Source organism: Aethalodelphis obliquidens, unplaced genomic scaffold, assembly GCF_003676395.1.
Source record: "Aethalodelphis obliquidens isolate GAN/ISIS:26980383/991018 unplaced genomic scaffold, ASM367639v1 scaffold5, whole genome shotgun sequence".
NCBI lineage: Eukaryota > Metazoa > Chordata > Mammalia > Artiodactyla > Delphinidae > Aethalodelphis > Aethalodelphis obliquidens.
Genome location: NW_020837949.1, coordinates 13,460,701 through 13,578,624, shown reverse-complemented (window position 1 = coordinate 13,578,624; position 117,924 = coordinate 13,460,701). Strand labels below are relative to the sequence as shown.

The 117,924-nt window shown below is 45.0% G+C and overlaps 1 long non-coding RNA gene and 1 pseudogene across 1 annotated transcript; one reads left to right on the top strand and one right to left on the bottom strand.

Moving 5' to 3' along the window:
- The first annotated feature begins 49,355 nt into the window (after positions 1-49,355).
- Positions 49,356-73,669, top strand: LOC113618542 (60S ribosomal protein L9 pseudogene; annotated as a pseudogene).
- Positions 73,670-79,512: 5,843 nt separating this feature from the next.
- LOC113618030 (uncharacterized) lies at positions 79,513-111,338 on the bottom strand. The gene is made up of 4 exons (XR_003431857.1): positions 110,191-111,338; positions 86,058-86,175; positions 82,301-82,364; positions 79,513-80,584 (listed from the first exon to the last, which is right to left on the bottom strand). It is a non-coding gene; the product is annotated as an uncharacterized LOC113618030 (long non-coding RNA).
- Positions 111,339-117,924: the final 6,586 nt, after the last annotated feature.

The following is a 117,924-nucleotide window of genomic DNA, read 5'->3' as shown; positions in this document are numbered from 1 at the left end:
GCGGCGGCGGTGCCTCAGTGCGCGCGCGCGAGGCCACAGCCGGGCGCTGGGTGGCGGGGAGTGGGCCGCGGACGGCGGGCGGCGGGCGGCGGGCGGCGGCGCGCGCACGACGCGCGCACGACGCGCGAGGTCCCGGCCCGGCTCCTTCCGGCGCTCCGCGCGGGGCCGTGCGTCTCGCGCACGTCGTCCTGCCGCTGGCGCGCGCGCCGCGTTCCTCTCGCGTCAGCCCGGCGGAGGGACAGGCTGAAGGGCACGCGGGGCGGGGGAGGCGGAGGGAGGCAGAGGCTCCCTGAGGACACGCGCGGTGGCGCGGCGAGCGCGGCCCCGGGAGGAGGACAGCGGGCGCGTGCGAACAGCCGGCTCCGGCGTTTCTGAGTGAACGCAGAGGCCGGGGAAGTTCCTGCGCAGTGAAAAGCGGCGCACGCTGCGTCTGTGCTTTGGCTCTCCGAACCGAGGAAATTAGAGCCCCGCCAGGGCCACCTCCCGACCGGGGGAGAATCTTAAATCAATTAGCAGCCGCCCCGCGACCTCCGTGGGTCCGAGCCTAGGATTAACAGCACAGCGAGCAGGTTATGCCCTGCTGTGGGGCAGGAGTGTGCTGGGGAGTCATTCAAACTTCCAAAACGTCCCACCCGAATTCCCACCGACCGGCCAGGAAATTAGTGTTGATGGAACCACTGGTGGGTGAAGGAGGTTGTTCCCAAGAGGAATTCATTTAATGGCTGTGAGCCGAGAGGGACCAGCCTTGAAATGTGGGTGGAGGAAGGACCGGAGAGGAACCCGGCATGTTTATAAACCACGCGACTTAGATGCGAATATTTTCAAGTTCCCAGTTTGGAAGATAAGGATAAAATTCTAAATGACAGTGACACCTCGGAAAGGGACTACTACAAAAACCAGATAATACGGTACTTGGCACATAATTAGGCCACTAATAAAATATATTTGAATGAAAGATGAGATTGATAAGAATAAAAAGAGCTAACACATCGAATAAAAATAGATTGCCTTGTTATAACTACGCGAATTGGAAGGGATGTTAAGAATTATGGAATCACAGAACATTGTAAATCAACTATACTTCAATAAAATTATATATATATATACATGCATATATATAGGAATTATGGAATCAGATATTTGTAGCTAAATTTCGCAAGCATTTCTGTCGTTGGTAAAATCCCTATAGCTCTCGTCTCATTCAGCCCCAGGCAGAGAACCACTGATCTAGTCTAGCCTTTTTTTTTCTTTTTTTTAATTTACTTATTTATTTTTGGCCGCGTTGGGTCTTCGTTGCTGTGCGAGGGCTTTCTCTAGTTGCGGCGAGCAGGGGCTACTCTTTCGTTGCAGTGCGCGGGCTTCTCACTGCTGTGGCTTTTCTTTGTTGCGGAGCATGGGCTCTAGGCGTGCGGGCTTCGGTAGTTGTGGCACATGGGCTCAGTAGTTGTGGCGCACAGGCTTAGTTGCTCCGCGGCATGTGGGATCTTCCCGGACCAGGGCTCGAACCCGTGTCTCCTGCATTGGCAGCCGGATTCTTAACCACTGCGCCACCAGGGAAGCCCCTAGTCTAGCCTTTTTATAATTGAGGAAAGTAATTAACTTGCCTAAAAGCTCAGATCTGGGCTTGAGCTAAAGTTTTTAAGTGTCTTGGTTCTACAACCAGTCCTTTTTCTACCACACCATTGCTTGTCACATATTTTGCAGGAAAAGAAACACCTAGAAGTCAGAGTTGACCACAGAGGGAATGAGTTCGAAACATATTTCTACCGGTGAAAAAAGAAAAGTTACTGTAACTCTGGCATATGTTTAGAGGCATCCTGGATTCAGGTAGTGAAAAGAGCCTTACATTCAGACCCTGCTTTGTAGAAGCTGTGTGACCTTGGGCAAGTCACTCCATTTCTCTTGAATTAGATCCTTGAAGATCTCCTCAAAGAAAAATTATAGATAATAATATATTCCTTAACTACCTCACAGAGGCTTTATCATAAGCAGAAGAGATCATGTATTTTTAAAAGTACACTGTAGAGGATGTGTGTTGTCATGGAAGTGCAGGCAGTGAAAGCTATCATGTTGGAGTTGGGGTGAGAAGGGTATCCACACAGGGACGTGCCCTGGTAGGCGGTGTTCTCAATGCTGGAAGGGCCGCCTGACCCTGGGATATCACCATGGGTGGAGTGAGGAAGGTGGTCAAGCAGAGGAGGAGGCAGCAGTGGTGATGGGAGATTGGCTATGAACAAAAGGATTGATCCAGTAAGTAAGTATATTAAGGAAAATGGGAGCCAATTTCTCACTGTTGAGGAAGAGATTACAAACATAGAAAGAAAACTAGAATGAATCTTTCGGTAGTGAACTGGTAATGGAGGTATCAATCTATTTCTATTTATAGAAATAAATATAGGTGTATAAGTACATGCACACTCTGTCCACTGAGAGGGTCTGGGGCACAACAAAATGATGAGTATATCTAGCCCAGATCTTGCCTTCTAAACACCATTCTCTTCATTTTTCTTCTTGGGAAAACGGCTGATTCCAGGACTGAAAAAGAGAAGTACAGGATGAGACTAGAGCCCCTAGTTGTGCCAGAAAAAAAGGGCATGTGCAAAGAATAATGGGGCATGTCAAAAGGACACAGGCCAACTGTGTCCCAAATCTGGGACAAAAGAAAAAATAATAATGTATTTAAACACATTGAATAACATAGGAAACCATACAGATGTAAATAACACAAACTGAAAGTTTGAAAAGGATTGGAATATTTGCAAAGTATCTCCCCATCAAATTCTTACTAATTACAAAGACAATTAAAGTAACTTTACAGTGGAGAAGTCTGGCAAGCACCATCTTAATCAAGCGATCAAGGGCCATCAGTAATGGGACAAATCAGAATCATGCACCACCTAATAGGATCCAGTGAGCATACTAGCATCACTTCTGTGTATTTTTGCCTGGTCCACTTAGTTGAGTCTCCAGTTTGGAAACACAGCTAGTTTCAAAGGCACATCAAAAAATCAGCAAGAATAAGAACACTATAAGGCATACAAATCTGTAAGGAAAGGTTAGAAAATTGTAAACACAAAGATTTGACCTGGAGAAGAAAAGAATGAAGGCTAGAACTCTGAATAATGCCAAAATTTTAGTGACAATCTCCATGCCTAGTAATTAAGAGCATGTGTTTGAATTCCACAATCTACTGTCTCTGTGACAACTTATTAACTGTTGGGTTTTAGTTTTCTCATTTTAAGGGGTGATAAGAATATCTACCTCACACAGTTAGGTGCATTAAATGAGATAACAAAATGCAGGTCACAATTCTTAGTACATAGTAACCCATATAGCTACTAGCTATAATTATGAGTAATTATTTTACTTGTTTATTAATAATAATAAGACCGAAGAGCACCCAGAAAGTTACGAGGGAAGGCTAGGAGAGTATTATTACAAAAAAGGGGGAAGAGAATTTCAGAAAGAAAATATCCTGAGGGAGGGATACATTAGGAGATTGGGACTGACATATACACACTACTATATATAAAATAGATAACTAATAAGAACCTACTGTATAGCACAGGGAACTCTACTCAATACTCTGTTATGGCCTATATGGGAAAAGAATCTAAAAAGAGAGTGGGGGGGCTTCCCTGGCAGTGCAGTGGTTGAGAGTCCGCCTGCCGATGCAGGGGACACGGGTTCGTGCCCCAGACCGGGAAGATCCCACATGCCGCGGAGCGGCTGGGCCCGTGAGCCATGGCCGCTGAGCCTGCACGTCCCGCAACAGGAGAGGCCACAACAGTGAGAGGCCCGCGTACCACAAAATAAATAAATAAATAATAAAATAAAAAGATAGTGGGTATATGTATTTGTATAACTGATTCACTTTGCTGTACACCTGAAACTAACACAACAATGTAAATCAACTATACTCCAATAAAAAATTAAAAAAAGAAAATCTTGAGGAGAGACACCCAGCTCCATGTCAGCATTGGTTGGCAACGACTGTGGAGATACCTCTCTGCCTTTCTCCTTTGCAGGTACCTACCATACATCTTCCTTAATTTTCATATCAAATTGAAGTCACTCTGTGGATTGTTTTTAACACTCCACTTGTCCATAAACCCTCATTTCTTTAAAAAGAAATGTTTGCTCCAGCCTAACAACTCTGCTTCCCACTACTACCAATACTGGTCTATCTCCATGACCATGTCTGCTATTCCCTTCCTCAGTATTCCCTCTCCTTCCTTTTTCTTCAAAACACTGTTCATGACTTCCCCAATGCAGGGAACACGGGTTCGAGCCCTGGTCCGGGAAGATCCCACATGCCGCGGAGCAACTAAGCCCGTGTGCCACGACTACTGAGCCGGGGCACTAGAGCCTGCGAGCCACAACTACTGAGCCCATGCTCCACAACTACTGAAGCCTGCATGCCTAGAGCCTGTGCTCTGCAACAAGAGAAGCCACCGCAATGAGAAGCCCGCGCACCTCAATGAAGAGCAGCCCCCCCTTGCCGCAACTAGAGAAAGCCCGCGCACAGCAACGAAGACCCAACGCAGCCAAAAATAAATAAATAAAAATTTAAAAAAATAAAGAAAGGAACATGGTAGAATCAGAGCACTGGGAAGGTGGGTTTTGAACAGTGTTTTCTTTTTTGTTTTTTTTTTAATTAATTAATTTTAATTTTTTGCTGCGTTGGGTCTTTGTGGCTGCACGTGGGCTTTCTCTAGTTGTGGTGAGCGGGGGCTACTCCTCATTGCAGTGCGCAGGCTTCTCATTGCCGTGGCTTCTTGTTGCAGAGCACGGGCTGTAGATGCGTGGGCTTCAGTAGCTGTGGCACACGGTCTCAGTAGTTGTGGCTCACGGGGCTCTAGAGCGCAGGCTCAGTAGTTGTGGTGCATGGGTTTAGTTGCTCCGCGGCAAGTGGGATCTTCCCGGACTAGGGCTTGAACCAGTGCCCCCTGCACTGGCAGGCAGATTCTTTTTTTCTTCTTCTTTTTTTAACATCTTTACTGGAGTATAATTGCTTTACAGTGGTGTGTTAGTTTCTGCTTTATAACAGTGAATCAGCTATACATATACATATATCCCCATATCTCCTCCCTCTTGTGTCTCCCTCCCTCCCACGCTCCCTTTCCCACCCCTCTAGGTTGTCACAAAGCACCAAGCTATGTCTCTGTGCTATGCGGCTGCTTCCCACTAGCTATTTATTTTACATTTGGTAGTATATATAAGTCCATGCCACTCTCTCACTTCGTCCCAGCTTCCCCTTCCCCTTCCCCATGTCCTCAAGTCCATTCTCTATGTCTGCATCTTTATTCCTGTCCTGGCAGGCAGATTCTTAACCACTGTGCCACCAGGGAAGCCCATAACATGTTCCTTTCTATAAGTAAAATTTAATTTGCTATTACTTGTGTGCTCCTCAGGTCTTCAGTCAGTGCCTATACTTTTCTTTTCCTAGAGGATATTTACTTTTCTTCTTACAGATTCAGAAACAGAAGGCGCTTGTTTCCGAAACGCTATCCATACTTGAAGAAAAAACAGAATCATTAGAAAAAAATGTTAACAAAAGAAAGGAAATGGTAGAGTATTTAGCTGTAGATCTGGTCATTTCTTTGGTGAAGAAAGTTATAGACTTTTGGCCTATGCAATGCAATTTGAGGATCCTGAAAGAAATTACCCACCTCAAGTGGTTTTCTTTATCGGTCTGCCAGGGTGCGTAAAATTCCCACTTTTACAGTCATCCCTTCAAGGTTGGGTAGAGGGTCCTGAGCAAATACAGATATACCAAGTGTGAGAGGTATCCCACTGATGGTGATTTCTGTGGAACACTAACACCCACACTAAGAAATATTCTGGGGGTGTGATGAATTGGGAGATTGGGATTGACATGTATACACTGATGTGTATAAAATGGGTGACTAATAAGAACCTGCTATATAAACAAATAAATAAAATTTTAAAATTAAAAAAAAAAAGAAATATTCTGGGGACTGAAGGTTTCCATAGTCAAGTAAGTTTGGACAAGGCTACATACTGTGACTTCTGCAGTTAAAAGAAAAAAAAAAGAAAAGAAAATCTGGAGCCTGTGTAATTTTGACTCTGCATCTCCCAAAATCATTTGACCTCTTAATGTGTTGAAGTTTTCTTTTCTCATAATAACTATTAATGTCCCACAGGATGAACGTATTCTGGGAACGCTACCTTGAACCACTGACATGTCCTAAATGATAGTGGTTTGCTCTTGTGTAGCACTTTATGCTACTTGATCCTCACAATAGCCTGTTCATCAGATTAACTAGAGTAAGCAGGGAACAGCCTGCTTCAAGTTGTAGGAGAAGATAGAAAATTTGATTTTACAGAGCTGAAGGGAAGAGGAAATGTCTGGTTAGAAAACAGCACCTGGACTTCTCTGGTGGCGCAGTGGTTAAGAATCCGCCTGCCAATGCAGGGGATGTGGGTTCGAGCCCTGGTCCGGGAAGATCCCACATGCCGCGGAGCAACCAAGCCCGTGCGCCACAGCTACTGAGCCTGCGCTCTAGAGCCCAAGAGGCACAACTACTGAGCCCTCCTACCGCAACTACTGAAGCCCGCGCACCTAGAGCCCGTGCTCCGCAACAAGAGAAGCCACCGCAATGAGAAGCCCGCGCACCACAACGAAGAGTAGCCCCTGCTCTCCGCAAGTAGAGAAAAAAACCCGTGCGCAGTAACGAAGACCCAACACAGCCAAAAATAAATAAATAAAATAAATAAATTTAAAAAGAAGAAAAAGAAAACATCACCCAAGGAGACTAGATCTTGAAGAGGAAGTGCATGGTTGGTGCTGGGAGGAAGGACCGCAGGGTCCCAGGAGAGAAGGCAGGACCCCAGCACACAAAGCTCGGTAGCTGTGTTGACAGCCTGATTTTCTTTGCTTCTGCCCCAGGAGCTGGGGAAAATTCTAAACTGATGGCCCAGTTTAAGAAGTTATTAAAGGAAACTGTCAACATGTTGAACGTATTCAATCAACATGCAAATTTAAGAATAAAACAGTGATGAGAAAGTGGTATAAATGAAGGCAAAGCAGATGTGACATTAGTAAGGAAAACGAATCAAAAATGTAGCCTGACATTACATATCTTCTGAAGGGATACAGTATAAAGTACACAGCTTCACGTATGAAGTATTCTTTTTTTTTTTTTTTTTTTTTTTTTTTGTGCGGTACGCGGGCCTCTCACTGTTGTGGCCTCTCCCGTTGCGGAGCACAGGCTCCGGACGCACAGGCTCAGCGGCCATGGCTCACGGGCCCAGCCACTCCGCGGCATGTGGGATCCTCCCGGACTGGGGCACGAACCCGTGTCCCCTGCATCGGCAGGCGGACTCCTAACCACTGCGCCACCAGGGAAGCCCTATAAAGTATTCTTGCTAAAAATGTTTAACCTGAATGTAATTAAGCCATTAGACTTAACTTCCGGTTTACGGGAAATTCAGGAGATAGCGCAGCAAGTTGCAAGATACCACAGGGAATTAAGACCCATCCAATATGTGAAACCCTCCACAAGACAACTGGCTTAGTCTCTTTAATAAGGTGTAATTAAGAAAATGGGAAGGGAAGGGCTTCCCTGGTGCCTCAGTGGTTAAGAATCCGCCTGCCAATGCAGGGGACATGGGTTCGAGCCCTGGTCTGGGAAGATCCCACATGCCGCGGAGCAACTAAGCCCGTGCTGCACAGCTACTGAGCCTGCGCTCTAGAACCCACGTACCACAACTACTGAGCCTGCGCTCCACAACTACTGAAGCCCGCGCGCCTAGAACCCGTATTAAAAAAAAAAAAAGGAAAAAGGGATGGGGAACAGGAGAGAGGAGGAACACTGTTTTAGATAAAAGTCTTAAGAAAATAACCAAATATAAATAGATAGGTAGATAGATGATGGATGATAGATAGATAAAAGACATATTACTCAGCCATAAGAAAGAATGAAATAATGCCATTGCAGCAACATGGATGGACCTAGAGATTATTATACTAAGTGAAGTAAGCCAGACAGAGAAAGACAAATATCATATGATATCGCTTTATATGTGGAATCTAAAAACAAAAAGATACAGATGAACTTACTTACAAAACAGAAATAGACAACAGGCATAGAAAACAAACTTATGGTTATCAAAGGAGAAGGGATAAATTAGGAGGTTGGGATTAATAGATACACACTACTGTATATAAAATAGATAACCAACAAGGACTTACTGTATAGATCAGGGAACTATCCTCAGTATTTTGTAATAACCTATAAGGGAAAAGAATCTGAGAAAAAATATATATATACATATATCTGAATCACTTTGCTGTACACCTGCTGTTCACAACATTGTAAACCAACTATACTTCAATAAAAAGAAAAGAAAATAACTAAATATAATTTATGAACTTTGATCCTGATTCAAAAAAATCTAGAAAATACAGTTTGGGGGATAATTGGGGACATCTTAATATAACGTGGGTATTAGATGACATTAAGTATACATTAATTTTCTTTGCTGTGTTACAGTATTGTGGTTTTGTAAAAGAATGTCCTTATTTTTAGGAGACACATGCTAAGGCTTGAAAGGTAAAGCATTATGATGTCAGCATTTGCTTCGAAAGGCTCAGCAAAAAGAAAAAAAAAAGAGGAAAAGAAAGATGGAGATGAATGAAGCAAATACAATAATATTAACAGTTGCTGAATCTAGGTAATGACGTGTATATGAGTGTTCATGGTACTAGCCTTTCAGCTTTTCTGTATTTTTGTAATTTTCCATAAGTTTAAAAGTCTAACCTTTCCTGAGTCTGTTCTGAAGTTAAATAAATGATATTTTTGTAGTGGATAATACCTTCTAGAGTTACACCTGTCTTTCATAAATCAAAGTGCTATGCGATTATTATTTTGTTTAAGCTTCACAACCCAAAGGGTTATGAAATAAGAGGTAGAATTTGACCCTTCTGAAGAGGAATAGGGAGGGGCACTTTTTACAGAGAAAGTTTCCTAAATGCTCCTAATGCTGTGTCCCCACCACTCCACCCCTTGTCTAATGAGATGATGTTACTCACGGGCGTGTGCCCCACGTGTTGATAACCACTCTGTTAGACTAGTCTCCATACAAAAACCTCCACCCGTGGGACTCCCCCGGTGGTGCAGTGGATAAGACTCTGCGCTCCCACTGCAGGGGGCCCGGGTTCGATCCCTGATTGGAGAACTAGATCCCACATGCATGCCACAACCGAGTTTGCATGCTGCAACTAAGGAGCCCACATGCCACAACTAAGGAGCCCGTGAGCCACAAATAAAGAGCCCGCCTTCTGCAACTAAGACCCGGTACAACCAAATAAATAAATAAATATTTTTTTAAAAAAAGAAAAGCTCCACCTGTGCCCCACTCTAACCATGAGGAAAAACATCAGGCAAATTCCAATAAAGAAGCATTTTACAAAATACCTGAGAAGTACTCCCCAAAACTGTCAAGGTCATGAAAAACAAGAAAAGCCTGAGAAACTGTCTCAGCCAAGAGGAGCCTAAGGAAACATGACAATTAAATGTAATGTAGTGTGCTAGATGGGATCCTGGAAAAGAAAAAGGACATTAGGTTAAAACTAAAAAAATATGAATAAACCATGAGCTTTAGTTAATTATGATGCATCAATATCAGTTTGTTAATTGTAGCAAATGTATTGGACAAGTGGAGGATGTTAATAATAGGGGAAACTTGGTACCTGCATATGGGAATTCTATATTATCTTCTCAATTTTTCTGTAAATTTAAAACTGTTCTTTCAGGGGCCTAGAGCTTAGAGCTATCCCATAATCACAAATGCTTTGGATTTGTTATTATTTTGGTCTATCAAAAAGTTCTTGTGGGGCTTCCCTAGTGGCGCAGTGGTTGAGAGTCCGCCTGCCGATGCAGGGGACACGGGTTCGTGCCCCGGTCCGGGAAGATCCTACATGCTGCGGAGCAGCTGGGCGTGAGCCATGGCCACTGAGCCTGCACGTCCGGAGCCTGTGCTCCACAACGGGAGAGGCCACAACAGTGAGAAGCCCGCGTACCGCAAAAAAAAAAAAAAAAAGCTCTTGTGTACATTACCTACAAAATCTCCATGTTTCAATTACCAACACATTTACTAAAAAATAGTTACAGAGGACACTAGATCATGGTTTCCCATTCTGAGTTCTTTGGTACTTCGATGCAGTTGGAGATGATGCACCTGGTGGGGTGAGCAACATGTTATTAACAATGATTCAGTCTGGAAATTTATGCATGTCTGGGTCTGTGTGTATTGTGTACTTGTTATTAGCCCGAGAGGTTGGCAAAATTTTTAAGTATGTATTCATCCATTCATTTATTATTGAGTGTCTACTCCATACATCTGGTAGTTGCTAAGAACACAAGAATAAAAGACACATCCCCTGTCCTCAGTGGGCTCTTACCATAAAAGAGATAAACAAGTAAATATAAAATTCTAACATAATATGCTAAGAGTTTTGATGGAGAAAAACACAAAGAGCTGTGGCAGCACATAGGAAGGACATCTAACCTGGACCGGGGTTGATCAGGGAATGTTTAGTCCAAAAGGACAGACAAATATTGAAATAAATTCTATGTCCTTCACCATCCTTATTTATGAAATAGTAAAAATTTTACTTTCCAAGCAGTATAAAGAAGTTTCACTCCCACCTCAAATAGAAGTGGTAGGGGTGTGTGTGTGTGTGTGTGTGTGTGGGGGGGTGTGTGTGTGTGTGTGTGTGTGTGTGTGTGTGGGTGTATATATATATATATATATATATATATATATATATATACATGTTTTTGGTTTTTCAGGTTATAAGAAGCAAACCAAATAATCAAGGTAGTACTTACTAGTAATGAGGCTGGGGTGTGTATCTTTAAAGGGGACTGAATGAGAGGCAGTGGCAAAAATTTCTTGTATAACAACACCACCAAACACTTATTAAGCATTCAAGGTGGTGTGTTTAGCAATACTATAAGTATAAAGAAAAATTTAATAAATAGAAATATTTGATAAATAGAGAATTATGGACACGTTCTTCTTTTCTTTTTTGGCCATGTCACACGGCTTGCAGGATCTTAGTTCCCCAACCAGGGATTGAACCCGCACCCTCCGCAGTGAAAGCACCAAATCCTAACCACTGGACCACCAGGGAATTCCCCAGTGGACAACTTCTTAATAAATTTTGTTTGCATCCTTATTTCAGGGGTGATTCCTCCTTGTTTCTGATTGATGCAGTTAGCAGTCACTCCTAATGATCAATAAGCAAATATTTTTAAAATGCAAAGAATCTCTTTCAAATTGAACCCAAATGACAAGTCATTCTTTTTTTTTTTTTTTTTTTTTGTGGTACGCGGGCCTCTCGCTGTTGTGGCCTCTCCCGTCGCGGAGCACAGGCTCAGAGGCAATGGCTCACGGGCCTAGCCGCTCCGCGGCATGTGGGATCCTCCCAGACCGGGGCACGAACCCGTGTCCCCTGCATTGGCAGGTGGACTCCCAACCACTGTGCCACCAGCGAAGCCCGACAAGTAATTCTTTTGTGACCTGAAAATTGCAGCATGAATATATATGTAATAAGTTTGGATATTGTTCATTGTCTTTGAATTCTTCATATATGACTTATAAATCTTTTGCCTATGGATAACTAATTTACAACCTATTAAGTCTGTAGATTTAATTAAATTGTGAGTCCTGCCTCTTAATTTTATTGCCTCACATATTTATTCTTTTATAGGTTGTAATTAAGAAATTAACATTAAAACCAAAATGGGTTTTAAGTTTAAGTTTTGTTTTTTAATTGCACAAAAGCTACAAAATACTACTAAATAACTTTCTTCATAGTATTAGAGATAGAGTTTAGAATTCCCAGCTATCTTTTCCTTAAGTACTTAAAAATAGGAATTAATGTATAGTCAGCCTGAATATTCAGGGCCAGTCATGGGAAAGAAGCTTATATTCTCTTATGTTTGAGGAAAAAATAGCTTTAAAGATGATTTTTAACAAAAATACTAAAAAGAATTACCTTAGAAAAGAATTACCTGCAGAAACAAAAGTAAGTTTGGTTAATAAGATTTTACTGAGGTCTGTTTCATATAAGGCAGTATACTGGATGCCATGAAGAAAATGAAAGAAATGTATAAATGGTTCCTGTTTTAAGTAACTTATAATTTACAAGAGTAAAAAAATAGTGAGCAAAGAGTTAATCATGTGGTACACAGGCAGCCCTGAAAATCCAAGATTTTCAAAGGACGTGGTGAAAAGAACATTCAGTCAAGAACAAACACAGAATTTCAGCACAGATTTGTATAAAAGCTGTGAGGAAGCCCAAAGCCTAGGATGAGCTGGGCCTTGCCAAAAGAAATTCAGGACAACTAAAAGGACTCTTTAATCTATATTTAGAGTGAGAAAAAGAACAAGGAAGGTGTAGGCATGATGGTAGGGGCGGATGGCGTAATATTGACAGATGATAAAGCAAAATTCTCAACATCTTAACATCAACATTAATTTTCATCTCTTATCAGAAGATGTCTTTGGAGCTAGAAAATAGTCTCTGCCAAAAAAAAAAAAAAAAAGTATGTGAAACTATGTATGGATTTGACCCACTTGTCTGTAGCAGCATGGGAAGATTAGAAAGGTTCTCTATTTGAAACTAGATTTAGCTTATTGAGTGGGCCAGAGGGAAGTATCAAAGTACAGGAGAGGCGGAGGCAGGTGGTTCTAGAGACACAGATCCAGGTGCAGATGCACGACGGATCAGTTTATCCACCGGAAATGGGAAAACCAGATGACAATGCAAAGAAAGCTGTTGGTGGTAGGACCAGAAAGACAAGGTAGCAGAGAATGGAATCTAGAGCTAGTATTTATATACATATAAAACAACCTTAATGAGAGTAGTATTTTGATCCTTGGACTTTTCTAATGTGGAAAATAGGACAATTGCTAAGGCTACGCTGCTAGCAAGAGGAACAGGTGAGATTTGACCCCAGGTCCATATGACTTCACAGTCTCTTTCCTCTGTATGCTGAAGATAGCCCCATAACATGGAATCCGAAGGATAATAAACTTAAAAATCAAAGGCACCCATTGGCATCAAGGAAGTCTGTGAACAGCTATGAGGGCTCCTGTCTTGGGACTGGAGTTTAGGAGTTGGGTGACCTTCTCTGGGCAAAGAGACTGGCAGGAAGAAAGTTAGGTAGTAGGCCTATGTGATCTTGGATATATCAAAAGAATGACCTGTCACAGGGACTACGACAGAGGCCAGGAATTAGAAATACAATTCAAGGAAGGATGACTTGTTGCTGAGCTGCTTAAGTACTTCCTGCTAAGATGCACATGCAACTGGTAGAATGGTAAAGGGAAATCCCAGGATTGTAACTGAGCAGAAGGCCAGGAGAGCAATCTGTCAGATGAGAAAGGAGGACAGAAGGACAGGAAGACAAGAGGAAGGTTTCCAGGGACTAAAAAATAATGAAACTGACAGGTTGCTTGAAATGATCTTTTTAACATTAGAACAAAAAACTGATGACAGACATAGTTGCTCATTGGGGCCAATTAAAATTAATGAGTAAGCACTTAGAAAATAAGCAAATTAAAATAGAAGTTTATTTATTTATTTTTAATTTATTTTTTTGGCTGCTCTACACAGCTTGTAGGATACTAGTTCCCCGACCAGCAACTGCACCCGGGACCTCAGCAGTGAAAGCACGGAATCCCAACCACTGGACCGCAGGGGAATTACCAAGTTGATTTTAACTTTAGGACAAACTAAAGTTGTAAGAGAAAGGAAACAATCAGAGTACACTATGGGGTTCTATAGTGAATCCTATTTAAACTCTGATTATTGATTTTTTTTTTTTTTTTTGCAGTACGCGGGCCTCTCACTGTTGTGGCCTCTCCCGTTGTGAAGCAACAGGCTCCAGACGTCCAGGCTCAGTGGCCATGGCTCACGGGCCCAGCCGCTCCGCGGCACGTGGGATCTTCCCAGACCGGGGCACGAACCCGTGTCCCCTGCATCGGCAGGTGGACTCTCAACCACTGTGCCACCAGGGAAGCCCCTGATTATTGATTTTTTTAAATTGTAATATAACTGTATTTAGAAGATGGAAAGAACAGAAGAGGGGGAGGATGGATTGAAAGAGTTAAATCCTCAATAACAATAACAGGAAGTCAATAGGTAATGTCCAAAATTGATAAATAGTCATATAAGTATTTTATTTAGAAATATGGAGTTAAATAACAGAAAAGTGGTTAAAAGAGTTCAAAGTAGTTGCCAGTAGAGGATGGGCCTGGATGGCATGGAGGTGGGGAGCAAAGGTAGAGCAATGACAGCAGAGGACTGCTTTTTTCACTGTAAGTCATTTCGTACTATTTGATTTATCACTTACATCCTTGTATTATTATGAAAAAATTGCTAACTTTTTAAAAGCAGGTGGGATTTGATTGACTGAAAAAGGGAAAGGGGAACCACACCCAAACTAATTGTGGATCTTCCCAAGAAAGCTTCAGAGAAGCTTCAAGCTCTAGTCAATATAGTTAAAGACAAGGAGTGAGCCATGGGACAGTCATCAGATAACTCATTAAAGAACTTTTGAACCACCTGGAACAGGTGTACCCTCCCCTTTCCTCCTCAGAAACAGGGTTGCTGGCGGCAGCAGCTTTGCCCTAGGCCAATAGTTGTCAGACTGCTGGGCTTGTTTTCAGGCTTGTGAAAACCCAGGTTGCTGAGCCTCACCCCCAGAGTTTCAGTAGGTCTAGGGTGGGGCAGAGAATTTGCATTTCTAACAAGTTCCCAGGTGATGTTTAGGCTGCTGCTGGTCTGGTACCACACTGAGAACCCCTGATCTAGGCAGAAGCTAGAACTTCTCTCTAACGAAAGTGGGCAGCATGCCTAAGGAGGGCTCCTAATAAGGGTACTGAGAGCTGAGAGAGAAATGCAGCAGAGCTTAGGTAACTCCAGGCCTCCACAACAGACGCCAGGAAAAAGAAGGAAGAGAAGAAGGAGTAAAAGATAAGGACAGAAATACACTGAGCTGCTATTTTCCCAGAATAAAGCCCTTCTTCCTTTGATAATTGAGAAGTTCCCCAACCTGCGGGCCTGATACTCACAGACCTGATCTGAATGCCTGTAAACACCCCCTGGCCCACCTACCTAAAACTCACACAGTAAGGGCTCCCGTTCAAGGAAGAGCCATGTGGATAAATTACAGAAAAAGCCCAAATCAGCTCATACTAATAATGAGAAATGTGTTTTATAAATGTGAAGGGACAAAAAGGCATGTGAGGAAAATCAACGGCGTAGAAGAGAAGGACTAATGTGGAAAACAAACACACAAAGAAACAACAACTCACCCTAGAGGAAGCATAATTCAGGAACACAAGAGAAATACACCTTTTTCTTAATTCTAATGAGTAGCCTCAGAGAGAGTTGAGAGCAAATTTCAAGAAAAAACAGTAAGCTGCTATGAAACAGGAGCCTTCACAGCCCCTTCAGAATTCCTCACGGAGTTGGAGGAACCTAAAAATTATGACTATTAGAGTAAAAGAAAAAAAGTGAAGGAATGAAATAATAAATGAACAAAGCTAAAGGCCAAATTAGTGATCTGGAAGATAAACCTAAGGACATCTCCCAGAACATAATGCAAAAAAGACAAGCAAATAGGAGATATGTGAGGGAAATTGAGACACAGAAGATGAAGAAAGTCCAATATTTATCAAATGGAAGTTCTGCAAGGAAAGAAAACAAAGAGGGGGGAAAAATCAAAGAAACAATGAGGAGAAAATCCCCTAAGCTTAGGAATGAAATGAATTATTTCAGATTAAAAGGGCCCACTGAATGCCAAAGCAAAGCAGTTATAATGAGAGCCACAGGGAGGTGTCCTTGGTGAAAATCCAGAATAAAATTCAGATTAAAATTTATGTATGTATGTATTTATATTCAAAGTTTCTAGAAAGAGAAAGCATGTTACCTGCCAAGGAATAAGAATCAGTCTGACTTCAGACTTATCAACATGGCTAGATGCCTGAATGTCTTCTAAGTGGGTCCAGCTTCATAACTTGTAGGGCTCAGAGAAAATGAAAATGTGACATTCCATAAAAAATTATGAAGAATTTCAAGATGGTGTCAGCAGAGACTTAAACCAAACAAGGGCCCTTTTAAGCACAGAGCCTCATTAATCTGTGCTTCCTTTATTTCAGGCCATTCTCGGCTTCCGATGCTTGTTGTATTTCATGCCACTCTCTTTCTTGGGGTGGACAGGTCTCATGCCAGTGAAGGCAGCCCTGCTTCCAGGTTCTGAGAAGCAAAGACTTTGAACCTAAAATCCTATACTCAGCCAAACTGTCAATTAAGTAGAAGTACAAACAGATGTTTTTGGACTTGTAAGAATTTAGAAACTTTGACACCTACCCTATGTGAAAAAAGTATCTGAGTAGTTTTCAAAAACAAACAAACAAAAAACAAAAACAAAAACCCCAGAGCTTCCAGAAAAACAAATCAAGGACTCCAAGGACTCCACTCCTCTACAGTGGCTTGAAATACCAGAAACAGTGTTAGCTGAGAATGACCTAGAAGTAAAGGAAGTTTAAAAAATAGGGGATACATTAGGCATTGATGCATAAATAATTTTTCTTTAAGCTTCAAAGATTTAATGACATTGGATTACATTCCTTCCCTGCCAATCATTGTTGGTTCAGTGATGAATAATATTTAAATAATTATAATATTGTAATGGCTTTTTAAATGATTTTTATTTTTAGAATCAATCTATAGTCAAAACACAGAAAACGTTGCCTATGGTCACAGAATGTAAATATTTTAAATCTTGATAATGTAAACAAAGAAGTCTAATAAAGAAATGAGAGGCAGATGAGAAAAGAAAGGAAATGAAAGTGTGCAAATTTCTTCATCTATCAGCAGAGAGTCAATAGGATCTGCCTGAATTTGATAAACCCAGAAATAAAGGTTTTAGTATTTTATGTGAAGTTGTAAGATATCCCACAGAAGAACTAAAGAACTGAAACAACATATCTAATAAAAATGGGTTACAGAAAGTAGGCAGCATTATAGATGTGTTAAATTCTTCATTTGCACAGCAAGGAATTAGTAGATACTTTCTACATTGATAAATCAGGAAAGAAAGTCATAAAGAAATTATCTGGGGTTCTATAATAACCACCATAAAACGTAAAACAGAAAATCTTTACAATGGGGGCTTCTAAGGAGTGAGTCTGAGGGATCCATTTGGGGAAGGGAATGTGATGTTTATTTTCCATCTTATACTTTTATTTTATACTTTTCTGGATCGTTCTAATTTTGCTATGTGCATGCATTGTTTCTATAATTACAAGTCAGTTAAGCAAAAAAAGAAGGCAACGAGAGAGAGAGGGATCAGTAGCAGCCATTACGGCTTGAACTTATCTTTCTTTCCTGGTTACTAGACTGGTAGATCACGGGAACTCACTACACCATGTCCCACTCCCTCTTCTAGGAGCCAGGGGTGCAGCAGTGAACTTTAAAATTAAAACAAAACAAGTAACTGTCCTCATGGAACTTGCATCCTAGTGTAGGAAGCTGACATCCTAGGTGATAAGGTCTAAATAAACTTCAATTAAGGAAAGGCCAAGGGGATAACTGGGTGGTAGTTTTAGATTGAGGGAAGGCCTCATGAGAAAGTGACTAAATGACTAAGACGTGAAAATGCTACCTGGGGAAAGCATTCCAGACAGAAGAGCTAGTACAAAGGTCCTGGGGCAGGAATACACCCTGTAAGTTCCAGGAACAGCAAGGAGACCAGAGTGGCTGGAGTGGAGAAAGCAAAAGGGAGTGTAGTGGGGGCAAGAATATGAGAGAGGAAAGGGGATAGGAGCTAATACACCGTCAAAATTTCCTTCTAACTATATGGTGCATTTATAATTCTATAAACTGCATTATCAAGCATATTCTTGACAGGCAAGAACTATCACTTCAACTAGGCATTGATGAGAACCAAATCACCTGTGTACAAATTTATATGCCTGATGAGTGAAAGAATTTTCCAGACTAGCTTCTGGCTCCATACATTTAAAAACCTAGTTTCTCCTCCTTTATTCACATGTTTCATATCAAATTACTAATTCTAACCCTGCATCTTCCTGACATGAAACATGGTGAATCAACACAGTGGGCAGTGGGAGTGTACCTGGTTCACAGTCGTGTGATGAAGCTGGTTCATTGTGGCTCACAGGAGTACATTGGTAGGGTTTCAGGAATTTTGTGAGTCAGTTGTTAAACAGAGACATTATTAAAAATTAAATAATATAAACTTCCAATTAAATAAATAACAAAACCAAAGATAATAAATACTCAAAACTCATCATATTCCAATTATCTCACTACGTTTTACCATTACTATGCTCTTAAGGTTGTTTACATCTATTGAATCTGTATGATGCAAATACTACCTAATGGTGTATACTCTTCCCAACTCCACTTACAGTGATGTCAATTGACAGCTTGAAATGGGCCACGGTGGGAGTATTTACACCATAGAAATCGGCAAACTTTACAAATCCAGTTGCTAAACATTTACTAGTACACCACCACCTGGTAGCCATTCCTACCCCAGGACAGCTAGCCAGATCTGACTACAACCTATGTGCCTATGTTCCACAAAAACAAAAAACGAAACCCCAACTCAAATTTCCCTTAGCTGTGGCCACTCTCCCATCACTCAACAGGAGGAGAAGTGTGATGGAGAAGAAGTCGGAGTGGAAAGAGGCCGTGGTTTCAACCAACTGCAGTTAAAATATCTTTTGCAAATTTTTAAAAAACAAGATTATGTGAACACTTTGCTAGGGCACCTCCTCAGGCATTGGAGGAAGCTCCAAAAAGTTAAGGGCCCTGAAATGTAAACTCCATTAGCTTCATGGTAAATCTGCCTCTGCTCCAGAACTTTCTAGATGTTTCTACTGTCAACAATGGCTCCTGCCCAGGGCCAAATTTAGGGCTGGAGGCAAGTGGGGTGTGGGGACATCGAGAGCCCTGGCACCAGACACTTTCTCCATGCTCTTTTCTAGGACTGCCCAGTGGCTCTCGTGCACATACTCTGGAAGTACTTTGCATTTCCCCTGCACTCTTTCTATCTGAAGGAAACTGCCCTTGTGGCATGTATTTCTTATGCTTAGTTGCCACATCTGTATTAATTTGCTATGACTGCTGCAACAAAATGCCATAGACTGGGAACTGTAAACAGTGGAAATCATTTTCTCATGGTTCTGGAGGCTAGAAGTCCAAGATCAAGGTGTTGGCAGGACTATTTTCTTCTGAGGCCTCTTTCCTTGGCTTGAAGACAAACATCCTCTTGCCTCTTCACATGGCTGTCCCTCTGTGCTCTCATGCTCCTGGTGCCTCTCTCTGTGTCCAAAATTTCCTCTTCTTATAAGGACACCAGTAAGACTGGATTAGGACAGACTCCAAACACCTCATTTGAACTTAATCGTCTCTTTAAAGATTTTATCTTTAAATACAGTCACATTCTGAGGTACTGGGGGTTAGGACTTCAACAGCTGAATTGGAGGGGGAACACAATTCATCCCATAATACTATCCTCCCTGGAGACACTAAGCCTCAGAGTCTTATCCTAGCATTAATAATAAAAAGACTGCTAAAGGACCTGACTTATCAAGAAGGAAAATACAGCAGTAAGCATTTCAAAATCTATCACACTGTTACAGAATTATTCAATAGAGACCCATAGAGAATAGGGTCAGAACTAGGGCCAGTGTCTGGAAGCTACAGGGAAGCAGGTTTTAGTTTTGTGTGAAAGTGCTGTGCAGAAGTGGTTCTGCCTGGTACCCAAAGAGCTCTCCATCACCTGATGCACTCAAATAGAACTCAGTTGTCAGAGAGAGGTGCCCGAGCAGAAGCTGGAAAACTAGTCAGAGGGTATTCACACATCAGATAAGGTTTTGAATTAGATGACCTTCAAAACCCTACTAACCCCATATTCCCCAATTTTTTTCACAACCAAGATGGCAAACACAGCACTAGATTTAGCAAATCTCTTATTTAAAAAATGTAGAATAGGTTATAATTCAAAACGTACTTCATAACTTAGAATTATGGCTAAGTAATTTTAAGTCATTTTCCTTTAACATTTTATCTGGGAAAGATCTGAAATGATTGAAAAGCAAAACAGAAACAAAATTTCCCAAGCTCCAAGATTTGAAATTCAAGAAAAAGATTCCAGATCTCAGCATGAAACGATCCAAAATAGGCAATATAATTTTCACATCTCTTGGAAAAATACTGAGTCATATTGTCCACCCACATCTTACAAAAATAACAGAAGTCCAATGATTCAAGCAAGATACACTCTGCCATTGTCTGAAGGAAACATTTGAGTCATTCAGGAAAATGAGAAGCAAAGTACTGTCAGTGACAAAAGTTTAAATTCCATGTCCCAAGGAAAATTTTGGAGTGAGGAATTCTTTCCAGCTTCAAACATGCCTTTTCCTCGTACCCTGGGATACCCGAGGGCCAGAAATCGCCCTCTGCCACGAGAACAACACAGAGCACTTGTTGAACAGGCAGAGCACGGCCAGGAGTCCAGTGAGCAGTGACTAAGACTCGATCAACGGTCCCCAGGGAGAAGGTTAAACATCCTGGATGAAGGGTGCAAAAGGCTTGCTAGAGACCCTCACGACCCACAGGGCAGCTGGAGGCCACACCTCATCCACCCTCTGAACTCCCTTCCTCTCCCAGACTTCCTCTGTCTTTTTCTGGACTCAGAAGCCGCAGCCTAGCCCTCCACCATGTCTGTATAACCCCTGCCCTCCCTCTTGCCAAGCCTGTTCGGTGCCTTATCCCCCTTCCTTGCTTGTACATCCTTGCTCTCCTGTTCTCCATTAACCCTTTTCTCTCCCTTCCTGCAAGCCCAGGTTTCCTTGAGCACTGCCTAGCAGAGGGTCTGATGGCAGTAACTGTCCAAGAAGTGTCTGACCTGGAGAAAATGACAACAAAGCCAGAGGAATTCTAAACAAGCTGTCACTCCTCTAGGAAGTGATCTAGCCATCTCCTTCTTCCATGAGAACTTGGGTGCCTCTCTTTCCTCATTATCCATCATTATCCAATCCCTGGTATTCTGTTTGCATCATAAGGACTTCACTGAAATGCCTCCCTCACCCCCAGTCAAATGAATAAAAAAGAGTCTTTACCAGGCCCTATGAATTCTTTAAAAATGTTTCTCTCACTGACCCTCTCTCTCCCATCCCCTCCTTCCTTCCTACCACACACCTGGATTCTGGCAGTCCCAGCCCCAGAATTTCTCCAAAGCTTTAGCTTCTCACTCCTCCAGTTCAGCTTGAGGCATCTTCCTAAAGTACCTCACTGATCCACACTGGCCTGCTCATGAAACTTCAGTGGATCCCCATCATCCCCTAAATGAATGAATGAATGAATATATATATGTCATATATATTCATATATGTATAAATATATGAATATATATATGTCGATATATATATATATATATATCTTGACAAAGCCAAAAATCTGTAAGGTAGGCCGGCAGGCTGGAGACCCAGGAAAGAGTTGATGTTGCAGCTCAAGCCTGAAGGCAGTCTGCTGGCAGAATTCCCTCTTCCTTGGGAGAGACTGGTCTTTTTCTTAAGGTCATCAACTGATTATGTCAGGCCCACCACCCGCATTATGGAGAGCAATCTGCTTTCTCAAAGTCTACCCATTTAAACATTAATCCCATCCAGAAAATACTGCCTTAATACTGTCAGCTTGTGCTGCTATCTCAAATATCATAGACTGGGGCTTCCCTGGTGGCGCAGTGGTTGAGAGTCCACCTGCCGATGAAGGGGACGTGGGTTCGTGCCCCAGTCCGGGAAGATCCCACATGCCGCGAGTGGCTGGGCCCGTGCGCCATGGCCGCTGAGCCTGCGCGTCCGGAGCCTGTGCTCTGCAACAGAAGAGGCCACAACAGTGAGAGGCCCGTATACCACAAAAAAATAAAAAATAAAAAATCATAGACTGGGTAGCTTAAACAACAGACATTTACATCTCACAGTTCTGGAGGCTGGGAAGCCCAAGATCAAGGTTCTTGCCAATTCAGTTTCTGGTGAAAGCCTACTTTCTGGTTTGCAGATGGATGCCTTATTGCTGTAGTCTCATATGGCAGAGAGAGAGAAATCACCTCTCTCACATCTCTTCTGATAAGGGCACTAATCCCATCAGGAGGGCTCCACCTTCATGATGTAATCACCTCCCAAAGGCCCCACCTCCATATACCATCACATTGGGGATTAGGGCTTCAACACATGAATTTGGAGGGACACAAACATTCAGCCCATTGCAAATGCCTTCACAGAAACATCTAGAAATATCTGGGTGCTGTGGCCTAGCCACGTTGACACATGAAATTAACCACCATTAACCATCTCCAAACTCTGAGGTTGGCTTCCTCAACTCAAGACACCACTGAGCTCCACTTGGGTCTTCCTCCCTTTACTGCAAATGGAAACTCTCCAGGTAGTGATCTGGGGGAAATTCATGATGCTCCTCATTTGTTTCTATTCTTTCAGGTATTATTGTCTTGCACTGCCTGTTGTACCATGGCTGAAAAATATTGCTTCATATATTTTGCCTGGTTTTTAAATTGTTTTAGATGAGAAGGTAAATCTGACCTATGTTGCTCCATTATGGCTAGAAGCAGAAGTCTATCTCTGCATCATGCTATGAAGAGGGCTTTGTTCATCTACATGATCAATAATAGTGTAAAATAGCATTTTTGTTTTCTGATTTTAAAATGAGTCTGTTTACCACAGAAAACTTTGTCACTACAGAAAAATACAAAGAAAAAAAACAGTTCACACATAATCTCTTACATTTTGCTGTATAATCCTCCTCTCTTTATGAATACGTTTATGACTATTATTATTATCATTAGCTCGGTAAACACTTTTTAAAAAAATTAAATGTATTTATTTATTTTTGGCTGCGTTGGGTCTTTGTTGCTGCACACTGGCTTTCTCTAGTTGTGGCGAGTGGGGGCTACTCTTCCTTGCAGTGCTCGGGCTTCTCGTTGCGGTGGCTTCTCTTGTTGTGGAACACGGGCTCTAGGTACGCAGGCTTCAGTAGTTGTGGCACGAGGGCTCAGTAGTTGTGGCGCACAGACTCTAGAGAGCAGGCTCAGGAGTTGTGGTGCACAGGCTTAGTTGCTCCGAGGCACGTGGGATCTGCCTGGACCAGGGATCGAACCCATGTCCCCTGCATTGGCAGGCAGATTCTTAATCACTGTGCCACCAGGAAGTCACTCGGTAAACACTTTTGAATGAAACCAGTGAAAGGGCCAGGGACCATGCACAAATTCTCAGAGAATCCCTTTACTCCTCGCAGGGGAAGCAAATCACTGCAAGTAGGTAGATAGAGCTGCTGAACGAGGAGGTCCCTTCTTGGGGAGATTGAAGAGTTTGGACAAAAGGAATTAGAACATAGAGGCCAAACCTGATCAGCTTTTGAGGTGTGAGTTGCCCTAAGTTGGCAGGCCCCAAAGCCCCTCTTTCCAGAACAAAGATACTTTCCCTCCAGGAGAGGAAAGTAGAGAGGGTGTCTTGTGGCATGCCAGGGAGTCTAGTCTGAAACGTTGGATGCCGGATAAAAGGAGGGCAGAATAGATCTGAAAGGGCACAGGTGCTCAGCCCTGCTGAGGCGACGCCCTCTACACCCTGCTGGAGAAAGGGTCACCCCGAGTTTTCTGACTTCACAGATAAAATGCCCTCATCCCCTCCTCCTCCTGCCCTGCTCACACCACGTGGACCACGAATATTGGTTGGAATCGTGAAATATATGATTAAGAAGGTCTCTGAGAAGCCAAGTCTTTTTCTGGAAAGCTCTGTCTCTCCGAGATGGCTTCACCTTAGCGTCTCGTTAGTGCTGCCCACACTGGATCTGAGGTGTCCTGCACTCACTCCACAGGGACAGGGGGTCTAATTAATTGGTTCACAGACGCTGAAGTTTTTATCACCCTTCGCTTTTCAATTGTCTGACCCTCAACCATTGTTTAGGGGACCAGGCCGGCGACCTTTGACTCCTGCCATTGACCTCTGACCTCTCAATTGCTTTAGGGGGCTCTCTGTCTGGGAGCAATGGGGGAGGCTGGGGAGGGGAGAGGGAAGTTCAAGTGTCTACCAAGCCTAAGTAGAAGAAACTCTGGATGAGAATCCAACAGAAAGCACTGAAATAGATAGCAACAGAGTACAGGGAGAGCGTCAGAAAACCAGATCCTTTTCTGTGCATTAAACACCAGTGACCCTGAGGCTGGAGACAGCCAAGCAGCCTCAGCTCAGATAAGCTCATCGCACCCAGAAAGCCATCTTCCATGGTAACCATGGTTCAGTTCTCATTGACAGGGCTTAAGCAAGAGCCCCCATTTCCCCTCTTTCTCATCTCGGTCCCGGAAGGCAGGCAGGACGTTATGGGAGATGAGAGCACAGGCTCAGAGCGTTACACACCAGAGTCTGCACCTCCAGCCCCCAACCAACACCAGTGAGACCTTGGGGGAGACTCCCACGTACATGGTGGGGCTGAGTTTAAGAGCACCTGCCTCACGAGGCTGTTGTGAAGAGTCAGTGAGGTAGGAGTATAAATTGTTTAGAATGTCCCTGGGACACAGCAAATCCCAGTAAATCTGAACTGTTATTCTTTTATTTTCCAGAATTTCTCTTTGCATGTTCCTTTAATTATTTGGTTTTATTTAAAGAAATTATGAGGGTAAAGGTGTAGATTGTTACAAAAAGTTGAAGACATGATGAAACAAACGTTTCTGGTAAAAAAGAAAAAAAAGGGAACAGGGACACTTGGGGAAAGAGAAATATATTTAATGGGAAAGACACACAAATGCCCTCTTAAAGACTGAAAAAACATTGATATTTGGGAACATTAAAATGTACAACTTGTTCACAGAATGCTTTATATAATAACTATAAGAGCATGGCTTACCTAAGCATGAACTGTAAACTTATCAGTTGACTTTATTGTTATATGTTTTGAATTCTTTTTGTGAATGAAACTCCAAAATGTCAAAGGAAACTGACTTGTCAGTTTTTGACTATTTATGAGAATCAGACAAAATCTAGGAACTAGGGGTTGGGATAGGGGTCATCCTCACAGTAAAACAAAGCAAGTCATTATGTTCTCTGCACACCGTGTCCTCCACTGTGTCAAAAAAGATACAGAAAGCTCTGGTTTCCAGAAAAGGAGCTGAGAATAAAACGAACCCAGACTCACAGAGAACATCTTTTTATCCTCCCCAGTGCTCTAATCAGTCTTGTTTTGCGTGCTGCCACTAATGTCAATTTCTGCTTTTTCTTTGTTTCCTTTTTATCACCGTCAAGGATTTTGGAAGAATGTCGTTTCATCCAAACTAAAATGAATTGACTTATCTTTTCCATGCTAGATTATTTCTGGAACAAATACATGTAATTTGTTTGTTCACTCAATAAATATTAAGGCCCCCCCACAGTGTGCCAGGTACTGTGGTCATGGGTGTAAATACAGACATGGCCCCTGCCCCTGAGGAGCTCACAGGCTGGGGAGGAGAGAGACTTGTCCAGAAGTAAGTGCAGTGCAGGGTTACAGGAGCAGTGTCAGGTGCTCGGAGGGGGCCCTGGGGGACAGTGCCCATCCAAAGGGAGAGGAGGCTAAGTCTGCCCATGGGTGGGAGGGTTAGGAAAGCTTTGGGGGGGATGCATTTGAAGACTCCTTTTCAGGTACACTTTCCAAATGGACTTCCTCCTTCATATTCTGCAGTACTCGGGGGGTCTCTGGAGTCATCGGGGGCCACTACTTGCAAAGGCCTCATGGAAGCACGGTGGGAATATTTTTAGTCTCAAAATTAGCTGACATCATCAGTGTTACTCGTGAAGAGATGACTGACAGAGAGCTCAGCCTAGCCTATGTTTCCTCACTCAGTCAGTTTCTGTTCAATGCCTACTGTGTGCCCGGAGGTTAGTTTTCCTGATGGCCTTCACGGAGCTCCCCCAGTTCAACCCAGAAGTCATTCTTATCAAGGACAATGATCCTTATATCTAGAGGTCCTTTGGGCACCTCACATTTAACTTTAAAGAGCTTCTTTGCTTTTTATAAATGTTCATAGCATCTTATCAGGGGACCCCTTCCAAGATTCCCTGCAGAGTGTCAGTGTTGTTTTTCTTCCAGACATTCTTTTCTTTTTATCTTTTCCTGGAGATGGTATCTACCCGAGCTGCTTTTATGGGGATAACAAAAGGTCACGGCTGAGAGATGAGTATCCTCTCAGCAGTAATATCTTAAGTCTTAGTATAAGGAAGGGTGTGAAAGGAACAGGAGTCTGGGTGGAAGCAGGGTGAGCAGATGGACTGTGGCAAAGTCTTGGGGGGGAGCAAGCCACAAACCTTGGGCTCCCAGGGTCTCAGGAGCAAGGGGCCAGCGCAGAGAGGGTGGGGAAAGGCTGCCAGACCCTGTCACTGCCCCACCTGCTTCCCCCTCTGTGTGAACACCAGGTCCTAAAGATAGAGCCCTCCTCTAACTTCTAGAAGAATTTATCCTCTGGACTACCTTCCCCAGATTTAGGGACAAATAGATGTAGGCGACCTTGAACAAGGAGGGCAATTCCTGGAAAGGGACTCAACTCGAGAGCGAGCAGCCACCTGCTCCCAGCAGCACCCGCAGAACCCACTACTGAGGGGTGTGGTTACATAATAAGTGACTAATCGTTACCCCCTACTTCTCACTTTGTGTCTACACTGGATGATAAACATGTTGTAGGAAAGACTTGCCCTTCCAACTTTAAGTGTCCCTTAATCACCACGCCATGCCTCTTGAAGGCCTCCCCAGACAGGATCACCACATGGGCCTGCAATGACCGTACTCAATCCTTCATGCTACAGGGATGCCAGCCACAATAAACGGGCATGCAGAGGACTGCATCCTGATTTGGGATTCCTTGTCTTCCGATCAGGAAGCTGCGGGTCAAGAGTGCCTCTCAGAAACTCAACCTCCTGTTGACTCAGAGTGCGACACTGGGCTCCAGCCTCAGCATCACCTGGGAACTCGATAGAAAAGCAAATTCTCAGCACAGCCCAGACTTATGCGTCCGAAGCTCCAGGGGTGGGGCTGGTGACGAGGGTCCTAACAAGCCCTATTGTGACTCAGGTCCACTCTTCGGGAACATGGCTATAGTTATGTAGCCTACAAGGGCCCACACATGGCTGGGGAAGACAAGGACAAGCACAGGAAGGACAGAGTATCACGGGCAGGGTGTCCATCCAAGGACTCACCCTGGCCCAGGAAACAGGGGAAGGAGCCAGGCAGGCCTGATGCCACCTGAGATGAGGTGTGACAAAGGGGGATGAGCATCTCTGTGGGTGCCCCGCCTCCTGCTGTGTTCTAAAGGTCTCCAGGCTGGGCTGTCGTTTCCTTATTGCAGTTGAAGGGAGGTGCCCTGGGTGCTACTTCCTTGGCTGAGAAAAAACAAACTTCTGCCCAAGCCACTCCCCTCTGTGGGAAGCAGAAGTGACACAGAGCCATAGACCGGAGGAAGGGGGCTGACTGGGGTCCTCTGGAGACACCAAGACTTTCTGGTTTACTTTGATAGCGTAACCCCCACCATCCTAGGAAAACAGAAGTGGCTCCCTCAGGAAGCTGGTTCCATTTCTGTAACTGCTCACGAAGCAAGAATTTCCTGAAACCTGTACGTGTTCCGGACTCGGAAGACAGAGCTCTGTCTGATAGGTTCATGGAGCCCAGTTAAGAGAGAGCGGACTCACTCACCTGAACAAGCAGCAGATGGACCGGCCTGTATCAGGGGGAGGAAGACACAGGAAGACTGAGGAGCCAGGCTGGAAGGAAGGAAAGGCCCTGAGGCCAGGAGGGGAGGAAAGGAGAGGAGAGAGTTGGGGGCATGAAAGTGCAGGACCAGAAGCCGGGAGCCTGGGAGGCCAGGGAGGAAACAAGCCCTGCTAGAGCAGAGAATCCTGCAAGACGAGCTGGGCAAGGGGTCAAGCCAGCCTGGGAGCCCCCTCCATAGGGTTGCCAGATAAAATACAGGATGTTCGGTTCCATTAGAATTTCAGATAAACAAAGAATAATTTTTAGTATAAGTATGTCCCAAATATTGCAAGACATTTTTGTTCTAAAATATTATCTGTCATTTATATATTTTATAATTCCTCATTTGCTCCTCAGTAGTATCTTATGAGGCAGTTCTAGCATCACCATCATTCCCATTTTACAGACGAGAAAACTGAGTCACGGAGTTGCCCTCCGCCACACAACTAGCGAGTCTGTTTCCACAGTCTGTGCTCTTAACTTCTAGGCTACCTTGCAGAGTTTGGAGTCCCTCTGACCTTGATTCAAAGTCTGGCTCTGCCACCTACTAGGTGATGACCTAGTAACAGTGACCTCTGGCAAGTCACTGAACCTTGCTGAGCCTCAGTTTCCTCAGATAGTTGCTGCCTCACAGGATTTTGTGCGAATTAAGTGAGGTAATTGAACAAAAGGGAAGTGCTCAATAAATGGTATTTTAATGAGGAGGAAGAGGAAGAGGAGGATGGCGGTGATGCTGAGCCTTGAAACCCAGAAAGGGGAGTCACTTATGATGCTACAGAAGATGAGGAACCACGGGCAGGCTCTGGGGTGGTAGCAGAACCTGCCATTTCTTCGGCCATCTCACGCCGCCTCTTCCCTAATACCTGGTCTGCTCAGTTCCCTAACTTGTCTCCCTGTCCCAACCTATAGGCACTGAGCTGCCCCATCCCTCGTGTGTCAGAAGCTTCCTGTCCGGAGCTCCCAGGAGCCTCGGAGCCCAGAGTCCCTCGTTGCTGGTGGCAGGGCTTCGCTGCCTGCACTTCTAGCTCACGTTCCTGACTGGAAGCAGTGCAGGCTTTTTCCCCTTATCTGTCAGTCCCTCAGTTCTCTGTCCAGATGTTCCTACATCCCAGTTCTTGCTGCCATCAGGGGAAAAAATCCAACAGATGGAGCATTTTGCGCCCATCACCAACCACATATGACAAACGGTTTCCCCTCTCTGTTATGGAACTCAGCCTAATTCAGACTGCCAGTGCGCATGCTCTGAACTCCTTTAATCTACATATCTTCTGAGTAAGATCCAGAGAGAAAATATCTGGTGATTGGGTTCAGTTTTAATCATTTCCTGCCTTCTCAGGACAAGTCAGGTCTCGAGTTTCGCTCTGGGCCCCTCAGCTTCCCACTGAAGCAGCCCCCCCTCCTCCAGGTCTCCTTAGCAACGGGGCATCCCTGACCGACCAACCTCACATTCTCACACCTGGGCTGGGTGTCTGAGGTGCCGGGGACCCAGCCCTCAACAAAGAGTGCCTTCTGCTAGGACTGTGACTGTTTACATGTTTATGCCTCATGATTTTTTTTTTTTTTTTTTTACCATCAGTGCTTCATGTAGCTATCAATCCTAGTAAATAAACTTTAAAAATGGCAGTTCTGTCATTGGAACACTCTGCTTCCCAGGACTAAAAGAGCCACCATCAGCCCTGCCCTTCTATAGCCCTGACTGGCTCTCATTCTGATCTGTGGGACTCTTTTGTTCCAGGTTGTGTTTTAAGCAGTGTGGATTACAGCAGAGAAAAAGAGAGAAAAGATTCCTTCCTTCATGGGGCAAATAATATTTTGGACCCAGATTCCAACCATGTGGTCACTCCCAGTCTCTAACTCACTTTCTTGTCTTGACCTTCTGGACCAGTGGCCCCTGTCTCCAGACTGCCCACCAGGCTCTGGTTCTGCCCGCGCCTACCTGCCAACTGTGACGGGCATCTCCAGATCTCGCCTGTTCCCGTGCCCCTCACCCATGTGGCCCTTGTAAGTCTCTAGCTTTTCTCAGACCCTCCCAGCCCTAGTGCTGACTCCTACCCTGAAGACCCTCAGCCGCCCACCCTGCAACACTGACAGCACCGGAATCTGGCCATCTGGCCCTCAGAAACTGTCCCCGGCTCCACGCCAAGCTACACTACAGACCGGCCCTCGGTTCCCTAGGAAACCACAGGCTGAACTGGCTGCTAAGTCAACGGAGGGTTTTGACCGTGTGGTTGGCCACCTGGGCAGAAGCCTTGCTGGTTGCTTGCTTACCTGGCACTTGCCCTTCCTGAACTCTGGAGCCCAGCCCTATCTGAGTCACCTGGGCCTTGGAAACCTGTTCCTTTGGAGTCATCTACAGCTTGGAAACCCAGTCCTGCTGGATCACAGGCACCTTGGATATGTGATGAGTGCCCTGCCTTCATTAAATCTTTGGGCCTCTGAAATATTTTGTCTTGCTCCTGGTGTTCCTCCTGGATGTCCTAGGCCTGTGAGAGCTGGACTCCAAGAACCGGCCACCCTGTCCCTAGAAACCAGGTCTCTAGGTCGGCAGAGTCTTGGTTACTCTCCTAGATCAGCAAAACCCCGCAGCCGAGTCCTGCCTTCACTCGCCCCTCCACTCACTCATCCACTTATCCAGGCAACAGACGTTTACAGAGCATGTGCTCTGGAGCCACATAATGTGCTAGCTGCCCAACAAGGAATGGCAAGACATGCTTCCTGGACTAGAGGAGCTCACAGCCCAGTGGAAGGTGTCAAAGTAGATCTAATCCATTTCAACGACGTGACTGGTGTCACCGTGGGATGGAGCAAGTTCCAGATACCAGGGGAGCACCTGGGAAGGACATCTAACTCATGCCCAGGGGGTCAGGGACTGTCTTCCTCAGCAAGTGGCACAGGGTCTAAGCTGAAGCCTGAACGGCGGCAAGAGCTGGTGAACAGGTTCAAGTGGGGATGGCAGATCTCACGTGTGAAAACCCACAGGGAGAGCAACTCAAAATGGGAAATTGAAAACATCAACATGACTGGGGCAGCTGGAGAGGGAGGCAGGACCTGCCCCTAAAGGAACTGGTTGGTACTGTGAAGGTGATGGGGAGCCGCTGAGGGAGTTTAAGTGGTACCCACCCCACCTGCTCTACCCTTAAGGACCAACAGTTACACTCTGGGAAGCTCGCTCTGCCATCTGATGGAGAACGAATGAGAGCGAAGGCAAGGTTGTGGGCAGGAAGAGGTGACTGGAAGGATTCCAAGCATGTGATGATAACAGCCTGCACCAAGGGAGCAGTAAAAAGTACTGGGGATGTAAGAGCAATGGGACTTAGTGGTTTTGACTGGACATGAAGTGTGAGGGGAAGGGAGGGGTCTGGAATGATGCCCAGGAGGTCAGGATGATGGACGATGGGAGCGTGCCAGAACCGCTCATCAAGGGATAGAGGAGGAATGAGAAACGAGGTCCTGAATAGGAAAAGCAGTGCTGACTTAAGGTGGCCACGGGACCTCGAGTGAGGGAGCTGTGTCTCCAGGAGCCATCTTGGCCAAAGACAGAGGTCTGAGAGGCGGCGTGCTGAGTAACTGAAGCCACGCGCACTGCTGAGTGAGAAGAGCCGAAGGCTGACGGGGGAATTTACGTAGTCTTGGAACTTCCCTGGCGGTCCAGTGGTTAAGACTCCGCACTTCCACTGCAGGAGGTGTGGGTTCAATCCCTGGTCGGGGAACTAAGATCTCACATGCTGCCTAGCCAAAAATAAATTTTAAAAATAAATAAAATGATGAAGAAAGAAAAAATATTATTTAAAAAAGAAATTTGCATAGTCTCAAAGTGTCTTCCATACATGACACTTCTATTAACTATGACAAAAAAGTAACTTTACAATGGAGAAACCTGCCAGCCACCACCTTCACCCAATGATCAAAACGAACATCGCCACTAACGTGGCAAATAGACAACATGGGCCTCCCAACATGATGCACTGAGAAGGAAACAACATCATTTCTGTCACATTCCAGCCCAATATGCATAATGAGGGATCAACAGACAAATCCTTATCGCAGGACATTCTACAAAATAACTGGCCTGTGCTCTTCAAAAATGTCAAGGTTCTGAAAGACAAAGAGAGGCTAAGGAACTGTTCTGGATTAAAGGAGAGTAAGTAACAAACACAACAACTAAAGAATTCAGTGTACGATCCTAGATTAGGTCCTGTAGCAGGAAACATAAAGGTTTTTTTTTTTTCTTTTCCTACACTTGCTTTGTGATAATTAGCAAAATTTAAAATAAAGTTTATAGTCAATCTAGACATTAGTACTATATCAGTGTTTTTGTAACTTTGATCTGACTCGTATCACTGTACTGTGTAAGAGAAAGCCCTTTTAAGGAAATATCAATAGATGTATTTAGAGCTAAAGGAGAATTATGTCTACAGCTTACTCTCTATGGTTCAGGAAAAAAATATAGATAGACAGATAGATAATAGATAGATAGAGAAAGAAAGATAATAGATGGTACGCAGATAGATAATGATAAAGCAAATGTGATAAAATGTTAACTGTTAACATTGGGGGAATCTGGGTACAGGTGCACTGGAATTCTTTGTGGCATTGTTTTCAACTTTTCTGTAAGTCTGAAATTATTTTGAGGTGTGTATTAAACGCTGGACATTTATTAAGTAGAGTTGAAACTGACTTGTGAGTTGTTCCTCCAAAACTTTCAACTCCTATCTCTACCCCTTCCCTTCCTTTGCAATGTAACTAAGCCTTCAAATAGCATTTTTTTAAATTGTGGTAAAAAAAATGTATAACATTAAACTTACCATCTTAACCATTTTTAAAGTGCACAGTTCAGCAGTGCTAAGTATTTTTACATTGTTACGCAACAGCTTTCTGTAAGTCTGAAAGTATTTTTAAATAAAAGTTAAAAACAAAAAAAAAAAGAAAAGAAAAAGGCATAAGAAGAGGAGCCCTGGGAGGAGACAGAAAGAATAGGCACAGAGGAAGGAAGAAAACAGGAGACAGTGATGTGATGACAGCCAGGGAGGAGAGTGTCAGGTTGCTGAGCAGGAGTCTGTGGGGAGACGAACAAGACAAACAAACCACAACCCCGTGAGTTTGCTCTGGAAAAGCGCTCCACTCTCCTTCCACAGGCGCTAACGGTGGGGAGGGAAGCCTAGAATATTCTTTGAAACCACTGACCCCATGAAAGAAAAGTTGGCTTCAGAATGTCTGCCAGTGTTTCATGTGGCTGAAGGTGGAGATCCCGGGGTACAAGGGTGTCTTGAGGGTAAGTATAGGGGGGCTCACCCCCCAGGCATCCACCCTCACTCTCGCCGGAAAGGGAACACTGAGTCAAAAGGGAACTGAAATTGCCCAGCGTAGAGTTACTTTCATGGGCCTTTGGTGACCTCAGAGACAGAACTTTGGGATGGGCCTTGTGACTAAAAGAAGCTCACGTACAGGAGGAGATTCCGGGTAGGGAGCAAGGAGGCTCCAGCAGGAGACAGCGGCCAGGAAGAGAGGGTGCTGGGAAGAGATTCCACAGTGCCAGTGGCCGGTGGGTCCCAGGTACGTGGGGCGGATGCTCCGTGTTCTCTGCTTTCTCTTCTATGCTGTAATTCCCCGGAAGCATCTATAGACTTGAATTAATGTCTCTTTCAACCAGTGGAACCGAGTGAGTGATGTCCTTGGATGTGAAGGCAATGTGTTCCTATCTAGGGATAATGCAAGTCAGAGAGAGCTTGGACAGCCCGTAGGAGCAGAAGCAGGGCTGAGATAGCCACAGGAAGGGGAGTGGGAAGAGTTAGAGAGAAAGTTGCAAGAGTTTAAAAACATACAGGTACCATATGGCCCCTGAGGTGGGGCAATCCTCAGAAACACTAGGGGTCACACTTATATGTGTTACTTATACCTACATGCTGAACTTTCTTTGTTAAAGTAAAGAGTGACCGGGACTTCCCTGGCGGTCCAGTGGTTAGGACTCTGTGCTCTCACTGCTGTGGCCCCGGGTTCAGTCCCTGGTTAGGGGACTAAGATCCCACAAGCTGCGTGATGCGGCAAAAAAAAAAAAAAAAAAAAAAAGTAAAGGGTGACCTCAGGGAGCCAAAAGAATTAGTGATACTCAGGCCACAGAAGAATTGAAACTTGTTATTGGGGCTGTCCATGACCTTGGCAGGAACAGATTCCGTGGAGAGATGTGGCACAAACCCGCTCACAGGGAACCAGGAGAGCATAGGTGGGGAGAAAGGAGAGGCCGCTGGTGTAGACAGCTTGTTCAAGGTTCTTGGCTATGAAAGGAGGAAAGACATGGGTAGCGGGAGTCGTCTGCCCAGAGGTGGAAAGGCTTCTGGTTTGTTTTAAGATGGGAACGACTTCAGAATATTTAATTGATGGTGAGGGGGAAAAACCAGTAAAGAGAAAGAGATGGAAGATTTAGGGGAGAAAGCAAACAAGAGCAGTGAGATTTGGTTGGTTCTAGGGCGCTGCATGTTGGAAAGAACCCCAAACCCTATGAGATAGGCACTTGGCCCAGACACTGGTCAGAGTGATGTTCCAAAGTCCCAATGTCATCATTTTTACTTTGAGCCTTGGGAACTGATTGGCAGAATCATTAAGACCAGGCCTTTCTACTCTACCATAACCCCCTAAGTGGTGGGGACCCTGTGATGAATGGGTGACACTGAAGTAGACTAACATTTCCTCACAGCCTACTAAGCGTTACATACTTGAATACATTTAATTCTCCCAGCAGCCCTAAGAGGAGGCGTGATTATCGCCATTTCACAGATGAGCAGATTGAGGCTCAGAGAGATTGAGAACCAGCAGCAAATGGCAGAGGAGGGAAACAAGCCTGGATCTTATTCTGAAGTCCATTTTCTCTTCACTCTAGCCCTTAGGAAATATACTCTAGGCCCCTGAGTCAAGAAAATTATGTCTGATTACCTACAGAATCATAAAAGCATGAGCAAGCTTTTTTCCTGAGGCCTCCCTGAATTTTCAGAATTATGGAAATGCATCCATCTCCCAAACTACAGAGATCTGAGCATACATTATCTGTCCAGTTCGCCCCTCTTGAAACCCAGAAACTTTGCACCATGGCTCCTAAGTTTCTCCCCGGGCCATGGAGCATTAGAGCTGCTGAGATCCACAGAAACATAACAAAGCAGATAAGAGAGGAGTTCATCTGGCTTGGGCTCCTCTCCTGCCTCAGCTCTGGTTGCTCCCGTTCACCTCTGAGGCACCTCCAAGAAACCCCAGGACTTCATGGAACAGTTTAACAACCACAGCTACTGGTCATAAGGTCTAACTTTTTTTTTTTTTATGAAGATACTGACGCTCAAAGAAGTAAAGTGATCTGCCTAGGGTCACACAAAGAGTTAAGTGAATTATAAATCCCAATAAGCTGTTTATATCACAGCTTCTATATCCAGCTTTCTCTGACTGAGACTTCTAGTTGCCTACCCAACAGCAATGTTCCTTCTCCCCCTTGGGATAACAGAACCCCAACTATTCTGAGTAGCACAAGAACTAATTTTCCCAATCTTCCTCCAACTTGGTTTGGCCATTAAGTTCTAGCCAATGAGTTGTAAGCAAAAGTATAGTATGGTTCTTCCAGGAAGTCTCTTTGTCCTGCTGCTTGGAAGTCAGATGTGATGGCTGGAGCTCCAGCAGTCAATTTGGGCCATGAGGATGAGGCACATTGTCTAGGGAGGGCAGACAGTGCTGGAAAGAGCCTGGGTCCCTGAAGACGGTGAAGCTGACATAATGCAACTAGACTATGTATATGAGAAGCCATTTAATATATTTTGGTTAAGTCCCTGTTGTTGTGCTGAATCTAAACTAATTGATACAAATCAGGAAGAGTTTCAATAGTTTTCCCTAAGCCCTAAGATCAATTCCCAACTGTATGGCCCAGATGCATATCTGGATCCTGAGAAGGTATAACCAGCAGCCTTCTACTCACTCTCAAAGCCTCTGTGTGCTCTGTTTCCTGAGGCAGGAGGCCAGCCTAGCTGCATTACTAGTCTTTGGAGGACCAGGTCCTCTGAGCCACCAATACAGGCTCATCAAGAATTTGTAAGTCTATGTCTGGGCTCTATTTCCAGAACTCCCAAAGCCCAACCACTTCCTGAGTCTTCAAGCTGCTGTTTTCCCTTAACCTCAGAAAACCCCTGAGGTTGTGTGATTATGAAACCCAAACGGGGGTCAACGAAAATCACAAGAAGTCAGGAAAAGAGACTAATTAACCTCGTCCATAGAAACTCAGTAAAAGTACACTTAGTAGCCGTGAGTGAGGCAAAATAAATCTGTAAATATAAAGAGGTTAGAGTCCAACAGTGATAGAAATAGCTAGAATGGGATTCTCCAGACTTCAGTAAAGTTTTCCATCGAAGCAACCAATTCAACCGTGTTAGAAGAGAACAGAATGTAGGAAATTTCCACGTACTTCCCAGTGACGAGAAGCATCTTAAGAAATGCAGCCCTGTCTGAGCTTAGCAGGTCCCTCAGTTGTGCAAGCACTACACCATCACTGGAGTTCTAGCCCCAGTGCTGGGAGTGAAGTGGGGAGTTTTTACCCGTTAGGGAGCTTGATCTCTGGGACAGTGTGGTTCTCGTGCACGTTCTTTGGGCTTCATCCTCTTTCTTCAACTCTTCCCCTCGGAGTTATTCTGTCCACAAGCCCTCACCTTCCCAATTTCTACTGGGGAGTTCCTGATACTGCATCAGTTCACAGCTCCAGCCGCTCACCCAGGCTCTGGTCTCATTTCAAGGCACCCTCACCCTCAGTATCTCACTGACAACCTGCCTGGATCAGAAATGGCTCTCCTTCCCAATTTCTTCTCTGAATATACAACCACCAGGCTTGATTTCACATTCAGAATTATTTTCAGCCTCCTGTCCTTTCCCCCCCAACATTCAGTCAGGCAGCAAGTCTTGTGGTTCCTCTGAAGACATCCTAAATGCCTTCACTTCTCCTCCCACACTCCCCGGCCCTGGGCTGGGGCGCCTTCCCCCGCACTGCCCCACACGGCACGTCTGCCATTTCACACCTTCAGCACCTTCCTTCCTCTAATCTGCCCCACATGCGGTGCACAGGCATCACTGCCACTGCTGATGTTTCATCCCTTGCGCCTCTGCAGTAAGACGGGCTCACGGGGGTCGAAGGTCTTCCTCTCCTCCTGGGGGCAGACAGAAGGGCCCACGAAGGCCACAGCAGCCTGGTGTCCCGGGAGCGAGTGGGGAGACAGGCTTGGGTTCTCCGGCACCGACTGGCTGCGTTGCTTTCTCCATAGAATTGGCCTAAGTGCCATGGCTCAACCTCCTTCCCACAGCAGAGCCTTTGCTTTTACAAAATGCCAGGGCCAATGGTCATTCCAAAGCATTCCATTTTCGTTTTTGACAGTTTTCATTGTTGCAAAGTTTTTTGTTATTTTGACCCCAAATTGCTCTTACTCTAATTTTGCCTGCTGGCTCTTGTCCTGCCCCTGGGCTGTCTCTGCTTTGCTCTGGAGTTACACAAATCAACCTGATCCCTCTTTCACACTGAGGCTTTTCATACTCGAAGACATTTCTCCCGTGCTTTTCTCCTGCCTAAATGCTTTCAGCTCCTCCAGCTACTTCCTAAACGACTTGGTTTCCAGGTCTTTCATCATCTCCCAAATTCATTCATTTATCCAATAAATAATTATCGTGCACCTACTTTGTGCCGGATCTTGCTGGGTGATGGGATATAATGTTGAAAAGGAAAGACTTGATCTATTTTCATGAAGCTTATTTCAATCTAGGGAATGCTTGAGTTTATTCTTGTTTCTCTTAAAATGTGATACCCGTACTGAAGGTAATAAACTTTGTCCCTAGGACCAGTAACATGTACAATGGGGCTGCTAGGTCCCCTGTTACCTTCCTGCAACTTGAATTTCATACTCAATGGAAGTAGACAAGCACTGGACCTGGGGTCCAATTCCCTCTCTGTCACTTAAGGATATAAGCCTCTTTGAAACTTTGATTTTCTATGCATAAAATAAGGGTAACAAATACCTTGGCTATCTCTCTGCATCATTCTGAGGAAAACATGCACATACACCCAGTTTTCAGCAGACTGGGATAGAGATTAGATTGCTTTTAGATCACGACTCCAAATCACAGTAATTCTGAGGCTCCAGGTGAATGCAGGCCCTCAGCCCCACCCCTGCAGAGTCTCCCCTGGGTCTTTCAGGGAGTCCTCAAAAGGGTCCCCCAATTAGTCCCTGTCATTAGCATGTCCTTCTTCTGCCCTGGCTTCTCTGGTTGAGGTCCATGACACCCAAACCACCAGTAGAGCCTGGGGGCCACCAGAGGATGAGAGTGATGGCTATTCTTCATCACGATTTTATTCCATTTAATATATTTATTCCACCAGTTTAATGGCACAGTGCCCATGGGGAGCCTACCAGGCTCCAGGTTGGGATGGAGAGGTGCTGCCATGCCCCAGAGCCTCACACCCTGATGACCCAGCCGTGCTGATTCTATTCGTAGGTGGAGAAAATGCACCTCCCACTCGTCCACTCTGCATCTCCTGCAAGCACCTTTCAGCAAATACCCCCTCCCCCTCAAAAAGCCCAATTAATGAAAACACCAATTTCCACAGGACTGAGTTTAGGAATCTCCAGTCGTTTGCACACCCTGGATTCAGAGCTGGCTCAGCTTGACGAATGATTAACAGGCTCAAACCGGAACTGTGAACCTCTGCACTCAGATGACACGAATGGTGGCTTGCCAGCTTCCCTTAGGACAACGAGGTGCACCTGCTCATCTGGGTGGCCTTCGTGAAACAAAAAGAGCCTCTGCCCCAAAGCTGAATTGAAACATCCACTCAGAAAACAGGAAGACTGCTAACCTCCCTCCCAGCACCTGGGCTGTCCTGTGGCCGAAGCCACCTGGCCACACTGGAGCAGGATGCCAATGGGAAAAAAGCAAAGGGCGGGGAGCCTGGAAAGTAATGCTGACAGCGATGGGGCAGAGATAGTACAGCATGTGGGGAACACAGAGGTTCAGAGAAAATCAGGCAAATGAAAAAACAAAGCTGTTGTCAACTCCAGAGGAAGACAAGGGTTGTAGGAGAAGTGGGTGTGGTCCTGCAGCACTGCCTGGCTCAGCAGCTAACAGCATTTGTCTCGTCCTAATAATGTGAACACTAATCATCTCATCAGTGTTGTGATATAGGGACACGGTGGGGGCAGGTGACTCCTCAGCTACCACGGTTAGAAGCCAACAGGTCGGGGGTTTCCCTGGTGGCACAGTGGTTCAGACCTGCCTGCCAATGCAGGGGACATGGGTTTGAGCCCTGGTCCGGGAAGATCCTGCATGCCACGGAGCAACTAAGCCCGTGCGCCACAACTACTGAGTCTGCACTCTAGAGCCCTCGAGCCACAACTACCGAGCCCCCGTGCCACAACTACTGAAGCCTGCACGCCTAGAGCCCGTGCTCCGCAATAAGAGAAGCCACAACAATGAGAAGCCTGTGCACCGCAACGAAGAGTAGCCCCCGCTCGCCACAACTAGAGAAAGCCTGCGCGCAGCAATGAAGACCCAATGCAGCCAAAAGTAAAAACCAACAAATAAATTAATTAAAAAAAAAAAGACGTCAACAGGTCATGTCCAAAACTGAAAAACCAAGGAATAGTAATAGAAGCATATTATTTAGAACAACAGAGGTAAACACCAGGATAAAGGCTATAGAGAGCGGCTGCCTCTGGAGAGAGCCGGGGGCAAAGGATGAGAGCAATGGCTATTTTCCATCGCAATTTTAATATAGCTATTCCATTTCACATTTTAAACTATGTCCATGTGTCATTCTGTTGGAGAGAGAGGAGACCATTTTATATAGAACAGATCCTCTTAGCTTCTATAAACAAGGTTTCAAAAATCTCAGAGCTCTGTTGCAGCTGAGCAGCCATCGGATATGCGGCTGCATGTATTACTTACCAGGCCGTGCAACAAAGTACTACAAACTGAGCAGCTTAACCAACAGACATTTATTGTCTCATGGCTCTGGAGGCCAGAAGGCTGAGGTCAAGGTGTTGGCAGGGTTAGCTCCTTCTGAGGCTGTGAGGGAGAATCTGCGCCAGGCCTCTCTCCTAGCTCTGATGATTTGCTGGCAATCTTCGGCCTGCCTTGGCTTGTAGACACGTCACCCATCTCTGCCTTCACATTCACAAGGCATGTGTTCACATGTTCACTCCCTCTGTGTGTATCTGTGTCCAAATCTCCCCTTTTCATAAGGTTTTGTGTTTTGTTTTTTTGGGTTTTCTGTGGCCACGCCACATGCCTTGTGGGATCTTAGTTCTCTGACCAGGGATTGAACCTGGGCCCTCAGCAGTGAGAGCGTGGAGTCCTAACCACTGGACCACCAGGGAATTCCCACCTGGTTCTTTTTTTTTTAACATCTTTATTGGAGTATAATTGCTTTACAATGGTGTGTTAGTTTCTGCTGTATAACAAAGTGAAGCAGCTGTACGTATACATATATCCCTATATCTCCTCCCTCTTGCGTCTCCCTCCCACCCTCCCTATCCCACCCCTCTAGGTCCCACCACATTCTAATTTAGTGAATTACACCTGCTATGAACCTATTTCCAAATAAGGTCATGCTCTGAGGTAGTGGAGGCTAGGACCTCAACATATACAGGTGGGGGGCACAATTCAACCCATGACACTGTGTTAGAACTGGGATGTGTCATTGCTATACTTTGACACAAATTGGCCACTGTCAATGGACATCTTAGTGTGGAAGGCTTCCTGTGATGCCTCCATACTTGCCACCTGCTGCTCCCAATTCAACTCAGCAAAGGCCCATCTCTCTTCATTGCTCCCTGAACACACACCTCGAAAAGGCACTCTTGGGACTTCCCTGGTGGTCCTGGGTAAGACTGTGTACTCCTAATGCAGAGGGCCTTGGTTCAATCCCTGCTCAGGGAATTAGATCCCACATGCCACAACTAAAAGACCCTGCGTGCTGCAATTAAGACCCGGCGCAGCCAAAATTAAATAGATATTTAAAAAAAATAAAATAAAGGGCACTCTTGCTTCCTGCCAACACAATACCAGTCACTGTGCTGTCCCACTGTGTCATTTGTCCCAGTTTCCCTCACCCATCCCTGCTCAGCCACCAGATCCTTAGCTGTTCTCCCCTTCCCTCTGATTCGCCAGCTCCTTTTCCCCTCACCTGGACTCAGACCAGGATGTCCCTGATTCCCCACAACAAGAACGTGTAAACTGAATCCTCAGCACAAAAGAACAAAACACTTCCATCCACACGTGTCTGAGTTACACAGCCATGAGCAGGAGTCCTTACTGGCCACTTACTAGTTGAGTGACCACTTACTAGTTGGGTAACACTGGGCGACTTAAGTTCCTGCAGCTGCATCCCTACCGGTAAAGTGGGAACATTAATAGTAACCTACTTCCTAGGGTAGATGATATAAAGCATGCAAAGCCCATCTGTTATTATTTTTACAATTCCCACGTGTTACTCCTTTATACCTTCTTCCATCCTATCGTGTTAAGAGCAAAGCCTGGCTGTGCTTGACCTCCCACCAGCCTTTGATTAAAGAGAGGCCCTCGTTGAAGCCCTGCTGTGCGCCTCAGTTAGCAGTGCTTCTGCAGCTCCTGCCACCTCCCCATCCTGTCCTGCTAACACCCCAGGGACAGCTCAGCCCGACTGCTGTCCTCCTGGGTCGCCCAGGGCACATTTGTCTGTAGGACAGCCCTCAACACACTTGCCTCGGGTAACTGAGGGGCCTTCAGGACACTCCCCAGCCCAAAAGCAGCACTTTTAAAACACTTCTTAAAAAGTAAATGATTCAGGGCTTCCCTGGTGGCACAGTGGTTAAGAATCCGCCTGCCAATGCAAGGGACACAGGTTCAAGCCCTGGTCCAGGAGATCCCACATGCCGTGGAGCAACTAAGCCCATGTGCCACAACTACTGAGCCTGCGCTCTAGAGCTTGCGAGACACAACTACTGAGCCTGTGCTCTAGAGCCCACGTGCCACAACTACTGAAGACGGTGCGCCTAGAGCCCATGCTCCGCAACAAGAGAAGCCACTGTAATGAGAAGCCCGTGCACAGCAACAAAGACCCAACGCAGCCAAAAATAAATAAATTTTTTTAAAAAGTAAATGATTCAATAAATGATGTTGACTCACTCTGTGCAATTTTAAGACAAAGTTAAGTTACATTACCCATGTCATTTGACTCCCTCAGGCCTCAAAGCACCCAGCTGAGTGCTGGAGAGCGTGTTTGTGAGAAACTTCTCCAGTTGGGAAGGAAGGACAGATCAAGTCTGGGAGCAAATCTCTGTGGGAAGACATGCTGTGTAGTTTGTCTTGGAGCATCCTGGTCAGGAATTCCACTCCCAGTACCATTTGGAGATGGCTCTCAGTAGAAAACAGCAAAACCCTAAACATTCCTAAAAGAATTCATCAACGTCTGCTGCCTGTGATTCCTGTAGAACTTGTCCCAGCAATAGAACTTTTAAGTTTCTTATTTGTAATAACAACAGTGATGAGAAGAATAGCTCACCTTTCATCCTGGGCTGACTGTGGTCCAGCCACTGTTGTGTTTTGCGTAGTTTGATTCATTTGATTCGCCCAATTAACTTTTAGTGAGGAGGTCCTCAGGAAGAGGGCTCCGTCCTGTAGCTGCCTGACCCTTAAGCCTTCAAGTTCTCTGTATAAAGTGAGGATAATACCCATCTAATAGCGTCGTGAGGATTAAATGAAGCCACGTAGGTAGAGAGCACTTTAGCCCAAGATTTTCCATTGTAATTTCATAGATACAGAGAACTGAATGCTACATTTGAAAAATATGTACTGTATTAATTTTTAAACAACAGGAAATGGAAATCTTTGAGATCCATTCTAGAGTATTTCAACGGGCCCTTCAATACGTCTGTCCCGGTGGAGGTGAACTTGGAGTGCTGTTTGATCTCTGGATCCCAGTAGCCAGTCTCTGCTAAGCCTGGCGTCACCCCACATCAAAGGAGACAATGCGAAGTCAGAGCAGCCGAAACGCGGCCCACACTTCAAAGGGAGTTCCTCTTCCGGAAGTTGTTAGAGCCTTTCAAGGAGGGTAAACAGCAATACATGTCAGGGGACTCCCAGCGAGCTACAGCTACATCCAACCGTCTTCCTCGCTGGGACGCGGCCCTTTCCGGGGCCCAACCGGTACAGCGGAGAATGAAGACGCCGCTCGGTGTAGAAGATGTTGGTCCCGTGCCTTCCTAACTTCCCTGCACATAAACGAGCAGCCAGGAAGCCCCATCACAGGGTGGGCCATGACGGGGGTGCCCCGTCTTCCTTCCTGCCCGTTGTCAAGTCCGCACCGACAGCTCTGATTCCTGGGCTTCCGTCCTTTGGCTTACATATTGGAGCGCTGTGTTTAAAAACCACCAACAGAAGTAAAATACTCCTCTTTGGGCCGGGGGTGGGTGGGAGGGTGGGGGCTGAGGCATGGGGATGCTGGTGAAGGAGAAGCCTAAAACGATCTGCCTTCTCCTGAACAGGTGCCCTGGGTCCAGCATTTGAAGCCCCCCTCCCGGCCCCCCTGCCGCGGGCCCTTGGCTAAGCCGGCGGTAGATGCGCGCGGGTCATCACACCCATCCCCACCTGTCTGTGGCCCCGTTTTTAGCGAGAGGCAGGCTGAGGCCTACTGGGGAGCTTCCCGGCGCTCCCTTTTACAGCTAGGGGGGCGGCCGAGTGGCGCTGGACCCTCCTGTGAGCCCCGGGGTACCCGGGTAGACTCGCTCGGCGCGAGTACTCCCCCGGCCCTCCGCAAGACCCCGAAGCATCCCCCTTAACCCCCGGGCACGTTCACATACTCTTCACACCCTGTTCACTCCCCCGCCAGCTGGCACCTTCCAGACGCCTGAGAAACCTTCCGTCCCGCACGCTCGCATCCCCCAGGCCCCCGCACAGCCCCTCAACCCCAGCGCGCTCACACCCTTCTCGCCCCCTGCGTACAGCCCCGACCTCCGCGCGCTCGCGTCCCCGGACCCCCGCACGGTCACACCTCCTACCCAGGCGCGCCTCCCGAGGGCGCACCCCCGGCCCCCTCGGACCCCCGGCCGAGCAGGCGCCGGGCGGGGGCCGGATGCGCAGACGTGCCGCACGTGCGCCGCGCTGTGATTGGCAGCGCCGGCCCCGCCCGCGCCCCCCACCCCCACCCCCCAAGCTGTCCGCCCGGCTTGCGGAGGGGAGTCCAGAGCCCGGGGCCTGCCGGGGCGGGCAGACCGGGCTGCGGGGTTCGCCGCCCAGGGAGGCCGGGGAACAATGTGGCCTGATGGGAAGTGTGTGTGGCGGGGAGGGGGGAGCCGCTAGAAAGCGCCCCTAACAGCACCCATGTTCTCTAGCTTGGTGGTGTTGGACTAGATGCTGTTCCTGCCGAGTGAAAACACTTTCTGTGAGTGATGAAAGAAACGTCCCCCTTTATTCGGTTATTGACTGGGGCCCAGTGCATTTAAACCCCAGAGATCTTCAGTCCACTGAGGAGGAGAAGAGTTAGGAAGGTGCCTGAGCATTTTGATGCAGCTGGTGCTGGCCTGAGAAAGTGACGGTGGAGGCACAGCTCGCATGGCCCTGAGGATGATGCTCCGCCTCTGAGTGGAGGACCAGAAAGATGTCCTTTAAGGGACCGGTAGTGGCTGGGTTTAGCTGGGGAACGTTTCCCAAAGGAGGCGACTTGAGCAGAGGCTGTAGATCCCGGGCCTAAGACTAGAATTGCGGCCCGGGACAGACTGAGCGCGCGGAGGAAGAGGGCGCTCCCGGGGACTGATGGGGACAGGGGGAGGCGAAGGCGCAAGCAGCCCTGAGTGGTTCTTGGCGGTGAACCGCAGAGGAGCCGTCTTTCCTCATCCCCGCAGCAGTCAGCCAATGAAAGATAGGCGCAGGGGGTCCCCAACCAATGGAAACCTGCCGCCTGCGGAGGAATTGCCACTGGAAACATTGATGGAGACCTGGCCCAGCGCTTTCTCTTGGGGGCTGCTTTCCCAGAAGCCCAGGACAGGTGTGTATCAAGGACCAAAATACCAGGAGCGAGTTCACTTATTCAGCCATTCGGATTAGAGCGCCTGCTGTTTGTAAGGCACACGCCGTGGCCGGTGGAGGGGGCAAAGGAAGAAAGGGAGGAGGGCAGAGGGACGGAAACACGCTTCCAGTCCTGAGCGTCTCGGAAGCTGGTGAAGGGTTTCTCCCGCTTTTCTATGTCCCGCGTTATTTTCCCTACTATAAACGTTAGCAACTTGTGATTGTGTAGTGCTTTAGTTTCCAAATTGCTTTCACAGGCGTGATCTTACTTGGTAATCCCTATAACCTAAAAGACAGGTATTATTACTCATATTTTACTAGCGAGAGAAGTGGCGCTCAGATCAATTGAATCATATACCCAAAGTGTCACAGCTGTTAGTGATAGCGTTGGGCCTAGAACTCAGGTGTCCTGACTGCAAATCCAGGGCTCTTTAAATTTATCAAAGGAAGGAAACCAGGCCTGCTTTATGATCCTGGTGCCCAGGGCACACCCAGCAATTAAAATGAAATCCAGAAGGACTGGGTTAATTTTTTTTTTTTTACTTTAGTCATTGCTCTTTAAAAAAAAAAAATTTATTTATTTATTTTTGGCGGCGTTGGGTCTTCATTGCTGCACGCTGGCTTTCTCTAGTTGCGGCAAGAGGGGGCTACTCTTCGTTGCAGTGCACAGGCTTCTCCCTGCGGTGGCTTCTCTTGTTATGGAGCATGGGCTCTAAGTGCGTGGGCTTCAGTAGTTGTGGCGCATGGGCTCAGTAGTTGTGGCTCACGGGCTCTAGAGCGCAGGCTCAGTAGTTGTGGTGCACGGGCTTAGTTGCTCCGCGGCATGTGGGATCTTCCCCAACCAGGGCTCGAACCCGTGCCCCCTGCATTGGCAGGCGGATTCTTAACCACTGTGCCACCAGGGAAGTCCCCATTGCTGTGCCACCAGGGAAGTCCCCATTGCTCTTTCAACTTGCCCCTTAAAACACAGGTTAGCTCTGCTGTTATACACCTACGTGCGTAGAAGAGATTCCAGTGACTCACTGCCAGGAAAGCCAGTACCATAGGTAAAAGCAAAATGAGGAGAATGAGGATGGGTTACCAGCTGTGGACTTCCTCCTCACCCACAGCCCTCAGGCCAATGGGAGACCTGAGGCCCTCTCTGTCTTCTCTCATATTGGTCTCCATCTGGAGATACTGCTTCCTGTCCCATGGGCTAGGCTTTGCCTGCCTAAAATAGGCTACACTCAAAGGAACCTCTGAGGCCTCCACCTCAGCCACCGCCATCACCCCACCCCTCCCCTGGCCACAATGACATTGGGGATTTGGGGGGCGGTGTTTGCGCTTTTTTGGCTCTAAGGCATGTGGGATCTTAGTTCCCCAACCAGGGGTCAAACCCAAGCCCCTTGCATTGGGAGTGCAGAGTCCTAACCACTGGACCACCAGGGAAGCCCCTGCTGAGATTTTTTTAAATGCACATCACTCAGCACATCTCTGGATTGTGATTCAAGAGGTCCTGGATGTGTGTTATTTGTTTTGTTTTCTTTTAAGTACTCTGAAGTGATTCAGATAACCAGCTAGATTGGGAACCCACAGATATAGAAAGACTTCCATCAGAAAATTTGAGATAACCCAAGTGTGAAATTGGCAGGTTATTGGTTAGATGAGGAACCTGTTATTCAGATGTTCATACTGCCTAAGCATGTGCAGAGTGACAACTCCATTCATGAGAGAACCCAAAGGGGAACTAAAACCCCTCAAAGAAGGAAAATTCTGTGTTGAGTAATCTAAGACCTTAGAGGAATGTAAGGCTAGGGAACTGAGAATGGGTGGTACCTTACTTTGACTAAAATAAAATTTTAAAGTCCGTACTCTAAATAGAGGTAAGGTCAGTGACTCACATCTTACATAACTTCCATTCTGATCAATGGGCACTGTTTACTTTATTTCTATTTATCATGCCTTACCCTCTAGACCAGCACTGTTCAATACAGTAGCCACCAGTCACATATGGCTATTGAGGGGCTAGAGGCCTCCCCAGCAGACAACCTGCTGAAAGCTTGACCGGTTGAGAGGAGACCGGTCAGCTAGACAGGCTCCCAATCCCGAGGGCCTCTATGCCAGGGGTTCTTAGACATGGTAGAGTTCAGGGGCTCTAATCACGCAGGGACTTTTGCAGAGTTGGGTGTGAGCACATTTTCTGCATGAGAGGTGTATCGTTTTCTGGTGCTGCTGTAACAGATTGGCACAAACTTAGAGGCTTAAAACGGCACTAATTTATTATCTTGCAGTTCTGTAAGTCTGAAGTCTGATATGGGCTCAAGAGACTAAAGTCCAGACGGCAGGGCTGTGATCCCTGCTGGGGGCCCTAGAAGACGATTGTTTCCTTGCCTTTTCTAGCTTCTGAGGGCTATTGAGTTCCTTAGCTCATGGTCCTCTGTATATTCAAAACCAACCGGGACTTCCCTGATGGCGCAGTGGTTAAGAATCCGCCTGCCAATGCAGGGGACACGGGTTCGGGCCCTGGTCCGGGAGGATCCCACATGACACAGAGCAAATAAGCCTGTGAGCCTCAACTCCTGAGCCTGCGAGCCACAACTACTGAGCCCACGTGCCACAACTACTGAAGGCCGCGCGCCTAGAGCCCAGGCTCCGCAACAAGAGAAGCCACCACAATGAGAAGCCCACGCACCACAACGAAGGGTAGCCCCCGCTCGCCACAACTAGAGAAAGCCTGTGCGCAGCAACAAAGACTCAACGCAACCAAAAATAAATTAAAACAAAAAACAAAACAAACAAAAAAACAAACTAACAATGGCTTCCTGTTGCATTTAGAGCAATATCTAAGCTCCTCTCCTTGGTCATAAAGACCCAGCCTACTTCTCTGCCTCATCGGATATCATTCTCCCCAGGGCTCACTGGCTGTCCTGCTTTTCACATGTGCCTGGCTTGTGCCCACTTCTAGGCATTGGCATTTGCCTTTTCCTCTGTTTGGAAGGTTTTCCCTCCAGATCTTTACAGTCATTCATGTCTCAGCTCAAACATAACCTCCTTTTTTCCTTGAGTATCAGTTAGAATGTTGTTGGTCAAAAGAAACAAGAAACCCTAATTGGCTTAAACATCGAAGGGGATGTAGTGGCTTGTGGAACTAAAAAGTCAGGGCCCTGGATCTGTGTCTCTGTGATTCTCTGATGTTCCCCTCTTCAGTGGGTCAGCTCTGTCCTCATGATGACCTCCTGTACGTTAGCAAAATGGCTGCAGCAAGCCCTGGCCTCACGTCCATATCCCACCTCATCCAGAAAGAGAGTTTCTTGTTCTCCAACACTCAAAGGAAAGTACTGCACTTCACCTAACCCATCACTTAACCCAGGAGACTCACACATGCTGATTCGCATATCCCTGAACCAGTCGCTGCTGAAAGGACCCAGATTAGACTTAGGCAGCTAAGGCCCCATCCCACCCAAATCTCTAGGCTGCCATGTATTTGGGAGATGCTGATGGGTGCTGGGGAGGCCACCAGCAGTGTCCCCCAGAGCACTTTACCACCACAGGGCTGGGCAAACTTTGTCTGTAAAGGGCCAAAGAGTAGATAATTAGGCTTTGTGTATCTCCTAAGGGTTTATTTTGTTTTATAATCCTTTAAAAATATAAAAATCATTCTTGGCTCATGGGCCTTACAAAAAGTAGGCCAAGGGGTGGATTTGCCCAAGGGTCGTAGTTTGCCAAGCCCCTGAACCAGCCCATTATGATGCTTGTGGTGTCTAACTTTACTTTGTTAATTTGTTTCCCCTGACTACAACATAACCTCTGTGAGAACACGAACTGTACCTGCCTTCTCAGCACCTAAAATAGTGATGGGCACATAGCAGATGCTCAGTAAGTGCTCACTGGATGGATGCCGAAGAAAAGTTCATGGCAGAGCACGTCAGGACCCAGTGCCTAGCTCTGACCTGGGTTCTTCTGCCCTCCCTGTCTGGGGGACACAGCTGCCCCCATACTGACCAATGGAGGAATGGGCAGGGCTGCCACTGGCTCACAAGGTGTCTTTACACAAATCAGGAAAAGATAACGCTTTCTGGCTGGTGCAGCCCAGCACCCAGGACCATGGTGAGTGAGTGACAGCTGGACTCCAGCCCCCACTTGCCCCCTTGGAGGGTGCCCTTGGGTAAGGTGCATCTTGCATGGTTGTGTAAAGCAGCTCTGGGGCGGAGTTCTAAGATCTCACCTTTTACTGTTCCCACCCTTGATGGCAAAATCCTCTGCTGGTGCTCTGCCTACTTTTACTCTCTTTTCTTTCACCAACTCCCAATGCCCTCTTTTTCCAGTTTTCTTCAATAAAATGACTACAATTTGCATGTATTGAACTGAAATTCTCATCTGGTACTTGGAAGTGTATCCAAGTGTATAGAATGTGGCATACGGGGAATTACGGCTGAGGAGGGATTTCTGCCCTGTGGATTTTCTACACCCCATGAAAGACAGTGGGAAACGAGAAAAAGGACCAACCAAAGTTGCCAAGGAAATAGGTAAGCTGCCATAAAAATACAGAGTAATACATTGAGGGTTCTTCTCTCTGGAAAGACAAAGGCTAAGAAGGAATAATATCTGTTTGATCATGGATGTTATGGTTAGTGGTCATGAACTCATTCACCCAATCCGGAACTACAACCAGGGGGCTCTGCTTAAAGCTTGAGAGAATGATGTTTAGGAATAATAGAAGAAAATCAGACTTCACTCGGTGGGTGGTAAGCTCATGGAACTTATTACGCCAAGCAGGAGTCAGACTGGAAATTAAAATGCCCAGTACGCTGTGGAACACTTTGTTGTTGACAGACCATAATGACTTAGGAAGGGGAATGAGGATGCCTTGAGATATTGGGATGTGCTCTTGGAGGTTGCAGACAGGGAGCACAACTGCCTGTTCACAGCCCTTCCCATCATGCCCTTGGCAGAGACAGAGCTCTGAGCGAGGCAAGACCCAGAGCTGAGACTGCCCCTGCACGCCCTGGGCAGTCTGGAAGATTGCCTTGCTGAGGGGAGGGGATCTCATAGATGAATTTCCCCACTTGGGTTTCCTTAGGCCAGCAACAATCTTTTGCTGAGAATCCAGGGGTCACTGAGACAATAAAATGATGTTTGTGGAAACTTTACATTAATGTCTATTCTGCCCAATGGGAACTCACCTGCTGTCATTACAATAGCTAACAAATATTATGCACTATGTGCTATTATAAGCACATAATCACTTAATCCTTCTAACAACCCTGTAGGATGGGTCGCATTATGTCATCATCCTATTTGACAGATGGAAAAACTGAGGCAGAGGGAAATAACTTTTCCAAGGTCTCATAGCTAATAAGTGATCCAGGATTGAAACTCAGGCTGGCTGACTCTGGAGTACACACATAACACTTCCCCATTAAACTGGGGTTCAGGCCACTCCTGCACTTCTGCTGGGGAGACACCTCTCAGCTCCAGTCAGGTGCCGCCAGGAAGGAATGCAGACCCATTTTATCCATTTATTCAAGAAAAGTTATGAAAGTCAACACTGGGGTCTAGATCAAACAAATCCAGCTAAATCCCCCGAACTCATCTGGCTCCTGACTTCTGCTCTGTCCACACTAGCTCTCCAGCAATATGCCTTCGGACAGGTTGCTGTGATCCGTGTCCATGGACACAAGTCACTAGGCGTGGGCTCTGAGCAGAGCAGGGGAGACTGGCAGGACATGCGTACAGAAGAACCTCAGGGGGGCAAAGGCTGCCGGGCTGGGGTGCTTCTGGGGTCTGTCCCCAAAGGAGCCGGCTTGCTGGTCCTGTCACTCAGCAGTGATTAGTAATCTCTCGGGTTCCTTGCAGTTCCAGGACTCAAACAATCTATGAATGTCATCACAGAAAGGAACATGTAAGGCTCTAAGGCAGAGAGTTGTTTGATGTGTGGGAAGATAGGCTCTGTGGAGTATAACCTGATCACCCATCCTAAGCCCATCAACCACACAGAACGTGCAGAACCCAAGGCTACGTGGTGTGGTGTGGGCTGAGAAATCTGGCAGGACAGAAGGCAGGGCACGGAGCCTGTGGCATCAAGTGGAGCCTTCCTACAGGGTCACCCCAAAGGCTGGGCAGCTCGTGCACTGCGCCTCGAGTGCACAGGGAAGATCGGGGGCCTTTTTCTAGTTTGCACAAAGGCACCGTTCACTAAGCTGAGCACTCATGGGGCTGTGTCCCCCAGAGGAGGGACCTTTTCTAATTCACATCGAGTTCCCATATATAGCAGGGGACCCTGAAGAAGTCTGGGGTGCTGCTGTACTCTTCCACACACCCCCACTATATTCTATTTCTTTCTTTCCATCTTTTCTACTATTGAGAGTGCAGGTAGAATTTGGGGGTCCAGGAATTCTACCCTGGTTCGCCCACCCCTCCCTTCATGCGGGGCTCCTGGGGACTGGGGCACACACATGGGATAAAGGCAAATAGCACAGAGCCTGACACACCATCGGGGGGCAGGGACACCAGGATCCAAAGCTCTGACTCCCCTGCCCCCGACACAAGCCCTGGGAGGAAGACGAGGGAGGGCCAGGAGGCCAGGCTGCCAGAGGACCTTGGTTGTTTCCTCATTCCGTCCCGAGCTGGAAAAGCCAGTGAGGAGAGCAAGGTCACCCAGCCCCCGGGAGCAGGGAGTGGGAGAAACGCGGCACATGACCCCTTATGGCACAGGAGCCCCACCCCCTCATGAGTCTGGCTGAGCCAGTGCCCTGGATCCTGACCAAACAGATTATGGCTTCCCCGGAGGGAAGCCAGCAGGGGCGGAGGCTCTCCCTGTGCAGGAACAAAGTCTCACGGAGTCCTCACAGTTTCCCTTTTCACAGATGAGGAAGCTGAAACGCTGGCTAAATAAGGATAAGGAATTTGGTCAAGAGCACGTAACTAGGAAGGTGCAGAGCTGGGCTTTGAACCTGAGGGGGACGCTGTGGCGTTTGCCCAGGTTCCCCTTCGGGACGGAGGACAGCTCCCAGCCAGTCGCTCCCCAGGAATGGCCCTGCCTCAACAGAGCTGCCTCATCCAATGTCCAACAGGGGCCCCTTCCTGGGGGCGGCCCAAGGCCAGCTCACCCGTGCGGGGCTGGAGGTTTGGGATGACGCTGGGGCAGAGCGTGGGGCTTTGGCTGCAGCTGTGCTGCACTTGGACATCTTCTGCCCTCGCTGGCTCACAGCTGCTGCTGCTGGGAACACTCGCCAGGAAACACTCTGCACGCGTCTCCCTCTTAGAGGTGGCTTTGGGGACATCCCACCTAAGACACCTGCACGCCCACATCTATGAAACGCTGCCTCCCCTCCTCAAGCTTGCCAGGATGAAAGAACCAGGAGTCCAAACAGGGGAGGCTGAGGCAACCCGGAGATGAACAACAGCGGGAGGCCACCCCCCCCCCCCACCCCACCCCACCCCCGCCAGGCTGGAGGGAGAGGAGAAAGGGGCAGTGATATCCGAGCCCAGGGATCACCCAGTGGAAGCTCTAAACACAGTTGGTCACACTGGGTCTGTCTGGGAGAAACGGAAGCTGCTACAGGAGACACCCCTGAAGGTGGGAGTGGGTGGGTAAGACCCTGGTTTCTCCCTTCTTTCCAGCTTGAATTTTACGATTATGGACAACTTACACACACAGGGAGTTAAAACCTAGGTTGAAATTTGCACATATTTGGGTAATATTAAAAATTTAACATTTTAAGTCTGTTCTGGATTGATGATCATTTTTTCTTTTCAAAGGGAAACATTACTGTAGAACGATATGCCAGGGGGAGGACCCCAGACCATCGCCAGCCCCGGCCCCAGTGCCAGCCAAGCCCTTCACACCCTTAAAGGTCCAGAGTTTCTATTGCTTTTATCCTTTCTGGATTGGGGGTGGGTAGCTTTAAACAGCCCTGAGAGCCGGAGGATTTTAGGGCCAGAATGGTTCCTAGAGGTTTCCTTGTTCACTCATTCTACCCCAAGCCCAGAGCCCTTTAGCGAAGCTTGGACAACCCATCCCATGGAGGGGGCCCCACAGCTTTGGGGGACTATCAGTCCTGGGGATTGGAGACACATTGGGGCTTTTTAATCTCAACCTAGATGAGTGCTTCTCTCTCTCTCTGTGTATGTGTGTGCGTGTGTGTGTGTGTGCGTGTGTGTGTGTAGTCTCCACCTTTGTAGTTCACAGGAGAATGGTTGTCTGGGCACATCTTTTAAATATACAGGAATCATTGGCATTGGTAATAGATTGTGAATATATTTGATTTGTATTCCAATGGAGGGGAAAGCTCCAGGAAGGGAAACAAGATCTAATGGAGAGCTGAGGATGGGGGAGCCTGGCCCAGCTCCTGGCTCCAAGGAGGCCAGGCCCAGCCCTGGAGACTAGCTCTTATCAGCCGGCTGGGGACCTGGGCAGAGGCACATCTGCTTCTGTTTATTCTTCCTCTTTATCTTAATGGGTCCCCCCACCTATCGCTCCCTGGAATATCCCTCACCACCACTTGGATACTCAGGTACCTCTCCCTGCCCTGGGCAAAGACCCAGGGAGGGAGGGGATGGGGGAGGACAGGCCGGACATTTGGTGTCTGGGTTAAGGCTCCTTACTAAACGCCACCCCAGGCTTAACTGGACGCTAAGGTGAAGGTGGCAAAGAAGGAAAAGAGTAAAAGGCCAAAGACCTTCCTCCTGGAAAGGAAACTGGCAGGTTTCTAGGAGCAACCTTAGCTCTAAGAGAAATGTAATTACATTTAAATTTCGGGTTACACCTAAGCTAATAACTATAACTGGAAATTCCTGTGGGAGCAGGAAGTTTTCTCTCATTAAGAGATAATAGAGAGTCACTCGCCCTTGAACCCAGAACAGTCAGTTTCAAGCCAGGAGGACTTTACTTAGGTAGGGCCTCTACCAGCCCACAGGGCACCTTTGTGCAAATTAGAAAAAGGGGCCCCTTCTTGCAGGTGTCACAGCCCTCGACTGGGCGAGTCACCTCTCCCAACTTCCTCAGCATCCTGGGCCAACGAGAACCAGGACACAGCTACATAGTCACAGCAGCTCTCCCTCCTGCCCCTATCTATCCCTTCCATTAACCTGTACAGCTTAAGTGCTGAACAGACCACCCCAGAAACAGAGAAAAATTCTGCGCTATGAGAAGCTTGGAAGGCTTTTACGCTAACTTGGTCCAAAGTCCCTGCTCCAATTCATTCCATGATAAGGCTTCTGGTTGAGTTGCTAATCACATTCCAGGCCTGGCCCAGGTTATCCTAAACTGTGATTACTGGCAATTTAGAATCAATGAGGAAGTTACCAAATTTCTCAAGGATTTCTTTCTTTAAATTTTACGTAATGCCTATCATCTTAAAGCATGGGGTTTTTGTTTTGTTTAGTTATAGACATAATGAAGTTCAGTTCTTTTAAAGCAGTTTCTCTTTTTGTCGCAAAACTGGCAATATGGCATGGTGGTTCCAAGCTCGATTTTGGAGTCAGAATGATATGAGTTCCGATTTTAACTCCTCCACTTGCTAGCAGAATGGTCCTGTGCAATTAACCTCTCCTCACCCTGGTTTCCTCATCTGTAAAAGGGGGATACATAAGTGTATTGACCACAAAGAATTAGTACATGAATTGAATGAGGTGATGCATGGAAAACACTTGCAGGGTGCCTGCACACAGTACCTAATAAACATTAGCTATTATTAAGCTTATTTTAAATGGTAAGGAAAGTGACACCTTACTTATGGGTAATTGAGAAGGATGGGCTTGTTTCCTGTCCCTTGAACAAATGGCCAATCCCAAGTCTCAGGCAGGAAAAGTAAGCCTAGGGCATCAAATCGTGCCAGAAGACAAGGAAGTATTCAAAGACATAGGAGCTAGCTGGAAAGGATTCTTACTGGCCAAATTTGAAACAATTTGAGCATCAAAATAAATAATGACTACAGTTGGTAACACAATGAATAAAACAAAATCCACACGTTCACAGTGATATTCAAAACAAAAGAGAGAGGGAGGGAAATACCAGCCAATAAAAATGGAAGGAATGATAGAATTGGAAAACAGTACTTTGCAGCCCCCAGTAAAATAAGTGATTTAGGCAAAGATTAACAATGGAACCATTGGATGAAAGGTTATCGGAGAGTAAGATAGTCTCATTGGGTTAAAATAACACCTACAAAAAAAAAATAACACCTACAGATGACTTACAAATTACAAAGTGGAAGATTTTTCTTTACAATGGAGAGATCTGGTAGTCACCATCTTAACCAAGCAATCAAACTGAGCATCACTAATAGTGCAACAATTATGCATCTTCTGATGTGATATAATCCAAAATACACAATATGCCAAAGTGATTAACATACTTCTAACCAAGCCTCATGACCTACATTCCAGTTTACAGAAAATACAGGGATAGAGGAAGAGTTAAATTATACCAAGAGAAATCAAAAAGACATTCACAGTGTGGAACATACTCTAAGACAACTGACCTGTGACAAAGGCTCTCTCATTGACCAGACTTTAGTCAGGTTCCTTTGAACCCTCTTTCCACTAGGCCTTGACCTTGGTCCCCACCCTGTCTTGGGCCTACCCAACCCAATCTTAGCAGAGTGCTGCTAAATCATCCCTCCACCCTCGCTATCTGATCACCCTTAATATCTGATCCAGTTCGTCCTCTTCTACCCACGATAATGTCTAAGGACTTAACCTATCTTTAACAAGATTCCCCCTGCCCTGCTCCACCACGTCTCCTATTAGTACATCTCCATCCACTGACTCCCTCACCTGCTCTTTGTCTGTAAATCCCCACCTGTCCTTGTTGAATTTGGAGTCGAGCTCCCTCTCTCTCCCCTGTTGCAATAATCTTGAATAAAGTCTTCTTTATAGTCTGAGAATCTTTTTTCTTTAACACCTGGATACTTCAAAGAATTAATGTCTTTTTTTTTTTTTTTTTTGCGGTACGCGGGCCTCTCACTGTTGTGGCCTCTCCCACTGTGGAGCACAGGCTCCGGACGCGCAGGCCCAGCAGCCATGGCTCACGGGCCCAGCCGCTCCGGCATGTGGGATCCTCTCGGACCGGGACACGAACCCGTGTCCCGTGCATCGGCAGGCAGACTCCCAACCACTGCGCCACCAGGGAAGCCCTAATGTCATTTTTTAAAAGGGTGGATTACTACAGAATAAAAGAAATTAGAGAAATTAAAATAATTTAATTACATTCTTTTAATTAGATAGAATTAAAAGAAGTTAGATAGCAATCAAATGAATATCAGATACTTTGGATGGATCTTGACCAAAAAATTAAAAAAAAATCTGCAAAAGTTATTTTGAGGACAATTGGATCCTTTTGATTATGGATTAGAAATTATAGAATTATTCTTAATTTTCTTAGGTGTGGTAATGGTATTGATTATGAGGAGAATGTCCTTACTCCTATGAAATACCTGCATTTTGGTAACTCCTGTACTTAGAGGTTGTATTCGTTTTCTAGAACTGCTATAACAAATTACCACAAACTGGGTGGTTTACAACAACAGACATGTATCCTCTCTCAGTTCTGGAGGCTAGAAGTCTCAAATCAAGGTATCAGCTGGACCATGCTCTGTCTGAAGGCCCTAGGGGAAGATCCGTCCTTGCTTCTTCTTACTACCTTCTGGTAGTTGCTAGCAATCCTTGGTGTTCCTTGGCTTATGACAGCATTAACTGCATCTCTGCCTTCACGGTCACTTGTCCTTCCCTGTGTGTCTCTCTGTGACTTCAATCTCTCTCTCCCCTTACAAGCACATCAGTTATTGGGTTTAGGGCCCACCCTAACCCAATATTCTCTCATCTTAACTTGATTACATCTGCAAAGACCCTATTTATTTATTTATTTATTTATTTTTTTTTTTTGGAGCAGAGGAAGGTTTATTGCAAGGCCATGCAAGGAGATGGGAGGCTCCTGCCCCCAAATCCTCTAACCCTCTGAAGGGTTTCAGCAAAGCATTTTTTTTTTTTTTAACATCTTTATTGGGGTATAATTACTTTACAATGGTGTGTTAGTTTCTGCTTTATAACAAAGTGAATCAGTTATACATATACATATGTTCCCATATCTCTCCCCTCTTGCGTCTCCCTCCCTCCCACCCTCCCTATCCCACCCCTCCAGGCTGTCACAAAGCACCAAGCCAATATCCCTGTGCCATGCGGCTGCTTCCCACTAGCTATCTACCTTACTACGTTTGTTAGTGTGTATATGTCCATGACTCTCTCTCGCCCCGTCACAGCTCACACTTCCCCCTCCCCATAACCTCAAGTCCGTTCTCTAGGAGGTCTGCGTCTTTATTCCTGCCTTACCCCTAGGTTCTTCATGACATTTTTTTTTCTTAAATTCCATATATATGTGTTAGCATACTGTATTTGTCTTTTTCTTTCTGACTTACTTCACTGTGTATGACAGACTCTAAGTCTATCCACCTCATTACAAATAGCTCAATTTCGTTTCTTTTTATGGCTGAGTAATATTCCATTGTATATATGTGCCACATCTTCTTTATCCATTCATCCGATGATGGACACTTAGGTTGTTTCCATCTCCGGGCTATTGTAAATAGAGCTGCGATGAACATTTTGGTACATGACTCTTTCTGAATTTCGGTTTTCTCAGGGTATATGCCCAGTAGTGGGATTGCTGGGTCATATGGTAGTTCTATTTGTAGTTTTTTAAGGAACCTCCATACTGTTCTCCATAGTGGCTGAACCAATTCACATTCCCACCAGCAGTGCAAGAGGGTTCCCTTTTCTCCACACCCTCTCCAGCATTTATTGTTTCTAGATTTTTTGATGATGGCCATTCTGACTGGTGTGAGATGATATCTCATTGTAGTTTTGATTTGCATTTCTCTAATGATTAATGATGTTGAGCATTCTTTCATGTGTTTGTTGGCAGTCTGTATATCTTCTTGCAAAGACCCTATTTATAATAAGGTCACATTCACTGGTACCAAGATGTTAGGACTTCAGCCTCTCTTTGGGGGGAATATAATTCAACCCACAACAAGAATAAAATGTCAGGATGTCTGAAATTTACTTTCAGATGTCTCAGCAAAAGATTTTATAGTTAGAGAAAGAGAGAAAGGGAAAAAAACCCCAAATGTCATGAAATGTTAATAATTGTAGAATCTAGGTGGAAGGGAGAGGGTGAGCATTATAGTCTTTCAACTTTTCTGTAAGTTTGAAATTTTCAAAATAAAAAGTTGAAGGAAAAACAGATTCCTAGCAATTCCCCCATCCACAATCCTGTTCCGTTTCATATATCTGAGGCAGACCCAGGAATATACTTTTAATAAAGGTTCCCTTTTTGGGGGGGGGGGGGCGGGGCACACCACATGGAATGTGAGATCTTAGTTCCCCAACCAGGAATTGAACCTGCGCCCCCTGCATTGGAAGCATGGAGTCTTAACCACTGGACAGCCAGGGGAGTCCCAGGGTTCCCATTTTTTAATAAGCACTTGAAGGTGATTCTAATGCACTGCTAGGGTTGAAATGTACTAGTTGATGTCATAAACTCACATGGATATTATTTATATCCCCTGCCACCTTTTACTCTAAGATGTTTCCTTTTGAGAACATAAATTTATGTAAAATTAAATCAACCAACACAGCATGCACATACATTCATACAAAGATGGTGAATATTTTAGTGAACACTGATTAATGTAACAATGTCTAACAATTTATTATTAGATATGTATTTCACAATAGAGAAATATATCCAAAGTAAATTTATTTCCCTTGAACATCAATAGGCTTCAGCTAGGATTTTTTTGATCCCTCTCTCTGCTCTTATCTCTCTTCTGGATATATGCCTTTTTAAAAAAAAAAGTGTCTTGGGCTTCCCTGGTGGCGCAGTGGTTGAGAGTCCGCCTGCTGATGCAGGGGACGCGGGCTCGTGCCCCAGTCCGGGAAGATCCCACATGCCGCGGAGCGGCTGGGCCCGTGAGCCATGGCCGCTGAGCCTGCGCGTCTGGAGCCTGTGCTCCGCAACGGGAGAGGCCACAGCAGTGAGAGGCCTGCGTACTGCAAAAAAAAAAAAAAAAAAAAGTGTCTTAACTCATATTTTAGTGGGGTTTTGGGAGGAGGCTGAAGCTTATACACATGTTCAATCTGCTATGTTTAATGGGGAGTCCTCAGAACCCCCAGTTTTCAACCCCAGTTTTATTGAAGTCAGCTTCCTCATGTAAACTAGCCCCAATTTCAAAATGGAAGTCAAGGAGAAATGTGACTCAGTTCACACAGTTTGAAGACCACTTTCCAAAAATGCTTTTGGCCTGTGTGGTTAAGTCTGAATGATCAGTCTGAGTATAATTGTCCGACCATCATGTGTGTACTGTGTATATGCAGCCCAAACCCATAGCCCCAGCCTTGTCCTTTCTGATGAAACACCAGTGCCCACAAACAGAAGGTTCCTCTTCTCTCACCATGGAATAAACAGGAAGGTCTCTTGGGACTGTGGTCTTAGGACTATAGCTCTGCCCCTAATTTCTGCAGACCCTTTACCAAGAACTGAGTCATTGCAACACCACGCTCAGCCAGCTGTCTCAGCACAAGAAAAGCTTTGCTGTGGTATGAGGTTTTGTGGGCTGCAAACTACATCTAGGTCAGCAAATTAAACTCCACAGGGTGGTTACCAAGTCCAGCTTCATCTAGCTAAAGGGCTGTCTGATTTCACCCTTTGGGCATTGGCCTTGTATACAAGGCCCATCTGCATGTGTTTAAGGTACAACACTTCAGGCCTAAACCCCTCGATGACACATGCCTAAACTCAGAATCTTATTTACTCCACCAGGGCTCTGGGGTATGTGAGAGTAACAATACTCCATCCCAGCAGATATATTGAGATTTGTGTGTGTGTGTGTTGGGACAAAGTGGGGAAGTGGCGCTGTATTTCTTTGTTTCTCAGTTTCACTCACTGTTTCTTTCCTGCCACTTGAGTTTCTTTCCTGCCATGTTGACCCAATCATGAGCCTTTTTTCTCAGTTCCCTTTCATGGAAGTTTTTCAGAATGATTTCACAACAGATGGCCAACTGGTCTACTACCTAGATAAAGCTTTACAAACAGAGTATCTAGATGGGGTAGGGTGTGTCACCTTGGTTCAGGAACTGGGTTGCAGATTTATAGTGGATAAAGTCTGCAGAGATTAAATCTTGTTAAAAATTCAAAACAAGCCAGCAAATACTTATGTGAAGGCCTGATGCTATCTGGGGCTCTGGAATACAGAAAAGAAAACCAGAGTGGCTGTCTTCCAGGAGCTCTTTAACTATGAAGGTAGGATTAACATTCTAGTGGATAGCTACATTTTTCACTACCTAGCACCCATGCATGCTTTTCCTGGTAATAACACCCCAAGTTCACTCTGAGAAGAACCCCTCCTCCATCCTTAGTCTGTATGCTTTCAATGCCTGGTTCTAGAGCTGAGGTATAGACTTAAGGCCAGGCCACAGTGACTGGTTTAGAGATGGGCATGAAGCCTAATAAAAGCCAATGATATACATGAGATGTTTGCTGATACTGTTTGGGGAAAGGTATGAGATACTTTTTGCTAGGATTACCACCTATAAGGATGATGTGAACCTGGAGCTGCCAAAAGCCACATGATGGAGCCTAAGAATGAGGCCAACACAGCAAAAGACAGATCAGAATGAAACAGAGAAACTGACTTCCTTGGTCAAGCCATTCTTGATGTTCCATATATTCCTAGACTTTTCTGCTAACTGTCCCAGTAGTTATTTTTATTTGTTTAAGCTAGTTAGATGGGGATTTCTTTAAGATGCAACCAAGATGCTCTGTGTTGCAACTAAAAGGTTGAATAGTGTCCCCCCCAAAATTCACATCCACCCAGAATTTCAGAATGTGACCTTATTTGAAAATATGGTCTTTGAAGATGTAATTAGCTAAGGATGTTAAGTCGAAATCATCTTGGATATAGGGTATGCCCCAAATCTAATGACTGGTATCCTTACAAGATGAGGCGAAGACTAAGAAAGACACAGAGACACAGAGAAGAAAGCCATGTGAGAGAGACAGGGGTTGGAGTCATGCTACTAAAGGCTTAGGAATGCCTGGTGCCACCAGAAGCTAGGAAGAGGCAGGGAAGTGTCCTCTGACAGAGCATTCAGAGGGAGCATGGTCCTTCTGACAGCTTGATTTTGAACTTCTAGCCTCTAACTGTAAAATTTCCATTGTTTTAAGCTAGGTTGTGTCCTTTGTTACAGCAGCCCTAGGAAACGAAAATACTGTAATATGTGAAATAATTCAATAATTTATTGGCACCTAATATGTGTCCAAAGAGGTTTTAGCATAAAATTCAGAGAAAAGGGATATGGAGAATGTAGAGGGATATTTGAGCTGGGACATCATGAAGCCTGAAGAACTGTCTGCCCCAACTACCTGCCCCACCATGGGTGCCTCTGGAAGTTCCTGGAGAAACTAGAATTTATGGTCTCTGAACTCCTCTTTCTGGCCTTCTGGCAGGCCATTCTCCTAACATATGGACTTCTTCAGCAAGAAAATGAGCTCTGTTGGATAGAATTGAAAATATTTCTCCTAGCTTGTTCTTTGTCTTTGTTTAGAGTGATTTTGGCCCAGTAGAATTTTTGTTTATTAGTCAAATTTTTAAATTTCTTTATGGCTAATTTTTTCCCCCCAATTCCCCTGTGTTTTCATCAAGTGTGCTGTACTGTGGAGTAAGTTATTTCTTCTCCAATTATTTTCTTCTTGTGGTAAAATACACATAACATACAATTTACTATCTTTCTTTTTTTTTTTTTTTTTCCGGCTGCATCGTGCAGCTTGTGGAATCTTAGTTCCCCAACCAGGGATCGAACCCAGGCCCCCAGCAGTGGAAGTATGGAGCCCTAACCACTGGACCACCAGGGAATTCCCTTAATCATTTTTAAATATATAGTTCATCGTATTAAGTACATTCGTATTTTTATGTAACCATCAACACCATCCATCTCCAGACCTCTCTTCATCTTACAAAACTTTAATTATACCCATTGAACAATAACTCCTCATTTCACCCTTCACCCAGCCCCTGGCAACCACCATTCTACTTTTTGTCTCTATGATTTTGACTAAGTAAAACGTAGCTTTCTTTTATCTTTACTGTGTTTCCCTTCACTGCACTTCCATCACCTTTATTGGGTGTTCCCAAAAAATAGCAACAGTCATAATAGTACCATTTGTTGTGTCCAGGCATTGTACCCAGGGCTTAAGTACAACGGCTCTAATCTTTCCAGTATCTCTACAAGGCAGGTAGTATTCTGCCCATTTTACAGATGAGGAAAGTGTGGTCCAAAGAAGTTACACAAATTGCCCCAGTTAAGGGTCTCACAGCTCTTAATTGGAAAAGGGAAAAGTTGTGCTCACGTTTGTCCAAGCCAAAGCCACAGCTCCTCTTACAATACCATTCAGAAGCCTTGTATCTATGCCCTCAGACTACAGACTGCTGATCTTGTCTCTCAAATGCTGATTATTCTATACAAATAGATGGAGAGATATACCATGCTCTTGGATTGGAAGAATCAACATTGTGAAAATGACTCTACTACCCAAAGCAATCTACAGATTCAGTGCAATCCCTATCAAACTACCACTGGCATTTTTCACAGAACTAGAACAAAAAATTTCACAATTTGTATGGAAACACAAAAGACCCCGAATAGCCAAAGCAATATTGAGAATGAAAAATGGAGCTGGAGGAATCAGGCTCCCTGACTTCAGACTATACTACAAAGCTACAGTAATCAAGACAGTATGGTACTGGCACAAAAACATAAATATAGATCAATGGAACAGGATAGAAAGCCCAGAGATAAACCCACGCACATATGGTCACCTTACCTTTGATAAAGGAGGCAAGAATATACAGTGGAGAAAAGACAGCCTCTTCAATAAGTGGTGCTGGGGAAACTGGACAGCTACATGTAAAAGTATGAAATTAGAACACTCCCTAACATCATACACAAAAATAAACTCAAAATGGATTAAAGACCTAAATGTAAGGCCAGACACTATAAAACTCTTAGAGGAAAACATAGGCAGAACACTCTATGACATAAATCACAGCAAGATCCTTTTTGACCCACCTCCTAGAGAAATGGAAATAAAAACAAAAATAAACAAATGGGACCTAATGAAACTTAAAAGCTTTTGCACAGCAAAGGAAACCATAAACAAGACGAAAAGACAACCCTCAGAATGGGAGAACATATTTGCAAATGAAGCAATTGACAAAGGATTAATCTCCAAAATTTACAAGCAGCTCATGCAGCTCAATAACAAAAAAACAAACAACCCAATCCAAAAATGGGCGGAAGACCTAAATAGACATTCCTCCAAAGAAGATATACAGATTGCCAACAAACACATGAAAGAATGCTCAACATCAGTAATCATTAGAGAAATGCAAATCAAAACTACAATGAGATATCACCTCACACCAGTCAGAATGGCCATCATCAAAAAATCTAGAAACAATAAATGCTGGAGAGGGTGTGGAGAAAACGGAACCCTCTTGCACTGCTGGTGGGAATGTAAATTGATACAGCCACTATGGAGAACAGTATGGTGGTTCCTTAAAAAACTACAAATAGAACTACCATATGACCCAGCAATCCCACTACTGGGCATATACCCTGAGAAAACCATAATTCAAAAAGAGTCATGTACCAAAATGTTCATTGCAGCTCTATTTACAATAGCCAGGACATGGAAGCAACCTAAGTGTCCATCAGCAGATGAATGGATAAAGAAGATGTGGCACATATATACAATGGAACACTACTCAGCCATAAAAAGAAACGAAATTGAGTTATTTGTAATGAGGTGGATGGACCTAGAGTCTGTCATACAGAGTGAAGTAAGTCAGAAAGAGAAAAACAAATGCTGTATGCTAACACATATATATGGAATCTAAGGAAAAAAAAAAAAGGTCATGAAGAACCTAGGGGTAAGACGGGAATGAAGACACAGACCTACTAGAGCATGGACTTGAGGATATGGGGAGGGGGAAGGGTAAGCTGTGACAAAGTGAGAGAGTGGCATGGACATATATACACTACCAAACGTAAAATAGATAGCTAGTGGGAAGTAGCCGCATAGCACAGGGAGATAAGCTAGGTGGTTTGTGGCCACCTAGAGGGGTGGGATAGGGAGGGTGGGAGGGAGGGAGACGCAAGAGGGAGGAGATATGGGAACATATGTGTATGTATAACTGATTCACTTTGTTGTAAAGCAGAAACTAACACGCCATTGTAAAGCAATTATACTCCAATAAAGATGTTATAAAAAAAAAGTTGATTATTCCTAGTTTGACCCTCATAGGAAAAACTTATTTTCAATTATTGCATATAACTTTTTCACCTTGTGTCCTAGTTACAAAACATAGCTCTATTAATATCACGGGAGAACAAAAGGAAATAGTTATTAAAAAGCAAATTCTATTCCCCTTGGTCAAATTCCAAAGTATAAGACAAGTATAGCCCCAGTGGCTCCCATGCTCTGGTCCCCCCTCCACTTTCTGCTCTCTCTCAGGTGGGTGACCTCCAGCTGCCATCTGGTTTTGTCCTAACTACAGGAAAGCACAAGAGAGTTTGAACTTCGCCCCGTTTGAACTCTTTTTCCTGTGTGAGAGCTGTGCTTCATTTAAGGGAGTGCAAACAATGGTGAATGATACTTGTATGTTTGCTAGGGCTGCCCTAATGATGTGGCTTACATACAGAAATGTTTCATACTTCTGGTGACTAGACATTTGAGGTGAAGGTGTGAGCAGGGTAGTTTCTTTTGAGGCCTCTTCCCTTAGATTGTAGATAGCTGTCTTCTCCTTGTGCCTTCATATCGTGTATTAGTCTGCGTGGGCTGCCATAACAAAATACCATAGACTGTGTGGCTTAAACGACAGATATTTGTTTTCTCACAGCTCTGGAGGCCAGAGTCCAAGATGAAGGTGCTGGCCTGGTCGGGCTCTGGTGAGAGTTCCCTTCTTGGCTCAGAGGCAGTCACCTTCTCACTGTCTCCTCACATGGTGGAGAGGGTTCTAGGGGTCTCTTTCTCTTCTTACAAAAGGGTACTAATCCTGTCGTGAGGACCTGTCTTAGCTCAGGCTGCTATAACAAAATACCATAAACTGGGTGGCTTATAAACAACAGTTTATTCCTCATAGTTCTAGAGGCTGGAAGTCTAAGCTCAGAGTGCCAGCATTGGTCATGTTCTGCTGAGGGCCTTCTTCCAGGTTGCAGATTACTGACTTCTTGCATCCTCATGTGGCAAAGAGCAGAGCACAGGAAGCAAGCTCCCTTGTGACTCTTGGAAGGGCACTAATCCCATTCACGAGAGCTCCACCCTTAAGACCTCATGTTATGCTTATTAGCACAGAAGCCAAACCAAAACCAGCAGTCCCCTGCCCTAAGCTTTCTCACCACCAGGATCTGCTTGTGGTAGCCAATGGCAACTCTTCTAGCTATTTTCTCTGATACTTATCTCCATGTTTAAGAATACTGTGCTTCTACTGCAATTTCTTTTGTTTTGTTTTCCTTTTTTGGCCGCGCCACATGGCTTGCAGGATCTTAGTTCCACGACCAGGGATTGAACCCCGGGCCAAGGCAGTGAATGCACCGAGTCCTAACCACTGGACTGCCAGGGAATTCTCTACTGTTGTTTCTTAATTTATCATGTTTAGACATTCTCCACCGACTCTGGTAGGTGAGTACCTAACTCTCTCATGTACAGCCATCACTTCCCCTCCCCCATCATCCCAACATAGCACAACTTTGGAAGAATAAATAGTTGGTATTTACATTATAATGGCTATACAAGTGTCTTTCACTGCTGAGCCAAGTGAATATTACTTATCTCTGTTCTCAGGCAGCCTTCAGTATTCCTAAAGTTAATGATGGCCTCATTTTTTTAATTCATTTTATGTTCTATGACTCATCATTAGTGTTCTCTAAAAGCTTTAACATCTCTGCCAAAGGCCTTTCCATGATATTTTCCATATGGTCAAGCACATCAGCTCCATTTCTTCTTCCCCAGAGCCTCTCAGGAGGCCTCCTTCCTCCTGCACCCAAGCTGACTGGGCTCTGGCTTAATGCTCTGCTGTTAATCCTAGGACTTTGCTCACACCTCAGTGATGGATACCCTAGTCCCTATGTTGAGGATCCCACCTCTCTCTCTCTCCCTCTCTCTCCTTCCTCACTTTAAAAAAATTTTTATTTCCTCCTTTTAATGAAGGAGGAAGTGTCTACTAGTGTCCTAATAAAATTCACTTGAGAGTGTACTCAGATAATTTTGTGATTGGGTGAAAAACTAGGCATTGCTTAGAGTACATCCTTTCTGAGTTTTCTGATTTTGATTCTATGGGGGCTCTGTGCATTTCATTGCCTTTGAGCTATTTCACAACTCTGTAAATTGTAGGTAATTGATAGCAATGCAAAATAATTCTTATCTAGAGATATGCAAATAAATAACCCACAATCCCTCTCCCCACCCCACACAAGGCTCCCTACAAAAGGCAGTTTCATATCCGTTTATAAATTCATTTCAAAATTCCTTTTTTCCATATAAATTTGTGCTTCCTTGACATCTTTAAACTGGTTGTAACATCTTACTGGTTCCCTCATTAATAATGAGGTAAGATATTTTACATACGTTCATTTTATATTTGTGAGAGTCATGATTTTACCTTTAAAAAAAATATTCCTTTAATAGAAGTGTATTTTTAAAGTCACTGAAGTCTGAAAATATCTTTATTCTTCTTTCACACTTGAGTGATAGATGGGTTGGGTATAAAATTATAGGTAAAATATCCAATGCCACAACTATACCCCAATTAAAAAAAAAAATCCAATGCCACTTTGACTCCTGTTTCTTTGCATATAACTAGTTTCCAACACTCCCCCTCCATCCTATTTGTTTGTTTGTTTGCTTCTTTATCCATGGGATTCAGAAATGTCATAATAATATGCCCTGGTGAGGGTCTTTTTCACTCATTCTGCCATGCACTTCAGTGGATCTTTACATCTAGAAACACTTGCCCTTCAGGTCTAGAAATAAACTTATATATGATATTCTCTTCCTGGAACTCCTTATATTTGGATGTTGAATGCCTAAATAGATCTTCTAGCTCTCTCATCTTCCTCACCATTCTCATTATTGTATTAATTTGTTTCCCTACCTATTAATGAGGTTGAGTAGCTTCCATATTTAATTGTCCACTTAGCTTCTCAATTATTCTTTTTCTATTAAATAGAATTTTGATGTAAAACAACTGAATATAAACCGATAGCTTGTCAGTATATCACTACATTTCAAAGGATGACAATTTTGAGGAAGATTGATTTATATCACCTAGGTAAAATTGGTGCCTTGTCTTTTTTTTTTTTTTTTTGGCTGCATTGGGTCTTCGTTGCTGCGCGCGGGCTTTCTCTGGTTGTGGCGAGCGGGGGCTACTCTTTGTTGCGGTGCGCGGGCTTCTCACTGTGGTGGCTTCTCTTGTTGTGGAGCACAGGCTTTAGGCTCGCGGGCTTCAGTAGTTGCAGCACGCAGGCTCAGTAATTGTGGCTCGTGGGCTCTAGAGCACAGGCCCAGTAGTTGTGGCACATGGGCTTAGTTGCTCTGCGGCATGTGGGATCGTCCAGGACCAGGGCTCAAACCCGTGTCCCCTGCATTGGCAGGCGGATTCTCAACCACTGCGCCACCAGTGAAGTCCCACCTTACTTGTGTTGCTAGCCACAGAATTTCCAACATTTTATACACAATCTGGCATATAATAGTTGCTAAATATATCTTTGTTGAATAAACCCTCAACTTATAGATTCCTCCTAAATCCTAATCTAGTTCTTCCTCCAGGGTTAAATAGTAAATAATCTTTTTTAACTTTTCATTCTGGAAAAATAAAAATAATATTTTTCAAGTATTTGCTATTTGTCCTGTTCTAAGCTCTTTAGGTGTGGTGATTAATTTAATCCTTACAACAATCCAATGAGATAGGTATTATTACTATCTGCATTTTGAAGGTAAAGAAATTTATCTGAAAGCTTCATTAGCTGAGCTGATATTTGGCTCCAAAGATTATACTTTTAACCATCATATTAGATGCCTCTTCGGTTGGCTCAGCTCACAATCCAATTCTGATCTATTTATAGTAGCTGTCAGGCACACATTGTTGAGAACAATTCTGGGGCAGCATTTAGGTTGCATGGAAAAAATCATCTGCCTTGATTGATTAATGATGTCTGCCACAGGCCCAGGAATGGCCAGTCAGGGTTGTTTTTTTTTTTTTACACACTGCTTACTCATTCCTTGGAGAAAGAGATTATCTTTGGGGTTACACATAGCTCTGGTGCTTTTGAAATTAGGGCATGTTGACATCCAAAGTGTTTAAAGGCTGCTTTGTTTCTTTGCTGTAGCAGGAGAATATTTTAACTGCCTATTTATAATTTATCTGAGAGAAGCACTGGTAATTAGGCATCTGATCACTCCTCTGATTCCCTTGCTTCTTCCTTTTCCTGTGATAACAGAAAGTCAGGAAAATAATCACATTGCCTCATGATACCAGTGGGCCATATAAAAAGCCCCGTGATGTTGTTTTTCCAATCACTGGTTTTCTTGACAGCCAGCATTTAAACCATTCCAAACACCCCTCCCGTCAATCGTTAGAAATGACCTTAGGATTGGTCTCTTTACTAACCTTCCTACTACGTCCCAAACAGTTTTACAACTTGGCTTCAGCTGCAGGGCAGTCCAGCTTTTAAAGGAATTATATCCCTTTCCCAGAATAGCCATTAAACAGAACTTAACACAGTTTTAAGGGAGGTATAAAGTGACTTTTTCCCATCTCTCCCCACTTTTCAAAGTGCACTTTTACACTCAGAACCAGCATCTATTTGTTTAGGACAGTTTATAAGGTGTTCACTATTCACTTTCTCATCCTTTAACAATTTTTTTTCAGCTAAATAATATACATTTATTGAGAATTCCTGGGATGGCTGTTATTTCCTCTTAACTACAGGGCAGGGAACCAAGCAGAGAAAAAAAATCACCAAGAAAGCCCACGGCCCTGATTCCTCTGGCTGAGCAAAGGGGAGAGGAAAGTTGCTCCAGGGGGCAGTGCTCACGAAGGCAACAGCATTTTGCAGGAGGCCTGCGGAGGAAGTCCCATGACACCGGGGGTGGGTGGAGGCTGCTTCTCCCCCAGTGGCTCCTCTATTTCAGTTTCTTGAAGGGGCTCTTCTGGCCCTTGATGACGCCTTTCTCTTGGAAGTTCCACAGGGCCATCAACAGAAAGCCAAGTGTGGCCCCGGGTTGTAATAAGCATCTTGGAGATGGTGGGGCTGCTCAGACCTTGCCCACTTTGCGGTGGACAGGTCTCCCACTGAGGGGGATGCTATGTGCCAAGCGTCCCCCATCAGGGTGAAGAAGGAAGACCTCGGGCTGCCTCCCAGACAGATGCTGCAGGTCAGCAGACCCCCACAGAGCCTCCGGAGGGACCCTTCCCACTTCAGCTATCCAGTCCGTGGCCCTCCCGTAAGGCGGACAGCCTGCTGCACCCGGGAAGGAGGGGCATCTCGTCTTCCTGTTGACATGGCACCTCCTGGGACGGTGCTCACATGTAAGACAAGAAGCTTCCACCACCCCTCTGCCATCTGCTGTATCCCATGATCTACGATGTTCAAGCTCAGCCCCAGAGAGCCCCCTCCAGCACGCATCCCACAGACCTGCCACGATCTTGGCATGCACAGCAAACCCACAGCCAAATGGGCCCGATCTGAACACATCTTCAAGGCCCAGACCCTCGCTGGATGCTCCTTTTCTGCTGTTATTTATTTGTAATGTTGTTAATGTGAAATCACATATGTATAGTCTAAAAACAATACTAAAGCCAATCCCCTAGTACTCATAACCCAGGTTAAGAAATATAACATTAGTAAAGCTTTGGGGCTTGTGTTAGTTTCCCATGGCTGCTGTAACAAATGATCGCAAACTGAGTGGCTTAAAACAAGGGAAGTTTATTCTCTCACAGTTCTGGGGGCTAGAAGTCTGCAGTCAAGGTGTCTGAAGGCTCCTGAGGAAAGTCTGTGCCTTTTCCTAGCTCCTGGTGGCTCCCAGCAATCCTTGGCGTTCCTTGGCTTGTAGTTGCATCACTCCATCTCTGCTTCCATGGTCACTGGCCTTCTTCCCTCTCCTTTCTCTTATAAAGACACCAGTCATTGGATTAGGACCCACTCTAATCCAGTCAGTATGACCCATCTTAACTTGATTAAGTCTGCAAAGATGCTCTTTCCAAATAAAGTCACATTCACAGGCAATGGGGGTGAGGACTTGAACATATTTTGGGGGGACACAATTCAATTTCCTACAGAGCCCTTGCTGTGTTCCTCCTCCATCATATTCCTTCCCCAAAGAGGTAACCACTTGGCTGATTTTTGCATTAATCTTTTTTTTTTTTAACCTTTAAAATAGTTCACCACCTAAATCTGTATACCTAACACAAAAATTGTTGAGTTTTGAAACGCTGAGTTTTAAGCACAAGTCTAGCTGAATAAGGTAAGGGCAGTACTGCCATTTCTGGATGAAGGCTCCCACGATGAGATGCTCCAAAAAGAGTCTTCAGCTCAGAAGGTGTTCAGAGCCCCGCTGGGGGACAGTGGGTAGTTTGGAAAACTCAGCACTCACCAGAATTAGGGCACTTGTGTGGACAAGAGACTGGGCCCCTGGCAGGAAGATGGTTGGGTAAGTGGGCTGCATCCTGAGTGCTGGTAAGCTCACACGGGATGGTGGGGAGCCCCTAGGATGGCTCCCATGATCCCTCCCTCGCCTTCACTCCCACTTCCAGAGGGACCGGGGCTGATGCTCCTGTACATTCTAGGGATTCCATGGCTTCTCGCTTTCCCACCTGCCCCGTGTGACTCCGCCTTTCAGCTCTGTCACTTCACCCTCCTCCTGGGTTTGTATATTATCGCTTAAATCCCTCTGCTGTAGTTTGAGTGGAGTTTCATTAGGGAAAAAATGCATGTGTTCAATGTACCGTCTCCACCTTGAGAGCTTTCTCTTGGTCTCACTTTTCTACTGAGCTGTGTTTTAGGATTTCTTCCTTCATTCACTCAATCTGATGTCTGCAAGGCTGGGCTGTCAGGAGGGACAGAGCTGACAGTAGTTGAGCTGACAGTAGTTGGGGAGACAGACAAGGAAATCGGTCGTTATGACGCAGCAGTAGTGCTTAAAATATGGTTCCTGGACCACCTATGCAAGCATCTCCCTGACGTTTCGTCAAAATGCTGAGACCTGAAGGTCGGACCCAGGGAGGATAAAGACTCCAGACGGGGGAGCAGCCGTCAGCTGTTTGAGGCTGGTTGGAGCCAAGGCTGGGGAAGCCCACCCAGAAAAAGTGTGAGGGGCCATGGACTGGCCAAGGACTGAGTGGGGAGAACAGCAGTACCTGTGGGCTGAGCACAGGGGGAGACCTTAAGGGGGAGACTGAGAAGAAGAGGTGGGAGGATGGCGTGTGTGTTGACGGCTGTCATAAAGGTTTCCAAAATCCAGGTTTTCAAAAGTAGCACAGAAACCAGTCCTGTGTGATCCCCTTACATGAGGTACCTAGGGTCGTCAAATTCAGAGAAACAGAAGGCAGAATGGTGCTTACCAGGGGCGGGGGGAGGCGGGGCGGCGGGAAGCAGAGTTTAACAAGTATAGACTTTTAGTTTTGCAAAAAGTTCTGAAGACTGGCTGCACAACAATGTGCATATATTCAACACTGCTGGACTGCATACTTAAAACTGGTTAAGATGATAAAGTTTATGTTATGTGTTTGGGTTTTTTTTTTTACCACAACAAAAAATAATTTAAAAAGAAAAGAAAAAAGTAACACAGAAACCAGGGCCTGTTTCTAACCTTCAACAGTTCCTTGATTGGACTTCCCTGGTGGCACAGTGGATAAGAATCCGCCTGCCAATGCAGGGGACACGGGTTCAATCCCTGGTCTGGGAAGATCCCACATGCCACGGAGCAATTAAGCCCGTGCGCCACAACTACTGAGCCTGCGCTCTAGAGCCCACGAGACACAACTACTGAAGCCCACGTGCCACAACTACTGAAGCCTGTGTGCCTGGGGCCCGTGCTCCGCAACAAGAGAAGCCAGAGAAGCCCGCGCACCGCAACAAAGAGTAGCCCCCGCTCGATGCAACTAGAGAAAGCCCGCGCGCAGCAACGAAGACTCAACACAGCCAAAAAAAAAAAAAAAGTTCCTTGATTCTTCACCCTTTTGTGATCAGGCTGACTCAGCAGACCAGCATTCCCCAAATGACGACAAAGCTCCAGTGTCTGCTCATCGCCACTGGGGCGTGAGGGACTTTGTCTCCCCTACTTATCCAAGAGCACCCCCGGACACCGCATGCCAGGAGACGCAATCTAAGTAAAGGCTTGAGCCGGAAGCCAGGTCTCAGCATCTCCTCCAACCGTGTTGCCCCCTTCCCGTCCAGCACCCCCAGCTAATCAACCAAAGCTCCGTCTTGTGTGGCAGTTCCTGAAGTTTGCCTGTCACCAAAAGCTTCTGCTTTGTCTCCAAGGGCTCCAGTGTCCACTTTGGGTCCTGTGGTTTAGCCTCTGGAAATTCAAATGGATTCTGGCTGAATTCTATCACAAGATGGACTCTACACCCTGCCTCCTTGGTGCTCTGAGCAGGCCAGGTTGGGGGCATGATGGGTTATCAGGCTAGTGGGAGGGGAACGTAACTTGAGAGGCCCAGTGCATGTGGGGCCTCGAGATGGGGTCCAGCTACAGGGCCTGGCTCTGGGGAGCAGCACGGAAAGGGCTAGAGCTTCATTCAAGAAGTCACAGACTCTAATATAGTAAAATAATTAGAGCCAACACTTAGCACCAACAATGTGCCGGGCATCCTTCCAAGACCTTAATATTGATATGTGAGCACGAACTCAATGAATTCTCCCAGTGAACTTATGAGGTCAGTACTACAGGCGACTTTACTGCCGTAGAAACAAGAGCACAGGGACGGGGTCTCTCTCTGCTGCATCTGCTGTGAGAATGAAAGCAATCAGGCAGTCGACGGTCCAGAAAATGTAGACATCACTCAGAAGGGATGCACAGGTGTCAGGAAGGGCCCCACAGGAGGCTGCAGAGGGATTTGAATCACATCAGGGTCAAACTCAGTCTCCTTGGAAGGAAAAAGAAGAGGCTCTGGGTGGACAAATGGTGGGGAAATAGGAAGGAACTGGCTGTGGTTTGCACTGTCGGTTGTCACGTACAGAATGTAATGGAGGGTGTTACCCCGGCTTCCGTTCCAAGATGAGATCTGTGTGCTTCCCCATCACCGTTGTCATTCAAGAGGACAGGTCTCTGGTTGAAATCTGGAATTTCTTGTATGAGAAATATATCAGCAGCGTTTGAAAGTATTTGAACCAGGAGCTGCTTGTTCAGTGTCTCAAGCCCAGAAAGAGGAGTTAATTCTTAAAGGAAAAGACATTGAACTTGTATCAAATTCAGGTTGTTACTTTGATCCTGCAAGCCACAACGGTTAGAAGGAAACCCGGACACTTCTGGATGGTATATGAACAAGTCTCTGAAAAAGGAACAGTTCAGCAGGCTGATGGAGATCTACGAGTTGTCTGGCTATGGAAAATAACTAGATGGCGGATCATTCTTACGACCCATTTCTAATACGTTTGGTGTTTGTTTTTTTTTTGCGGTACGCGGGCCTCTTACTGTTGTGGCCTCTCCCATTGTGGAGCACAGGCTCCGGACGCGCAGGCTCAGCGGTCATGGCTCACGGGCCCAGCCGCTCCGCGGCATGTGGGATCTTCCCGGACCGGGGCACGAACCCGCATCCCCTGCATCGGCAACTGGACTCTCAACCACTGCGCCACCAGGCAAGCCCCCTATTTCTAATATTTTAAAGATGTAGTAAAGGCCCTCTATTGAAGGATCAAAAGGACGGGGAGGTTGAACTACTGGCCCAAGGTAACCCTGTCAATGTGAGGCAGAGCCAGATCTAAACCCAATCAGGCAGACTCCCGAATTGGCACCCTTATCCACCCTGCCACCTCTCTCCCAGCTGCTTGTCTTCAGGTGGCAAATCAGACAGGCAGCCCCTCAGTGGGGAAGCCAGAAGAGTCCAGAGCCCGGCTGGGGTCAGTCATGGTTCCAGATAATCCGATGGTGTAGAGAAGGGTTCAGCCAGCCAGTGGGTTGGGTTGTGGGCAGAGAGTTCCAACCCCAGAAGGGGCTGGGCTAGAGCTAGGCAGGGAACAGGGCAGGTTGCAGTCCCAGAAAAGGGCACCTGGGCCCCTTTGGCTCTGAGCCATTTCCCTGTTTCTGGGCTGGGGCCCCAATGGGCTGACCTGAGAAGTGTAAAAACTGTGACAGCAGGGCTATGACACAGACATGTAGAATTTGCTCTGCGGCCCTGAACCTGTCTCATAGCAGCAAACATAGCAACACAGGCAACCTGGTTGGCACCTGGCTTCTGGGCCGAAGAGGGTGACTTAATGACAAGGTCTCATGGGTTGATGGAGATCAAGGAGAAAAGGGACAACCTGCTGGCAAGAGCACCAGTGGGTTCAGGATGGGAAAGGCAAGCAACACAGGGCAGGCATGGGTGGAGTCATCACCAAGGGCTGCAGCAAAGCCCCCAAAGTTTTAAAAGCCTTCAGGTTTCTGTGAACTACTGGGGCCTACAGATAAGACATTGCTTGAGTCTTTTAAGTGCTGGTCTCACAGCTCCTTTCCCATCGCACCTCAGCTGTTCCTCACCATGCCAAGCACCATGCCTAAGGCCGGGCCTCAGGGCCTTTGTACTTGCCACCCTCGCCTATAACACTCTTCCCCAGATATCGTCACTCCCCGCAGGCCTGTGCTCCAAGGAGGCTGATCAGGGAGGCCGTCCCTACAAAGAGCACCTCCCTTCCCTGCCCGCCCATCCTTTACTATCCCCTTGCCGTACGGACTGTGTTTTCCAAAGGTGCCGCAGCAATCTCTCCTACGCCACGTGTTCTTTCTCTGGCCCCTGGAATCTGGGGTCCCTGTCACTGCTCTAACCAACAGAATACGACAGAAGTGACGCTGAGCCAGTCCCAGGCACTTCACAGCTCCAGCAGCCTCTGCTTCCTGCTTCGTGGAACACTTACTCTTGGAGCGCTCCTTCCAGAGCCCAGCTGCCAGGCTGAGAAGCTTGTGGGTAGGCCACAGGCAGATGTGCTGGTCAGCAGCCTGCCGAGCTCCTAGCCAGAGGTCAACATCCACGGCAGCCAAACGTGTGAGGCACCTCGATGTCCGACCCAGCCGGTCCTTCGGATGACTCGAGGCCCGGCCGGCATCTGGTTGCATCACTTGTGAGACCCCCAGCAAGACCCACCCGTATGGGCCCAGTCCACCAAAGAACCATGAGAGAGAATACAAAATTGTTGTTTCAGGGTGGTTTTTTTCCACAGCAGTAGTCATCTGGAGGATGCACCCTGCTTAACTAGTTTTCACAGCACCTATGCACTGCCTGATAGTATATAAGCTATTTGTTTATTGTCTTTTTCTCCCTCTTGTTTTTGTTTACTACTGTACTCTTAACACTTGAGAGTAGTGCCTGGCATGTAGTAGGAGCTCAATAAATATTTTCTAAGTAGGTGAATGAATCCAAAGACATTTTCCCCCAAATCACAAAGCAATAATCAACGTGATTCTATTAGTTCTCAAGAGGCCTAACACTGGGTCATCCTGAGCATAGGTTAGGGCATCAGATGTGGTTGTATTTATTCACTCAACAGCCATTTATTGAGCTTCTATTACGTGCTAGGCCCTAGAAATAAATCAGCAAACCAAAGCAAAAATTCCTGCCCTCATTCTAGTGGGGGAGCAGGCAATAATATAAATAAGGAAAGTATACCATATATTAGAAGAGGATAAGTTGCAAGGAAGAAAAATAAAGCAGAGAAGAGGGAGAGAGAGTCCTGGGGTCTGGCCGGAATGTTAACTAAGGTGGCCCAGTGTATTGGTTTGCTAGGGCTGCCACAGCAAAGCACCACAAACTGGGAGGCTTAGACAACAGAAATGTATTGTCTCACAGTCCTGGAGGCTAGAACCCAAATAAGAGAGACAGATTCTCTGCAAGTATTTTGCAGTTTAGAATAATGTAATATGGTTTTAAGTTAATAAAACAAAAACTGAAAAATGAGACAGTACAGTAACAGAATGAGATGAAAAGGGAGGTTGCAGAGCTAAGGAAATAAATTGAAAATACTATGATTATAGATATAATAAATAAATTAGAAAAGAAAAAAATAATCATGGCTGAAAATCAAATTAACAGCATGGAGGAGAGACTTAAGATAAAAGAAGTCGAGGGAAAAGACACAGAGATTGAAGCAATTAGAAAGAATGTGATAGATATAGAAATCAAAGATGTTCTAACTTAAGGACAATTGATGTCCCTTGTGTACAGATCTCAACAAAAGGAACTTAAAATTATTCAGAGGTATAATATAGATTTATTATAAATTTATAAATATACATTTCTCTGACTTGAATGAAAACTTAAATATGAATATTGAAAAGATCATGTATATGTCAGGAAATTTTGTTTTAGTATAACCAACATTGACATACCTGTTTAAGATTCTGAGTGTCAAGATTTAAAGGAAAAAAATTGTTCAGGGAATTCCCTGGTGGTCCAGTGGTTAGGACTCCACAGTCTTACTGCCCAGGGCCAGGGTTCGATCCCTGGTTGGAGAACTAAGATCCCACAAGCCGAGCAGCACAGTCAAAAAAAAGAAAAAAATTGTTCAAACGTTCTGGTAGAAGGAAAAATTAAAAACAGATCACTTTTAAAGGAGGGAAAAAATCAAGCTGGTCTCAGACTCCCCTTACAGCAACATTCAATGCCAAAGGACACAGAGTTGACCTAAAAAGAACTGAGAGGAAAAAGTGTGACCTAAGAATGTCACATTCAATCAAACCATCATAGAAGCAACAGGCAGACACTCTCAAACATGAAATAATTCAGAAACTATAGTCACTTCTTAAAAAAAAAAGTATTGATGATAAAATCTATCCAAGAGATGAGTCAAAATAAAGAATTCTAGAATAGGGACATCACATAGTGGAATAGATGATAGGCACTGAATCCACTTAAAGAGAGAAACAGGACTAAAGGGAAAAGCAGTATAAGCAAAAACTGGGAGTGAGGAGAGGGGAAAAGGAAGGCAACGAAACAGTATTAATCACTTGATCTCTTCTAGTTTGGAGTAAATCAATTCTATTTAAAACTGAAATGTGATTTCAAAAACTAGTGAATTCAACCTCTAATGGTTATCATAATTCATAATTTTTTTTAGGCTTAGAAGATTATTTTAGGAATTAACATCTCTTGCAGTGAAGAAACATTTATCTTAAGTTGAGCAATTTCTTCTGTTTCACTTTCTTCTTTAAATTCAAAAAAAATTAAATAGACTTTCGATTTAAACCAGTATATATGGTAGAGTGCATTAGCTTCCTAATTCTTCAGCTCTCCCTGCATCCATGCCCTTTCCCTGTAACTTCAGAGTTCTCCTCAGTTGAACTTTAGAGTTCTTCTAGTGAACTCTAAAGTGCCCTAGTGATGTCTGGGTTGGCCCTGTGTATCAGTCAGGTTCCAATCAGAGAAGCACACCTGGCATGAGTGGAGGAAGGGTGCAAATGTTTTCCTGTGCCCGATAATAAATATTCTAGGCTTCAGGAGCCACGTAGTTTCTGTCACACCTACACAACCTGGTCATTGAGCAGCCATAGATAATATGTAAATGAACAGGTGTGTCTGTGTTCCAATTAAACTTTATTTACAAAAACAGGTGGCAGGCTGGATTTGAGCCATGAGCTGTATGTAGTTTGCCAACTGTTGGGTTAATACGTAAGGAATTTACAGTGGAATAAGACCTTACATTTGGGGAAGTGAAGGTCCAGGAGGGAAGCTGGAAGATCATAGATAACGTCACCTATCAGTCAATCTGAAACCCAAGCACATCCAACCACCAAAGGGGAAGTGCAGAGGGAAAGTTCATGGGGACATCAATGGGGCAAGCCATGGCTCTGAGTGGCTGCTGCTTCTCTGAGTTGCTGCCCAGTGACTAGTGGTGGACCTGAGGCCAACAGGATCAGCAGTTAGGTAGAAGAGCTGAAAGGGGTGGAAGAGGCAAGGACAAGACAGAACCGACCAGCACTTCTCTGTGTCTGTCATTGCATCTATCTGACTACGGTGACCTTCAGAGAGTAATGTCTGGTGCTTCATTCCTGCCTTTCAAACCTCATGTAAATTCCTCTTTGGGCTAGCTCTACAGGTACAGGGATTCTGGGAAATGTAGTTCCAATTGAGCCTATTTGACACAATACAAACCACCACAGTCCATCCCTTGTCAACTTCACATCCATACATACTTCTTTGAATCACATTTAACCTCCAAATAAACACAATAGCAAAATCATGCATTCACCTAACGTGATACAGTGATCTTTTATACAACCAAAACACATTAGCCCTCTTTCCAAAGGAGAGTACAAAGCACATAGTCTCTTTACCCATCTCTGGGTGATGTTCATTCCTCTTCTAGCTCATTCCCTCTCTGAAATCCTGTAACTTCAATACTTAAATATAAAGTTGCCTTATTAGCACATTTCACTTAGATGGTAAGGGAATAAGAGGGAAAAAAGGAAATAAAAAAATTACACAGTCTAAGTTAAAGTAATGCAGTTCTGCTTGTCATGATTTCTATTTTTGGAGAGGAGCTACCTTTAAGGTTATACTTCTTAATAGTTTTGTTCATCCTGGATTTACCACCTTCATCTTTTTCTTTTTTTTTTTTTTTTTTTTAATATTTATTTACTTATTTATTTGGTTGCACCAGGTCTTGGTTGTGGCAGGCAGGGTCCTTAGTTATGGCATGTGAACTCTTAGTTGCGGCATGCATGTGGGATCTAGTTCCCTGACCAGGGAGCAAACCCGGGCCCCCTACGTTGGGAGCACAGAGTCCCAACCACTGCGCCACCAGGGAAGTCCCTTTTTCTCCCTTAAGAAAGAGGAATAGGGAATTCCCTGGTGGTCCAGTGGGTAGGACTCCTCACTTTCATTGCTGAGGGCATGGGTTTGATCCCTCATTGGGGAACTAAGATCCCACAAGCCCTGTGGCGAGGCCAAAAATTTAAAAAACAAACAAACAAACAAATAAATGTCAAACAAACAAAAAAAATTAGATATTCAAATACATTCACATTAAAGTAAGAAGAAATACTTATAACTACTACAGTCCTCATTTGTGTAACTTGTCACATGATGTAGCTGGTATTTAAAACTTCCTTCTCCTCTACCAATTCCATATCCCCTTTGTCTTCAGCAAGAATCTCAGCTGGTTCTTGCCTGACAAGGTGACCCAAACTTTCATTACTGAAGGTACTGTGACATCAATAATCCTACCTGGGGCTTCCCTGGTGGCGCAGTGGTTGAGAGTCCGCCTGCCGATGCAGGGGACACAGGTTCGTGCCCTGGTCCGGGAAGATCCCACATGCCGTGGAGCGGCTGGGCCCGTGAGCCATGGCCGCTGGGCCTGCGCGTCCGGAGCCTGTGCTCCGCAACGGGAGAGACCACAACAGTGAGAGGCCTGCGTACAGAAAAATAAAAATAAAAATAAAAAAAATAATCCTACCTGAATTGCTCTGTAATTTTCCATGAACTTTAATCACAGGACATAGTAGTTCTAAGAGGCGCCCCTGGGATCTTCTGCTTCCCAAACCTCCTCCTCACCCACATTGTGAAGTGGCCTTTCCACAATTCTATCAAGCCAGCTCCTTCCAGATAATGGGGGATATGCTCAGATCAATGAATTCCATGAGTGGGAGCCAACTGTCTCACTTCATTTGCAGTGAAATGAATTTCTAGTCAGAGCTGTTGCTGTGTGGAATAACTTAATGGTGGATAAGGCCCTCTGTAAGTCCACAGATGGTAGTTTTGGCGAAGCATTGTGGGCAGGAAAGGCATATCTATAACCAGAGTAAGCATTCTAGTAAGAACAAAACTCTGCCCCTTCCTTGGTGAAAGTGGCCCAATGTAACCAATCTGTCACCAGGTAACTATCTGATCACCCTGGAGAATAGTACCATATCAGGTCCTCTGTGTTGGTCTCTGGTGCTGGCAGACTGGGCACTTGGCTGTGGTTACAGCCAGATCAGCCTTGGTGAGTGGAAGTCCATGTTGACGACCCATGCATAAACTTTATCCCTGACATTGGGCAGTGGCTGGACTGGCTGGGGAAGGAGGCTGACTGACATCCACAGAATGACATTCTGTCCACCTGATTATTAAAATCCTCCTCTGCTGAGTCTACCCTTTCATTTCCATTCAGAGAAACCTATTTGCCTACCTGTTCTCCAGACCTCCTTGTCATCAATTTTCCAATCATGGTTCTTCCAAGTCCCTGACCGTCCAGCCAAACCAGTAGCCACAGCCCACGAATCGATGTAAACCCATACCTCTAGCCATTGCTCCTTCCAGGCAAAACAAACAACCAGATGAACTGCTCAAGTTCTGCCCACTGGGAAGATTTTCCTCCATCACTGTCCTCCAGATCTCTCCACAGTGGGATTGTAGCGCTGCATCTGTCTACTACGCGTGGCAAGGTTATCAGTGAGGGTGATTTCGCCTGCAAGGAACACAATATCCAACTAAAAGTGGCTTATATGATAAGGGACACATTCCAAGAACAACATCCAGGGGCAGAAAATGCAATGTCAACAACAAAATGTTACACTTTTTAAGAGTAAGTAAAACTGTCTCCAAAGCAGGGCGTCTTCCCTGAGCAAATACCACTTGGAGAGCAAATTCAAACAAAACTGGGTCTCGGCAAGAAAGAAGGTAGGAGGGCTGTGAATGGATATGAACCGTGAACAGGGTCTGCTCAGAAAGGTTAGCTCCTGTTCTATCTGGTTGGTTTGTTGTTTTTTCCTTTGTACTTGTCTATAAGGCTTGAACTTCTTGTTTTATTATGGTAAAAACACATGACATAAAATTTATCACTTTACCAACATTTAAGTGTACGGTTCGGTAGTATTTATGCACATTGTTGCATAGTAAATCTCTAGAACATTTTCACCTGTCAAAAATGAAATTCTGTACCCATTAAACAACTCCCTTTTCCCCCCTCCCCCGGAAACCACCCTTCTACTTTCCAAGAGTTGGACTACTTTGTGTACCTCGTGTAAGTGGAATCATAAGGTATTTGTCCTTTTGTGTCTGGCTTATTTCACTTAGCATAATGTCCTTAAGGTTCGTCCACCTAGGAGTATATGGCAGGATTTCCTTCTTTTTTAAGGCTGAATAATATTCCATTGTGTGTGTGTGTACCAATCACATTTTCTTTACCCATTCATGCATCAATGGACACTTAGGTTGCTTCCACCTCTTGGCTATGGTGAAAAACACCTGGGTATACAAATATCCCTTTGAGATCATGTTTTCAATTATTTTGGATATATGCCCGGAAGTGGTATTTCTGGATCATATAATAATTCTATTTTCCATTTTTTGAGGCAACTCTATACTGTTTTCCATGGTGGCTATACCATTTTACATTCCTACTAAGAGTGCACCAGGTTTCCAATTTCTCCATATCCTCACCAACACTTGGGGGGTTTTTTGGGTTATTTGTTTGGTTCGTTCGATTTGATTGTGGCCATCCTAATGGTCGTGAGGTGATATCTCATTGTGGTTTGATTCGCATTCCCCTGATGATTAATGATGTTGAACATCTTTTCATGTGCTTGTTGGCTATTTTCATGTCTTCTTTGGAGGAACGTCTATTCAAGTCCTTTGCCCATTTGTTAATCAGGTTTTTTGGTAGTGAGTTGTAGGAGTTCTTTATGTATTCTGGATATTAATCCCTTATCAGATATATAGTTTGCGAATATTCTCTCCCCTTCTGTACGTTTCCTTTTCACCCTGTATCAATTTCCTTTGGACTTGAAGTTTTTATAATTGAATATATCATCTTAAGGGAAAACTAAGAAGCTGTCACAGATCAAAGGGGACTAAAGAGACAGGACAACGAACTATTATGCTCTGTCTTGATTGGGTTCTAGAACAGGAAAAAGACATTAGTGGAAAAACTGGTGAAATCCTAATAAAATCTATATTTGAGTTAATAGTAGTATATCAATGTTAACCTCTTAGTTTTGACAAATCCACCATGGTTATATAAGACATTAACATTAGGGGAAGCTCGATGAAGAGTATATGAGAACTCTCTATACTATCTTTGCAAATTTTCTGTAAATCTAAAACTACCCCCCCAAATATGTATATATTTATATAAAATTATAAGTCATTATCTAAAATAAAATAAGATGGGATAAGCACTTACCCTTAAGGTTGATAAGAAGATTAAATGAGCTGGTGTCAGTAAAACATTCACACAGGGCACATAGCTAAAAGGTCAATAAATGCAGGTTATTATAATAGTTATTACATTACCTCTAAATTCCCTTCTACCTCTTGGATTCTGTGAACACTGCTACTTGGTGGCAGTGTACATACACACAACTTCCGTTTGGGGAAAATAAAGTTTCAACACAGTTCCACTTGCTGGTTTCCTACTAAATATAACATATAGCAGTTCTGTTTAACCCACTCCATTTTCTTCTTTTAAGACCATGAGAAAGATTGCCAGACTAACACACAAGTTTTGAGAATGTGAAAAGCTCTTTGAAAAAACTTTAGTAGATTCTACCCATATTTTTCATCTTCTGCAGGCATTATCCCTCTACCCCAGCCCCCTTTTCTTTTTCTTCCTTTCTTTCTTCCTTTCTCCCCTCCGTCCATCTGTCCTTTCCTCCCTCCCTTTCTTTCTTTCTGTCTTTTATTTTCAAACTCCTTAGAGCTGGAGGGCAACGTCTTCCTTTCCCAAAGAAAAGCTCTCTAAACCTGCAGTTCCCAGTCTTTTTAATGTCACAGATCAAGTTAACTTTTTAAAAAAGGGAAAGGGCTGCGGGTAATTTACAGTTTTCAATTTGTTATTTAACTTATAAGGGAGTTTTTGTTTCCAAATCACTGTTACTATCACCAATATTTCATTAAAATGCCAGCAAAGGAAAGGGCAGTTTAACATCCAAAATGTAAGAGCAGCAGAATCTCAAAATAAAGTGTCCTTCCAAAAAATCATAGTTGCCAGCTTACTCTGTTATGTCAAAAATTTTTAAATAACAGAATATCCTAAAAAGAGTCAAACACAAAGAAACACCAACGTCAAATGTTATCTTAAGATACCACACTGGGGCTTCCCTGGTGGCGCAGTGGTTGAGAGTCCGCCTGCCAATGCAGGGGACACGGGTTCGTGCCCCGGTCTGGGAAGATCCCACGTGTCGCAGAGTGGCTGGGCCCGTGAGCCATGGCCGCTGAGCCTGTGCGTCCGGAGCCTGTGCTCCGCAACAGGAGAGGCCACAACAGTGAGAGGCCTGTGTACCGCAAAAAAAAAAAAGGATACCACACTGCATTTTCATTTTTAGATTGTGAACATTGCATACAAGTAAAAGAGAATATATAATGTGCATATACTATACAGTTTAAAGAGTAGTAATAAAATACACAGCCATGAACCCACCACTAGTAGAAAATACAGAATATTCCTAACACTTTGGAAGGCCCTGGGTGGCCCCCTCTTCCTCTCCTGTTTCCAGAGAATACCACCTCCTTAGTACTTAGTAATCGTTTCCTATCTTTTCTTTATATTTTACTAGCTACATCTCTATCCCTGAACAAGGCATTGATTAGTTTTGCCTGGCTTTACTGCTTCTATGAAAGGAATCATATTGTGTGTGACTTGCTTTTTTTCCACTCAAAATCATGGTTTTTCTTGATATAAGTTGGGCATCTATATCCTGCAGAGTTTTACAGAGGAGCTGGGAAGTCCAATTCACTTACACAGTGGTCATGGCTGACAATCCCGTTTCGCCCGTGCACGTGGACAGAGGGAGCCAGGCTCCCAACACCCTCAGTGTGTGTGCTCTTTGGGGTAAGCCAGGGGCTTCTATGGGCCAGACAGGCCAGGGTCCCTAATGTGGGCTGCAGGGGCTGGACATCGGCTGGTCACTTCACTCAAGTGGCACAACTCTAGGCTCTGATCACCACCCAGCACTCAGAAAATCCTCCGCAAAGGTGCTGAGAGCAGGCAAATTTCACAGCCCACCCAAGTATGGGCTGGTCTTGGAAACTACGCTCTGTCTGTTAATAACCTACTAGGTTAACATCCCTGCACCCCATCTCCTTCACCGCAGGTAAGGAGAGGCCCAGGAAACTTTCCTCAGACCTCTGGATCTCTCTCAGAAAAGATCCTGAAGATACCAGCCCCTAGTGATGCAAACTCTCATGCCCTACACAAGACCAAAAGAGTCAAAAGTTTGCATCTTAATAAAATATGCAGGTGACTTGTATGCACATTCAAGTTTGAGAAGCACTGGCCTAGATCCTTCATTGTGTGTGTGTGTTTTTAAGTGAACTTTTTATTGAAGTACAACACACATAAAAGAGTGCTAAGTCTGCGAAAAGAATCTGAAAAAGAATAGATATATGTACATGTATAATTGAATCACTTTGCTGTACACCTGAAACTAACACAACATTGTAAATCAACTATACTCCAATATGAAATAAAAAGTTAAAAAAAATAGGTGAGGGAGATTAAGAGGTACAAACTTCCAGGTGCAAAATGAGTCGTGGGTATGAAATGTACAGGGTGGGGAATACAGTCAAAAACTTTGTAATATATTTGTATGGTGATTGATGGTAACTAGACTTATCATGGTGATCATTTTGAAACGTATAGAAATATTGAATCACTATGTTGTGTAATAGGAACTAACATAGTGTTGTAGGTCAACTGTACTTCAAAAACAAACAAATCAACTCATAGAAAAAGGGATCAGATTTGTGGCTACCAGTGGCAGGGGATGGGAGGAGGGGGGATTGGATAAAGGCAGTCAAAAGGTATAAAATTTCAGTTATAAGATAAATAAAAATTAGGGATGAAATGTATAACATGATAAATATAATTAACACTGCTGTATGTTATATTTGAAAGTTGCTAAGAGTGTAAATCCTAAGAGTTCTCATCACATGGAAAAAAATTTTTTCTATTTCTTTAATTTTGTATCCATATGAGATGATGGGTGTTCACTAAACTTACTGTGAAATCATTTCATGATGTGTGTCAGTCAAATCACTATGCTGTACACAAACTTCTACTTGCTGTATGTCAATTATATCTCAACAAAACTGGAAGAAAAAAATGCTAAGTCATAGGAGTATCATTTGATGAACTATCTATCACAAAGTGAATCCACTGGTGTACCCAGCACCCAGGTCAAGAAACGTTGCCAGCACCCTAGAAGCCCTCTTTCCCACATACCCTCCATAACCAAACCCCTGCTCACCAAAGGTAACCAGAACTCCAGTTACTAATAGCACAGGTTAATATGGTCCATATGTGTTCTCCATATAAGTGGAATCATCTTGTATGTATTCTTTTGCGTCTGGCTTCTTTTGTTCAACATTATGTTGGCGAGATTCTAAATCCTTCACTAGGAACCCCAGCTCTCCACTGTGTACTTACACATTGTATACTGGTGGCTATCCAGGTTCCTGCATCTCTCATCTCCAGAAAACTGTCATAATGTGAAATAAAACCCCTTTATTCAAATAAATATTTACTGAGCATCCAGACTCTGCCAGGGATTGTGTTAGGGGCTGAACCCCAAAGTGTGTTGCCAAACTGAGACCTCTGTTTCAACGGGGCACCTTGCCTGAGTAGTTTGGGGGAATGTGGAAGATTCACACTGGTATGTGACTTCAAACTTTGAAAGAAATGTATTACCTGCCCTAAAAAACACCCCAAACTACAGCTTAGCACACAGTTACCAAGTAGCAGTGGGGCTTCTCACTTAGGTCTTTTGAACGCATCATAAAATCTAGGTCCCATACGTTTCTGGCCCAGTTATTTCTACTTTTCTTCAAATGTGATTTGGCTAATACTGGGATTCTCCCAGCTCAAAGTTCTAACTCTTTCAAAAAACTTTTGGCACTCGTGCTTCGGGGCCTTCAGAAATAAATTATGTGCAGATACTCACCCCTGGTTTCCCTGGGGACATCTGTGGTTCTTAAATCCTCTTTTCTAATTAGTTCACCCCAAGCATTGCTATGAGACCAACAGTCAGTCACCTTCTGTCTGGGCATCTGTTTTCTCATCTGCAAAAAGAAGGAAGTGTACTACATCAGAGGTGTTTAATCGAAATCCGTGGATTTGCTAGGGAATCCACTAATCCCTGGAAATGACATGGAAGATTGTGAATGGGTGTGTTTTTGGTGGAAGAGAGTCCGGAATACATCGACTGCCCCCACACCAAATTAAACACCATCATGTGGTCCCCAGGAACCATTTTAGCATTTAATATTCTGCAATCATGTGGCTCCTTGTGTCAACAGAAGGGCTTGATTTTTGCTTAGTGTCTGGCTCCAGCTGAATCTCAAAAAGAAAAGATGGCCTTGCTTTTTAGCTTCTGTAGATTTTTCTGCCTTAACAGAAAGGATACTGTAAAATTGCAGGGCCACGCAATAGCATCTCTCTCTTATCTCTACAGGTGAGATAACATCAAGGGTCCGTTCCTTTAAAATAGCCTGGGCCCGAATTGAGTCCCTTTTTTAATATGACCTCAATCTGGGTCCTATTGTATGTAGCTGGCTTGTTTCCTAAATGCTGTTATCTACTGTAACCCTCGGAACCCACTGGTGGGTCTGGCTCTCATAACCAAATAGATGTGACGTACCAAGATACTCTCTGATGAGTTCAACAACCCCACTTTCTGTACCCAGAGAAAGGGCTCTGCAGCAGCCCCGCATGGAAAAGGGCACCTTGGTTTGCCTGCCCAGGCCGGAGCTGGCCTGTCACCTGAGCAAGGGGGTGAAACAGAACACTTCCTTTCTCTCCAAGGCCAGAGCTCCTTATTTCACACATAATAAGATTAGGTTACACGTTCCCTCTGTGTGGCTGGTTCCCCTAGCAGTGCCCTAGCAACAATTTAAGCCCAAAGTTTTCATTACAAACTGGCTCGGTCAGTATAAGGGACCGTCCTGTATTCCTTACATGGAGCAAGACATGCGGACTTGTAAACAGCGTTCTTTTTTTTTTTTTTTTGCGGTACGCGGGCCTCTCACTGTCGTGGCCTCTCCCGTCGCGGAGCACGGGCTCCGGACGCGCAGGCTCAGCGGCCGTGGCTCACGCGCCCAGCTGCTCCGCAGCATGTGGGATCCTCCCGGACCGGGGCACGAACCCGTGTCCCCTGCATTGGCAGGCGGACTCTCAACCACTGCGCCACCAGGGAAGCCCTAAACAGTGTTCTTAATCGTTATATTGCTTTCACTGCAGACAAAAGAGGTGATTTCAGAGCTCATCCTCTTCCTACAAATATCCTTTCCTGCTCACAGTTACGTAAAGAAGTAGAGCCACATTTTCAATCCCTGCTGCTCCAAGTGTGGGCCCTGGACCAGTAGCATCAGGCTCACATGGGGGCTCGTTAGAAATGCGAGATTCTTGGCCCTACCCCAGACCTACTGGACCAGAATCGGCATTTTAACCAGCTCTCCAGATGATCCCTAATCATGGGCATTTTAAAATTTGAGAAGCACTCCCGAGGAATCACCCAACACCGCACTAATACTATGTTTGTGACCTTCCAGCAAATAACGATCAATAAACGGGAGCTTTCTTCCTTCTCCCTCTTAAAACCCAGAGGACCACCTGGGATGCTCTGAGGAAGAAGGGGGAGTAAGAAAAAGCCCAGAAGAGGAGAAACTTGAAGAGAGAATGAAAAAGAGGAAAAGCAAAGAGAGAAGGGGAGATGTGTGGTGTGGCGGGCAGCGTGAGGGCCCAGGGTCTTTGCATTCCCTCCACGGGGGCTCCACACCCGAAGCTGGCTGATCCCACCTTCATAGCCCTCTCCAGTCACATGCTGCCTCCTGTGTTTACCTGTTTAATAGTTTTAAAACTTGGCTCACTTTTCAACTCTGATTACTTTTGAGAAGAAAGTTCACGTCTTGGGGTTTATGTGCTTGTCATGTTTTTTTCTAATACACATTAAAATAGATTCATGGCTATTAACATTCCATTAAATGTTGTTCGTAAGCCCTCCAGATGATCCCTAGTGATATGGGAGACACGTGGGACACCTGCCCCAGGGGAATGATCGTCCCAGTGGTACAGGAGGTCCCTTAGAGCTGGTACAAAGTGTATGAGGTTGGTCCTACGTTCTCATGCTTTTAAACTGCACTGCGGGACATGAGGTGTTATTCAGGCTAAAGCAGCAGATCATACTCTTCCAGGGCCACTCATCTAGAACCTGCTAAATTCTTAAGGGTATGGGCAAGAGCTTGGGATAAAGCCCACAGAGTAACAAGCAAATGTTCACTCAGTACTCCAGGTAACTCAAGGTACCTTAGGTTTACTAAACCCTGTCAACTGGGCTCAGAGCACGGATCTGAAATAAGTAAGAAGCCCTTGTTGGGCTGTTGCTTGGCCTGACAGAGGCTGGGAATTTCTGGTCTCCTATAAGATATCACCACCCCTTTCCTTCACTCTGTCTGCACAGAGTTTTCAGCAATTTATAGAACACGCTCTTCCCTGCGTCTTTTGAGAAGAGGGAGATGCAAAACAAGCCAAAGAAATTACAATGTGAACACACTGAGGTGCTTCTTGTTAAAAGAAATATACAGAAACCAAAAATTCCAATAGAAAACAATAAATAACGAAGAGGTCAGAAACACACACTAGAAAAGAAGGTAGCAATCATTTTAATGTGAGAGTTAACAGCAGTTTTCAGGAATTTAACAGGTATACATACATCGAGGTGACAGTGTCTTTTCCACCTCCACTGAGAACATGACATAAAAGGAATAGACTCAAATCATAGCAAGAGTGCAAAGCAACTTTGACTTGTTGGGGCTATTAGACTCTGATCCAAACTAACAAAGGAAATAATGGGCTCGCCTCGGAAGATCTTTTTTAAAGGATAGTGAAAAAAATATTCCCCCGGTTCTATTGTGGGTTAGGTGAGCTTCTGACTGGATGTCAGGGGTGAGTCTATGGATCCTTTCAATCCAGTTATAAAAAGCTCCTAGGACCTCAGTCCCAGGCCCTTCTAGTGGTACAATTAATTCTATCGCATTCAATATTGCTTGTGATAAGTGAACCATCAATGGACTCTGAGCCTTTCTGTTATTCATGTTTCTGTGCTTTCAAGAAAAGGGATCTTCTTACAGAGCCTTCTGTAAACAGACTTTCTACAAATTGTATACAGTATATTAACTGCACCATAGGAGAAGGGAGAAACAAGCTTTACTGTAAAACTGAGAACCTTCTGTAAATCGGTTAAAAAACTAGATGGAAGAGCCCACCCAAGGTAAAAGGATGAATTAGTCTCATACACAGTACAGAAAGTCAGTGTGGCTGGCAGGTTCCCAGTGCACGTAAAGCTGTGAGCACAGTGCCTCGCTCTGAGGACGCAGGCAATACGTGGATGCTCTTAAAATATCACTATCGGCCTTGTATGGATACTGCTATTGGCTTAACCTCTGCTTGTACACAGGGGCCGGGGCACCAGGGATCAATGTTTCATCTCGTGCTCACCAGTCTCTTCATCTCTGCCCAGGAGCCCACAGTGGTTCGCATCTAAGCTCCAGACCAGCGGCCAAGTTAGCCCTGGCTGTCATCTCCCTGCACCTGGGTCAGGCAGCCTCCTCCCTCCCTCTCCTCCAAACAGCATCAGCTCCTTCTTGCTTAGGCCTTTCCCACTCCTCCAAGAGCAATGAGATGAAAACAAATGGGTTGGGCTTCCCTGGTGGCGCAGTGGTTGGGAGTCCACCTGCCGATGCAGGGGACACGGGTTCGTGCCCGGTCTGGGAAGATCCCACATGCCGTGGAGTGGCTGGGCCCGTGAGCCATGGCCACTGAGCCTGCGCGTCCGGAGCCTGTACTCCGCAACGGGAGAGGCCACAACAGTGAGAGGCCCGCGTACCGCAAAAAAAAAAAAAAAAAAAAAAAGCGTTGAAAATCATTCGTATCAATTGGATCCAAAATCCAGGTTAAAGATGGCTACGGAGGACGTGAAGGAGCCCAAAGCCCAGCCCCTTCTCCTCATACCTCTATTCCCTCCAACGTCCTCTGCAAAGTCACCAACAGTCTGTGGCCCACACAGTTCATGAGCACGGAGGAGCTTGCCCTGCCTCCACGAAACTCTTCAAGCGAGCAAGTATCTGGAACTTCACGGCATTATCAGATATCTGAGTTACTAGAATATATTATATATGTTTTAAGAACCATTTAAGATGGAGGTCTGATTTTACTGCTTTTGGTCAAAGGCCAGAGTAAGATTACAGAGCAAGGAACAGCACAATGCAATCCTCAGTTAGAGCCGGAGTGAATAACATTTCAGAGGAAATTTCAAAGGAGGAATGATTTCTGGGTCAATTTAACTGTAGAGTCTAAAATAACTTCAGCAGCCGACTCAAAAGATAAACTCTAAAAGTGCTGTGTGTGTCTGTGTCAGAGAGGAGGAAACGGACCTTTTCTGAGCTATATCTCAAGTGCATACTGCTTAGAATTATCCCCAAGAACATTCTGGTGAAAGGATGGACTGGAAGAGTCTCGATGTGTCATTCATCAGTCAAGGCTGCCGAGTGGGAAATGGGTCCCGGAAAAGGCTTGTCTCGGTTTGGGAAAGATAAAGCTGGCTGGGGAGGGATGCATTTTGCTCAAGTCTAGTCATTGCCAACACAGTGTCCACTGTGGCCTGCCTGTGGGGCAGCTGACGCCCCAGCTGTAGAGACATGCACTGATGAGAACCTGGCTTCTTCCTTCTGCTTATTCTGCCTTGTGCCCTTGCATGGGTTGAACTGTGTCCCTCTCACCCCCCAAAAGACATGTTGGGGGCTTCCCTGGTGGCGCAGTGGTTGAGAGTCCGCCTGCCAATGCAGGGGACACGGGTTCGTGCCCCAGTCCGGGAAGATCCCACATGCCGCGGAGCGGCTGGACCCATGAGCCATGGCCGCTGAGCCTGCGCGTGCGGAGCCTGTGCTCCGCAACAGGAGAGCCCACAGCAGTGAGAGGCCCGCGTACCGCAAAAAAAAAAAAAACCCTTAAAAAAAAAAAAAAGACATGTTGGGTTCCTAACCCCTGCTCCCTGTGAACATGGCCTTATTTGGAAATAGGGTCTTTGCAGAGGCCAAGTTAAAATGCGGTCACATTCAGTTAGGGGGGTGCCCTTGGGAATAGGGAAAACAGAGTTGGAGACAGACACACAGATGGAGGATCACATGATGAGAGGCGGGGAAAGGGCCACGTGACAGCAGAGGCAGCGATTGGAGGGGTGCATCTGTAAGCCAGGAACCCCAAGGATTGCCAGCTATAGAAGGCAAGGAAGGATCCTTCCCTAGAGCCTCAGAGAGAGCCTGGCTCCGCTGACACCTTGATTTGAAACTTCTAAGCCTTCAGAATTACGAGGGAATAAATTTCTGTGATTTTAAGCCCGCCGGTTTGTGGAACCTTGTACAGCAGCCCTAGGAAACTAACACATCCCCAAAGTGCTCTGGCCTCTCCTCCAGGTAAAACCCTCATCCCTCCTCATCCACGTGGGTACACATGCCTGGGACCCCACGGAGTCCACAGTCACAGCTCTCCACATGGAGCTCCCCAAACAAACACAGACATACTTTGTATGTAACTACCGAATTGCAGATGTCTTAGACTTTTTTTTCTTTTTTCTTTTTTTTTTTGGCTGCGTTGGGTCTTTGTTGTTGCGCACGGGCTTTCTCTAGCTGCGGCGAGCGGGGGCTACTCTGTTGCGGTGCACAGGCTTCTCACTGCAGTGGCTTCCCCTGCTGTGGAGCACGGGCTCTAGAACGCGGGCTCAGTAGTTGTGGTGCATGGGCCCAGCTGCTCTGTGGCATGTGGGATCTTCCCAGACCAGGGTTTGAACCCTTGTCCTCTGCATTGGCAGGCAGATTCTCAACCACTGCACCACCAGGGAAGCCCTTAGACTTTTTTTTAAACTTTTATTATGGGAAAATTTTTTTTCACATTCACAAAAATAGAGCAGTATAATAAACTCCACGTGCCCATCCTACAGCCTCAACAATTACCCATATTTTGTCCATTTTATTTCATCCAACTCCCACCCAAGTTTATTTTGCATGGAAGGATGTCTGGGGCATTTTAAAGCAAACTCAAGGCATCATTCCAGGTCATGTGTAAATGCTTTAGTCTAAACTACTTCAGACACATTTTTTTTTTTTGGTTATCTTTGAGTACTGTGTACTTTATTAGCTATGTAAGAGGAATGAATAGCATTTTATGTCTGGGTCCTCTGTTTCTTTTCTATTTTTTTCAGTTCAGTGATTTCTAATATATTCACAAAGTTGTACAACCATCACTACGATCCAGTTTTAGAACATTTTCATCGCCCCAAAAAAGAAACCCTGTACCAGTGAGCAGTCACTCCTTACTCCCGTACCCCCCAGCCCCAGACAACTACTAAGCTACTTTATATCTCTATAGATTTGCCTATTGTGAACATTTCATATAAATGGAATCATCACACACATAGTCTCTCGTGTCTGACTTATTTCACTTGGCATAATGCTTACAAGATGCATCTATGTTAGAGCATGTACCAATACTTCATTCCTTTTTCTGGCTGAGTAATATTCCATTGCATGGATATACTGTATTTTGTTTATCCATTCACTAGTTGATGAAAATTTGGGTTGCTTCCAATTTTGGGCTATTATGAATAATGGTGCAATGAACACTTGTGTACAAGTTTTTGCGTGGACATATGTTTGTATTTCTCTTGCTAATTTACCTAAGAGTAGAATTGCTGGAACACATGGTAACTCTATTTTAACATTTTAAGGAACCACCTAACTGTTTTCCAAAGTGGCTACACCATTTACAAACCTACCAGCAATGGATGAGGGTTCCAGTTTCTCCATAAATTCTCCAACATTTGTTATTGTCATTAAAAAAAAATATATTATAGCCATCCTAGTGAGTATGAAGTGGTAGGTATCTCATTGTGGTTTTGATTTGCATTTCTCCAATAACTAATGATGTTAAACTTTTTCAGGTGCTCAGTATAACTTCTTTGGAGAAATATCTCTTCAGATTCGCCTATTTTTTAAAATATTTATTTATTTTTGGCTGTGTTGGGTCTTCACTGCTGTGCGCGGGCTTGCTCTAGTTGCGGCGAGCGGGGGCTACTCTTCGCTGCAGTGTGCGGGCTTCTCATTGTGGTGGCTTCTCTTGTTGCAGAACACGGGCTCTAGGCGCGCGGGCTTCAGTAGTTGTGGTTCGCGGGCTCTAGAGCGCAGGCTCAGTAGTTGTGGCTCACGGGCTTAGTTGCTCTGCGGCATGTGGGATCTTCTTGGATCAGGGCTCGAACCCATGTCCCCTGCACTGGTAGGAGGACCCCTAACCACTGCGCCACCAGGGAAGCCCTCTTTGCCTATTTTTTAATTGGGTTATTTTTCCTTTTACTGTTGAGTTGTCAGAGCTCTTTATATATTCTGGATGTAATTTCCTTATTAGATTTATGATTTGCAAGTATGGTCTCCCATTCCATGAGCTTTTTCATTTTCTCAGTGGTGTCCTTTGAAACACAAAAGTTTTCAATTTGATGAAGTCCAATTTGTTTATTTTTTTCTTTTGTTGCTTCTCCTTTATCTAAGAAACCACTGCTTGACTCAAAGATTTACTCCTACGTTTTCTTCTAAGGGTTTTATGGTTTTCGCTCTTACATTTAGGTGACAATCTCTTTCTTAATTGAAATATAGTTGATTTACAATACTGTATTAATTTCAGGTGTACAGCAAAGTGATTCAGTTATCTATATTTTTTCAGATTATTTTCCATTATAGGTTATTACAAGATATTGAATATAGTTCCGTGTACTATACAGTAAATCCTCGTTGCTTATGTTTTACATATAATAGTTCATCTCTGTTAATCCCATGTTCCTAATTTATCCCTCCCACCTCCCTTTCTCCTTTGATAAACATAAATTTGTTTTCTATGTCTGTGAGTCTACTTCTGTTTTGTAAATAAGTTCATTTGCATCATTTTTTAATATTCCACATATAAGTGATATCATATGATGTTTGTCTTTCTCTGTCTGACTTACTTCACTTAGTAAGATATTCTCTAGGTCCATCCATGTTGCTATAAATGGCATTATTTCATTCTTTTTTATGGTTGAGTAACAGTCCATTGTTTATACATACCACATCTTCTTAAACCAATTGTCTGTTCACAGACACTTAGGTTGTTTCCATGTCTTGGCTACTGTAAATAGTGCTCCTATGAACACTGGGGTACTTGTATCTTTTCAAATTAGAGTTTTCATCTTTTCCAGATATATGCCCAGGAGTGGGACTGCTGGATCATATGGTAGCTCTATTTTTTTTTTTTTTTTTTTTTGTGGTATGCAGGCCTCTCACTGTTGTGGCCTCTCCCATTGCAGAGCACAGGCTCCGGACGCGCAGGCTCAGCGGCCATGGCTCATGGGCCCAGCCGCTCCATGGCATGTGGGATCTTCCCGGACTGGGGCACAAACCCGTGTCCCGAACCCATCTCCCCTACATCGGCAGGCGGACTCTCAACCACTGCACCACCAGGGAAGCCATATTTTTGTTTTTTTAAGGAAACTCCATCCTGTTTTCCATAGTGGCTGCACTACTTTACAGTGATCTATTCTGAGTTATTTTTTGTATATGATGTGAGGTAGGGGTCCAAATTTATTCTCTTGCATATGGGTATAGACATTACACTTTAATTCTATTTCTTATTAACTTGTTCTATGATACTGTACATCAGTTTTCCATAAAACATCTTTTAGATGATTTTCTTCAGACTACAGCCTAGAATGATAAAAAAGAAAACTCTCATGAAGAAATATTTTAAATGAGGAAGTGGTTAGCCCTTCCTGCATTGCCTGTAATCTATAATTCACTTCCCCAATTTTAGACTTTTTCCCTTTTCTTATAACATGCCATAATGCAATCTAGCACTTGCTTGACTCAGTCATAACTGTACAAATTAGTTCTGCCCTAAACCTCAACTGTTCAATTTAAAAAATTCAATATATGTATATGTATAACTGATTTACTTTGCTGTACAGCAGAAACTAATACAACATTGTCAGCCATACACCAATAAAAATTAATTTAAAATATTTTAAAACAAAAATTCAATATAATTAAGACTTTGGGTATAAACAATGTGCCAGTCAGTTCTGGTAAATCAGAGATAAAAAAACAGGTACTCTGCCCTCAGATAATTACAGCCTAGACAGGGAGAGGAACAGCATGTACACAAATAATAACACGGGGTGAGCACGAACACAGGAGGGAAATAGTGTCCGTATGGGCGGGTTGGGAAGACACAATGAAGGGAGGGGACTAGAGCAAAGTCTTAGAACTAGGCCCAGACAGGAGGTGCCAACATCTGATACCAGCTGGATAATGACCTTGTTGAGCCGAGACCAGACACCTCATCTATAGTGACTGTTCCCCACTCATCCCCAGCAGATCATATCGCTACAGAGACGTGGACCCAGGAGAGCCAGACTTTCTCATTTTTTTTCAAGAGAAATTAGGAAAAAATCTGATTTTATGTGTAATTCCTCATTTTAAAAAGTCATTAAGTAATTTGAATTTTAAAAACTCTACACTGGGTTCCTAAAAAAGCTAAACATAGAATTACCATATGACTCAGCTATTCTATCCCTAGGTATATACCCAGAAAAACTGAAAACAGGGACTCAGACAGATATTTTTATGCCAGTGTTCACTGCAGCATTATTCACAATAGCTAAAAGGTAGAAACAACCTAAGTGTCCATCAACAGACAAACAGATAAAAATGTGGTACAGCCACACCGTGGGATGTTAATCAGCTATAAAAAGGAGTGAAGTATTGGTACTTAATATAACACGGATGAACCTTGAAAATGTTATACTAAGTGAAATAAACCAGACATAAAAGCACAAATATTATATGATTCCACTTATATGAAATATCTAGAAGAGGCAAATTCATAGACAGAAAGTAGATAAGAGGTTACCACGGGCTGGGGAGTTATTGCTTAATGGCTATAGAGTTTCTGTTTGGGGTGATGAAAACATTTTAGAAAAAGACAGTGGTGATGGTTGCACAACACTGTGAATGTAATTTATGCCACTGAATTGTACACTTAAAAATGGTTGAGATGGGGACTTCCCTGGTGGCGCAGTGGTTAAGAATCCGCCTGCCAATGCCGGGGACATGGGTTCAAGCCCTGGTCCGGGAAGATCCCACATGCCACGGAGCAACTAAGCCCGTGCACCACAACTACTGAGCCTGCACTCTAGAGCCCGTGAGCCACAACTATGAAGCCCACGCGCCTAGAGCCCATGCTCCACAACAAGAGAAGCCACCACAATGTGAAGCCTGCACACCGCAACAAAGAGTAGCCCCTGCTCGCCACAACTAGAGAAAGCCTGCGCGCAGCAACAAAAACCCAACGCAGCCAAATAAATAAATAAATTTATAAAAAATAAAATGAGGTTGGTAGATTAAAAAAAAAAAAGAAATTCAGAGGGGAGATAACACCTGGTCATGGGAATCTCTAAAGGATTCATGAAGGTAATGGAACTTGAGCTGAGCTTTGAAAGACAGGTAAGAAGGCGAGGCTGCTCCAGAAGAAGTAGCTTGAGTCAAGGTTTAGAGGAAGAACAACAGAGGGTATATTTTAGTATGGAGTCCAGTCCAAGTAGAGAGGTAGCGGGAAAGGTAGGAGGGGACTGGGGACAGGATGCCATGATTGCTAAATCAAGCATTTTCCATTTAATTTTGAGCAGAAGAATGAAGTCCTCAGAGTTGTCCCTGAGATTGATTAGCTAGGCATTGGTGTACAAAACATATTGAAAAGAGGAGACAGAGGCCCCTAAACAGCCAGGTGAGAGATAAGGAAGGTCTGGACCTGACTAGTGGCCACAGGATGGGAATGAAGGAGCGAGTGGGGACAGGAAGGGGGCTCCTTGGAGGGTAATGCATAGAAGCCGATGGCTGCAAGTGGAGAGGGAGGGTCAGAATGGGGCAGAAGGTGGTGGCGCACTATTTAGGGTATAGATGATTTTCAATTCATTTAACAGTGAAGATGAAGAGAGAGGGTTGTATGTTGAGGGGAAAGGTTTTGCGGCATCCTTTTGATTCGTGGTTTTTGTCTGTGTTTTTAGGTTAGGAGAGACTGAAGGACTAGAAAGAATTGGTGCCCTGTGGGAGACTGGAGATTAGAGAAAGAAAGAAGAGTGAAGTGATGGGGCAGAAGTAGATAAGAGGGAGAAGGGTGGAGAGACCTGGCACAAGGTCAGGATGATGTAGACAGAAGTGAAGGGGGAAAGGGTGGGAGAAAGTAAAGAGACAATTTTTTAAAATATATATACATTTAACTTTTTTGCATTTTGGATGAATAAACGTATTTTTTTGAATTTCATTTCATTTATTTTTATATAGCAGGTTCTTATTAGTTATCTATTTTATACATATTAGTGTATATATGTCCATCCCAATCTCCCAATTCATCCCATCACCACTACCACCACCTCCGCCTTCCCCACTTGGTGTCCATACGTTTGTTCTGTACATCTGTGTCTGTATTTCTGCCCTGCAAACCGGTTCACCTGTACCATTTTTCTAGGTTCCACATATATGCGTTAATATACGATATTTGTTTTTCTCTTTCTGACTTACATCACTCTGTATGACAGTCTCTAGATCCATCCATGTCTCTACAAATGACCCAATTTCGTTCCTTTTTATGGCTGAGTAATATTCCATTGTGTATATACATACCACATCTTCTTTATCTATTCGAAGAGACAATTTTTTAGTGGAGAAGAAGGAAGATGGCTCCACACTTATCAGTAAGATAAGAAATGAAGTCATCTGCTTCTGGAGACGGGCCAGGAGTGATTCTGATGGTTCAACAAGGGCACGTCTACTGCAGAAGGTGACACAGGGAGCCACGAGAGGAGGAATTAAATGATTGCCGAGTGTCACTGGGGCCCAGATGAGGCTGGAGAGCACACATGTGCAGCAAACTCACCTGGTGGGCCAGCCATCAATGCCTGGCACTCTAAGGGGGAGAGAGGGAAAAGCTATGGCATTGAGAGGGTGGTTCTAAGTATGCTTAAGATTTGTGTAATAAAAATCCAAGGAGTGAGGCATTCTTGGATCATAGAAAGCACATTTTTGAAATGGTCAACTAAGGGGTTTTCTGAGCTTTGCAAAGAAACAAGAGAAGGCAACCTAAACTGGGAGAATGAGAGATCCAGGGCCTGAAGGTCATGGTGAGTGGAGGTGGGAAAGACAGAAAGAGGTTGTGGTCCTAAAATGTTCTGAAAATTGTTGTAAACTCTTAGACCAAATATGTTAATATGTAGTGACATTAGTGGTTCATGTTGAGGAAGACTTTCAAGGCTGTGTCCAGGCTCAGCTGGACTCAGTGCCTTGGCCATAAATTAGTGATGTCTGTCAAAGGCAAGGGAAAGGAGAGGAGAGCCAGGATCATAGCCTGTCAATCCTGTGAAACGTGGTCAGAGAGATTTTTGAGCTGAAAAGGCTGGATGAGGAACAGTCCCACGTGATTACGAAGTACAATAAGCCTAATGTCGTCATGGGTGACTGCAGCGTCCTGAAAAAGGAGGCACTAGAGTAGGAAGTCTAGAAAACGAGAAGGGTGGGATGTTTGGGTGGTCAGTAACATGGACATTCAATTCCTTGGCAGTGATGGCAGTAAACAGGGTGGGACACTATCAGTCCAGCACTGAACTCATTAGAGAAGAGAGAGAACTTCTTGAAGTCGGTAGATGGACATGGTGATGACAGGTGGTATAATCAGGGAATCCAGCACACAGCAGGCGCTTACTAACTACTTGTGGAATGAAGGGAAGCGTCTCTAGGGGGCAAGGAGTATACCATTCCCTTCTCCTGCCCTACAAGCCAAGGAGCTGACAAGAAAAGGAGCCACTTGTTGGGAAATGACACAATCAGGAGAAAGGCAGGTGGGCGCCAGCAGGAATGGGTCTGGGAAGGGGGGACAGAGCCGGAGGAGCTGAGCCCTGAGGGACTGCAGAGGGCAGGCTGCTCCCAGGACTCAGAATAAATTCCAGATGATACAGGCACTGCTCTAGGGAAGAGCATGTGGATAATTCAAGGAAACCCATTCCCGCTTTAATAAAACAATTCAGAGCACAGGTCTTCCTGGGGGTGGCTTCATCTCATCTCTTACGTGAGAGAAGCTTCCTGAAAAGAGAGCAGTGTGATAGAAACCAAACATAGGACTTCCCTGGTGGCGCAGTGGTTAAGAATCCACCTGCCAATGCAGGGGACACGGGTTAGAGCCCTGGTCCGGGAAGATCCCACATGCCGCAGAATAACTAAGCCCGTGCGTCACAACTACTGAGCCTGCGCCCTAGAGCCCGCGAGCCACAACTACTGAAGCCCACATGCCTAGAGCCCGTGCTCCACAACAAGAGAAGCCACCGCAGTGAGAAGCCCGCGCACTGCAACGAAGAGTAGCCCCCGCTCGCCGCAACTAGAGAAAGCCCATGCATAGCAACAAAGACCCAATGCAGCCAAAATAAATAAATAATAAATAAATTTATTTTAAAAAACCAAAAGAAATCAAACATAGATCAGGGGTCTAGACCCAGCTGTGCTAACCAAGCCTATGCTCTTTGGAATAAATGCCGAATGACCTCATTCATTTATTCATTCATTCACTCACAGTGCCGCAGTGTCCTCACTTTACAGTGGGCCTAAATCTCTGTCCTACCCATTTCATGACATTGATCTGATGATAAAAATGAAAGCGACTTCAAAACACTTCACCTTTAAGTGCCCCAAGTTGCCTCACTGAAATGAATTTTAGATAACTATCCCTTGTGCTTTAAAATATTGTGTAATGTGTTGGAAATAAATGGGTCATCTGCCAGGGCTTAGAATTAGCTGTGACCCAGAGACCCGGTCATGTTCATTACAAGCGCTGACCCCACAAAAGTGAAGTGTTTTTCACACCCAACCTCCTCCTGTTTCCTATCCTCACGCAGGGTATAATCCACACAGCCCCCAGTGCTTCATCTTGTCCAGCTCTTTTTGGAAATAAAAGCCCTTGGATATTTTGTTACTAAAGCTGCATTCTCTTCAGAGTGTGTATGCCATGCAGCCACAAGGAAGGGAAAATAGAAAACGTCTAGGGCTGTCCTGGTGGTGCAGTGGTTGAGAATCCGCCTGTCAGTGCAGGGGACACGGGTTCAATCCCTGGTCCGGGAAGATCCCACATGCCACAGAGCAACTAAGCCCGTGCGCCACAACTACTGAGCCTGTGCTCTAGAGCCCGCACGCCACAACTACTGAAGCCCACGCACCTAGAGCCCGTACTCCGCAACAAGAGAAGCCACCGCAATGAGAAGCACGTGCACCGCAACGAAGAGTAGCCCCCGCTCACCACAACCAGAGAAAGCCTGCGAGCAGCAACGAAGACCCAATGCAGCCAGAAGCAATAAATAAATAAAATAAAATAATAAAATTAATAATTAAAAAAAAACTCTAAAAGAATAAATTATCATTCTCATCCAGACAGTGCTATGTCATTCTAGACAAGCCACCGAAACTAGCTGTGTCTGGATGGCCATAAGGTGTCGTGGAACAAGTCTGGTGATAGACACACGCAGAGCTGGAAGCAAGGAGCTCCCGCTGTGAAGAAGGAACAGGGACACTTCAGTTTTAACTCGAGTGGATCCAAGAAAATCAGTGCTGGGAAAGTGGCAAAGAGGAAAGTGACTTGCTACAAAAGTGAAGTGGGACACACAGCAAGAGCCTTGCATCAAGGAGAGAATGAGAGCTCGGCTGAAGGAGATCCTGAGACCCAGGGTCTGTCTCGGGTTAACCAGACGAAGAAGGATGCTTTTTTTTTTTTTTTTTTGCGGTACGCGGGCCTCTCACTGTTGTGGCCTCTCCCGTTGCGGAGCACAGGCTCCGGACGCACAGGCTCAGCGGCCATGGCTCACGGGCCCAGCCGCTCAGCGGCATGTGGGATCTTCCCGGACCAGGGCACGAACCCATGTCCCCTGCATCAGCAGGCGGACTCTCAACCACTGCACCACCAGGGAAGCCCAGAAGGATGCATTTTCAAGCACTGCGTGGCATTAGGATGATTTTTCAACTAGTGATTCTGCTGCGGGTCAAAGGGGAACAAAGGTGGTGAACTCTGGGCCTGGGTCCACACTGGAGGATTGGTGTTGAGAACGCTGGGCTATTCTCTCCATTAGGACTAGGATAGGGGAGGACCAGCCAAGAGATGTGGATGCACCTGGCTGAAAAACGATCCTGAGAAGGAAAAATCCAACAGCTGTGATTTCATAAATACATATAATTCTTACTGAGCAAGGGGACAGAGAAAAGAATGAAGAGAAGAGAGTGGGACAAAGCAAGAGAACAGAACGCCCATCCAATTGGAGAGGGGCAGGACATCACAATGAGAACTACTGTAGGGTCAACGTAGGAGCACTGTTCAGCTCAGTGGGGCAAGGTGGCCCCGATTTTAGATAGGCCCCTAAACTACCCCCTCTTCCAAATATCAGGATTCCTCTTCTTCTCCAAATTTCCCTAGGGCTTAGTGCAGACAGGAGCAGGAAACCCTTCAGGAGGGAACAGTCCAGAACTGGCACCCTCTCCTCACGGGCACGGCCTCCAGCATCACGGGCCTCCCCTCCGCTCCCAGCCCAGCGAGACTGGGGAGGACACAGAATCGCAGTCGGGGAGGAAGCCGCGGGAGGCCTGACTCACCCTATGCTCGGCCGCTTGGACCACGAGTGGGCAGGCCTGCGTGCGATGAATCACTGAGAGCCTGACTGCTATTCTGAGTGCTGCCAAGGACACGGATGCTCTTGTTGGCACCCTGGCACCTTTCACAGTTTCTCTCCCTCCCTGTCTGGCTGCCAGGAGACGAGTGCTATAGGAACTGAGTATTTTCGTTTTTTTAAAGCCCAAGACAGACTATCTAATGCTTTCTATTCTTCCTGCATCCCTTCTCAGTTCCTGGAAATCACCGATAGGAGACTAGGACAGAGAGCCACCTCCGTCCAAGCCCAGCTGAGGCGGCCTTGCTGAGAAGCCATTCCAGGGAGGAGCAGGGGAGGGCAGGGCATACCTTGTAGAATTTCCCAAATGAATCACCTGGCTATTTATTTTGACTGCAAGTGCCCGAGAAGTATGTAAATTTAAGTTCTAAATTCTACAAGGAAAAATCAGACTGGTACCTACAGCTCTATATAACTGCACAGCACTTGGATTAATTTCTTCATCTTTCTAGCTCCCATGCAGCCTATGATGACTTACATCCATGCAAGCCATATAAAGAGTTCAGTGCTGTACAGACTATACCAAACTCACCAAATGCTATGGGACTCAGTTACCAGGAATTTAAATAAGAAAGAGTCTGTGTAATATCCCCGTACTACTCTGTATTAAATTATAAGATCCACAGGGAAAAGTCAGTCGTCCTTCATCCTCTCACCACTGCCTGTGTCACAGACCTTTGGGGATGGGCATTTGGAAAAGCAAAGCTCATGCTTCAGGAAGATGAGAAATGTAGGATATCCCCCAACAAATATTTATTGGATATGAGGGAGGGCATCGTGGGTGTTACAGAGATGAAGGAGGCACCCTCAAGGAGAGTAAATCTCGTAGGAGAGATAAGATATGTACACAAATCATTTTACACAAGCACAAAGTAACTAAACATAGAGTTACCATATGATCTAGCAATCCTACTCCTGGGCATATATCCGGAAAAAAATGAAAACTAACTCGAAAAGATACATGCAGCACCCCAATGTTCACCGCAGCACTATTTACAATAGCCAAGACATGGAAGCAACCTGAATGTCCATGGACAGATGAATGGATAAAGAAGATATGGTGTATTGGGAATTCCCTGGTGGTCCAGTGTTTAGGACTCTGCGCTTCCATTTCAGGGGGCATGGGTTCAATCCCTAGTCAGGGAACTAAGATCCCACAAGCCATGTGGTGTGGCCAAAAAAAAAAGATATGGTGTGTATATATACAATGGAATATGACTCAGCCATAAAAAAAGAATGAAATAATGCCATCTGCAGCAACATGGTGGACCCAGAGAGTATCTTACTGAGGGAAGTCAGACAGAGAAAGACAAACATCATATGGTATCACTTGTATGTGGAATCTTAAAAAATGATACAAATGAACTTATTTACAAAACAGAAACAGACTCACAGACTTAGAGAAGGAACTTATGGTTACCAAAGGGGAAGGGTGGGGGGAGGGGATAGTTTGGGAGTTTGGGATTGACTTGCATGCACTGCTATAATTAAAATGGATAACCAACAAGGACCTACTGTATAACACAGAGAACTCTGCTCAATATTATGTAAGAACCTAAATGGGAAAAGAATTTGAAAAAGAATAGATACATGTATATGTATAACTGAATCACTTTGCTGTACACCTGAAACTATCACAACATTGTTAATCAACTATACTCCAATATAAAATAAAAAGTTAAAAAAAAACAAAACAGAAATAGACTCAGACATAGAAAACAAACTTATGCTTACCAAAGGGGATAGTGATTGGTGGAGGAAGGGGAGAGATAAATTAGGAGTATGGGATTAACATATACACACTACTATATATAAACTAGATAAACAACAAGGACCTACTGTACAGCACAGGGAACTATATTCAATACCTTATAATAACCTATAATGGAAAAGAACCTGATAAAGTGTATGTGTGTGTATGTGTGTGTGTGTACATATGTATATAACGGAAATCACATTTCTGTACACATGAAACATTGCAAATCACCTATACTTCAATAAAATAAAGAAGTAAAAAGTAAGCACAAAGTCCTACAGGATATGAGGAAGGAGAATTATCTGGTTTGATGAAAGTCAGGCAAGATTAATGAACTGTACCTTGGAGAACAATACAGTTCCCGAAAGGGAAGACACAGGGGTAATGCCAAAGGTGCAGAAAACTGTCTCAGTTTTCAACAAGGATGTAGGGAGACAGAGCTGGAGAGGCACACTCGGCTTGGACGTGCAGCACCTTAACAACAAGCTTGCAAGCTCAGCTTGACCCAGCGGATGTGCAGATCTCACTGAAGATCCTCAACAGGGTGAGAGTCAGGATCGAATCAGAGTCTCCAGAAGCTCAGTCTGGAAGCTGCCGTCAGGATGGATCAAAAGGGAGAGAAATCACAGAACTACTGTTCTGGTCCAGGTAGGAATAATGAAGGCATGAAAGATGGTGGTAACAATGGGGATGGGAAAGGAAACATGTGTACATTACAGAGGTGAGTAAACAGAGCCTGAATTTTCACTGGATGTGAGGAAATGAGAGAGAGAGAGAGAGAAAGACGTCAAAATGACTCTGGAAGGGCTTCCCCCATGGCACAGTGGTTAAGAATCCACCTGCCAATGCAGGGGACACGGGTTCAAACACTGGTCCAGGAAGATCCCACATGCCGCAGAGCAACTAAGCCCATGCGCCACAACTACTGAGCCTGCATGCTGCAACTACTGAAGCCCACGTGCCTAGAGCCCATTCCGCAACAAGGGAAGCCACTGCAATGAGAAGCCTGCATACTGCAACAAAGAGTAGCCCCTGCTTGCCGCAACTAGAGAAAGCCCGTGCACAGCAACAAAGACCCAACGCGGGGCCGCCCCCACCCGAAAAAAAAAAAAAAAAAAAAAAAAGACTCTGGGAAACTAGGAACCACCAGAGATAGATGTGCTTTTTCCACTAGAGAAGATGAATTTATAAGCCAGAGTGGCTGAGGAAGTGACAGTGCCATTAAAAGGCCTATGGAGGGCTTCCCTGGTGGCGCAGTGGTTGAGAGTCCGCCTGCCAATGCAGGGGACACGGGTTCATGCCCCGGTACAGGAAGATCCCACGTGCCGTGGAGCGGCTGGGCCCGTGAGCCACGGCCGCTGAGCCTGCACGTCTAGAGCCTGTGCTCCGCAACGGGAGAGGCCGCAACAGTGAGAGGCCCGCATACCGCAAAAAAAACAAAAAAAGGCCTATGGATATGAGGAGGAGGAAGATTTGGGGGATGGTTCCCCCTTGTGAGGGCTAAGAGGCCATGTAGATGCTCAGAACACAGTCAAAAATACTTACTAGAGAGATCAGGGTGAAGAGAGAAATCTGGGGGTCATCTGCATGGGGGTGACAGTGGGAACTGTGGGACACAGCAAAGAAAAGCATTCTGAAGGTAGAACCAAAGGAAGACCTACATTTAGAGAATGGAAAAAACAGAAACAAAATGGGGCAAGCAAAAAGGATAAGTATTTACTGAGTCCCAACCACATGCCTGTGCTCAGAGATTTGAATATACTGTCATCTGTGAAGCATTTTTCCCATTTTACAGATGAGGAAACTGAATCTCAGGTAACCCACCAATCAACCCAGAGGCCACATCAGAAACCCAATAATCATTCTCTCCAAATCCACCTCCACGTCTCACAGTCAATTGCAAAATGCCTTTTGTTTTTTTTTATAAATTTATTTTATTTATTTTTGGCTGTGTTGGGTCTTCATTGCTCCACGCGGATTTTCTCTAGTTGCAGCGTGCAGGGGCTATTCTTTGCTGCGGTCGCAGGCTTCTCATTGCCATGGCTTCTCCTGCTGTGGAGCATGGGCTCTAGGTGCGCAGGCTCAGTAGTTGTGGTGCACAGGCTTAGTTGCTCCATGGCATGTGGGATCTTCCCAGACCGGGGCTCAAACCCGTGTCCCCTGCATTGGCAGGCAGACTCTTAACCACTGTGCCACCAGGGAAGCCCACAGCATGCCTTATTAAGTTTACCTTTGAGGGCTTCCCTGGTGGCGCAGTGGTTGAGGGTCCACTGCCAATGCAGGGGACACGGGTTCGTGCCCCGGTCCGGGAGGATCCCACATGCCGCGGAGCGGCTGGGCCCGTGAGCCATGGCCGCTGAGCCTGCGCGTCCGGAGCCTGTGCTCCACAGCGGGAGAGGCCACAGCAGTGAGAGGCCTGCGTACCACAAAAAAAAAAAAGTTTACCTTTGAATCTTCCTTGATTCTACTCTTTTCCTCCATCCTTACTCTAGGCCCTCAATTCTCCCCTGCTTACCCAATGACCTCCTGTCTCCAGGTCTCCCTGTTCATGGTCTCACCCATCACTAGTCCATCTCTTTCCCTACTGCCCAAGTGGTCTAACACACAAATTCAGTCCTCACAAAGCCTTCAGAAGCTTGCAAGGCCCTTGATGAGACGGCTCTGCTAACTCCAGGATCACCTCTGGCCCTTCACTTGCAAGCACTCCATCCCCAGCCTCGCAGACCTACCTGTGGTTCACAGAATCCAGCCACATTCCCTTCTCTGCACATGTTTCCTCTCTTCCAAGACCATCTCCTACAGTTCAAGAGCAATTCAGGCATCATAACCTCAGGTTGTACTAATCTTCCCAAGGACCTGTTTTCTTGTACTCCTCACTGCTCTGAGCATACCCACATCACAGCACTTATCACACTGCAAGATTTAACCCATACAACAGTCTCTCTCACTGTATTAGCAGCAGTTTGGGGGCAAGGATTTGCTTTTATTCACTGGTCTCTAAAACTCAACATTTCCTGGTAGAATTAATAAAACAGTCAATTCAAACCCGAGTCTGATTCTAAGGTTCACATTCTTTCCACTATGCTGTAAAGTTAGAGAGTAGAAAGAGAAACTGGATAGTGTAGGATGACAAAAAGGCAAGAGGCTCTTTGTTAACCCACAGCTAACATACTTACTGGTGAAAGACTGGATGTTTTCCTCCTAAGATTAGAAGCAAGACAAGGATGGCTACTCTCACCACTTCTATTCAACATTGTACTGGATGTTCTAACCAGGGAAATTAGGCAAGAAAAAGAAATAAAAGGCATCCAGATTGGAAAGGAAAAACTAAAACCATCTCTATTCCCCGATGATGTGATCTTGTATATGAAAAATCCTAAGCAATTCACAAAGTAATTATTGGAACAAAAAAAAAGAAGTTCAGCTAGGTTGCAGGATATAAGGTCAATATACAAAAATCAATCGTATCTCTATATACTAGCAATGAACAAAATGAACTGAAATTAAGCAAACAATTCCATTTACAATAGCAACAACAACAACAAAAACAACCCTTAAGAATAACTGTAACAGAAAAAGTACAATATTTGTACAGTGAAAACTATGAAACATCACTGGAAGAAATTAAGGAAGACCAGGACTTCCCTGGTGGCACAGTGGTTAAGAATCTGCCTGCCGATGCAGGGGACACGGGTTCGAGCCCTGGTCCATGAAGATCCCACATGCCGCGGAGCAACTAAGCCCATACACCACAACTACTGAGCCTGCACTCTAGAGCCCGCAAGCCACAACTACTGAGCCCACGTGCCACAACTACTGAAGCCCGCGTGCCTAGAGCCCGTGCGCCACAATAAGAGAAGCCACCTCAATGAGAAGCCCACACACCACAATGAAGAGTAGCGCCCGCTCGCCACAACTAGAGAAAGCCCGTGCAGCAACAAAGACCCAACAGAGCCAAAAATAAATAAATTTATTAAAAAAAAAGAAATTAAGGAAGACCTAAATAAATGGAAAGACATCCTATATTCATGGACTGGAAGATTTAATATTATTAGATGGCAATACTCTCCACCTAATTGATCTACTGCAACGAAGAGCAGCCCCCGCTCACCACAACTAGAGAGAGCCCATGAGCAGCAACGAAGACCCAACACAGCCAAAATAAATAAAGTCAATAAATAATTTTTTAAAAAAGACAATTCAATGGGGAAAGAATAGTCTTGCCAACAAATGATGCAGCGGGATAATGATAGCCACATGCAAAAGAATAAAACTTGGACTCTATCTAATACTACATACAAAAATTAACTCAAAATGGATCATATGCCTAAATATAAGAGCTAAAATAATGAAAGTCTTAGAAGAAAACTTACGAGTAAATCTTCATGACCTTGGACTAGACAAAGATAGCTTATGTATGACACCAAAATCAGAAGTGACAAAAGAAAAAACAGGTAAATTAGACCTCATCAAAATTTTAAAAATTTGTGTTTCTAAGGATACCAGCAAGAAAGTGAAAAGACAATCCACAGGATAGGAAAAATATATTAAATCATATATCTGATAAGGGACTTATATCTATAATATGTAAAGAACTCTCACAACACAACAATAAAATGACAAATAACCCAATTTTTAATGGGCAAAGGAGACACATCTCCAGGAAGACAAACAAATGGCCAATAAGCACATGAAAAGATGCCCAACATGATCAGTCATTAGAGAGAACCGCAAATCAAACCACAGTAAGACACCACTTCAAATCTATTAGGATGACTAAAATTTTAAAAAGACGGACAATAACAAGTGCTGGTGACGACGTGGAGAAATTGGAACTTTCGCAGATTGCTGGTGGGATTGTAAAATTGTGCAGCCACTTCAGAAAGTAGTTCAGTAAAACAGATAGCTAGTGGGAAGCAGCTGCATAGCACAGGGAGATCAGCTCCGAGCTTTGTGACCAACTAGAAGGGTGGGATAGGGAGGGTGGGAGGGAGGGAGACGCAAGAGGGAGGAGGTATGGGGACATATGTATAACTGATTCACTTTGTTATAAAGCAGAAACTAACACACCATTGTAAAACAATTATACTCCAATAAAAAACGTTAAAAAAATAAATAAATAAAGTTGTTTGGCAGTTCCATATGTTAATTATAGTTACCATATGACCCAGCAATTCCACACCCAGGAGACCCGAAAACATACATCCACATAAAAACTTATATACAAATGCTCCTAGCAGCATTATTCATAATAGCCAAAAAGTGAGAATAACCCAAATGGCCATCAACTGATGAGTGAATAAACAAAATGTGGTGTCTGCACATAATTCAGTCATAGAAAGGAATGAACATGCGACAACAGACATGAGCCTTTGTCTCAATTGTACCTGTGAGATTTTTAACTTATGGAAGTGACTGAATGACGACAAGGAGAGGTCAGTGCCATTGAAAGATTTTTATTACTCACGGTGCCTGAAAGGCAAGCACACCACACCCACCGGGCCCTATGGGGAAGCTTCAGTTTGGGTCAGGAGGAGGAAGGAGCCAGGGAAAGCCTGAGCCAGAGCCTTTATTGTGTTTTCTGCAGGAAAGGCAAAGCAGGGCAGGGTAAAGAGTTTAGGACTGACTAGTCTGAATAATTCTGGCAGGCTTTGGGAAGGGCCGTCTCTTAGTTGTTTGGCACCTGGCCCTCGTTTGACTTAGGGCAGGGGAGAGATTAGCTTGGTGTGTGAGAGTTTGATAAAGGACGTGGTTGGTTCCTGGTTGGTTCGGGGTGTGGGCTCTGGACTGGATCGTTTGCGTATGAAAAGTGTGCTACAGGGTGAGCCCTTTCCTATCTCTCAGAGCCGGCTAGTCCTGGGAGGGGCAGGGAGCCCACAAATGCCAGAGCATCAAGAATACAGAGAATAAGATGATACAATGAAGACAGCTGGCCTTCTGATGAATGGACGCCAAACAGACAAATACAGGATCTAAGAAAACCCAGTTAGAACAGCCTAGAAAACATCACGCTAAGTGAAAGAAGCCAATCACAAAAGACCCTGTATTCCATTTATACGAAATGTCCAGAATAGGTAAATCCATAGATACAGGATGTAAATCACTAGTTGCCAGAAGCTGGGGAGAGAGGAGAATACAGAGTGACTGCTAAGAGGTACGGGGTTTCTTTTGGGGGTGATGAAAATGTTCTAAAATGAGATAAACCCGTGACTATCCCTAAAACCACTGTACACTTTAAATGGGTGACATATATGTGTAAATGATATTTCAATAAAGTTGTTATTTAAAAAAAAATACAAAGAAAGAGTGGTGTTCAATACTTTCACAAACAAGACATCAGAGGGGAATTTCCTGGTGGTCCAGTGGTTAGGACTCTGCACTTTCACTGCAGGGGGCCCGGCTTCGATCCCTGGTCCGGGAACTAAGATCCCACAAGCCACACAGCATGGTAAAAAAAAAAAAAGACATCAGTAGAAGAGAGGTGTCACTACTACTTACCCTCAGATCTCTGGTCTCCCCGATTTTCTAGCTAGAGATGAGGCTTCATGCAAGATCTCAACATTAATCCAGGAAAGAAAGTCCTTTTTTGATATATGAGCAGGAGAATAACACCACAAAAATACTGTTTAACAGGATTATTCTGAGAGTTGAGCATGGCACAGACTGGAGCAGGGAAGCCTAGAAGAGGGACACCAAAAATAAGGCCATTGAGAATAATTCAGGCAGAGGAAAATGGCTTAGAAATCAACAAGAAACATGAGCTAGAAAAGCAAGTGAGAAAGAATCAGCAACGCCTGGAGGCTGAGGACAAAGGAGAGAGAAAAAGATGTATCCACAAGTATCCTTAAGCCTGGGGGCCTGGGGAAGATGGCGTTACCACAGACAGTTAAAGACAACCCAGAAAATGTGAGAATTACGGCACAGTGGAGACTCCAGGCCCAGTAATGCGAGAGAGCTACTTAACGAATAAGGATCAAAATGTGCCTTGATGCCTAAGTTTACTCAAAAATGCTTCAAGCAGCTTATTAAACAAAGACCACTAGGAAAGTTATGTGGGAAGTGGGTTTGCAGGGACTGGGGTGAGAAAATGAACTCTATTACACTGGGCTGCCAGCAGGACATCCTGGTGATCGCAAGGCAATTTAAGATTGGAAAATGAGTAACAAATTGGGGCTAGAGAGAAAAAATTGGTAGTCATTGGGAGGTTTTAGAAAAATATGAAACAGCGAACTGTGTAAAAGAAGTACTGGAACTGGACAGAGAAAAATTAAACACTAAGTTCTACCACCTACCTGCCAGGCACTGTATGAGAGGATTTTTCAAAATGATTAGAAGGTAGTCCTGACTTTCTAGAGTTTTGTGGACGAGTGATGACAAAGCTAAAAATAGAGTATTAACGAGAGCGTCTGGAACACAGAAGATGAAACAATTTTGTCTAGAGAGTTTTCTTACGACTGAGGATTAGGAGGAAAAGGAGATATCAAAATGGAGACAAAAGTGGAATTCAAAGAATAAGAAGGTAGTTAACGACATCAAAAGTAAAGAACAGAGACGGCCAGCTTTGATCAGAAAGCAATGCTTGGGGGAATAGCTTCAATAAAAATTTAAGATTAGAAGCATAAAAAGCTGAAAGGGAAAGAGGGAAGTTGTCTCCAAATATATCAAGAGAAAATATATATCTGTGTTACTTTGGAAGAATTAGGACAAATGGAAGACACTGTAAGATTTTCACTCAGGGGGCTTCCCTGATGGCGCAATGGTTAAGAATCCACCTGCCAATGCAGGGGACACGGGTTCGAGCCCTGGTCGGGGAAGATCCCACATGCTGCGGAGCAACTAAGCCCGTACGCCACAACTACTGAGCCTGTGCTCTAGAGCCCGCGAGCCACAACTACTGAGCCCACGTGCCACAACTACTGAAGCCCGCGCACCCGGAGCCCGTGCTCCGCAACAAGAGAAGCCACCGCAATGAGAAGCCCGCACACCGCAACGAAGAGTAGCCCCTCCTCGCCACAACTAGAGAAAGCGCGTGCGCGGCAACGAAGACCCAATGCAGCCAAAAATAAAAACAAATAAAATAAATGAATTTTTTAAAAAAACCAAAGATTTTCACTCAGTAGAGCACATCTAACAACGAGAGCCTCACAGGGAGAGCATGGCTGAGGTGCGCGTGGGAAGACCATCCATTTGGAGAACAGGTTACTATTCATAGTAGGGGGATGGTAGAAGCAAGGTGTGGAAGGGAAGGTTCAAGGTCTCAGCTGAGAGGCCTGGAGGATTGAAAGACGAGGAAAAAAAAGATGGAGAGAAACTAATCAAAAGGAATGGAATTTCGAGTGAAGTTAAGGCATTAATTCCTCTGCAAAACAGAGAAATGCCCAAGTGGAGAAACTCCAGATAATCCTGATCTTTCAGTAAAACAGGTGGGGCATCACCAGTGGTAACAGAAGGCTGCCAGGTGGGGGGACCGAGAACTTCTGAGAGAATAACTAGCCAGGAGGGTTTCAAAACCAATGGATGTAAAGTCATGATGAAATGAAGCACATGTGGCTTTCTGGTGCTGACAGGTGCAGCGGGCAGGGTCTTTGGAACTTTGTCTCCCCCTGCTGAGTTAAGAGGCATGAACGGCTGAGTTCTTTCCCAATAGGAAAGAACTGTTTCTTCTGGCGCGCGGCGGTGGGGGGGGGGGGGGGGATTAGAGAGAGGAAAACATAAAACATTGATTTTTAAAAATCACCTTATAAGTTACATCCTGCAGCATTAAATGAGCTGCTATGTGAAAAACAAACAGCAGAAAGATGTGGGAAGGGGGCCAGCACTGGGTCATCCCTGTGGCCACGCTTGCTAGTCTTTTGGGGACTTCCCTGGCCGTCCAGTGGTTAAGACTCCATGTTTCCATTGCAGGGGGCGCGGGTTCAATCCCTGGTTGGGGGACTAAGATCCACATGGTGCGGGGGGTGAAAAAAAAAAACCTTTGCTAGTCTTTTCTCTAAAAGGTTCTTCTCTTAAGTAACCCATCCCTTTATCCAGACGCTGCTTCAACAGCCTCAAAGTGATTGCAGAGATAGGGACCTTTCCCTCAGCCAGGACACAGGCTTGTTTTGAATTTCAAAAGTTCTGTTAAATTATCTTCTCTCCAAGACCTTGTTCACAGAATCATTTTTACGTGAACCCACCTAGTAGAGCCAACAAGGATGAAACCTATCTCACGACTGGGGGCATTTGGGGAAGGGTATCTCTTCAGCCTCTATTTTAGTCACTGCTCCTTCATCCCCCAGTTCCACCCTCCTGGCTCCAGAGCCGTCTCTCTTTATTTTGTAACCCCATTCACATCTTAATCCCACGCAACAAAGGCAAGTTATGTATGCGATTCCTTAGGTATCGTTTTTTTTAATGAAATCCACAGCAAGAGTTAGGTTCCTGAAACTTTCTATGGTGAGCCTAGGAAAACAAACAAAATGCTAAATACATATGCAAATGTGCACATACACACACACAATCTAGGACTATGGTATACTGATGTCACTCTTCAGGGCCTGATAATAACTATTAAACAAGGTGAAGGCCTTTGAAGTACTTGGATGAAAGGTTTTACCTAAATACAATTATCCCATTACAATCCAGATCAACATTCCCATCCAACAGCGTGGCCTTTTTATCAGTATTTCACTGATGATGAAGTTATGACAACATCCTTGTGATTAAATGGGATTTTAAATGGTTTCAAATGATTTTGCTACTTGTTATCTAATTTCTGAAAGGGCAAAAGGGAAAAATAAGTTATTTCTTTAATCAGAGGGCAATGGCAGGCAATAAAAAGCTGACTAATAGCATTTTAGATATAAGACCGTCATTCAAAGTTAATTAAACATTCATTAGAAGGAAGGGTAAGGGAATTCCTGGCAGTTCAGTGGTTAGGACTTGGTGCTTTCACTGCTGGGGCCTGGGTTCAATCCCTGGTCAGGGAACTAAGATCCCACAAGCCTTGAGGCGTCGCAAAAAAAAAAAAAAAAAAAAAAAAGACGGGTAAGAGCAGGGACCTTGGTCAAGAGGAAAGAGGCAGAGCTGGCTCAGGTGGGCATGGGATATCAGCACCTCCACCAACTCCAGGGCCGGGGGAGGACAGAAGACGTCACAATGCAAGAGTCTGTCAGGTGGCAGATCTTCCTAAGCCTCAGGCAGAAGGACCAGGAAAGAGGGAAGAGATCCTCCTTAAAAAGGCAAACCTGGAGCGGAAGGCGCTGCAGAGAGGGGCCCTGGGGGGCTCTGAGGGGCACTCAGTCCAGCAGCAGGTGCAAGCTGGAGGCAGTTTTAAGACAAAGCTTCGGACGTCCCTGGGGCACCTGCCAATGAGGGGGACATGAGTTCCAGCCCTCGTCCGGGAAGATCCCACATGCCGCGGAGCAACTAAGCCCGTGCACCACCACTCCTGAGCCTGTGCTCTAGAGCCCGCAAGCCACAACTACTTAGCCCACGCTCCACAACTACTGAAGCCCGTGCGCCACAACTACTGAAGCCCGCATGCCTAGAGCCCGTGCTCTGCAACAAGAGAAGCCACCGCAATGAGAAGCCTGCACACCGCAACGAAAAGTAGCCCCCGCTCGACGCAACTAGAGAAAAGCCTGCACGCAGCAACAAAGATCCAATGCAGCCAAAAATAAATAAATAATGTTTTTTCTTTTTAAAAGCCAAAGCTTCGCAGCGTCTGGCAGCCCTGCTCACCTGCAGGACTCTGGCACTCGGAATTCGAGAGCCTTGCACAGCGTGTACCTTGGAAGGAAGCCCAAGATAAGATTAAAGTCAAATGAGAAGAGGCCGAGTAGCATCACGGAAAAAAACACTGAAGTCAGAAGACCTGGGTTTTGATTCAGTCCTGCTGTCATGTACTAGATGTGTGACCCTGGGCAAACCCATGAGCTTCTCAGAGCCTCAGTTCTCAAATCTAAGGACCACAACCACGGGTCCTCCTACCTTACAAATGCAGTGGGGATAAAAGAGAGTAGTGGATGGGAGGGCACTTTTAAAAGTCATGTACCAGGAATTCCCTGGTGGTCCAGTGGTTAGGACTCTGGGCTTCCACTGCAGGGGGCCCAGATTTGATCCCTGATCAGGGAACTAAGATCCCACGAGCCGTGCGGCACGACCAAAAAAATAAAATAAAGAAAATCAGGCCAGGGGACTTCCCTGGTGATCCAGTGGTTAAGACACCATGCTTCCATTGCAGGGGGCACGGGTTTGATTCCTGGTCTGGGAACTAAGACCCCGCATGCCATGCAGTGCAGCCAAATAAATAAATAATAAAATAAACTTGTTTAAAAAAAGAAAAGAAAATGAGGCCAGGAAGATGAGAAGCTTAAAAAAAATAGCAAGTTGTGTACACACATGAAGCGTTGCTGGCTCAGGCACAGAACTCCCTTTCAGATATTAGTCTTGATGTACATGTACATATGTATATATATATATATATATATAGTCACCTAGAATTACCTGTAACACATATATAACCATTTAAGTGATTTGTATTATCTGTGTTCACATATATAAATTTCATACTGAATCTGATTTTATTCTGGATATATGCTGGAACAAACCTGGTCACCAGAGGGACTTCTCTGGGTAGCACAGTGGTTAAGAATCTTCCTACTAATGCAGGGGACACAGGTTCGAGCCCTGGTCCAGGAAGATCCCACATGCCGTGGAGCAACTAAGCCTGTGCGCCACAACTACTGAGCCTGCGCTCTAGAGCCTGCAAGCCACAACTACTGAGCCCACGTGCCACAATTACCTAAGCCCGCGCGCCCAGAGCCCATGCACCGCAACGAAGAGCAGCCCCCGCTCGCCGCAACTAGAGAAAGCCCGCGCACAGCAATAAAGACCCAATGCAGCCAAAAAAAAAAAAAAAGACCAATAATCACCTTGGGGAGTTAGATATAAAAACAGGTTAGACTGAAGCAGCTAAGGACCAAATAAGTAATATTGCTATTGCTACCAATAAAAGGCGAGACGATGGGGGGCCAGTAACGCTGTGGCTGGAAAATGGTTTCTTGGACTAGATGGTGCTTGTCCAAGTCTTGAGGAAAAAATTAAGATTCAGAAAGTAGAGAGTTAAGAAGGGGTATTACAGACCAGAAGTGTGAATCAACACTAGAAGGTAAGCACTACGGTGTGAATATATTAATACTTAACACTACTGAACTGTATACTTAAAATGGTTAAGACGGTACATTTTATGTTACATGTATTTTATCACAATTAAACATTTTTTTCATTTAAGAAACCAAAAAAAAGAGAAAACAAACCAAAACACAGGTGCTTCCAAAAAAAAAGTAAACTGATATGAATACACACTGCCATTTGTAGTCAATAAGCTAACCAGTCTGATTTTGTAGAAGGTTCGTGTAGAGAGACATCAGGAGATTCGGTAAAGAAACAAACTGAGGGACTTCCCTGTTTGTCCAGTGGGTAAGACTCCATGCTCACAATGCAGGGGGCCCGGGTTTGATCCCTGGTTGGGGAACTAGATCTCGCATGCCGCAACTAAGACCTGGTGCAGCCTAAATAAAGAAAGAAAGAAAGAAACAGACTGAAGGTGGATTGTGGGAAACCTCAGGCTAACAGATGGCACTCGATTCTCTCAACCAAGGTTTCTAACTCTGTGGTCTAAGGACGGGCTTCAAGTTTTGGCCTGTGAACACCCTGTAATAAACCTTGAAAGTTTGTTCACAGGTGCATTTTGATCTGGGGAGAGGGCAAATGGCTGTCAGCTTCTCAAAAGGGTTTATGACTTAGAAAATTTGAAAACCATTCATAAAGCCAATTGGCAGTGTGGTCTGGGTGGGGATGGGACAGGGGTTGAGGTTACATAAGTTGAGCTCACTTCCCTTGAGACTTGCAGTTAACTAAACACCAGATAGTATTATATAAATGGATGCCCTATCTCTCTTTAGTACTTAACAGAGCTATTGTTAGGTATTAAGAACAGCTCATCTGGGAAAGCTGGTGACCCCTATTGGAAACTAGCAGAGGGTGAGCAGAGAAGAGAACCCAGTAAAAGATAGGAAATAAGAAGATTCAATACATTAAAATGCCATAGAAGCCAAAGAAAAAAAGTCCTGGAGAAGATGAAGTGGTTACCGGAGTCAAGTATAAGAGGAGGATTAAGAAAGATAAGGAATGAGGAAAAAAAGATATCTAAGTTCTATGACCTTCAGTTGCACGGTTTCTGGAGAGCGATGCAAAAAAGGTCAGAGGTTAAGGGTAACATATCCAAACTAGGAGACTGGGAGAGCAAAGGAAAGTGCTATAATTATGACGTGATAATTATGTCAGAACATCAAGCATAAACCAGGAGTGTCCTGGACAAATAGACATACAGTTAGTTACCTAGTTGAGGAGGAAGTTTGTAGCACAGCCAGGAGGGCAGCAGATACCATCTGTTAACTCAAAGGATTTGGTTGTGAAAAGGAAAATAGGACGTAAGTCAGAAGAACTAGTAGGGATAAGAAAAGGCTTTATCAGTTACCTATGTGGGAGGAGGGAGGACTTCTGATGTTGTAAAGGAAAGGGAAGGAGTGGTGGACAAGAGCATCCTGTACCCTCCATCTTGCTGAACTTCACGACGCACACGGGGGCCCTCAGACATTTCTTGTGTGAATGTTGACTGGGACACCAGCCCTCCAGGAAGCGGCAAAGACTAGAATAAGCAGGAGTGGAGAGGGGCCTTTCTCCCTTTGAAACTATATGGAAGGAGAAAAGAAAACACCATATGACAAGAAAAGGCAGGCCAGAGTGCTGTATTTCAACCTAGTGAGTATCGGAGGATCGAGGTGTCGGAGAAGAATGCTTTTCCAAACTGGCCTTCACTATGGCCTTTTCTTCAAGGGAAAAAAAAATAAGAAAGTTAACTCTTAGGAGTTCTTTAAAGCTAACACGTAAGAAAGAGAACAATAGGAAATATATCCATAGTGCAAGATATAATTTCATTCAGTGCTGAGCAGTTGTTTCATTTATAATTTCATTTCAGGTACAACTTGGGGGCTACAGAGAGGTCAGAGGAACACCTGTCCAGCTAATTTTAAACTTGAGAAAGAAAACAATGGTTGGTGTCAGGATACGAAGATGTGACCACACTGATTACGTAGGGGGAGAGGAAACGCTCAGCCAAATGTCAGACAGGGGCTAAATCATCAAAACGGGGTTCATCTAGAGACGATTCTTACATTACAACTAGGC